This window comes from Diceros bicornis, chromosome 3, assembly GCF_020826845.1.
Source record: "Diceros bicornis minor isolate mBicDic1 chromosome 3, mDicBic1.mat.cur, whole genome shotgun sequence".
NCBI lineage: Eukaryota > Metazoa > Chordata > Mammalia > Perissodactyla > Rhinocerotidae > Diceros > Diceros bicornis.
This window is the reverse complement of record NC_080742.1, coordinates 96,299,891-96,444,069: the sequence shown is the minus strand read 5'-3', so window position 1 is coordinate 96,444,069 and position 144,179 is coordinate 96,299,891. Positions and strand designations below refer to the sequence as shown.

The 144,179-nt window shown below is 41.9% G+C and overlaps 5 protein-coding genes and 1 pseudogene across 7 annotated transcripts; 2 read left to right on the top strand and 4 right to left on the bottom strand.

Moving 5' to 3' along the window:
- Nucleotides 1-16,795: 16,795 nt before the first annotated feature.
- On the bottom strand, nt 16,796-19,772 carry GIMAP2 (GTPase, IMAP family member 2). Its single transcript, XM_058533007.1, is given in 4 exon segments — nt 16,796-17,160; nt 17,163-18,080; nt 18,698-18,733; nt 19,684-19,772. Coding segments are annotated over 3 exon segments (1,014 nt in total). The 5' UTR covers nt 18,726-18,733; nt 19,684-19,772; the 3' UTR covers nt 16,796-17,092.
- A 22,293-nt stretch (nt 19,773-42,065) lies between these two features.
- LOC131399070 (GTPase IMAP family member 7-like) lies at nt 42,066-51,545 on the bottom strand. Its single transcript, XM_058533086.1, has 3 exons — nt 51,458-51,545; nt 49,972-50,046; nt 42,066-44,729 (listed from the first exon to the last, which is right to left on the bottom strand). The coding sequence occupies exon 3, from the start codon at nt 44,696-44,698 to the stop codon at nt 43,802-43,804; it is 897 nt and encodes a 298-aa protein (XP_058389069.1). The 5' UTR covers nt 44,699-44,729; nt 49,972-50,046; nt 51,458-51,545; the 3' UTR covers nt 42,066-43,801.
- An 11,654-nt stretch (nt 51,546-63,199) lies between these two features.
- On the top strand, nt 63,200-71,729 carry GIMAP6 (GTPase, IMAP family member 6). Its single transcript, XM_058533098.1, has 3 exons — nt 63,200-63,514; nt 66,534-66,618; nt 69,076-71,729. Exons 2-3 carry the CDS (start codon nt 66,534-66,536, stop codon nt 69,867-69,869), a joined length of 879 nt encoding a protein of 292 aa, XP_058389081.1. The 5' UTR covers nt 63,200-63,514; the 3' UTR covers nt 69,870-71,729.
- Nucleotides 71,730-82,406: 10,677 nt separating this feature from the next.
- Nucleotides 82,407-86,686, bottom strand: GIMAP4 (GTPase, IMAP family member 4). Its single transcript, XM_058533020.1, has 3 exons — nt 86,580-86,686; nt 85,199-85,270; nt 82,407-84,209 (listed from the first exon to the last, which is right to left on the bottom strand). Exons 2-3 carry the CDS (start codon nt 85,254-85,256, stop codon nt 83,278-83,280), a joined length of 990 nt encoding a protein of 329 aa, XP_058389003.1. The 5' UTR covers nt 85,257-85,270; nt 86,580-86,686; the 3' UTR covers nt 82,407-83,277.
- A 28,280-nt stretch (nt 86,687-114,966) lies between these two features.
- Nucleotides 114,967-116,681, bottom strand: LOC131398998 (GTPase IMAP family member 7-like; annotated as a pseudogene).
- Nucleotides 116,682-138,716: 22,035 nt separating this feature from the next.
- On the top strand, nt 138,717-143,422 carry LOC131398946 (GTPase IMAP family member 1-like). 3 transcript variants are annotated; one of them, XM_058532866.1, is made up of 4 exons: nt 138,726-138,804; nt 140,709-140,829; nt 141,099-141,147; nt 142,144-143,422. In XM_058532866.1, the coding sequence occupies exons 3-4, from the start codon at nt 141,105-141,107 to the stop codon at nt 143,019-143,021; spliced, it is 921 nt and encodes a 306-aa protein (XP_058388849.1). In that variant the 5' UTR covers nt 138,726-138,804; nt 140,709-140,829; nt 141,099-141,104; the 3' UTR covers nt 143,022-143,422. The 3 variants fall into 3 exon arrangements, 2 of the variants coding, with proteins under 2 accessions (XP_058388843.1, XP_058388849.1); XM_058532860.1 differs by lacking the exon at nt 140,709-140,829 and having other exon boundaries at nt 138,719-138,804; XR_009217040.1 differs by lacking the exons at nt 141,099-141,147; nt 142,144-143,422 and having other exon boundaries at nt 138,717-138,804; nt 140,654-140,740.
- Nucleotides 143,423-144,179: the final 757 nt, after the last annotated feature.

Below are 144,179 nucleotides of genomic sequence, written 5' to 3'. Positions count from 1 at the left end.
AAGACAATAGCAGAAATTGCAAACCTAATTGCAAATCCCAGGAAGAGGGCAAGGTATTGAATGCTATCGGGCAGTTGTGGCAGCCTCTGAATCCTTTCACCGATTCCTGTTCTCCTAGGCAGCATCTTCTTCTACCACTGGTATCACGGAATGGCTAAGAATCCAGGGGACATGCAGGCAAACATTGTGGGTATTGGAGGGATGGGACTAAAAAGTCTAGGTAGACAAGTAAGGAAGGGAGCCGTGGGTATGTTGAGAGCAGCAGGAAGCTGTGAGAGAAAAATGCCCGATTCCTTGGTTCTTGCTTTCTTGTCTGTTGGTGCCGAATGGTAAATAAAGCTGACCCTGTCACTGTCTGTAACTATACATTACTCTGATGACCCTAGGGACTCAAACGCCCTGGGAGAAGGGCCTGTACTGATATTGGTCCCTCACACCAGACCCCTTAAGCCAAGAGCCCCAGGGCTGGTGCCCACCTTGTGGTCTCCCTTTGAGGACAACTGCTCTCTGCGCCTCTGCTAGAGGTTTATAACTATAACCAACCACATCTGAGGTGTGTGGGTAAGCGAGCCCGGGCTCGTAATTTGTGCCGGTGGGAGAGTCTGGGAATTTGTTCTCATTGGGCGAAGCCTAAATATTATTGTATGATACCGGCCCACTGTAGGCCTCAAACTTCGACAATCTGACACTTCCCTCTCTTCTTATCTGTAAGAGACTGGGGCTCAGAGGGGTTATGGATTTTTTTTCCCCAAAGCCATAGATCTTGATAGTGGCAGGATCAGACCCACACAATTTTCCACTGACTGCACTTCCTCTATTAAAGGGAGACACCCACTGCTTATGTGCTGATATGAGACTCTACTACTGAAGCTCGTAGAACAAAATAAGTGCCATTGGGCCAACAGAAGGACACAAGATGCTGTTAAACTACTCAGACAGAGTAGTAATCCTCTGCTGACATTGTAGCCTAGGGAGAAGGCTCCTGTACATTGAAATGCATTAAAGCTTGTTTTGTCTTATTTTTAAGGGAGAATGCCCTGCTCTAGTTTTTGCTTTGTTTTGTTTTGTTTTATTTTTAGGTAAAACAATTCTCTTGTATGAATTGGGTATTGTGTAAGAGCATGAGCTTGACTCTTACTGGTAGGACCGGGGCATGCTTTTAGGCAGAGGTGGTCTTATAACCTACTCAGCTCAGACCATCCTAGCAGTCTACCTGTTCCCTGAAGAGTTCAGGAGGCCTTAATTGTACTCTCAGGACTTAATTTACTTTGTCCCTCTTTAAAAGAAACAATTTTTTGTTTTGGTGTCGTATAAATTGTCAACAAAAACTAAACTCCCCTGAGAATTTAAAAGCTAAATTCTCCTGAGGAAGCCAGAATGTCTCTCATCCATGAGACTTCCATGGTCCATTTGGGCCAGATGTGTGGGTGCAGAATGAGGAAGAACATATTCTAGTACAGTTTCACTACTCAGACTGTGTAATGCAGAAGGGGGGATCTTTGAGTTGTTAAGAGGGTAGAACAAAAACAGGCAAGAGAAAAGGTGTAGGAAAAGAGAAAGGTGGTATATTAGATTCCTAGGGCTGCTGTGACAGATCACCACACACTGTGTAGCTTAAAACAACAGAAATGTATTGTCTCCTAGTTCTGGGAGTCCAAAATCAGACCGTCGGCAGAGCCTTGCTCTCTGAAGGCTCTAGGGGAGGATCCTTCCTTGAATCTTCCTAGCTTCTAGTGGTTGCTTGCAATCCTTCATATTCCTTGGCTTGTAGATGCATGACTCCAATCTCTATCCACTTGCATTTTACTGTAAGTAACCAAGAGAAACCAGGCTGCACCTTCCACACTTTGCTTGGACACCTCCTCAGCTAAATATTCAAGTTCATGGCTCACAAGCTCTACTTTCCACCCAGCAGTAGAACATAATTCAACCAACTTCTCAGCTGCTTTATAGCAAGTATCAGCTTTCCTCATGTTCCTCTACCAACAACATGCTCCTCACTTCAGCCTGAGATCTGACCAGAAGGACCTTTAATGTTCATATTTCTACCAATAGTCTATTCAAGGCAATCAATGACTTTCCTATCATGTGCCTCAAAATTCTTCCAGCCTCTGTCCAGTACCTAATTTCAAAACCACTTCCATATTTTAAGTATTCTTTACAGCAGTAACCCAATTCTTGATACCAAAATCTAAATTAGTTTCCCAGGGCTGTTGTACCAAATGACCATAAACTCAGTGGCTTAAATCAACAGATTTATTGTTGCACAGTTATGGAAGCTAGAAGTCCAAAATAGATGTTTTCAGGGCATGCTCTCTCTGAAGCCTCTGGGGAGGATTCTCCTTTGCCTCTTCCTAGCTTCTGGTGGCTGCAGGCAATCCTGGGCGTTCTTTGACTTGTAGATGCATCACTCCAATCTCTGCCTCTAATGTCACATGGTGTTCTCCTCTGTGTATCTGTGTCCAAATTTCCCTCATTTCATAGTGATACCAGTTATCATATTAGGGCCCACCTTAGTGATCTCATCTTAACCTGATTACATTGCAAAGACCCTATTCCAGATAAGGTCACATTCTCAGGTACCAGAGTTAGGACTTGAAGGTATCTTTGGAGGACACAATGCAACCTATAGCAGGTGGTGAAGTATGCAGTTTGAGGGTGAAATGTGCTGGTATCTTCCTTTCCAGTCCTAGTTGTAGTTAGTAGGTTAAACCCATGTAAATAGTTTCCCCATGTCACTGGGAAGGCTTCTACTGCCCAGAGCTTAGAGTCTACATTCCTTGGCCTGGTATTCAACAATCAGTACAATCTGCCTCAACTTTTCTTTCAAGGCCAATCTTCCTCTACTGCTCTCCTTGAGAAGCAATCTAATTCAGTGTTTCAGTGGAGCTCTGCTTACCTAAATTTCCAGTCATGGTTCCAGTTAATATGTATTTTACACTGTTGTAAGGAATGAAGGAGAAAATGGTATGAATGCCAGTGCCTGGAACACAGTACACCCTGAATAAACGCTGGTAGTGATCTCTCCACTCCAAAATGTTTGCTGTTCTCTGCCTGTGTCCAGTATATTTCCACCTCCAAGGCTTTCTTATGCCATTTCTCCCTCTGTTTGCTGTGAGAGTGCAATTTTCAAAAACACAATTTCATGACTCTTGTGCAAATATAAAATAAACACATGTCAAAGATTTTTCTCAACTCCTTGACTAATGAGAGAATCAGTAAGATATTATAACCGATTCAAAGAGCATTTGAGAATCCAGGATTAGTGTCCAAGACAGTCATAAAATGTAACTTTTCAGTTATACATTCCACCAGATGGAAAATTATTTGCATGTCTATAAGACAAAAATCTGCAAAATACCTCTCTGTCCTTATAGAGTTATAAAATATCTCAGACGACAGGCAAACCCAGCATTACACAGGAAGAACATCGGTAACCTCTTTTGCCTCTTTCTAAATTTGGATCATTTTAATGGCATTCTTTACCTCGTGATCATAAACAGTCTTTACCAGTTATTGTTGATCCCTAGAAGATTGCTCTTATTATGCATGGCCTCATTATTTACATAGATGCAGGAAGAATTCTAATTAACTGGGTAGGCCTTCATGAATTTGCTCAGTAAATCTAGAGCCTAACAGTATAAAGGAGCTACTAATTCCAAAGAATTGACTTCTCTTGGAAATTTTCAAAAGGAATCTTGGGTGAGACATTTAAAAGCCTCTATTATTTGTTCTTCTATCCCAAGTGTGAGAAACCAAGACCCAAACACTTTCTCCAACAAATTTTGCATGCTGTACCTGTAACTTTCAGTGAAGTTCCCTCTTCTTGAGGTCTCCACAATTTGCTAAGTTCATGAACTGCCAGGGAGTGGCCTTCCTTACTACCTGAGAGACTGGGATCCTGGAAGCCAGGTGTCATGTTAGTTTTCCTGGGAGGGTTTTATGGGCATTAGCTCCAAATATGACATCCACCACTTCTCCTCAGTAGTGGCCTGGCTGTACTTGAGTAAATGAGGATCACTCTCCAATACCACACTCTATATATGGCCTTGGTGCAGAACTGGATTTCCTAATTGTATCTTTGCAAAAAAGAGCATAATTTTTACTGAACCTACACAAATGATTATACTGTCATGAAACATAAAAGAGACTCAGTAGAAGTATTTGCTTTTGAATTCTGAGGGTGAGTGAAAATCAGATAACATTTAAAAACAGTTGATACCAGTTTACAAATACGAAGTCTACTAAATTGTGGATTAAAGACAGTGTATAGTTATTTGAAGTTTTCCTCATATATCCATAAAATAGAACATTAAAAATAATACCAACTATATTCCAAACAAATAATCACAATGAAATTTCCTTAATGAGTTCCTTCAGTCCTATGTTATTAATTCTCATTCTGCTGGACCTTGGGTCAGTCGTCTGATTTCCTGAATTACATCTACTTCCAGATTGAAATAATCCCGGAAATCCTGGCTCCATTCACCGGTGCAGTCTGAGTGTTGACTAAGCGTTGCCATCTTGCAAACCTGTTCCTAAGAGTCTGCTTTTTGAAGTAACAGTGGTTCAGAGTACCTAGGACAGTTTTTTTGAAGTTTTGAGGCTGTGTTTCTCTGTTGAAGACATAAATTCCGACTGATAGTTTGTAGCAGTCTTCAGGCAAGCAGTAAAAGAATGCAGAGACCTGTTTGATAATGAGACTGAATGGTTGTAGCTAAATATTAGGGTAACCAAAAATATCAGAGTGGAGGAGAGCAAGAGTGTCTCTTGGGGCATGGTCTTTATTTCCTGAGGGTTTGAGCCATGTTTCCCTTGGGGGATCCAGCCCCAAGTGTCTGTCTACAGCCAGCACCTGTGTCACTTTTGTTGCAAGGCCACACTCAGCCTGCAGGAGGCAGCTCTTCTTGTGCATTGGGGGAGCCAGAGAGCATTTAAGCAGAGACTTGTGAGTGCAGGGGTATAAATAATCCAGATCCCTTGCCGTGGCAGACAGTCTGTGGAAGTGCTGAATTTTCCTTTTCACGCAGGTACCATTTGGTGGAGGAGTGAAGGAGAGAAACCCGGAAAGCCTGAGCAATACCCAAAGCCAGGTAGTGAACCTGAAGGAGACTGTTAAAAAGTGGAAGCAACTAAGAAATTTTATTTGGCAGCAAGATGGAGGGCTCCAATATCCCTGGCTGCTTTCTTCACCCATGATCTGCTGACCCTCTTGCTGAATGACAAACTGGTCAGGCCCAATGTCTGTCCCTGCATTGACCCTGGCTGAAGGAAGGGGTGTTTCCTGGCAGAAGTTTGTAATTTTTCTTTTTTTAAGGACTTAAGAGGAAAGTGTTTTCAGATGCATAGACAAGGATGAGAAACTGAACCAGAAATCAACAGACTCCTAGAACTTTTGTATCTGCTCGTTAGGTACAGTCATTCTCAGAACTGGAGGGCAAGGCCCTCTGCAGCAGTTAGAAAACATAAAGTAAGGATTTTCCAGCTTTCCACTTCTCCCTGTAGGGCCTTCAGTTCTGTTTATGTATTTGGGTACTACTATAAACCAAATTGTGTCCCCTGTCCTCAAAATTCAAATGTTGAGACCCTAACCCTCAATGTGATGGTATTTGGAGTTGGGGTGTTTTGGAGGTAATTAGGTTTAGATGAGGTCATGGATGTGGGGCCCTCATGATGGGATTAGTGCCCTTACAAGAAGAGATACCACAGAGCTTGCTTCCTCTCTCCACCATGTGTGGACACAGTGAGAAAGTGGCCATCTGCAAGCCAGGCAGTGAGCCCTCACCAGGGAACTGAATTGGCCAGAACCTTGATCTTGGACTTCCCAGCCTCCAGAATTGTGAGAAATAAATTTCTGTTGTTTAAGCTGCCCGGTCTATGATATTTGGTTATGGCAGTCTCAGCTGACTAAGACCGGCACCTATGGTGTGAAATCCCACAGTAGGTGAGTTAAAGGAGGATGATCTATGACCTGAGACTAGCATCAAGAGTTCTCTTACTACTACTAGCTAACAGTTATTGCTCACTTCCTGTAATCTGAGTACCATTCTAACCACTTTATATATACTACTTTATTTAATTTCACAACAACGCTAGGGAGTAGGTGCTCCATCTAAAAGATTAGGAAAGTGAGTTGCACAGAGGTTAACTTACCCAAATGTGGTCCGCTGAATAGTGGCCCCCCAAAAGACAGCCGTGTCTTAATCCCCAGAACCTGTGAGTGTTACCTTCTTGCAAAAAGGCCTTTGCAGATGTGATTAAGTTAATGATTTTGAGATGCAGAGATTGTCCTGGATTATCTGGGTGTGCCCTAGATATAATCACCCAGGTAGTTATAAGAGGGAAGCAAGAAGGTCAGAGGAGGAAGAAAGCAATGAGGTGATGGCCACAGAGATTAGAGTGATGTGACCACAAGCTAAGGAATGCTGGCAGGTTTTAGAAGATGGGCTCTCTCCTAGAGCCCCAGAAAGAACCAGCCCTGCTGATCCCGTAATTTTATCTTCGTAAGGCTAATTTCAGGCTCTTGACCTTCAGAACTGTAAGACAAAAAAATATATACTTTTTTAGGCCAATAAAATTTTGGTAATTTCTTATGGCAGCAATAGGAGACTGATACACAAAGATTACATAGTTAATTTGAGGAAGAGCCGGGACAGTGTTAGAGGCCTTTCCTTTCACCTCCTGTTAGTATTTCTGCAATGTCTTAATAAGTTGAGCTTTGAATTTATCTAGATCATAGCACCAGAAAAAGCCCTGAGCTGCACAAGGCAGACTCCCATAGAATGTAAAGAACTATCTTTTAATGACCGAACAACTTTTTGGAAAATTCATTATATCTACGTTGTTATGTATGTGTGTGACATAAAGAATAGAGGGAAAATGTAAAAAGGAAGCTGTGGCTATCTCCACATTCATCTCTTTTCTTCCGACTATGTGGAAGGAGCAGCATCCTAGGTGGAGGGGGAAACTTCATGGAGTTGCAGGTGGGGACCAGCAGCAGAGAGTCAGGTGGCTCCCAGCAGAGCTGGAAGTGGAAAGGAGCTCTTAACGATGAGGAGCATGGCCAAGTGAACAATATAGGAGACATATGAGCAACCTTGCTCCTATCACAATTCTCCCAGAGGGAGATTACTCCTAAGTTAGGGTTCAGGATGGGACTGATATGTGCCAGATGCTCCATCTTGGCCAGTGGCCTCAAGGCTCTTACCATTTGAGACCCACTTCCTATTCCCTATAGCATCTATGGATCCCTCCCAACTACTTCTCTCTTCCTTTTCAGGAACTTACCATTGTACCGGAGCGTAATACCTGGAGAAGCAATTAGCTGACCAGGAAAACATCCAAGGCAGCTTCTGGCAGGACAAGTTTCATTCAAGGAATATGAAGAGTGAAATGAAACTGGGCAATGGTGGCGCTCTTTTGAGCAGTTGTGGTTCTGGCTCTCCTCTAGACTCATGTGTATGCAGCCTTGTCAAGGTTAACTTCGTGGGTGTGTGACCTGTACAGTTGCACAGGGCCCTGTCCTTAGAAGGGCCCCTCACTTGCTTTAATGTTGTCTTGATGTCATCTTAAAATTCTTAATGATTTTTGACCAAAGGGCCTGGCATTTTCATTTTGTGCCAGACGTTGTGAATTACGTTGTAGGTCTCAATCTGTGCCTTTATTGGAAGTCAGAAGACTGTTGCCTGTGGCTCTTCAAGGTGACCCAAGTCATTAACATCAATAATTGGCTCAATGATATGGGCCAATAATATGGTCATTAACACCGTAATTTCCAAATCTAGCTGCTTCCCTCCATGGGTGGCTACCCTATTGTCTGCTACTTTCTGCTACATCTGGCCTTCTTAGTACCTACTCTGAAGCTTGAGCATTGACTAATCCAATTATTCAATGTAGTGAGTCAAAATATGCAATCAAAACCATAATATTTTTATGGTGATGCAACAGACTGCTGTAACAGCTAGTCAAGCATGAGAATTTTGAAAGTCCTGATTCCCTTCGTCCCTGAACATCCGAATTTAGGAAAGAACATTGGAAGAGCCTGATCTGGGGCTGGAATGAAATTGTGAGAACTTGGCTTTGTCATTTCAGGGACTCCAAGTGCAAAAAGCAGAGAGAGACTATAACACTCACTCTGTGTCAGTGAGGAAGCTGTAGACATTAATTTTCCCAGGTAATTCTGTGTCAGTGACATAAGCCATAGATATTAAGTTTTCCCAGGAGATTCAGCAGCCAAAGGAGACTTGGGAAAACCCTGAGAACCAGAAAATTTGCTCCGTGACTTAAGGAAGCACCTTAGTGTGGTTGGTCAGGAAAACAAACAAGAAGAAAATTAGAATTTTGTTTGTGGAAATTGGAAAACAGACATATATGCCAAGCTATCTGGAGAGCCTCTGACTCTGCTCCCAGAAAGCCAGAGAATTTGGCTCAAAATCTGTCTAAATATGATCTGTGTACTGGAGAGACTGGGACACTCCCCTCCAACTCCTGATGCTCTTGCACTGAATCTGAGACTTCTCGAGGTAAAGTGATGATACCCAATTCAACCATCATTTAATACAGTAACATTCCGTGAGCACATTTGACAGATCCCACGAGTCCCCGGACGCAAGTGTACAGCCTCTCCTCTGTCTGCATCTCGAGCCTCCTTTCCAACCACTCCCCCGACTCAAACAGCTGCTCCACAAAGAGTGGACTTCAGGGCCTTTCCCAACCCGCCTTGTGCTTTCCCTCCTGTGACCATTCATCCTCTCCCACAGTCTGTCTGCGCTCATCGTCCATTTGAAATTCTGCCTCTTCCTGTCGTCCACCTGGTTACTGCAGGTGGCTACGTTCCCTCCTGCTGGCTCCACACAATGGAAAGCAAAGGCCGAGGCTGGCTGAACTTGTCTCTGTCCAAAAGACCTAGATGACAGGTTTACCTGGTCCCCAATCCAAAGTGCTCATGTTTCTGCAGGAGGTCCCCTGCACCTCCCCAACCTTCAGTAAAGTTCACCCCACGGGCCTCATGTGATAATTTTGTGTAGAAATCAACAAGCTCCCATAATTGAAAGCTGAGCAGAAATGAAGAAACAGCCACAAGATTAGAGCAAAGAACAGAATTTAGCTAAAGCAAGAAGTCCTTGTCAAGAACGGAAATGAGCAAGTGCTACAGGGAATTCACAGAACCCTTGGGCAGGTCTGTGGAATTTTCCATACAGTTTGTATGGGGGTTTAAGTGATTTTAAATAGTTTTTAAGAAGGAGGTAAGCCCCAGCTGAAACCTGGGGTGACAAATGGCTCTTACGCATTGAGGTGTGTAAAACACGTAGAATCCTATGTTCTTAATACTCTGAGACTTCAGAGTTCATCTAGTTCAGGGCCTCCCAAACTTACTGTTTTTCAGAATTGAGTGTTCTTTAAAAATGTACATTTTGGGACCATCCTCAGAGATTCTGATTCATGAATCAGAAGTTTCCCCCAGAGTTGGGAAACCAGTTATTTATACAAACCTCTTCATCTTACAGATGGGGAAATTGAGGTGTCCCTGCAGCTGGGGTGGGAGAAGCTTGAATTAGGGGGTCCTGCAGGGAAAGGGGTTGAAGACCACGTTCCTTGCCTCAGATGTCTCTTGAGGGCCCCCTACTGAGGGCAACGAGGAGAGGGGAAATCTAGGGAGTCAGTTGAGATGCACCCAGACCTGCCACCTTATAACTTGCTCTGAGGTCAGATTGCTTATGGGTCCACAGCAACATCTTTTGCCTTTTCTGAATATGAAGTTTGGGCAATGTTTAATACTTTCAAAATGTAATCTGTTCCTGGAAGTGGTTCTAGCACACACTTCTCTCACTGTATTAAGGGAGTGTGGAAGGAGACAGGTTTTGCTCCTAAACAAGAATGTGTGCCCTCTAGGCTGGAGAATATGCCCATAAACTTCCTCTGTTTGAAACTCGGCAGCATCTTTAAAACTTGGCAGCATCATCTTGGTTGCTCAGGCTCTTCCTCACTCGCATGGTGCCTGGTGGAATGGAGGTGCTCAGAACCACATTCCCGCTGGTTGGTCACGGCTCCCCATGCACCAGCCAGCTCCCTCCCCTGTTTGGGCTCAACTTTCCTGGTGACAGGCTCAGATGTCCGCTCAGAGAACCTCCTGACCTACTGCTTTCCCTTCGGTTGTGGGTGCAGCAGGCTGTTCCTCCCAACACAGGGAGGAAGTCTCTGTGCCTTACAGATCAGAGCTCAGGAAGCTCAGGGAGGGAGGGCCCAGTGGTGCCGACTTAAAGAGACAGAAACATTCGCCATCGGGTTGTGGGTTTGCAGTGTTTCTCCTACAGAACCTGCCTCCTGCTGTGACTAAGGTGGTGTGTGACTCCAGCAGGGCCCCGCTACCAAATAGCTTGCCATATCCAGGAAGGGAAGGGTGGTGTGGGCCCTGAGGCCTGACTCTACTTCTAGAATTGGTTACTGATCTAATCTTCAATTAACTTTTACCCTCTAGGGATTTATTTTTTCCTGTAAAACAGGTCCAGAGAGTCTCCTGCCCCAGAACAAAGAACATGATAGCTGTTCTCAACACCTGTCTGTTGATTGGACATCCATGTGGCAAGTCCTTCAGAAAAATCTGGAAGCAGAGTCTCATCATTCTCTACGGAAGGAAGGCTTCCCAGCTATTGAAGGGCTTGAGGGCTAGCCAGTGTGTTGAGGATGAACACCTTACACAATTCTTAAATGAGCCTTATTACGAGGCTTAGTCCAGTCATCTGTGTTGGTCTCACCAGTTCTAGTTATCCTCTCTTCTCTCAAGAGGGTCATGAGAGCGAGGTCAGCACAAGACCCAATCCTGTGGTGAACAGGCTATGACAGGACTGGCTGTGGACCTGGTCAGGTCACTAACCAGCTATGTGACCTCACCTGGCTCACTTTGGGAGTTGACTGTCCCTCCACATGGGAAGGAGGGCTAACCTGAGCCCTAGTCCACTGGCTGGGACCTGCTTTTTCATCTCTTTCTTGCCAGCCCATTTTTTCAGTGTAGGAAGAGACTCTACTTTCACTATTTCCCATCCTTTTTTGGGGGGACAGAGTCTCTTGGATGGCTGACACTCCCACTGTTTCCTCCAGCGTTGCTGAAGCAAGGAGCCTCTCATTCTCCCACTAGGTCAACAGGGCCAGGACTAGCATGAGGCAAGTGCGGTGTCCAGGGCACAGAATTTAAGGAGGCTGTCACTCCCAAGGTCACTCAAGTGCTGACCCTGCAGCTGAACGGTCCTGAGAGTAAATGCTACCTTAAGAGTGAGCTGCCTATAGCTCCTCACTAGCCTCACCCTACTCCGAGCCATGGGGATCAGCTTTGACTAAGGCTTGGATATCCAACATGTACCTTTCATGGAGATGCTTTCAGTGCCTCTTCAATAACTCCTTGCCATTCACTGTCCCCATGTGTGCATGTGGTGTCTTTCTTCAGTCACCTGTAACTCTCTGCGTGCGGGTTCATCTGGCTATAAGAGTGAGCTTGGCTAGTGCATGGAGCAGCCTGAAGTTGTCAGAGAGCTGACGTCCCCAGGGGCAGACCTCATCAATGACAATTGGAAGTTAGTGTTTCCTTGCTTATCAAATTGTCCCCTGCCCACCAAGGGAGATAGCTCCAAGGTGTAGTCTACACAAATTGCTGAGGTCCCCAGCAGGACTGAGCCCCAGTTGTCTACAGTGGGGACCTCCGCGTCATTGTCTACAGTGGTAACCTGCTCATCAAGGCCACCTGGTTTGGCTCCTTTCCCTTCCTTGTCTCACGTTTCCACGTCTCTACTAGTGCTTCCTGGGGTCAGCTCCTATCCAAAAGACTATCTCTGTCTCCCTTTTCCTCTACATTCCTGTTAGCTTTTGATTATTTCTCACTGTCTCTGGGCTTGGTCCCCTGTTCTTCACTGGCTTGCCATCAATTGTGGAAATATAGCTGAGGCGCAAGGCACTGAGACTCCCGGGTCTCAGAACTATCCAGAACTCCTGTTTCCTCTCCTCCCCTATTTCAACACTTCCTTCCTTCTCTTTCAGTATTTGCATGTTCACTGTTATTCTCTGTCCGTATAAACCCAGTAAAAATGACACAGAAAACATTAAATTCATGAATTTTAAGGAAAACATCCTTCCTGAACAGATCTTTGATAATAAGAAGTGCAAACTTTCTGGAATAATTCTTCAGCCCTGATATCGCCTTGTCTTTTCTTGATATGCCCAGAGCTCAACTATCAGCATCCCGGGGCCATGAAGGAATAAGAATGATCCAGACAGCATCTCAGGAGGGGAGGCTATAGGGAAATAACTCCTTCAGTCAAATATTGACTATCTGAGAGACATTGGCCCTACTATACCCCAGAATTTAGAAGCACTATTTCAATATCCACGTCGATCCTGTTTTCTTTTTTGAGGAGAGAGAGGTTGTGGCAATCAAGGTTTACTTGTTTAGAAATACCAGCCAAATAGGTTGTATCCAGGATTTGGTTTCACAGGACAAGAACCAACGCCAGCTTCCTAGTTTGACAGCATAACATAAAGGAGATGGAAGTGTGTAAGTCAAATCAGAAGTTAAAATGTATATTTCACCTTCAAATATTGTGTACAATGGGACACTGAAGTCAAAGTTATAAAAAAAGTTCAGAGTGAGAGAGATACAAGTATCACAATAAATCTAGACTTGTGTGAGAACCTAGGAAGAGTTTCAGTTAATAAAGGATCAGGAGAAAGGGCTCAGGTGGAGGTATATTTGACGTAACATCAACATGCCATAAAAAGACAAATGAATGGGGAAAAATCACTCAGAGAAAATGTGTAGGGTATAAAGAAAAAGGACTAAGAACAGAACTCCGAAGACCCTCATCATTCTGGAACCATCAAGGGGAAAGCAGTGCAAAAGTTCGAGAAGGAAAAAAAGCTGAAAAGTGTGTTGTTGTTAAAAAAAAAAACTGAAGAATATTTGAAAAGGAAAAAACTCAATTAAAATGGGGGATTTTTTTTGCTTCTGGTTAAGTTGGTGAAAGATGCAAAAGCCCTTAACTTCCACACTGACAACAAGAATTGGACAGAGTAAAAACATACTTCTCTGTGTCTAGCAAAGGATGGTGGATGCGAGGAAGCACTGAGGAACTGAATTCTGGCTAGAAAAGAGCCCTTTATAGGTGAGCAGAGAGCTGAGGAGCCTTCTACACCTGGGGTAGGTACTTGGTCTGGATATAAACATTTGGATGTGTTGGTTTGCCACAGAAAGATAGACTTTGCAGAGTGGAGGAGAAAGTGATGATCACTTGAGGGCAATGTGGACTATCAAAATAGATTGGAATCTATATGATCCTAAGGGCAAAACCAAATTGCTTCTCTAGATAACTTCTCCCCTTTCCCTCATAATTTTTTTTTTTCCTAAGAAAGCAGCAGTGGAGAACGGTCAAGAAAACAGAGAGAAATTATTCAATTCCACTTATTGTTACTAGGTCCTGTTGGTGAAGTAAAACCATTTTAAATTGGAGCTTTACACCCTCCGAGTTCAAAAGTTGACTGGATAAAAAAGTTGCTGTGGTTTTTTGTGGGTTGCGGAATCAGAAGTGAACTCAATCTATTTAAAGCAGTGGCTCATTTTCATTTCAAGTCAAATTTAGGAGCCAATGGTGTGACCACTGTAACCACCAGACAGATCAAAGAACTTGTACTCTCCAGGGGATAACCAAACTAGGGTAAAATTATACTTCAGACTTCAGTTATATTGTCTGGAATACAATACAAATTGACAAGACATATGAAGAATCAGGAAAATATGACTCATAATCATAAGATCAAACAGTAGAAGCAGAACCACAGATGACTCATTCATTAGAATTACCAGTTAAGGACTTTAAAATAGCTATTACAAGTGTGTTAAAGAATTCATAGAAAAATAAATATAATGAGTTAAGAGTTGATGAATTTCATGAGAGAAATATAAATTCTAAGAAGAACTAAATGTGAAACTAGAAAATAAAATATCTTAAATTAAAAACAAAAACTTAATTAGATGAGCCTAATAGCATATTGGACATTGAAGAAAGGATCTATGAACTTGAAGACAGGTCAAGAGAAATTATTGAGACTGAAGCACAAAAAGGAAACAAAATAAATGAACATGGCACTAGTGATCAGTGAGATAGTATCAAGCAGTCTAATGTAATTAGAATCTAAGAAGGAGAAGAAAAGACTGAACTGGGTAGAAAAAAATAGTTGAGGATATAATGTCCAAAAATGTTAAAATTTGATGAAAAGCTTCAACTCATAAATCCAAAAATCTTAATCAGTGTTAAGTAGGAAATACAAAGAAAAACAAACCAAGGCACTTTATAGTCAAACAACAGAAAACCAAAGAAAAAGAAAAAAATTTAAAATCAACCAGAGGAGGATAAAAGACACATTACCCACAGGGGAACAATATAAGAACAACAGCCACTTTCTTATCAAAAACAATGCAAGCAGAAAACGTTGGAACATGCTTAAATTGCTGAAGAAAAATAAAAGATCAACCTAGACTTCTTTAATCAGCAAAACTACCCTTCAAAAGTGAAGATAAAAAAAAGACATTTGAAGATAATGAGAACGGGAGAGAATTTGTCCCACCAGGCTTACACTACAGGAATGTTAAAGAAATTCTTCAGGCTGAAGGGGGATGATACCAGATAGAAACTTGGGTCAACAGGAAAGAATAAAGCTTTCTGGAAATTTTAAATATGTGGGAAATATGAAAAGACTATTATTTTGATTATTGTTTAGTCTCTTAAAAATGAAATTGACTAAAGCAAAACAATCATAACATATTGTGAGTTTTTTAACATATGAAGAAGTAAAGAAAATGATCACAATATCACAAAGGAAGGATAGGGTCTAAATAAAAGTAAATTTTGTAAGGTTTTTATATTTTATTTGAAGTGGCACACTATTTTAATTCAAGGTAGAGAATAGTAAGTTCAGGATAAATGTTTTAGTCCCTAGAGCAACCACTGAAAAAATAAAAGCCAAAAGAAGAGATAAAGTGCAGTAATTTTTAAAAACTCAATTAATACAAAAGAATGAAAAAAAGAGAAACAAAGAAAAGATGAGGCAAATAGAAATCGGCAGCAAAAGGGCAGACTTAAATCCAAGCACAGCTGTAGTTACGTTATATGTAACTGATCTTTAACCAAGGAGCAAAGATAATTCAATGGAGAAAGGATAGTCTCTTCAACAAATGGTGCCAGAACATGATGCTGGACATCCACCTGCAAAAAAAAATGAATCTAGATACAGACTTTAAAACTTTCACAGGGGGCCGGACCCCCAGCTTAGCGGTTAAGTGCGCGCGCTCTGCTACTGGCGGCCTGGGTTCAGATCCCGGGCGCACACCGACGCAACGTTTGTCTGGCCATGCTGAGGTGGCATCCCACATACAGCAACTAGCAGGATGTGCAACTATAACATACAACTATCTACTGGGGCTTTGGGGAGAGAAAAAAAAGGAGGAGGATCAGCAATAGATGTTAGCTCAGGGCCAGTCTTCCTCAGCAAAAAGAGGAGGATTGGCATGGATGTTAGCTCAGGGCTGATCTTCCTCACACACACAAAAAAAAAACTTTCACAAAAATTAACTAAAAATGAATCATAGATGTAAATGTTAAAGGCAAAACTATAAAGCTCCTAAAAGATAACATTGGAGAAAATCTAGGTGATCTTGGGTTTGGCGATGACTTTTTAGATACAACACCAAAAACATGATCTATGAAAGAAAAAATTGATAAATTACATTTCGTTAACATTATAAACTTCTGCTCCGCAAAAAATATTATTAAGAACATGCAATACAATAGAACACAGAAAATATGATAGAGAAAATTAAAATTAGATTTTTGTAAAGTTTAATAAAGTTGATAAACCTCTAGTCAAGCTGATCAAACAAAAAGAAATAATCGTGAATTACCAATATTAGAATTCAAAGAGGAAAGATTACTATAGTTCCTGTACATATTAAAGGCATAATCAAAAGATTTTATGAGTTTGTGCAAATAAATTCAACAACTTTGATATAACGGAAAAATTCCTTGAAAAGCATAACTTAACCAAAATGAGCATAAGAAGAAATAAAAAATCAGAACAGCCTTACATATTTGGTTAAAAAAGGAATTTGTGATATTAGTTCCCTGAGAAGGTCCTATCATAACAGAGAAGTCTCAGAATCAGCTCTCCAGCTTTGCTGACTACCCCGGGCTGAGTTTCTTGATCTCAGGGTTGATATGGGCGTTTGTCTATTGGTCAACCCTGCCTTACATGTTTGCTTATTGCTCACGGCTCTCAACTCCAGTTTTAGCTCCACATTCTTTCTATGTGTATTGTTTGCTTCACCCTTGGAGTTTTCCTTATTTTCTAGTACGCTCATCAATCATAAAGATTGTTTATTTTGATAAATTCAGCTTCTATTTGCATTTAACAGGGCGATGCTTCAGAATATCCAGTCCGCCATCTTGTCTGAAGTGTAAGACTCTATGTGCGTTTCACTGCCTAATGTGATTGGGGCCAGGAATCAAATCTGGCTGAGCCTCTTTTGGTGTTAAGTGAATTAGATGTACATAAAACAGACCATTGATGTGTAGGTGTGTCTGTGTGTGGTTCTTGGGCCTGAATTGGTTCCGTTATAGAGTAAATGAGCCATGTGTCCACTTACCACCTTCTGAGGATAAAACCATAGAACAGAAATAAAGACAAGTGATCTCAAGAACTTTTCAGCTTATTTATTGTTATTTTATTACACTGAGTAGAAATTTTGTTATTTTTATTATATTCAGTAGAAATAGTATTATAAAGAAGAAAAGGAGTTTCCAAGAACATAAAACTTGCTTTACAGATTTGCAAATGAGAGGAATTTTATGTACGCAGCTTCCAAAAGATTTTTTTATTTTATTTCAAAACAAATAGTAAGTTTTAAAATAATTTGGTTCATTAATAAATAGAGTGATGGTAAGATATAAACACTTCAGAGAATCTCACATATTTACTGATGTCAGGCACTGCATTTTACAGAGGAGGCCCCGTGATTCCCCCACCATATGACAGTGGATAAATAATTACTGATCTGTCACTCTAATCTAGGAGTCTTGCATTCCAGTCCAATGGTCTTTCTGAAAATTATCATTAATTTTTGGAGTACAGTAACAGGAAGCTATGGAACAAATTGTACATAGTAAAAAGTAAGCGATAAAACAAGTGGCACATTCTGTACCACACATAAAATAGCAGAATTAGCAATATGGCAAACAACTTAATACAAAATAAAATGCGGACTAGTGTTTTGATTAGGGCTCGTTTTAGGCAATTTGCATTGGCCGTGGTTGTGTAACATCTCTGAACTTCCATGTACTTTATAAGACTCTCTCTGAAATCCTTCAATCTTTCCTCTGACCGCACAGGTCCACATTCTCCCCCTGTTACTAGGCCGTACAGCCTGTTGGTATAGTGATCACCCCTTTTCTCCATCACCAGGTCCGCAATCAAGTCCATTAGCTCCTTCACTTGGTCGTCCCGATCACTCCCTTTAGCACAGTTATTAAAGGCACACACTCGCCCCCCACATGCAGCCACCAGCTTGCTTAGGGCTTTGTTGTCTGAGTCGTGGACGTAATCCATCAAGGAACCTCCCTCGAGGTCCTCCTTGTGCGTGAAGAGGACAATTGTGTGTCTCATGGCATCCTCTCCAAAGATCTCCTTCACCCTCTGCAAAGCCTGCTGGTCCTGAGTGGTGAATCGGCCCAGCTGCGTCACCAGGAGCAGCACGTGGGGTCCTGGCGCAGAGAGCAAGTAGCATCTCTGTACCTCTTTGTACAGGGAGTCAGAGTGGTCCTTCCCAGAAAACATATCTGGCGTGTCAATAACGACCATCTCCCTCTCGCCCCAGCTTCCCTGACCCTCACTGCAAGTCTTAGTCAAGGTCTGGGCGCCCAGACGCGACTCAAACACTGGTTTCCCCAGGATGCTGTTCCCGGTGGCACTCTTTCCTGTGCCTGTTTTGCCCACCAGAATGATCCTCAGCTGGGATCCTCTGGCATGTTGGTTCTTCACACGTGGTCCTGTTAAGAGGAAGTTTACTGTGTTATTACTCTACTGATCACGCCAATGGAATATTTTTAATGATAAGGAGTTATTCTCATATTATGAGAAACGATACTTTCACAATATGTTGTATTTTTGAACTAGAAGCTAACTCCATTATCAAACAAAATAAATTAATTATGGGTTTTAAAACATCTCGATTTCTCTAGGACTGCAGAGTACTGCCATGCTGGATTCTAGGAAAACTTACGTGGGTGACAAGATGGATTTAGAAACATATCTCATCATGCAAGGCTTGCCTGAATCACTCTGTTCTGGCCCTCTAAAAGACAAATTTTCTGAAAATCAGAGATGTGAGGCCAAGACTGTGGGTTCCATCTCCAGGTGGGTTAAGTAAACTGACTCTGTTCTGAGGCCAGAGATGGCTCCTCTGACCCTGGTTGGGCAGAGGTGCGGTCATGACCACCAGTGAACTGGCTGGACCAGGAAAATACTGGAGTGAGCAGTGTAAAATTCCTTTCTTGAATGAAGAAACAGCTGATGGCCTATCCTCTGCTTAGAGAAGTAGCATGGTTTTTACGTACAATAGGCAGAGAATATGGAAAAATAGGCACACAGGAAGTCACTTTCTCACCCGAGGGACTGCATTCGTGTTTGTCCATTGCTGCTCCTGAGGGACAGAGAGACCACAGACCAGTGAAAAAACAATTATTTTTTAGTTCTGAATCATGAAAGGCCCTTGTGTTCCTAGAGCACTTTCACCACCGTGCTTCGTTGGTTTGCACGTAGCTGACAAGGTGGGTGGAAGCAGAATTACTATCCCCGGTTTACAGAGAAATCCAGTCACTTGCCCCAGGTCCCCCGGCGAGTGGAGAAGTGGGTTTCGTTTGTAAGCCCCCTGCTTCTTATCTCCACACCCACCTCTTCTCTCGTTTCCCTCCTCCCTTCCTCTCACGGGCCTCCCTTACTTCTCTCCCCTTCCTCTCTAGGTCGCCCTCCCCGCATCTGAGGTTCGGTCTCCTCCTTCCTTCTTGCCTCCTTTCCCCAACTTGCTCCCTCCCTTTCACTTCTCCGCTCTCTCCAAACCCCCTGCCTTCATTTGGGTCCTTGCAGAGACACTCAATGAATTAGGAGCAGGACTCTGGAAAAGCACACTGTCCTTTAAGCCTGAAATACACTTCATTTGATCTGTCAATTACTTGAATTTTCTTTCTTCCTCATCCGCCACCAGGAAGGAGCCCTGTGAACTCGTTCCCTTTCCTGTGCAGTGAGAAGCAGCAAGAACTGTTCATCAGACAGTTTTTTCTCTTGCTTCAATCCAGCAGCATATACCAAAGTGACAAGGCACAGAAAACTGACAACCACATGATAATACCCAAATTCTTCCCAGTTAGCACTTTTCATTGGCTTTTTGCTAAGGAAACTCTCTTTGCCAGTAATGTGTAAACTAAACCACATGAAGTTCACGGTTCCTGTAAACTGGCTTCCCTTAAGCCAAAGGCAGTCACTCTAAATTGTTTCCCTTAAAACAGAGCAAATTTGCTCTTAAACATTTATTTTCAAAGAAAGCCTGGGAACTAGAAATCAACACTGCAGAACTTCTCGTGAATGTGGGCTTACCTATTTACTGGCCAAAGAAACAGATGGCTCCCGGTTCAAACCTGTGACTTGCCGGCTCAGCTCGAAGAGAAAAAGAAAATAAAACAAAAACCCCAGTCTGTCTTCTTCCTCTCTGTAATATCCGCTGAGCTTCCTCCCGCAAAAGAGCTGCACCATGTGCCTGTGTCTGAAATTCTCACTTATGCCACATACACAAAATAAACAATTAAAATGGGAAAATGTAGCTATTTTTTTTTTTTTTTGTGAGGAATATCAGCCCTGAGCTAACAACTGCCAATCCTCCTCTTTTTGCTAAGGAAGACTGGCCCTGGGCTAACATCCGTGCCCATCTTCCTCCACTTTATATGGGACGCTGCCACAGCGTGGCTTGACAAGGAGTACGTGTGTGTGCGCCCTGGATCTGAACCTGCGAACCCCTGGCCAACTCCGGGGAGCGCGCGCACTTAACTGCTTGTGCCACCGGCCAGCCCCTAAAAATGGGTTAATGTAATCAGCAGTTATTTCCTATCATGTGGACCGCCTGTCTTTTCTTGTTAACGGTGAAAAACTAGTTTGAATGACTTCAAGTGGACAGGAGAGAAAGGCAGGGAAGCGGTAGGTTTGATTCCTTCTCATCCAGCTGTGCCCTCACGGTTACAAGTTTGCCTAGATGCAAGGGCCCCCCTGAGAAGGCCAACCTCACTCACGCTGGTGGCAGTGACTGCTCTGAAGGTGAGTGTCGTTGGGGAAGGAGAAAGAGCATGGCGGGTGGAGGGGACACCTCTGACGGGGCACCGTATGGGGGAAGAAGGATAGAGAAAGGAGATCCCAAGAGGAAACCATGTTGTCCGAATCAGACCGAGAGTAACAGTCTTTAACCGTCAAAGCATCTTGAAATAACTCACTCGTGGCTTCCGGGCTTCCTGGCCTTTCTTTCCTGCCCAGCTCTGTGATTTCAGGGAACACGCCTCAGGGAGCAATGCTCTAGGCAGTGTCTACAATAACAGTCTGGAGCCTCTACATTCAGGAAGAACAACCCAAGAGTTAAAGTTGAAATCACTCAAATGCTCTTTGCCTTATTTATATGACAATCACCACAGCAGAGGGAAGGAGACTATGAAACTTATATTGCCTTTAACTATCCCAGAATAGTAGTGACGCATGTCTTTTCTCTCCCAGACCACTGATGAGGAGTGATCACAAGGCCCTGACTGCATGATAAGGGAGGCTGGGAGATGCCATGGAGCCATGGCACCTGGGTGAACGCCACCAGCTTGTCACACACGATTATCACTTTGTTTTGTATTCTTCCAGATTCTTTACTGTCTCTTAAGTGTGCTTAAAGAACAATACAATAGGGGCCACTCCTGCTTAATATCAGTAATCTGTTCCTAAAGAGAAAACATTCTGTGTCAAAATACTCACAAGGACCTACTTCCTATTGTTTTATATGTAAAACAAATATAACACAATATACATCAAATCCAAAGCCCACCAATTTTCTAAATTATATTCAAAATTCAGTAAAGCACCTATCTATAAGAAAAACTATCATTTTAGAATACAAAAAACTTAAAACATTGCTTTTCTGAATACCAAAATAATATTTTTGGTGTATAAAAGAAAGCTACTGGATAATATAAGTATCCCAACAAATAACCTAATTAAAAACCGGGCAAAGGATCTGAATAGATATTTTTCCAAAGAAGAGATACAAATAACCAACAGGTACATGACAAGGTGCTCAACATCACTAATTATCAGAGGAATGCAAATCAAATCACTTCACACCTGTTAGGTATGACAAAAGACAAGAGATATTATCAAAAAGACAAGAGATAACAAGTGTTCGCGAGGATGTGGAGAATTCACACTGTTGGTGGAAATGTAAATTGGTACACCCACTATGGAAAACAAGATGGAGTTTCCTCAAAAAATTAAAAGTAGGACTACCATATGATCCAGCAATCCCTCTCCTGGGTATACATGCAAGGGAAATGAAATCAATATCTTGAGATACCTGCCCTCCCATGTTCATTGCAGCATTATTCACAACAGCCAAGATATGGAAACAATCTAAGCATCTGTCAATGGATGGGTTGGTAAAGAAGATGTGGTAGGTGTAAATAATGGAATATTATTCAGCCATGAGAAAAAAGGAAATCCTGCCATTTGCAACAACATTAGTGAAACTTAGGACATTATGCTAAGTGAAATAAGTCAGACAAAGACAAATACTGTATAATCTCACTTATATGTGGGATCCCTCAAAAAGTGGAACTTAGGGAAATCGAGAGTAGAATGGTGATTACCAGGGGCTGGGGGTTTAGGGAGATGGGGAGATGCTGGTGGAAGGGTAAAAGCTTTCAGTTATAAGGTGAATAAGTTCTGGGGATGTAATGAACAGCAGGGTGACTATAGTTCTAATATGTACTGCATACTTGAAATTTGCTAAGTCGGCAGAGCTTACCTGTTCTCACCGCACACACAAATAAGGTGACTCTGTGAGGGGATGGATGTGTTCATTAATTTGATTGTGATAATCATTTCACAAAGTTTACATATATCAAATCATCATGTTGTACACTTTAAATATGTATGGTTTTATCTGTCAATTATAACTCAATAAAGCTGGAGGAAAAAATAAAAAATACAGACAGACAGCAAGTGAGGATGTGGAACAACCAGAACTCTACATTATTGGTGAGAGTGTAAAATGTCACAACATTTTGGGAAAATGTCTGGCAGTTTCTGTGTCCGTCATTAGAGTATTATGTCTTTATTCATGTAGAAAAATAGTTTTTTATTTCCTTTCAATTATCTTGAGGCTTCTAGGTTTATCATCATTAGTTGCAAGTAATGATATTTTACCCCCCTATTTCCAAGAATATACCCTTTATTGCTTTCTCTTGTATAATTACATTGGCTGTTACCTTTAAAAAGTGAGCTAATGTTGTACTTTTATTTTTTATTTTAATTTTAGAGCATCTAATATCTTACCATTAACACTGATGCTGGTTTTCACCATTTAGTCAATTAGTTTATTTTAAACTCAATGTGCACTATGTTTAACCTTGTTTCATTAAAGCCTTTTATCTGAGGTATAAATTTGGAAAATTGTCTTTTAATGTTGATTGAAATAATTCCATGATTGTTCTCTTTTAACTTATTAGTGTTGTAAAGTCTGATAATAAGTTTACCAATTTAGACGATGTGTATGCGTGTGTATAAAAGCTTGGGTTCCAAGGAATGCAGACTGTCGAGATGGAGATAAGACTGTAGGACGTTTATTAGGGAGTCATCTCAGGATTAACAGGGAGAAGGAAGGAAGACAGGTTTAGGCAGGGGCAGTGAGACTGAGATGGAGTTACAACAAATGTCCACTCCACAGAAGATCTAAAGTTTGGGTGGACCTTCGGAGTGAAGGTGAGTGGGCTGGGCTTAATCCCATTGACCAATTATTGGACATGAACTTCCCCTGGGAAGAATGCTTGACCTTATGTAAGGCTTCTTTCCTCAGCAGAAGCCAATTTCCGGACAAGGCTGACAGCTGGCAGCACCCCCAGCAACTGGAGGACTAGGTCCTTCACAAAAGGTATAACAAAAGCATTCCAGTAAAAGATGTGATTACCAGCACAGTGTTACATTACCAAGAGGTGTTTGTTAGCAAGCAAAGGGACACAAAGAGATGCCCATTTTGAATTTTATCCCATTGCATTGCTTTGTCTATGGTTTCAGATGATGGATCAGAATCATCTCTTCTGGAGCCATGGCACCAGATGTAAACCGTGTGCCATCTGGTACCATAATGTAAAGACAGTTCTTAGTTCGTTGGAATTGGACAGGGACAAACCTCAGGCATGGGTTGTTCTAGCCTCTCCTTCACCAGTTCATCCTCACACATCTTCACCCCCACTGAACAGCCACCATGACTGCTCTTTGATCTCCCTCCTCTCTCAGTGAATAAAGCTGGTCAATAATCTCTTTAAGTGCCTCTGACTTTACCTTATTGTGATGAACTAGGGAATCAAAACCACCAGGAGAAGAGTGCTGTCATTGGTGAGGGAGTCAAGAAGCCGTCTTGGACATTCCAGCCCCAGCAGATGCAACATGAAGAACCTAGGAACACAGTTGACAACCAGCGGGCACAGACATGTGGCTCTTGTCTAGTGCCCCAGCTATCTGCTGCCATTTGAGCCACTCCAACCGAAGCCCCAGTCTGCATGGAGCAGAGGCAAGTCGTACACTCAGTGCTCTGCCCAAATTCCTGACACATAAAATCATGAGCAAAATAAAATTGTTGTTTTATGCCACCAAGTTTTGGAGTGTTTTGTTATACAGTGATTAGATAATTGGATCACCTGAATAGATTCCTAGAATTGCTGGACAATTTGCACATGCATTTGTACTTTTGATAGTTATGACTGAATTGCCCACAATAAAAATTTTAACCAAATTAGTTATACTAGCATTTATTGATTTCACCATATCCTTGCTCATGATTTTATCTGCCTATCTGGTGAAAAATTGTATCTTAGTGTGATTCTTATATGTATTAGTCATATGAATGCGGTTGAATCATTTTTCATATGTTGAAGTACTATGTCAATTTTTTAGTGATATCTGTCTTATAGATTTGTTGCTCATGTTTAAATTCGGTTGTTAATCATCTTGATATTGATTTATAGAAGTTCTTTATGTGGCCAAAAATGATCATTTTACCTCCTTCTCTTGAATTTTTAAAAAAACTTCCAATTTCATTCACTGTTAGTTTATTACTGCTAGTATCCAGAAGAATGTTACATAATCACTGTGATAGGAGGCCTCTTTATTCCTAACTTTTGTGGCAATACCTCAATGTTTCCCATTAAACAAGTTTGAGTTTGAGATGGAAAATTTTATGATGATAAAAAGTAACCAATTATCAGATGTTGAATTTTACCAAATTTCCTTTCAACAGTTAAGGAGATGATCAGATTATGTGGCTCCGTAGCTGTATAACACATTAAATTATATGAAAATATTTCCTGATATTGAACCTTCCCTGCATACTTAGAACAAATCTTTATTGTTTAAGGTACCGCTGGATTCTATTTGTTAATAGCTAGTTTAGGATTTTTGCATTTCTTCGTGAGTGATCGTCTCCATTTTTAAAACAGAGGAATTCTTCTCTCTTTGATTGTCATGGTTATAGCTATATTTGGTTTCAGGGTCTCATCTTTCTTCCAAACATATCAACCATGATGTTTTTCTGAACAGATCTTTCCACTCCAGAAGAATTCTGGTTCTATCTTTTAAGAAAATAGGATTTTTACCATCACCACCTTTCCCCCACCACTATCTCCTTTCTTAGGCGAGCCTCACATTGAGCAAAGACGTTAGCATGGTGAGTTTTATTAAGGAGAATGCTAGGGTGCGTTGGGAGTGTGTAAGAGATAAGGTAAACTAGTGGCAGGAGGGTAGCAGGAAAAGACTTCTGAGAAGAAATAACCTGCTTTGAGCCAAAATCGAAGAGTGAATAGAAGTTAGGGAAAGGGATTGGAGGTATTTCCAGGAAAAAGAAACAGCATATTTCAAGGCAAATCACAGCATGGAGCTCTCAGGTATTTAAAAGAAGCCAAGGATGGCTAGAACCTAGAGGCAGTGAAACAGCACATAAAACATTGACCAGTTTAAACTATTTTAAACTAGTTTGCTTACTTAAAACAGGTTGTTGATGAATCAAACCTTGCTCAATAACAGAGACAGCACTGCGCATGTGCCAGGTGGGAACCCATAGCCCCAGGATGACCCTGGCCTTCAATAAGGAAAATCTAGCTTCCAGCAGCCCAAGTAGCTTGATTGCCATATATGAACTGATTCGTGACTAGCCAATCAGCTTACATGGGCCCAGCTGCAGCTTAGTAGTCCCTAACTCCTTAAATTTTGCTCTGAACCTTGGATCAGGGAGACAGATTTTAGAGCCTTGTCTCCTGTCTCCCTGCCGGTGAACCTTCCAGTAAAGCCTTTTCTTTTCTCAAAGGCCAGTGCCATGGTATTGGCTTCTGTGCACAGTGGATAGTGAGCCCTTCTTTGGTAAGAGCAGGAAGTCGGATTGTGTAGAAATGAGGCTGGAGATTGAGGCAGATAATTTGTACAGGGACTTATCATCAAGTTTGGATCCCGAATGCTTTCTTACGAAAAATGGAAAATCACCCCAGGATTGACTTGGTGTTATGTCACGGTCAGATACGTGTAATTGTAGGCTGTGTGAAGAATGAATTCAAAAGCTCTGTCCCTCATCCTGCTTTACATGGTCTGCATTTGGGTAGCTTTATTGGGGTTTTTCTCTATGTTCTCCTTCACTTCTTCTGCCTCCCCACCCACCCCATCCCCTTAGTGATGAAAACAGAACAATCATGGTCAAAGTGAGCTGGAGAGGAGCCCTGGCTGTGGACTTCGAGGTGAGCCCGCTGAGGTCTTGGCCCCAATCTGTTTCCTGATACCTTCGTCTGTGCTCAGGACCTATCAGCCCTTCATTTCCTCTCCAACCACTTCCCACATAAGACCTTTTCACTTTAACTTCTCCTGCTCTCTGAGTTCAACTACGTCTTGAGAAGAACTTGGTTCCTGGGTGTTTTTGCCAAGAGTGAAAAATAACTGTTCCTGTTTCAGTCTGAAAGGAAACCACAAGACCCGGAGCTGCTACTGAGGTAAGCTCTGTCCTCTGAGAGGGTGGAGAACTGTCTCATCTGGTGTGATCTGCAGGGACTGAAATTCCCCTCTGCCCAAACATGCATCTGAAGCCCACTTTCCTTGAGCTGTCCTTCTCTTATGAGTAAGGATTTTCCACCAGGATAATGGTTAGGCAAAGAAAACAACACACAGGGAGAGATTGAAAAGGAGATTAAAGGAGTCAAATACAGATCAACGTAGTTCAAGTGAAGAGTTGAAGACATAAGTCCTCAAATACCAGGTATTGGCTGGAAGCTTCCTTTGGTGTAGTCTGTGACTCATAGCTCTCAGATGGGCAGGGTCTTATAAGGAGATAAGGTCCATAGGTCTAATTTACTACCAGATCCTGGGTTTGAATACCATCCACTGAAACTGTACCTTGCTCTATTTGCTCTATTTCTAATTTGCCCTTGTCCTCCTCCCCCCAAACCCTCCCCCACACATTTTTAGTTACCCAGAGTCCATCAGTGACCACATATGGCCAAAATACATCCTCCATATACTAATGGGGTTTTGGAATCAGACAGTTTCAATTTCTATTGGGCCACTGACCAGCTCTGTGCCCTTGGTCAAATCTGACCCTAATTTCCTTCATCTTAAAATTGGAAAAATTTAGGGGCTGGCCTGGTGGCATAGTAGTTAAGTTCTTGCGTTCCACTTTGGCAGGCCAGGGTTGGCTGGTTCAGATCCTGGGCGCAGACGGATGCACTGCTCATCGGGCTGTGCTGAGGTGGCGTCCCATATAGAAGAGCTACAATTCTACAACTATGATACACAACTACACACTGGGGCTCTGGGGAGAAAAGGGAAAAAAAGAAGAAGATTGGCAACAGATGTTAGCACAGGACCAATCTTCCTCAAAAAAAAATTGGAAAAATTTAAACTACTCATATGATTGTCACAATTAAATGAAAAAATGCATGCAAAGCATGTAGCCCCCGTGCCTAGCACAGTCATTTAAAGACTTTGCCTGCATCAGGATCACCTGAAGAGCTTATTAAAACACATATGACTAATCAACATGCCTGGAGTTTCTGAATCAGTACAATTTGGGTGGACCCTGAAAGATTGGATTTCTAATAAGCTCCCTGGTGATGCTAATGCTGCTCGCCCAAGGACCTCACTAGGGCATTGTCCTCATTTGCGTTGTTGAAGTTGGGTCACCATCATGTCTGGGTTCCAGCTGTGGAACTGGAGCCCTGTACCCAAGTATAAATAAAAGTAGGAGGTTTATCTCTAAGACACGCCAACTTTCTGGCTTTGCTCCCTACATAGGACATTTAGGCCGTTTCCTGATTGCCCAAAGCACCCCTTCATTTTGGTTCTTCTAGATCCATCTTAGATCAGAGGGTCCTATGCTAACTTTCTCACCTAAAACCTTCAAATTTCAGATGTGTTTTGTCTATTCCTTTTATCTGATTTAGTCAGAGGTGAAAGACCTACAGACAATGCCTTAGCCCGATGGTTCTCAAACTTTACCGTGTATTAGACTCCCTCGGAGAGTTTGTTCAAACACAGATTACTGGACTCTAGTTCCATAGTTTCTGATTCAGTAAGTTTGGCATGAAGCCCAAAACTTTGCATTTCTAACAAGTTTCCAATTCATGCTGATGCTGCTGGCCCGCACTTTGAGAACCACTGATCTAGTACACAGTAAGCCTGCAAAATATCTAACATCACTAGTTTCTATGACTTTGGGGACCATCAGAGTAAGTGGACCATTTATATAAACTCCAAGTAGAGTCTGAAGTCTCTGATGTAACTGTCATGTGCCAGAGGGTGCTGTAAGGGAAAAAAGAAATAGAAACCAATCTGGCTTCACCTCTACAGGTGTCTTCATATATTGCTGAGAAGACAAAACCAAAACACGTGGAAAAATGGAGTCCAAGAGGCAGTGTCTGATTGACAGGCGGAGGAGGATGGATCAATGATCTCAAGTTGTCGTGGGGGAGATCATGGGGGAAAGTCTTCTCTAAAGGATGAGGGGATTTGGATATGTGGAGAGTTTGGGGACAGATTAATAGACAGGTGGGAGGAAACAGCACAAATGATGGCTTGAAGGTAGAAGTTAGCATTATATGGAAAAGGAAACAGGTGAACTGTGTGGAGCAGACACATCTACCATTTATTTAATTACTTCTGGCCAAGCACTGTGTTGTGTATCTTCTCTTTTAATACTTACAGCAACACTGGTAAATAGAGATTATTATCTCCGTCTCTAAACAAGTAAAAATAAGATTCAGAAAGATTAGTAACTTGACTAATGTTACTCAGAGGACGAGTGTGGGGACAGAGACTGGAATCTACCTTTCAGGACCCCAAGCCTATTGTTGTGTCTCTTATGAGGTAGCAAACTAGAAGCCGACGGGGCTGTGAAGAAAGTTTGAAGCCTGATGTGAATCTGTGAATTCCAGGCCAAGACATGTGAATTGTGACCTACAGTGAGGGTCTCTTCAGCAACAGACACAGGATAAGTCTGAGTTACACAATCTTGGCCTGGTAAATGCAGATTAAATTCAAGAAGTGAAACTGGGACAAGAGGGAAGTTTCCTTCTCCCGACGTAAACGTCCCCTTCTCTCCCCTTCTCTCCCCTCTCCTACCCCCCAAACTGTGTGTTTGACTTACCGCTCTTAGTCTGTGTCCCTCTCTTCCACTTCATTTCCTTTCTTTCTCGCACAATGTCCTTTTTATTTTTTTATTTATTATTTATTTAAAAAAATTTTTTTTGTTTATTGCAGTAACATTGGTTTATAACATTGTATAAATTTCAGGTGTACATCATTACACTTCTATTTCTGCATAGATTACATCATGTTCACCACCCAAATACTGATTACAACCCATCACCACACACATGTGCCGAATTATCTCTTTTTCCCTCCTCCCTCCCCCCTTCCCCTCTGGTAACCACCAATCCAATCTCTGTCTCTATGTGTTTGTTTATTGTTGTTATTATCTACTACTTAATGAAGGAAATCATACGGTATTTGACCTTCTCCCTCTGACTTATTTCACTTAGCATAATACCCTCAATGTCCATCCATGTTGTCACGAATGGCTGGATTTCATCATTCCTTATGGCTGAGTAGTATTCCATTGTGTATGTATACCACAGCTTCTTTATCCATTCGTCCCTTGATGGGCACTTAGGTTGCTTCCAAGTCTTGGCTATTGTGAATAACGCTGCAATGAACACAGGGGTGCATGTATCTTTATGCATTGGTGTTTTCAAGTTCTTTGGATAAATACCCAGCAGTGGAATAGCTGGATCCTATGGTAGTTCTATCCTTAATTTTTTGAGGAATCACCATACTGTTTTCCATAGTGGCTGCACCAGTTTGCACTCCCACCAGTAGTGTATGAAAGTTCCCTTCTCTCCACATCCTCTCCAACACTTGTTGTCTCCTGTCTTGTTAATTCTAGCCATTCTGACGGGCGTGAGGTGATATCTCATTGTAGTTTGGATTTGCATTTCCCTGTTAGTTAACGATGTTGAACATCTTTTCATGTGTCTGTTGGCCATCTGTATATCTTCTTTGGAGAAATGTCTGTTCAGGTCTTTTGCCTATTTTTTAATTGGGTTGTTGGTTTTTTTGTTGTTGAGATGCATGAGTTCTTTATATATTTTGGAGATTAACCCCTTATCAGATGTATGGTTTGCAAATATCTTCTCCCAGTTGTTAGGTTGTCTTTTCTTTTTGTTGATGGTTTCCTTTGCTGTGCAGAAGCTTTTTAGTTTGATGTAGTCCCATTTGTTTATTTTTTCTATTGTTTCTCTTGCCCCGTCAGACATGGTGCTTGAAAATATGTTGCTTAGACCGATGTGGAAGAGCGTACTGCCTATGTTTTCTTCTAGAAGTTTCATAGTTTCAGGTTTTACATTCAAGTCTTTAATCCATTTGGAGTTCATTTTTGTGTATGGTGTAAGGTAATGGTCTATTTTCATTTTTTTGCACGTGGCTCTCCAGTTTTCCCAACACCATTTGTTGAAGAGACTTTCCTTTCTCCATTGTATGTTCTTGGCTCCTTTGTCAAAGATTAGCTGTCCATAGATATGTGGGTTTATTTCTGGGCTTTCAATTCTATTCCATTGATCTGTGTGTCTGTTTTTGTGCCAGTGCCATGCTGTTTTGGTTACTATAGCTTTGTAGTATATTTTGAAATCAGGGAGTGTGATACCTCCAGCTTTGTTCTTTTTTCTCAGGATTCCTTTAGCTATTCGAGGTCTTTTGTTGTTCCATATAAATTTTAGGATTCTTTGTTCTATTTCTGTGAAAAATGTTGTTGGAACTTTGATAGGGATTGCATTGAATCTATAGATGGCTTTAGGAAGTATGGACATCTTAACTATGTTAATTCTTTCAATCCAAGAGCATGGAATATCTTTCCATTTCTTTGTGTCTTCAATTTCTTTCAGCAATATTTTATAGTTTTCGGTGTACAGATGTTTCACCTCTTTGGTTAAGTTTATTCCTAGGTATTTTATTCTTTTTGTTGCAATTGTAAATGGGGTTGTATTCTTAATTTCTCTTTCTGCTACTTCGTTGTTAGTGTATAGAAATGCAACTGACTTTTGTATGTTGATTTTGTATCCTGCAACTTTACCGTATTCGTTTATTACTTCTAAAAGTTTTTTTGGGGATTCTTTAGGGTTTTCTATATATAAAATCATGTCATCTGCAAATAGTGACAGTTTCACTTCTTCCTTTCTAATTTGGATCCCTTTCATTTCTTTTTCTTGCCTGGTTGCTCTGGCTAGGACTTCCAGTACTATGTTAAATAGGAGTGGTGAGAGTGGGCATCCTTGTCTGGTTCCTGTTCTTAGAGGGATAGCTTTCAGTTTTTCACCATTGAGGATGATATTAGCTGTGGGTTTGTCATATATGGCCTTTATTATGTTGATGTACTTCCCTTCTATACCCATTTTATTCAGAGTTTTTATCATAAATGGATGCTGTATCTTGTCAAATGCTTTCTCTGCATCTATTGAGATGATCATGTGATTTTTATTCTTCATTTTATTAGTGTGGTGTATTACATTGATCGATATGCGAATGTTGAACCATCCGTGCATACCTGGAATAAATCCCACTTGATCATGGTGTATAATCTTTTTAACGTATCGTTGTATGCGATTTGCTAGTATTTTGTTGAGGATTTTTGCATCGATATTCATCAGTAATATTGGCTTGTAATTTTCTTTTTTTGTGTTGTCCTTGTCTGGTTTTGGTATCAGGGTAATGTTGGCTTTGTAGAGTGAGTTTGGGAGCTTCCCCCCTCCTCAATTTTTTGGAAGAGTTTGAGAAGGATAGGTATTAAGTCTTCTTTGAATGTTTGGTAGAATTCACCAGGGAAGCCATCTTGTCCTGGACTTTTGTTTTTGGGGTGGTTTTTGATTACTATTTCGATCTCCTTACTGGTGATTGGTCTATTCACATTCTCTATTTCTTCTTGATCCAGTTTTGGAAGGTCATATGATTCTAAGAATTTATCCATTTCTTCCTAATTGTCGAATTTGTTGGCATATAGCTTTTCATAGTATTCTCTTATAATCTTTTGTATTTCTGAGGTGTCTGTTGTAATTTCTCCTCTTTCATTTATGATTTTACTTATTTGTGCCTTCTCTGTTTTTTTCTTGGTGAGTCTAGCTAAAGGTTTGTCAATTTTGTTTATCTTTTCAAGAACCAGCTCTTGGTTTTATTAATTTTTTCTATTTTTTTAAGTCTCTATTTCATTTATTTCTGCTCTGAGTTTTATTATTTCCCTTCTTCTACTGATTTTGGGCTTTGTTTGTTCTTCTTTTTCCAGTTCCTTTAGGTGCATTGTTAGATTGCTTATTTGAGATTTTTCTTGTTTGTTGAGATATGCCTGTATTGCTATAAATTTCCCTCTTAGAACCACTTTTGCTGTATCCCATAAATTCCGGCATATCGTATTTTCATTTTCATTTGTCTCCAGGTATTTTTTGATTTCTTCTTTGATTTCTTCGTTGACCCAATCGTTGTTCAGTAACATTTTGTTTAATCTCCATGTATTTGTGGCTTTTCTGATTTTCTTCCTATAATTGATTTCTAGTTTCATACCATTGTGGTCAGAAAAGATGCTTGGTATTATTTCAATCTTCTTAAATTTATGGAGACTTGTTTTGTGGCCTAATATGTGATCAATCCTGGAGAATGTTCCATGTGCATTTGAAACAAATGTGTATTCTTCGGTTTTTGGATGGAATACTCTGTATATATCTACTAGGTCCATCTGTTCTAGTGTGTCATTTAAGGCCAATGTTTCCTTATTGATCTTCTGTTTGAATGATCTATCCGTTGGTGTCAGTGGAGTGTTAAATTCCCCTACTATTATTGTGTTACTGTCTATTTCTGTTTTTATGTCTGTTAATAATTGCTTTATATATTTAGGTGCACCTACATTGGATGCATAGATATTTACAAGTGTTATATCCTCTTGTTGGATTGTTCCCTTGATCATTATGTGATGCCCTTCTTTGTCTCTTTTTATAGTTTTTGTTTTAAAGTCTATTTTGTCTGATATGAGTATTGGTACCCCAGATTTCTTTTCATTGGCATTTGTGTGGAGTATCTTTTTCCATCCCTTCACTTTCAGTTTGTGAGTGTCTTTAGGTCTGAAGTGTGTCTCTTGTATGCAGCATATATATGGGTCTTGTTTTTTTTATCCAATCAGCCACCCTATGCCTTTTAATTGGAGCATTTAGTCCATTGATGTTTAAAGTAGCTATTACTAAGTATGTACTTACTGCCATTTTTTAACTTTTTTTCCTCAGTGTTTTAGTTGTCCTTCTCTGTTCCTTTCTCCTTCTATACAGAATTGATAATCTCTTTAGTTTGACCTCTGTGTGAAAGCTGTACTCTTTAACTCCCCTCCTCCCTCCTTTTATGTTTTTGATATCATATCTAACTTCTTTTTTGTGCATTTGTCTCCATTATCCTCTTATTATGGAAATAGATAATTTTTCCTATTTATGGTCTTCTCTTTTCCCCTTAAATCAGTCCCTTTAACATTTCTTGTAGCACTGGTTTCTTGGTGACAAACTCCTTTAATTTTTGCTTGTCTGGGAGATTATTGATCTCTCCTTCCATTTTGAATGATAACCTTGCCAGGTAGAGTATTCTTGGTGTAAGTTTTGTCCTTTTAGCACTTTAAATATATCGTGCCACTCTTTTCTAGCCTGTAAGTTTTCTGCTGAGAAGTCAGCTGATCGACTTATGGGATTTCCTTTGTATGTAACTTGTCTTTCTCTTGCAGCTTTTAGGATTCTCTCTTTATCTTTAATTCTGGACATTTTGATTATGATGTGTCTTGGTGTGGGCCTCTTGGGATTTATCTTGTTTGGTAGTTTCTGTTTTTCCTGTACCTGAAAGTCTGTTTCCTTCTTTAGGCTAGGGAAGTTATCATCTATTATTTATTGAAATAGATTCTCTGCCCCTTTGTCTCACTCTTCTTCTGGGACACCTATAACATGGATGTTAGTGGGTCTGATGTTGTCCCAGAGGTCCCTTAGACTGTCTTCACTCTTTTTAATTCTTTTCTCTTTTACCTGTTCAGCTTGCGTAATTTCTTCTAGTCTTTCATCCAGCTCACTGATCCATTCTTCTGTATCCTCTACTCTGCTTTTGAGTCCCTCTAGTGAATTTTTCATTTCCAGTATTGTATTTTTCATTTCTGATTGGTTCTTTTTTATATCTTCCATTTCTTTGTTGACATTCTCACTGAGTTCATCTATTCTTCTCCCCATATCAGTGAGCATCCTTAACACTCTTTGTTTGAACTCTCTGTCAGGTAGGTTGCTCATTTCTGTTTCACTTAGTTCCTTTTCTGGGGTTTTGTCCTGTTCCCTTACTTGGAATGTATTCCTTTGCCTCCTCACTTTGCCTCTTTCCCTGTGCTTGTGTCTACGTATTAGGTAGGTCAGCTACGTCTCCTGCTCTTGGATAGGTGACTTTATATAAGTGATGCCTTAGGAGGTCTGCAATGTGCTTCCTTGAGTTCTCAATGTTCCAGGGGTGACCCCTATGTGGGCTATGTGTGTCCTTCTGTTGTGGACTGTTTGCTCTCCCTGTAGGTGCCCAGGGAGGCCAAGTTATGCTCCTGGCCAGCTGTTGTAATGCTCAGCTGCTTGTAGTTGTTGTGGGCCTTTCAGTCTCTTTATCGGGTGTGGGGAGCCCCAGCACAGTTGGCTGCAAGTTCTAATACCACATTTGTGTTGCAGTATTTCTTTTCAGTGAGTAGGCTCCCAGTGTGGCAGGTTGTTAGGCTCAGGGGCTTACAAATGCTATAAGCCTCCAGCCTTTAGGTCTCTTGTCAGGTCTCTGAGGATTGCAGCTGGGTGGGGCTGGCCTCAGGCATGGGAGCACCCAATTGTTTCAGGCTTTGGAAGATGGGACAAACCCCCTATGTGGGTCTTTGAGCAGCACAAGTCTTCTGCAGCTGACAAGCCCTGCTGCCCACAGGTCCGCACACAGGTCCACACACATTCAACACAGTCCTGACCCGTGTGCACGCCCCGACCTCCTGAAGTGGACCCAGTCTCTCCACGGTGGGAGCCCCACACACTCCACTGCCACCCCACAGTCTCTACCCGCTCCTTGTGTACGCCCTGCCCCACTGAAGTCGGCTCAGTTGCCAGGCTACAGAGAATCCAGTCACCAATCTATGCAGGCCCACAAGTTGCCTGAGTGCTTGTTGTTGGGTGGGGCCAGTCTCTAGGGTGGGCTGCCTGCCCTGGCTGAGCTGGATTAAATCAGTGCTGTAGTGGGTGGGGCAGACCTGGGCTAGCAGGCCCCAGGGAGAACTCCAATGGCATCTCTGTCATCCCGCCCACACCAGGCCACAACAATGGCCGCCGCCAATGTCCCAGTCCCTGGAGAGGTCTCACCTCTCACTGCAATGCATTCAGAGCCTATCAGGTGAGTCTCTTTTCACCAAAGCACTGTGCACCTTTCTTTCTGGTGATTTTAGGTTGCTTTCTGAAACGGGTGAGTTTGTGCATGGGCCCTTTGAGAGCCGGTTTTAATTTCATTGTGAACCAGCTTTTCTGGGGGTACTCCCCAGTGTTTTAGTAGCAGGCAAAGTCAGATATTATGCCACTCGTCTCGATTGTGCTGGGTCCCCAAAATGCCCACAGTGGGAGTGCTCCTCCACTCAGGACCCCGCTCCTCCAGGGAAGGCTGCATACCTTTGGGCTGCTCCTGGGTGGCCATGAGGCTGGCAGCTCATGAAGGTGGGGTTTTTTGCTCTCCAGAAGGGAGTTTCTGCCTCTTCCACCTCAATTAGAATTGTCCTTTGTTGCAGGAGTTCCTTTTATACAGTTTTCAGTTCTCTCTCAGGGGTGATTTTTCCACAAGTAGTTGTAAATTGTGTGTCCACGGCAGGAGGTGAGTTCAGAGTATGCTTCCATGCCATCTTGACTTCTCTCCCCAATAATTGACAATGTCCTTTTAACAACCCTGGTCCCAGTGCCTTACCCTGCTAAATCAGGGAAGCTAAGTACCAACCTTACGAGAACACTCTTCCCTCAATCCTGGCTTGGGGTCCTGACACGTTCCAGAACTGATGGGTCCTGGAAGCTCACAGAGTAGAGCAGAGGCACTGGCTTTTCTGGAAAGGCCACTCTGGAATCTACCCAGGCTGCTCCTCAGAGACTTGAATGCTTACGGAGACTTGAATGCTCCAACCAAAGTACACGTGTGTGCACACACACACGCACACGCGCACACACGCACACCTCGTGGTGGCCAGCCCCCACCCCATTCCCAGCTTCTCCTACTTTCAGGCTTTTCTGAGTTTAGCACATTTATGGAGGAATTTGCTTCGGACGTTAATTTCATCTGGAGACTAAGCAATGATTTCCTTTTCCGAGAAATGGAGGAAATTTCAGGGTGCAGGTGGCCCGTTAGGCTAGGGTGGTCAGAGATGGTTGCAAGGCCCCCTTTTCCTGTAAGTATCACTCACTGGCCACGAGACAGTCTCACACAGTGACAGGAATCTGAATTCCTACAGAGAATTGTATTGACGTTAACAAAGGGGAGTGTAGTAACTCCAAGAGCCCTTGTTCTACTGCACTAAAACATATTGTTGTTGTTATTAGTGCTGTGTAGTCGATTCCAGCTCTTGGCATCCCTGTGCACAGCAGAACAGAACCCTGCCTGGTCTTTTTGCGCCATCCTCTCACCTTCCAGTGCTCTGTTGTACAATGCTCTCCTTCTATTCATAGGGGTTTCATGGCCAATTTTTTTGGAAGTGGATGACCAGGTCCTCTTTCCTAATCTATCTTTGTCTGGAAGCCCTGCTGAAACCTGTCCAACATGGGTGACCCTGCTGGTGTTTGAAATACCTGTGGCATAGCTTTCAGCATCACAGCAACACACAGCCACCACAGTGTGACAAGAGACGGACAGGTGGTGTGGTTCCCTACCCGGAAACGAACCCTGGCAGCAGTGGCAAGACTGCCGGATCTTAACCACTAGACCACCAACTAAAATACGTAGGGACTTTTCTTGTTAGCCTTCCCCTAAAGTCATTTCTGCCCCTTCCCATTCACACACGAGTTCTCACCCTTTTTGTGTGTTACCATACATAGTACCAGTCACGACCGTTTTAGTAACATTAGGACTCTTCCATTAGCGCAGCGGTGCTGGCTTTCCCCTTTGAGCTCGTCGGTACTGGACTTTCCCATTGTCGCCTGGCACTTGTGCCCCCATTAATACACAGGCAGAGTGGAAAGAACGTGGGTCTGAGGGCAGAAGATGAAGGTTGTGGGCATGAGACTGCCACTGTGTTTTATGGCCTTAGGCGAGACTCATAAAGCCCCGAACGTCACTTGTTTTATGGTTAAATGGGGGTTGTGGCAGGCGATCTAAGGTCTCTTCCTACTATGACCTTAAAGCTCCCCAATATTTCTGGCCTTCCCCATGAGCACGAGAGCCCTCCTCACCCGTTAGCACCAGCCCAGGCCCACCAACCCGTCAAGGCTGACTCGAGTCTCAGAGGGCTGGATGGAAGGCGGTTGTAACTCTCCAGGGCTGGTTCAGAGGACGAGCGGTCCCTAATGGGAGATCATCGGTAGGGACCAGACCAGGGAAGGGACAGTGCCAAATCTGGGAGGCTTGGAATAAGAGCCCTGTCAGGGCAATATCGGTAAGAGCCCTCTGGTCCTGGGGTTTTGACTCCTAGGTTCACAGAGAAGTGTTGAGTTGGAGACATTTAAGTGTAAAAAGTCAGCTTTATCTACTCTTGGCACAAAATAACCCTGAGGCAGGGTGTCCGCAGCCCCTTCCTGGTATTCCGAGTCCTTTTCTCCCTCCCGCAACCAGACGATGCACTGGAATATCCTTGTATTCTTGCTCGTTCCTCAGCGCCAGTGGTGGGAGCAAATGCTGCCGCGAGAGCTGGACAGGAATAGAGGAATCGAGCGTCAGCGTGCTCCACCCCCAGGGCCACTGCCAGGCTTGAACAGTGTCTGCTGCTGTCTGCAGTTCTCCCCTTTGCAATCAAACATCTCTTCTCTACACACGTTCTCCAGCATTCACCCAAGTCTGTACCCCTTTATTAGGTATTGTCGAAAGTTCAGAAATAACAGAAGTAAAACCAATGAGTCACCAAAGCAGTAATTAATAAAAGTTTGTTGTGCATACACCAAAAAGACAGTTTGCAAACCCAGAGCATTGAAACCGAAGCAGGGAATGATGCCCAGGGGTGTGTTGTTACAATGTAGCTTACAGAGTGGGCAGGTGGGGACTGTTTGCAGTGTCTCTGTTTGTTTGATTTTAACTATAGGACATGGGTTTTTGATGATGCGCATCTCAGCACGTCCCCAGGAAGTCTGTATTCCACAGTCGGTGTTGGCCCATTTCCCAGAACTGGCTCAAATGTTGAGAAGACCGCTGGTTGTAGACTTCCCTGTGTGCACGGCGACACTGCCTCCTGTCTCCGCCACGGTCACCCCCTGTCTCACCTCCTCCACCTTTGCCTTCCCCGTCACACAATGCTGCGGTCACTTCACAGGTTAGAGTTCTAAGGTTGGGCTCCGTCCCCTACCCTGTACGTGTGATGGCGCTCAGAATGGGTTGGAGGGGCAGGCTGGGACAAGGAGAGATCTCACCGTGGAGATCTTGCTGAACTGTGCTCTGAAGACCCCCTCAGTCTGGTGCTGGCCTGAGTGGGAAGCAGGAGGGTTTTCCTCTGAGTCTGCAAACCCACACCAGGGCCTCATTCACAGCAGGCACAGCAGTGAGCACTTTTGACTCTCTCGTGAGCAAGCAAAACGACCACTTAGTTGGAACATGATTTTTTGCCCTTACTTTGTGTTTCAGCCTGAGCTGAAGGTGTGGGCTAGAATGGCCTGAGTTCGGGTTGTGGGCGAGCATGCTAAATAGGTGGCATAGCTTGGTAAATGTGCACCAGCAATTGTTCTTGTTGGGAGCTTGGAGGGGAATCTGTCCGTCAAGTTTCTGGGAGATTGCTGCCTACTGGAGGTTTGGGAAATAACTGTGTCTCTGGTATGTGTTTGTTTTTGTTTTTACTTTTGTTTAACCATGTAAAAACTTTACTTGCTCTGTCCATTTCCCATCTGCGCCTCATGAAATGGCACAGTGTGAAAGTGGGGAAATACTGAAAATATGGGCAAAACTGGGCAAATACCACTGGAAGACCAGAGAATGAAATCCTTAATAGTCAGAGGGGGCTATTTTGCAGTTTTCCCCACCCTACATCTCACTGCCACCCTCAATCCTACAGGTCAAGACTGCCTGGCGGCGGTGATGCCTGCACGAGGTCTCCGTGGGGCAATGTGGGCGAGGTGGCTCTCCTGTCACTCAGCACAGATCCAGACCTGACCTCCTCCTGTGCGTTCACTTTCTCAAGTCCGTTCCTCTCTCCCCCTCAGACCCCACACCCCATTCCCTACAACCATGTCTCAGCGTGTGAGAAAATAGTTTCAAGTGTGCTAACCCAGGGGTTCTGTGGAGTCATAATTAATAAAACCCTAAATGGGTGATTTCCTAAGAGTTAGATATGAAAGCACTGGAGCAGATTCGTCGAGTAGATACTTTCGGGAGTGAAGGGGAAGATTAAAAGATTTGGCTCTGAAATCCCGCATAAATTCCTGTATTGTCCTAATACTGTAGATGACTTACTGCTAGACTGAAATCATAAAGTAGTAAAATGGGAAAGCACATTAGCGGTCATTTATATCACGCTCCTACATAAGCCCTGACGTCTTTTCACACATGGTTAAAATCATCAAGCTTTGTAAGCTCTCTGTTCAAACTCTAGTCTTCTTTCACCGATGGCACCCTCTTCCACTTCTGAACGCCTCATTTAGATTTTCCTTTACAGTGAAGAAATCCTGAAATATGTGTCCATTTGTCTGTTTTCTGCTTTGCAGATCAGTAGACAGCAAATTTCTTCAGATCTGCATAATTGCCAAGTAGCTTCTTGAAAATTTACTCAGTTTCTTCACTATTTTCTGTATAATTATTTTGTACATGACTTTAATACTCTTTGCTACACTCCCCTGAACACTCCAGATTGTCAATACCCTCCAGAGCCTGGTCCCTGGAATTGGCGATGTGTTTCTCTGTGTTGTCTGGTCAACTCGGCGAGAGTTGGGAGTATTATTTCCTGTCGAGCCTCGACTTCTGTTAATATAGCCTGAGTTCACAGGGCTTATTTTTGGTGACAGCATTTTTGCATCACTGGTTCATATTGAGTTTTAGCTCACCCAAAAGCTCCAGATTATTTTCTACTGAAATGATCCTATTTAGAACACCTCCAGTCTGTTCTTCTAAATTTACTTTTGGAAGAACTGTCATTTAAGAATTTTCAAAATAATTATCCAGCTGGTTTTAGTGCAGAGTTCTAGCTTGTCAATGTCATTTTCTTTCCTGGCCTTAGGATGTCTCATTGCAAATATCATTGAGAAAAACAGTTTTCTTTTTCTGGAGAATTAACAAGAACATATGAAAAACAGAAGCCTGGATTATATATCAACTCCATAACTAACTGTGTGACCTAGTATCTCAGTCGATCCTCAGTTTCCTAATATTTTAACAGAAATTTTAATATCTATTTGGACCACATCACAGGGATCTTGGAAGGACAATTAAAACAGTGGAGATAAGAATTTTCACAAATATAAGTTGCTTCATGGAGGAGGAGAAGCAGGAAGATGATAAAGACGATGGTGATGATGTTACTAATGTTCATCACCATCTTCACCATCTTGGGCCACATGGTAATCTGTGGATCCCAAACCCTGGAAAGAGTAACCTAAATTATAAGGAATTTTTTATAATTACAGACATTTTTAGGAGCTAGAGAGAATACCATTGACCATGGAATAGGACGTTGTAGAATGTGTCCTGTGGCTTTGTAGAGAGAACTCTCACATCTTAGCCTGTGACCAGGAGCAGACCTTGGGGGAGCTCTCTAGAATGTCCAGTTTATCTTTTCATCCCCCTTTCTCTGCTTCTATTCCTAATGGCATTGCCTCATCTCCCACTCTCCACCCCTGAAGGCCCAGAGCTAACAAGCTCCCTTTTGGTGTCCTGGTTCCCAAAAAAAGAGGGCATGGAACCATTACTGGTGTCTTCTTAGCACACCTGAGGTAGCCCTTCTGATGAACAAGGTGGCTCTGGAAGATAGAGGGAGCTTGGTCCTGAGGGTCTGAGGCTTTGGTCAGAAAAACTTGGATGTTGAGGACAAGAAGGGACCTTAATACATCACTTGGACCTCAGTTCGAGAAGCTGTGGGGAACTGGAGTGGTGATTGAAGAGGATGTGGGGGGGGGGGGCTGTGTGCTGGGGAAGGAGTCCTGGTTAGACTGTGGTGGGGAGGGATGTGGCGTGAATGCAGTGGGGGCAGACCAAAGAAAAAGATCCACTCTCAAGACCAGCATTTCTCACCTTATAATTTTTTGCCCGTGGATCCCCTTTGTCAACGAGTTTATATCTCATAGAGGACACTGAGGCCGTGGTGTCAAACACAAAACAGACATCATGAGCATGTTGCTCCCGGAAGTAGTCAGCATAAAGTCATGTCTTTATTTCTCATGGACAGGATTGTCTCCGTCCAACCCATCTTTTCCCTTCCGTTTCCATTTATCCCATTTTATCTTATTCTATCATTGCATGTGTTCAACTCCATGCAATAGTGTTTGTAAGAGAAGACCTCAGTCTAGCTGGGTGGATGAGTCTCATCCACATGACGCAAATGGAGGATAAAATAAAATAGTAGTACATTTAACGGCCCAAATGAATGGAACAGAAATCAAGGGCTAAAGGAGGATAGGAGGAGGAAGCCAGGTAGCTGGGCTGTATTTCAGGGGATGGGCTGGTGAAAAGGTAGGTGATAGCTCTTCAGGTAGCAGGGGCCTGCTAGTGGCCCTGAGAATCTCAGACTTGAATCCCCCCTCTCCCCACTTCCTGCACACCACCCTGCCCCCACCCTTACCAGGAAAGGCTGAAGGGAGGACACTAGAGTTAGGTCACCTGTGAAGTCCGAGTCAGTGTCGTGTGTAAATAAACCAGTGTTCCCCTCCCCCACCAGGGCCTCTCCCAGCCCCTTCAACCCTGATTATGCCCTTAAACTACCTTTATTTCTTCTGCTAATTTGTAAACTTCTCACTGAAATTTTAAAGATACATCTGAAAATAGAGTAGAGGGAATTCACATTTTATTAGAAATCAGAGGAGTTTGTAATTCCTTTAATGAATAAAACTATACTTGGAACTGAATAACAACAAACACAATCAAAACTTTTGGACTAAGCTACAGCAGTATTTAGCGGGAAATTCATAATCTTAAATACATATATTTGAAAATAAAGAGTTAGAAAAAAGAACAACAGAGTAAAACCAAAGAACGTAGAAGAAAGGAAACAATAAAGATGGGAACAGAAATTAATGAAACAGAAAAGAGCACAAATGCGTGAACATCAAAATTTGAAAACTAAAGCTGATTCTTCGGAATGACTAATAAAGTTCTCCTAATACTGATCAAAATAAAAAGGAGAGTGAACACAATAAAAATACTGGGCATTAAAAAAAGGAATACAACTATATATTCAAGGAAAATTTAAAACTTTTAAGAGAATTCTATGAATAAAATTATGCCAATAAATTTGAAAATATAGATAAATGGATAAAAAAAGATACGTAAATAAAACTCTTGAATTTCAGGTATCAAAGAAAGCAATTGGACTATTATTCCCACAGGAGGAAATACTTTCTTGCTATTTCCCAAATTAGATCCTTTAAATATTTGATTCCTTTAAATTTTTCTATAAATGTAGACCTATTGTAAACAAGACCAATGTTTTAAGAAACATATCAGAGACTACGCATCCATATTCAACTATTCCTTAATTGTAACAAGCTTTTCCTTTTTTTGGTCAAATTTACTGTCAGTTAAATTTGCCCCCTTTGAGCTAAGGTGCTCATTCTAACACCTTTCCCTCTTCTCACAATATATCTGGAACTCTTCAGGTGGCATTGACTTTGGAGTTGGGAACCCTAAAAGAGAATTAGTCTCTTTATTTTATGGCTACCTCTTACAGCTTGTCCACTTACCCTAATCACCAGATTGGGGCATTTTTGAAAAATGAAACCCCCCAGGTCAAGTTTCGATCCCTGGAAACCGTCAAAAGTTGTGCTGCAGACACAGCACAGACCTGGCGTGAAGAGTCTCCTACACAGGAGCTAGTTTACTGTGCAGATCTGAGAGCCACTGGTGCCTATGGCCGGACTTCCAGTCGAGGATAGCAGCTGGTCAGATATGACCAGGTGGAGAGGGATCCAGGAGATTAAATACCCTAGTCTACTTCTCCCAGCTCCACAGATCCTCTGCGGACCTTCCCATGGGCAGAGCTCAAGTGGAAATCAGAGGACAATGGAACCCACTGATGTGGTCCCTACAGATCAGCCTGGCAGGGCAAGAGAAGGATGGAGAAGGGTAGAGAGTGGATCTGCAGGGGGAAAAGGGAAATATCTGGTACAGAAGCCATTTTATTTTATAGTCTGGGGAATTTTAAGTTAGCACCTAGAAAAGGAAAGAGAAGGAGAAAAACAAGAGACTTGGTCAATTCGCAGATCTCCACAAGCCACAGAGCAATGCCGCTGGAGGAATCTGATGCTTCACTGACAGGTGCAAAAAGCTCACGTGGGGCCGACATAATGCGCTTCACAGGTGGTGCTAACACTCAATAGAGGATGCATTTTGGTCTTGAAATTCCTCGTATTAGAGTCTTTAAACCATGTACAATGAATTACTGCTCAAGCATAGCAATTTTGCAGTTTCTTAAATTTGTTGGTATTTATGGGGAAGGGCAGGCCTGGAAAATAGTAGGGAGTGAGCTGGAGAGATGCTGAACGAATCATGGTAAATTGAGAAAAAATTATGGCTTCTTGAACAAATGATATACTTTTAAAAGCAACTTCATAATTCCATCAAAAATTTGGCTGAAGATATTCTTCTCGGCCTCCTCCCTTACACTTCTTAGTTTTTCATCATATTTCATCTTCAGTAATTTAATTTTTTCCTCTTTTTCCTGCATGGTCTTCCTGCACGCCTGAGCACACTCCTCTTCCACTCTTTGAATTTCCTTTTCTAATTGATCAGCGTAGATTTTCTTCAGGATCTCTGCCCGTCGTTTCAGCCTTTCCTCTGCGTCCTTGTAGATGGCATCAGAAAAGTGAGCCCCTCCGTTGTTCTGCACCATTTTCTCCATCAGCTCCACCAGCTCCTGCACTTGAGCTTCCTTCTCAGCTTCCTCTGCTCTGTTGTTGAAGGCGCAGCAGCGGTTCCCACACTCCTGGACGATGTTTCTTAGCTTCACATCCGCCGCTGCTATAAAGTCACTTAGGCTCTGATCCTCCAAACTATCTTTGCGAGTGAACAAGATGATCATGTGCTTCATGGCTGCCTTCCCAAAGAGAGCCTTGATCAATGCAACGGTTTTCTGCTCTTCCTCTGTGTAGCGGCCCAGCTGCAGAACCACTACGATGGCGTGAGGCCCGGGGCAGGAGGAGAGGACACACTTGCTGATTTCCTCACAGGTCGTCTCCAGGCTCTTCCTCGTGTCAAAGAGCCCTGGGGTGTCAACAACAAGAAGGTCCCTCCCCTTCCATTCCCGGGATGCTTTTTGACAGGTCTTGGTAACAGCGTGGGCAGAAATTTTAGAAGCAAATACTTCTGCCCCAAGGATGGTGTTCGCTGTTGCACTTTTCCCACTTCCAGTTTTCCCTACCAGAACAATCCTCAGACCGTTGTCCTGAGAGTCAGCCATGTTCATATCAAGAGGCTCTGGAGTGTAGGCAACTTAACTATGGTTCAAAAAGGAAAGAAAAAAAGTTTATTTAGATAAGTTGAAACCACTCCCCACCCTTCTTTTCCTTATTTCTTACCGCCCCGAATATATAAGTCACTCCGAGTCTCTAAGCCAGGTAAGGTTTATCACTGAGGACACTCTCCCTGATGTCGTCCACTTATTCTTCTAGTTTGCATGGCATTCCCCTCTTATGCTGCTGTGATGAAAGCAGTGTTTACAATTTTAAATCCAGTATTTTACTAGTTTTTCCATTTGTGTAGTATATATGTTGTTCTAGAACAGATCCAAGTTTTTTTTTTTAAGATATCAAGTCTGAGGATGGTGACAGATGGCAACTAGCCTTTTGGTGGTGAACACAATGTAGTCTACACAGAAGTCGAAATATAATGATGTACACCTGAAATTTATATAATGTTATAAACCAACATTACCTCAATAACAAAATTAATTTAAAAATATGAGGAATCCTGATGGAAGCAATTAGCATTCTATCCCATGTGAGAGTGCTCTCAAAAAGCATTAACAATCTGGACACATACAGAAAGAAGTCTAATAATAACTATGTCAGAGGAGGGAGCACAACTATACCTTATATAGCTGACCCACTATGGGGAGTATTGACATGGACAGGAAAAAACGTTCAGTGAGAGATATGAAAACTGTCTTTAAATTTGTGTACGCTACACAGAACAGAGTTAGTCTTATTTTCTCAAGCTGCACTGAAAAGGGAAGATAAGTTTGATGTCATTATGTAAAAAATACTCTAATATTTAGAAACAATGATGGGTCCCTTATGATCTATAGTAACATAAAGTATTTGAAGTGAGTTTGATGGTCATGTGGCTCAGTATTTTAGAAGATAATCCTGCACTGGGTGAGAAAATAGATCAGCTAATGTTTAAATTTTAAATTACATATATCTATTGTACATAAATACAGCTTATCAATATTGACCCCAGTAGAGACATAAAATTGAAATAGATCAATGACCATGGAAGAAATAATAGAGAAAGTAGCTGAAGAGCTCCCACAAAACAGAATCAGTCCCAGAAGGTTTCACAGGAGAATTCTATTAAACTCTCAGGGATCAGAGAATCCCGATGCTACTTAAATTACCCCAGAACATAAGGAAAGAAGGTAAACTTTAAAATTCTTTCTAAGAAGTGAATGTAATTTTGAGCTGCAAAGCTCACAAAGATTGTACTGAAAAGGAAAACTACAGATGAATCTCACTTATGAATATTAATACAAAATCCTAATAAAATATTAGCTAAATAGAATCTAATGACATTTAAAAAAATGATACACTGTGACCAAGTTCGATTTACTTGAGAAAACCAGAGTGAGGGGGAGGACAAATAGGAGGAAAATTATTAATGGATTCCACCAACTGCCATTCGAATTGCTGGAGGCTCAGCACGGATGACTCTGAGAGTAAAAACCCCAGAGGGACCCACTTATAGGGAGGTCCCCACATTTATGTGAGTTTTACTACTAGACGCTTGACCAGGTTCTCACAACAAATATCAGAAAAATCCCCTGGTCTCCTGGCAGGGGGAGGAGAAAAGAACCATTGTGAAATACACCAGAGCACTCTGTTCTTCTCAACAAGGTCTGCCCTCAGGAGAAACTAGTCAACGGGAGCCTAGCCTGCTGGGGTTTTATCAGAGCCTAATGACCTGGGAGAAGGAAAACACACAACTCCAGTCAGCTCTAAGCCTTCCACACAGGAGAAGGAAAAACCCAAAATTGAAATAGATCCGGTCCATTCTAGCCATCCTGTTCCACCTAAGGGGGGAGGAAAAAACTGAGACACACTTGTGAAGTTTGCGGCAGAGGCACAGGCTCGCTGAAACTGAGACGTAATCATAGGACTACAGAATGCTTCTCCTCCTCCACACTCACTACATCACTACAGGCTTCTTTACAGCAGTTCCTTTTACCCAATCCATCATGTCCAGCTATCAAGAAAAAATTACAAGGCATACTAGAAGGCAAAAAACATGCATCGATTAACAATGGGGATACGTTCTGAGAAATGTGTCGTTAGGCAATTTCATCACTGTGGGAACATCATAGAGTACACTCACAGAAACCTGGATGGTATAGGCTAGGCTATATGTACTAGTCTCATGGGCCCATTGTCATATATGCGTTCTGTCATTGACTGAAACGTCATTATGGGGCACATGACTATAATTTGAAGAGACAGAACAAGCATCAGAACCAAACGTGACAATGATGTTGGAATTATCAGACCAAGAATCTAAAACAACTATGATTAATATGGATAAAGTAAACAGAATGCAAGAAGAGATGTAAACACAAAAATGGAAATCCTAAGAAAGAACCCAAAATTAATGCTTGAGATAAAAAACAGTGTAACAGAAATGAAGAATGCCTTTGATGGGTTTATTAGACATGCCCAGATTGTAGTCTTCAGTACCATTTTCTGCCAAAAGAAACCAGGGATTCTTGGAGAAATGACTGATTCAATGTTTGGGGCAGGAAGTGCATAAAATAACCTGGAATCATCTGATTGGACATTTTTTTTTGCATCCTGATTCAAACAAAATAAACTGTAAATAAATTATAAAATAATCCATGAAATCTAAACACTGATGACAAGATACATGATAGAATTAAAGGTTTAGTACCTTAGATATTGTGGTTATGTTTTTGAAAATGATCTTTATCTTTTAGATATACATCCTAAAATATTTACAGATGAAATTATATGATGTCTAGTATTTGCTTCAAAATAATCCAGGAGTGTGATGAGAAGTGGGTTGGGATATACATGAAACATGAATGGCTGGGAGGTGATAAATGTTGAAGCTTGGCAATGGATATATGTGGGGTTATTATACTATTCTTCTGTTAATGTCTGAAATGTTCTATATTAAAAGGTTTAAGATGTGTGTATGCCTTTGTGACCACTACATAGTACAAACTGTATTCCAGACACTCTGATATGCATGTTTCATAGGAGTATTTATTCCTTATAAATACTCTAGGCTGAAGGTACTATTATTATTCTAATTTTATAGGCAAGGAAACCGTGGCTCAAAAAAGCTGAGAACCTTTCCCGAGGTCCCGGTGCTGATAGGAATTGGGCAGAGAGGGCCCAGTTCACAGTCTGACTCCACCACGCTCCCTCTTACCCACGGGCAGTAAGCCTGTGATCAGCAAAGGCAGTAAGGAGGGTTTCACATTTCTCAGGTCTTTTCTCTTTCTCTTCCAGATTGGGAAGCCAAAGGTGGGAGACACGGTCAGAGAAAAAAACCCTTCTAAAACTTTCTCAAGTGGTTCTTGGAAGACCTTGAGGGCCTCCAGCTAAAAGAAAGACTGCGAAGCGAAAAAAGCATGTGCTTCATAGAAGGATGGACCTAAATGGTGAGCCCGGATCCACTGCCTCCAGAAAATTCCTTACGCTCCTTGAGATTCAGTTCCCTCTGCTTGAAAAGGGGCAATAAAACCAGTCTTGCCGGGTTGTCACGAGGCTTTCATAGAATGATTTCTTACATTACCTAGAGCATAGCAGCCACTCAACAAAAAGGTAGTGCTACAAAATACCATTGAAATATAAGAAAATCATGGGCCAAAACGTAATTGAGTGACTTACAGCCACATTGCAATTTAGAGATTCAGCTGGATTTACAGGTTATATTGTTGCTACAGACTAGCTAATCCCTCTTTACAGCATCCCCTCCTCCACCCCGTATCTTATACTTTGAGAGACACAGCCTCCTTTTTGGGAAGTGTTGGAATGGAGCTACACAAGGAGTCAGTAGGCCAGGTTCTAGGCTTTTCTTGTCAACCTCTACGACCCTTGGAGAGTCACCAATTCTCTGGAATTTGATTCTTTTTCAGTAATTAAAGGGAGTTAGAGTAGGGTTAGATTGTGTGGTCTCTAAATTGCCTTCTAGTTCTAAAGATCTGCCTCAGGGACACCAATTTCCTATAAAGGAAAATGACAGGTTTTCAGTTGACACTATCACAACGGACACTGGAAGAAGGTGCACTATTAAGAAAAGGTCAGCCCCTCCTGACAGATTTCTAAGTGTGCAATAAATTATTGCTGACGAGAGGTACCATGTTGTGCAGCAGATTCCTAGAGCTGCTTCATCTTGCTTAACTGACACTTCGTGCCGCCCGTTGATTACTAACTCCTCGGTTTCCCCTTCCCCGACCTCTGACAACCTCCACCCCACTCATTGATCCTATGAAGTTGAGTATTTTATACATAAGTGGAATCATACGTATTTTTCTTTCTGTGACTAGCTTATTTCTTTTAGCATAATGTCCTCAAGGTTCATCCCTGTTGTAGCACATTGCAGAATTTCCTTCTTTTCTTAAGACTGAATAATATTCTGTTGTATGTAGGTACCACATTTTCTTTATCCCTTCATCTGTTGATGGACATTCAGGTTGTTTCCCCATCCCAGCTACTGTGAATAGCGCTCCAGTGAACATGGAGTGCTAATATCTCTTTAAGATCCTGATTTCAGTTGGGATTGCTGAATCATACGGTACTTCTATTTTTAAATTTTTGAGGCACCTCCAAACAGTTTTATGGGTAGATCTCATCTTAAGTGTTCTTACCAAAATAAAATTAAATTAAAAAAAGAAACGTGATTAATGTAGTGGCTATAACTATAGCCATAGAACCACAGGACTGACAGGCAAACAGATCACAATAGTATATAAGAAAACAGAGAAAGTAAGCAAGATGAAAAAAACTCTAACACATCAACAGGGCAAACCACCACCCTGAAAATGAAAAAGGAAGAAGTTAGCAAATTGTGTATGTGTATACATATTGCACATGCATCTCTTCATATATACAAATATATGAATACAGAAAATGGAACCCAACCCACAGGAGAATGTAACCCAAAGCAGGGAACATCCCCAGAGTGCTTCACTCTACATAACACTATAACGAGAACACCTGTCCCCTCAAAAAAATCCAACTTCAAAGAGGATATAGTAGAACAAAAAATGAGAAGAAAATGCAGAATCTAAGAAACAAATTGAAGACGGTAAGCATATCATTACAGGACCAATAATTGAATTAGAAATGAAATGATCAAAAAGAAATAACTCAAAAGTAAATTTTGATTGATAGGAAAGGCTTACTAACAAACAAACAAATGCAAATCTAAAAGACCAGAAGATTCCAGCAGTTAGAGAAGCACCCAACGATGAGGAGGCCTGCAAAGAATCCAACTCACATGGTGTCTGGGTTGCTGAAGCAAACAATCAGTAAACAGCAGCCGAGAAGCATCCGTCAATAAAGGAGAATTTCCCTGAAATGGGAAAACAAACACAAAAACAAAAATCTGACTCTTTAGAACAAAAGACCACGCTCCATTCCATGGAAACTTGACCCAGAATATGCAACACCAAATTCTCTTTTGCTGTAACACATCATATTCCAAGCACAAAGAAAGAATTCTTAAGTTGTCCAAGAAAAAAAGTAAATGATGGACTGGGGGAAAAAGTCAGGCTGGCTTCACAACTTTCCACAAGCAACATGGAAACAGTAGGAATGGTGGTTCCATAACAGAATGTTAACATTCTATATCTGGAAAATGTAAAAATAATACATAACTAAAAGCAGGAGTTTGGAGAGAGGAGATGGAAAAATATCTGCATTTTTTTCATTGAATAATATCTAAAAGGGAATTCTGTCATTAATTTCAACCATTTCGTGTTTTTTAAATAAATTCTTAGTCTTAGAAAGATCTTTCAGGGGTAAAAGAATCAGCTTACCGAGTACCAAGGTCAATTTTTGAATGTAAATGTGTACGTGGTACAAATTGAGGATTATCTCTAGCCTGTCCCATTGTTTTTGAGTTAAAGCATTTGCTTCCAGAATCTGCATGTGAAATTGGACATATTTTCAAGGAAAATTAACTGATATCACAGGATATAAATTCATTTATTAGAGTTGCATTTATTACTCTTGAAAGGGAGTTGGCAAATTTGAAAAGGGCCAGCAGTAAATATTTTAAACTTACAGTCACAACCACTCAACTCTGGTGTTGGAATGCAAAAGCAGCCATAGATCATAAGTAAAGGAATGGATGCAGTAGCTGTGTTACAATAAAACTTTCTTTACAAAAACAGGCAGCGGGCCAGATATAGCCCATGGGTGGTAGTTTGTGCACCCTTGCTCCAGAGTCACAACCTTGTGCATATCATGCTGGAAAAATTTAAACATTTTTGAGTTTTTCTAAAAACACTCTAACTTTTTGTCTACATTTTGTGATAAACATTTATCATTAAAATATGTGCACACTGTTGAAAACTCAGCAAAACAGAGAATAGTTTGCGAAGAGAATAAAAATTATATATAGTTCCACTATTCAAAATTAGAGGCTATTTTTATTAACATATTTCTTTCTTTTTGTGTCTTGTTTTTCCAACGGTAATATATTGATGATTTTACATCCCAATTTTTACACCAAACATTACATCATAAAGAATTCTTATACAATTAAAACTTTTGTCAGCATGAAAACAAGGCCTGTCCTATTAAAAATGAGATGTATGGACATCACACTAATAAATCTTCCCTTCCCCTCCTACAACCTCTCCACTCCCGTGGAGGCTCCCTTTCTACTGCTCTCCCTGCTGGTCCCCCTTCCCCCAACACACACACCACACTCACAGGCTCACGCAAGCTCCATTGTCTCTCTTTTCATACAGTCTCACCTTCTTCTGCAGAACTGATAAGATCTCAAGTTCTCTCCAAGAAAGTTGCCTGAACTTGTTTGTACCCTTGCTTTGGTTTGAAGAAAATGTGTTTGCTGCCTCTGAACCCTCTGACCACAGGAAGCTCAGATTGGGTGGAGCCAGTGAAGAAACATTTTGCGTTTAAATAGAAAAGCAAAATATTTCCAAAAATATTTAGTTGGTTCTTTGATTTTGCCTAGCTGAAACCTTGTCCTCCATGCACCTGTTGTACTACAGAGATTTCCAAAGTCATAGTCATCGCTCTGGATTATAGTCTTGGTTCCAGAAGGCCCTGAGAAATGGCCCAAATTTTGCACAGTATAGTATATGCTATGATCTGCCACCGAGATCCACCCCCCACCACCATTTCAGGACTGAAACCCCCAGTCTCCCGGCTGATGGGGGTGTTGATGGCTGACAGCTCACAGCCAACCCCCGCTCCCCAAACTCAAGCCTTTCTCTCATGACTACTCAGCTGAAGAGACTCACCTCCTCCAAGATCATCCCCCATTCCCAGGGCATCTCACATTTAAGATTGGTCCATGTAGAGGATAAAGACCTGATGTCTCACCCTGATTTGGGACAGCCCCACAGGCCCATCTCAGCTCAAGCTCCTAGTGAGGTGGACTGAGGCTTTTGTTGTAACTTGTCACAGCCCAGTGTCTCCTTCTGTGCAATCCTGCTTCCCTCACTCTCCCACAGGTTTCGATCCCAAGAGCACTCCTGAATAAATTCACGCATGGACATCTTCATCTCAGAATCTGCTTCCTGCTGAACTCAGCCAGTGACACCCATTGAAAGCACATGGTCTGATCTTCCTCCCTGAGTTGAGTAGGAAGCTGAGGGGGAGTTGGGAGGGAGGGGTCCTGGCTTAGCATCAGGGAGGTCTAGGTTGTAGCAAGTAGAGCCCGGGGGCATTTCCTAGTGACTGTATCATATGAGATTATTTTAGTCCTTCTGGAAGCTGGCTGTGCATACAGGTGCATTTACAACTGTCCTTTGGAACCAACTTCCATTTCCAGTATGAGAGAAAAAAAATCACAGGAACTTTTAAAAAAATCGTCATTGAATTAAATTCTTTGGTACATTTAGGAAGAATTTACTGACATTTTAAGGCAAAGAGTTTTCCTTTGCAGGTATATTGCACACCTTTGCATTTTTTTGGTCTATGTGCATCTGTGTGTCCATTAGTCACTTTCTTCTTTGTTTTTTCAGTTTTAAGTTTTTGTTGAAGTATAATATACATAGAGGACAGGGCTCATGTAAGTTTACAGCGACTGAATTGTCACAAACTGACGCATCTGAGTAACCAGCACTCAGATAAGGAGAAAGAACATGGTCAGCATCCCAGAAGCCCCTCTTGTTCCTCAGGGCTGACTTCCATCTGCACTTCTAATAGCATAGATGAGTTTCAGCTGTTCTTGTAATTTGTATAAATGGGATCATGTAATATAGATTCTTTTGTATCTAGCTTTTCTTTGCTTACCATTATGTTTTGAGATTTAGCCATAATATAATATGTGGCAATCAATTGTGTATTCTCACTGTTATATACTATTCCCTTGTGTGAATATAACCCAATTTATATGTATATATAATTTATAATTTATGATATGAATATATAATTTATATAATTAACCCAATTAATTTGGGACTTATTGTTTTTGTTTTTTCATTTTAAAAACTGAACAAAGCTATTTTATTTTCCAGCTTTATTGAGGTATAATTGGCAAATTAAAATTATATATATTTAAGGCGTACAATTCGATGATTTGATATGGGCATACCTTGTGAACTATTCACCATAATCAAGCTAATTAACATATCCACCACCTCACATAGACACTATTTTCTTTTCTTTCTTTCTCTTTCGTGGTGGGAACACCTATTGTTGATGGGCATTTACATAGTTTCCAGTTTTTTGCTATTCTGAGTATCACCACAATGGATATGACAGACATCACCTTTGTTGAACACGTGCACACATTTCTGTTGGGTGTGCTCCTTGGGGTAGAATGGCTGGATATAGGCTATGTGCAGTGTTCAGTTTTCCTAGATACCACAGAGTTTTCCAAAGTGGTTCTACCAGTCTACATTTTCATTAAACATCAGGTAAGAGTTCTGTTTGTTCCATATCCTCAGAAGTTTCTTAAAGTTTTCTTTATACAGATTTTTTTACACAATTTTAATGTTTATTCTGTTGATGCAAATAATCAATAACCAATCTACAGATAAGAAAGATAGAGTGATATTTAATGAGCCAATGCCGAGGACCAGCCAGAAGTGTCATCCTCCCCAGGGAAGAAAGCACTCTGGAGAAGTGTGGTTTACAGTATGGTTGTACACTGTTTCAGAACAAAGAACATACATCAAGCATGACAGGAATAGGATTTTTTTTCCAAAGTTGCAAGGACATGTTTTGCTGCAGTATAGCACATACACAGCAGGTCAACTCACCTTGGTTCTCTGGGAAGAAAAGCTTATCTTCAAAGAAGTACTGGTATTGGTGTCAGAGAAAGACAGTCATCCCTATCTTTAAAGCATCTATTCTTTGCTTTGGGAAAATGTCTGAAGCAGATGTACACTGCGTATTTGTTGGGCCATATGTCAGGCTCCTCTGGGAAAAACGAGTTTTAGACCAAATCAAATTTAAACCAGAATGGCTTCCCCATATACCTCAATACGTGAAAACTTCTTATTATTCTCATTATTTTTATCAGTGCTTAGGCGTTTTATTTTTTATTGTTATTTTAAAAATCACAAGTTATATTTAATTGTCTATTGTCTGTATGTCAGTCAATTTCTATGGGTTTTATTTAATTTTGTACCCATCAACTTACTAAATTCTCTTATTGTTTATAACAGTTTATCAGTTTGTTCTCTTGATTTTCCCAGATATGTAATCATAGCTTCTACAAATATTTATAATTTTACATCTACCTTTATAGTTTTTATACATGCAATTTCTTTGTCTTTTATAGTTTCAGTGTATATTCCCTCCAGAAAAACATTTAAAATAGTGTTAATAGTGAAAAATTTAAATGTCCAAACCTCCATTAAACCTCCAAAATTTTTATCAAAATCTTTTTATTAATAGAATATACTCCTTGAGAAACACTTTGGTTCCAGCTCTTCACAGCAGTTCCAAAGAAAAAAGATGGGATGAAGCATTCAAGTAACTAAAGGAAGTCCTTCAAGGCCAGAGCATAGAGGAAAGAAAGAGACTGAAATAAATGAGGAGAAAAAGGTGGGCATTGTCCATATTTGGCTTGTATCACCTAAAGGGGGAGAGGAGGAAAAAAGCTAAAAAAAACTGTGATGATCACAGAGGGACACAGACCCACCAAGAGAGGGAGACTGAATCCCAAGATCAGGCTTGCCCTCCCTCCTTTCCTCCCTCCCTCCTTACCACCACATCCACAGGACTCCATATAAAAACAGGGAATTAAAGCTGAAAGAACTGTAAGGCACAAACTCTATTTAAGAAGGACTCTTAGGGAAAACCACAGACAACAAGGGAGACAAACAAGGACCTTGGAGAAAATGGAAACCTCTGGCAACTACAGCTACAGCAAACATTAACACAGCCCAACTCCTGGACAGAGTAACATAAAACCTCACACCACAGGCCTGTTTACCTCAATTCCTAACATCTGATACATCACGTTTAGCTTTCTACAACATTACAAGGCATGCTAATATAAGTGAGCATAAGTGAGGCCATCTTGTTACACTAAATGGCCCCAGCCCCTCCACTGTGTGACTACTCACTACTCTGCATGTCCTCTAAAACAATTCACATGCTCTCTTGATTCATGGCCTCCGCTTACGTATGTACTCCCCAATAGCTTGATAAATTAAAAACTTTGTTCTATGAGTTTCTCTCCAGGAACGGGCTGACCGCAGGTGGGAAACACACCTACAAGGTATCCATCACAGCTGACAGAAGAATGGAACAGTGTGATGCCTGGAGCCTGTGATGCCTGGAGACCAACATCCCTGGACCCCCACCTTACTGCCCATTTTCCCTAGATAACTGCCTCAGGATTCTGTAATCTTTGCAGACTTCTTTTGAGACATTATTCTACCATCTTCATGGTTATGCTGGCTAATCGAATTAAAACTTCCTTTCTTGATACGTAACTCATTGTAATTAACTGGCTCTGATCATGGTGAGCAGAGCGAGTCCATTGCTTGGTAACACTAAAAGGCAAGAAAAGTCTGGAGACACAAAGCAAACATTACAAGAGACTCAGATATGACACAGATGTTGGAATTGTCAGACATAGAACTGAAAATCTTGAGTCTTTTCTCTTAAGGCCTTCAACTAATTGGATGAGGCCCACCCACCTTATGGAGGATATTCTGCTTTACTCAAAGTCCACTGCTTTAGATAGTAATCACATCTGACATATACCTTCACAGGGACGTCAGCAACGTGGTGGGACAGGGCTCCCGACTTTCCCTGCTCCCACTGATGAACCATATGCACAACCCTACGTGGGTCAATTCTCTCAGAGAAATCCAGAAGCCAGTCTAGCAACTCCCATACATTGGGCAGCTGAGAAATTACCCACATGGAAATGGGTAGGAAAGGCTGAGACACACTAGCACCCCACCCTTACAATCAGGAGGGAACCCCAACTGCAGGTCTTTCCCTGAGGAGTGAAGAGTTGGGACCATCCATGCAGGGCCCCAGCTTTTCTTTCTCTTTTTTTTTTTGTGAGGAAGATCAGCCCTGAGCTAACATCTGCAAATCCTCCTCTTTTTGCTGAGGAAGACTGGCTCTGAGCTAACATCTATTGCCAATCCTCCTCCTTTTTTTTTCTCCCCAAAGCCCCAGTAGATAGTTGTATGTCATAGTTGCACATCCTTCTAGTTGCTGTATGTGGGACGCCGCCTCAGCATGGCCGGAGAAGCGATGTGTCAGTGCACACCCAGGATCTGAACCCGGGCCGCCAGTAGCGGAGTGCAAGCACTTAACCGCTAGGCCACCAGGCCGGCCCCAGGGCCCCGGCTTTGACAGCTGACACCTGAGGGGCTGGCTCTCAAGTCACCTGGCATGGAGAGCTGATGGGGCTTGGCATTCTCCAGGCCCCCAGACCCACAGTAAACAAACAAGGGGTTTTAACTGGGAAAGGAGCAGCTAATCCCCTCCCCCCGCACCCACGCTCAGTGCAGAGGAAACAGGCAAAAACACTCATCTCCCAGTTCCTCCCTGGAAGGGATTTGACTCCTACTTTCCTAGCTGCTTCTTGCGGGTCAGGCTTCTAATCAGCCTGGGTCTGGGAGCTGAGTGGGATCCTCCTGGGAACCTGAAAGAGCTGGTGGGCACTTCCCCTGCCTTCTCCCCCCAGCTCCCTCCAACAGTTAAACCAGGTCTCCAACTTCTCCATAGAAGGAGCTTGTCCACACACTATCGCCCCACCTTCTACAGCTGCTGCCCAATGGCCTGGCCCCTAATCACCCACCCTGGGAGCTGACGGGGCTCAGCACTCACACGTTCCCCAGGACCCTGGAGAACACGGAGGTGGTTCTGTGTGGGAGCACACGCACTCCTGGTGGCCGTTCCCTCTGGCTCAGCATAGAGTGAGTAGGCAAACCCCCAGGGAGTCTCTGTCCTGACTTTTCCACCTGCTGCCTGGAGGTTGGGTGTCCAATTAGCCTGCATAAGGCAGCTGAAGGGGCAGGTAATTCATAGTCCTCAGGGATCCTGGACAGGCGGGTGGGCATTTCCCAGGCCCTGGAGCACTGATCGGTCTCGGCACACCCTAATCTCCTGGGAGCCACTAAGAACAGAGATGATGGTTTAGATAAGCACAAAGGTTTGAGAGGCGACCAGAAGCTCAGGCCTGGTTGGTTGGTATGGTTCATGTCCTCTGCGAGGCCAGTCTGCCAAGACTGGGAGAGGTGGCTATTTTATCAAATGTGCAGTAACCAATGCAGAGTCAAGGAAAATGAAGAAACAAAACAGCAAGATGAATCTACAGAAACCAGGGAAAGAGCAAAGTCAGGCATCATACATCCTGGTTTCAAACTATATCACAAAACTATACTAATCCAAACAGTACTGCATTGACATAAAAACAGACACATAGATCAATGGAACAGAATAGAAAGCCCAGGAATAAACCCACACACATATGGTCAATTAATTTTCAACAAAGGCTTAATGGGGAAAGTATCGTCTCTTCAATAAATGGTGGAAAAATTGCACAGCCACGTGCAAAAGAATGAAATTGGACAGCTATCTCACAGCATACACAAAAATGAACTCAGAATGGATTAAAGGCTTAAACATACGACCTGAAATGGTACAAGTCCTAGAAGAAAACATAGGGAAAACCTGAGAAAACATAGGGAAAACCTGGTTGACATTGCTCTTGGTGATGATTCTTTGGGTTTGACACCAAAAGCAAAGGCAACAGAAGCAAAAATAAACAAGTGGAGCTGTATCAAACTAAAAAGTTTCTGTGCAGCAAAGGAAACCATCAACAAAATGAAAAGAGAACCTACTGAATGGGAGAAAATATTTGCAAACTGTATATCCAGTAAGAGGTTAATATCCAAAATATATAAGGAACTCATACAACTCAATAATAAAAAACGAGTAACCCAATTGAAAAATGGGCAAATACTTGAATAGAAATTTTTCCAAAGAAGACACAGATGGCCACCAGGTACATGAAAAGGTGCTCAACATCACTAATCATCAGAAAAATACAAATCAAAACCACAGTGAGATATCACCTCACTCCTGTTAGAATGGCTATTACCAAAAACACAAGCAAAAACAAGTATTGGAGAGGATGAGGAGAAAAGGGAACCCTCATGCACTGTTGATGGGAATGTAAATTGTACGGCCACTATGGAAAAGAGTGTAGAGGTTCCTCAAAAAATTAAAAATAGAACTACCATATGATCCAGGTATTCCACTTCCAGGTATTTATCCAAAGGAAACAAAATCAGTATCTTGAGGAGATACCTGCCCTCCCATGTTCATTGCAGCATTGTTCACAATATCCAAGATATGGAAACAATCTAAGTGTCTGTCAATGGATGAATTGATAAAGAAAATGTTGTGTGTGTATATATATATATATATATATATATATACACACACACACACAATGGAATATTATTCAGCCTTAAAATGGAAGGAAATCCTGCCATTTGTGACAACATGGATGAACCTGGAGGGCATTATGCCAAGCGAAATAGGCTAGACAGAGAAAGACAATACTGGTATCAGTTATATGTGGAATCTTTAAAAAAAAAGTGGAACTCATAGAAAGAGAGAGTGGAATGGTGGTTGCACGAGGCTGGGGGATGGGGGAAATAGGGAGAGGTTGGTAAAAGGGTACAAACTCTCAGTTACAAGATGAATAAGTTCTGAGGATCTCATGTACAGCATGGTGACTGTAGTCAATAATATTGTGCTGTATACTTGAAATTTGCTATGAGAGTAGGTCCTAAATGTTCTCACCAAAAAGAAAAAAAAAAGGTAGCTCTGTTTGGTGATGGATGTGTTAACTTGATTGTAGGAATCATCTCACAATGTATACATATATCAAATCACTTTAAATATATTACAATTTTATTTGTCAATTATACTTAAATTAAGCTGGATAAATAAACAAATACTTTTGTAACCGAGCACGAAGGGGCTCATTCTGTCTGCCGCAAGCCAGTGTCAATCAATTGCAAATGAGTCGATTGAGAAAGGAAAATTTACACCATTAGCTAGCATAATCAGAAGATGGCAGACTAGTGTCCTAAAGAACCATCTTAAAGTCATACAGAATCTTGACGCAGTTATATAGGAGAAATGGGCAGAGAAGGAGGGGGTTAGGGATGTCGATCATCTGGTGTGATGAACTTCAAGGCCCCTCATTATCTCTTTCTTCTGTCATTCGTGACAGGTACCAATGCAGAGTTTTTCTTTCTGGAGGTCATCATGTTCCTGGGGAACTCAGAGAACAAAGTTATCCTTATCACAGCTGGGAGATACACATGAGCAACAGTCATAGAACTCGCAGATCATGTATTTTGCAAAAGTGAGAGGTGCTTAATCATATGGGCTATGTGCAGGCTAGAGTGTATTCTCAGAGACTAGTGAGTCAGGACCACAGTTAGAATATTGCCTCTTTTCCCTGAAATGGCTTCCCTCATGCTAACCTAAGATCTAGCTGTGACACCTTCACAGCACCATGTAGATTGGTATTTGAGCAAACAACTGGGCACCAAAGCCCAGCCAAGTTGACACACACAAGTACCCAGCACACCAGATGCAGGTCGCTGGGGGAGGTCTGTTTCATGCCAATCCTCCGCCTCCTGGAGCAGCTGACTAGTCAGGGCATGTTCACACATGAGTAGTAAATTATGTGAGAAGCAGAAAATGAAGTTTATACAAGAGATGCTAGCCCAGGTCACATAAAACATTTAAGAATTAAGGATTTTTACAGCATCTCAAATCCCAAACCCCACCTCATCCTTAGTCACGTTTTACTAGTGTTTGGATAAAGAGCATATGTGTTGGGGGAGGAGGGACTCCATCTGTGACGTCAGAGACTTGGGACCGCGGCAATATTCTATCAGGAGGGGTGTCGCTTGTTTCTGTTTTATCTAGTCTGTCTGGACCCCACGACACTTGCGGTGGGATCATCTGATTGTATTAGTGCTTAAGAGCCTGGATTGGAGCCAGACTGCCCGAGTCCAAACCTCAGCTTGGCGGTTCCTGCTGTGTACTTTGGACAAGAAGCTTCACCTCTCTGTGCCTCAGTCTTTCCATCTGTAAACATTGAAGCTCCAATAGTTTCCTCCTCCGAGGATTGCAGTGAGGGTTACATGAGTTAACGGACGTACAGCACTGAAAACAGTGCCTGGTGTAACTGTTATCCGAATGTTAGCTATTATTTTACAATCCTCATTCTTTTCAGAAACCATGTTTCATTGAGCTCTTTCTTTGTAACTGCGACTAACGTTTTGCTTCTCACGTCTCAGGGTGGACAGTGTGCCCGACATCCCAGCTTCCTAGCAGTTACTTTGGGGCCACGTCGAGACAGGAACCGGCCTGAGAGGGCCCCGGCCTAACAAGACAAGGCCCTAACCAATTGGCAAGCTAGGAGAATCAGACAGAGGGCACCGAGATCCACATTCCGCAGCCTCCGGACTCTCCCGGGCTCACGCACGCGCCCTAGCACCCAGGAGTCCACGGAAGGTGACCCTAGCCTATTACCATAGGAAAAACCACACCCGGGGGTGCAGAGCTAGCATGCTAATGACACATGCAACGCGTGTGGTGGCACGTCCAACAACAGCGCAAGCGCAAGGAAAACCCCGCCTCTACCTGCCATGACAGAGCCTCCTTCCAGCGTTTGCGTGAGAAGAAGCACCACCGTCCGGCTCGCTAAGGAGCCGGTCACCAGCCGCTTTCCTTTCTGCACCGGCTGCCTTGTGCCTCCCCTGTGCACAAGCTAATCAATCTTTACTTTTCTGATCCCATTTGTTGTCTCTCTTGATTTCTATCCTGGGGGACAACAAGAACCCAGTGCACTGGTAACAATGTGACAGGATTCTGGTCAAAGGATGTGGTTTAAGAAACAAAACAAGAGAGGGATTGTGAATTACTCTATAGGTAAACCATGTTTAGGAGATTAGCACAGAGAGGCCCTCACTCTACAAAACCACAGACTGTATTACTGTCATGTGCCGCTTAACAACGAGGATATGTCCTGAGAAATGTGTCATTAGGTGATTTCATCATTGTGAGAACATCACAGAGTGTACTTACACAAACCTAGATGGTCTAGCCTATTGCTCCCAGGCTACAGACCTGTAAGCATGTTACTTTACTGAATACTGTAGGCAACTGCAACACAATGGTAAGTATTTGTGTATCTAAACATAGAAAAATTACAGTAAAAATACAGTATAAAAGATAAAAAATGGTATGCCCGTATAGGGCACTTGCCATGAATGAAGCTTAGAGAACTGGAAGTCAGGGTCATCAGTCTCACTGTCTTCCGGCTCCACACCTCGTCCCCCTGGAAGGTCTTCAGGGGCAATAACACTCACAGAGCTGTCATCTCCTGTGATAACAATGCCTCCTTCAGGAATACCTCCTGAAGGACCTGCCTGAGGCTTTTCTTGAGGAGGTGTCCCTCTTTTCAGAAATGTTCAGCTCCATTATAATCTTATGGGACCACCAGGGTATATGCGGTCCATCATTGTCTGAAACATTGTTATGCAGTGCACGACTGTATATGGCTTGCAGGAAGTGAGGTTTAACACTGTGTGGGCAAAACCAAAAGAAGGAACAACAACAAAAACTTAAACTGAAATGGGAGCTGTGAGCTCTCAACTCAAAGGGGAGGTTGGTTGCTCTGAGGGCAAACAAAGGTATCAGCCCTACTTTTTGAAGCCTGCATTTTGACTCAGTTGTAAAGTGAACTATAGATTAGGGGGCTTCTGGGTCAAGCCAGAGACGCCACAAGGGGGCTAGTGTGGTCTCAGTTCAGTAGCACCAACACCCCCTTCTCAGTTCCCGATAAAAATATACACAAAGCCTCTCTGGAGTAAAACCGCCTTTATTTCAGTCCTTAGGATTTCCATATTTGAGTTCACAATCAAAGACTGTGAAAATTCCTCCTGAAAAGAAATCACCAAAAGTGAGAGTCAGCAGAAAGAACAAACTTCAGATTTACATCCTGTATCAGCCAGGTTAGGTCAGGTTATGCTGTGGTAACAAACACTTCTGGAATCTCAGTGGTTTGGCACTAAGCTGATCTCTTGCAGTCTGCTGCAGGTCTGGGCAGCTCTCCAGTGTCAGCGCACAGAAAATGGATTCAAAATAGATCCTTTATTTCCTCATGGATGGAGTAATGGTGTTCTAATTACTTAGGCAGCAGAAGGAATGGTGAAGATCAACACACGATTTCTAAGAATTAGCCATGTCAAGGCTCTTACAGAATAATTTAAAGCAGAACATTAGAAGATAGACACACTATGTAAAAATTGTAGTAAATTATCCACGGAGATCAGCTAGAACAGAACAAGAGGAAACTAGAGTGACTGGCAGCGCGAGTGGGATTGTTGAATGACTGTTAACATTTTAAGACTATCATCACCTATGCTCACATGTGCTCAATTTCTTCCTTCAATGGCCTCCTTTTAATTAGGGTGGGCAGATCTTTTGCTAAAGTCCTAGAAAACGTGTTTTTGAGGATGCTGAGGTTTTTTTCTCCCATAGCCTGTCTCTAAAATACTGCCTCCCCCATAATGTTGCTCTCTATAATCCTGCATCGTAATCCTCTTACAATACTACATAGACTTATTCTTTTGCATTTGCCCTCTCTCAGACTGCAAACCTTCTAGGAGATAGAAGGATTCAAACTCTTATCAGTGATTTAAGCCTTAGAGAGAGTGAGTGTCAGACCTCGTCCTGAGAGAAAATACTTAAAGGAAGGAGTTAGGGGAAGAAGAGAGACCACGAACGTCTGTCGCCCTGGTGAAGGCCTAGGGTATCTGCAGGCAGCGGGCAATTTCTCAGAACAGGGGAGGATCAGCAAAAAATCACTCCCTTGCACCAAGTTTTCTGAAGGATCTACTGCTTGTTAAGCCTCTGAGCTCTAGTCATCCTCGTTCAGGATAAAAATAACACTCGCGTTCTCGTCTTTCCTGTTTATACCGCCGCGGCTGCACTGCAGACAAAGTGCACACAGCTTGGTTTTCTGACTCAGGAGGGCCTGGCCCCGGGAGTTCCTACCCGCTTCCTGTTTCCTGTCTCCCAGGGGCAGCTGCCCTTTCAAGGGCGGTTCTGGAGCTGAGCTTTCAGATCACGTTTGCTGAAACATGTAAGAAATGTCGTCTCTACTTTAAGGTGCCTTGGACACTGTCCTCTCCTTCCTCCCTTCGTGGTCCCCAAAAGCCTACAGTGTGTGGGCCCCAAACGCAGAGACAAAGAATTCACAAGAGCGCTTGGCGCCGGGAGATGAGAAACACGGCCGTTCCTCTCGCCCCTCGGCCTGCAGAGTGGTAAGTGCAAGTGTGTGCGTGAGTGTGTGTGTGTGTTGTGTATATGTATTTTGTGTGTGTCTGTTTGTGTGTATATGTGAGTTTGTGGGTATATTGTGTTGGGAGTGTATGTGTGTGTGGTTTGTGTATGTGTGTGTTGTGTATTCATGTTTTTGTGTATGTTTCTATGTGTGTTATGTTTGTGTGTAGGTGTGTTTGTGTATGTGTATGGGTGTTGTGTATTTGTGTTTTTTTGTGTGTGTTATGTTTGTGTGTTGTATATGTATGTTTGTGTGTGTTATGTTTGTGTGTATGCATGTGTTGTGTATGTATGTGTGTGTGCGTGTTGTGTTTATGTGTGTTTGTGTATTTTGTGTGTGGTATATTTGTATGTATGTGAGTGTATGTGTGTTTTTGTGAATGTATGTGTTTGTGTGTATATTGTGTTTGGGAGTGTATGTGTGTGTGTTTTTTGTATACGTATGTGTGTTGTGTTTTTGGTATGTATGTATTGAGTGTGTGTGTTTGTGAATGTATGTGTTTATGTTTGTGTGTATGTGTGTGTTGTGTATGTATATTTGTGTGTATGCATGTGCTGTGCATGTATGTGTGTGTGTTGTGTTTGTGAGTGTATGTGTGTCTGTTGTGTTGTTGTGGTTATGAGTGTATGTGTGTATTGTGCCTGTATGTTTTGTGTATGCATGTGTTATATATGTATGTTTGTGTGTTTGTGTGTGAATGGTGTGTGTGTTGTGTGTGTCGTGTTTGTGTGAGCGCATATGTTGTGTATGTATGTATATGTGTGTGTTGTGTCTGTGAGTGTATATGTGTGTTGCTTTTGTGTGTTTCTGTGTGTTGTGTTTGTGTGTTTGTGGTATAATAGAAAGAGCTGTGACTAAGAAGTCAGGAGAACCTTGTACCTTCTGTGCCCTCTCTTGATCTCGCTGCTTAATCTTGGGCAAGACCCTTCCATGAGTTTCTGTTTCTTCTGAGAAACATGACGAGGATGCTGGAGTCTGCTCCGTTTTCTTGGCTGGAGACAAAAACTAGAAGTGTGGCAAACGTGTGAGGCTGCTCGGGGCCGGATCCAGGGTGAGGCAGTGAGGTACCAGGGTCACACTCACTCTCTGGTGGTGCGAGGGCTGAGTGCAGGTGTGTAGAGTTTGCTCTAGGTGCCTCCCCATAGTCCTGGCGCTGCCGTTCTCTTCAGTGAAGCCGTCCCTGCTCTCCAAAGGAGGAATGAGATGTCATTGGTGAAGCGCTGCCTCGGTTTCCACCAAGGACGTAAGGAAGCTGAGGACAAACAGATTGAGGGGTCTACAGTTTTTAGAGACGGGGCACTAACCTCCTTGTTCCAGAAGCCCCTTGATAGGTAAAATACTGTGTCCTTCCTAGAGTGTTGCTGACCAGGTGTGGGGGAAGCTGGTCACTCTCTCTTCCTGGAAAGTCACCAAACCTTACTGGACAGTGTCCATTCTCGGTCTAGCACTCTAGAACTGACATTACTGAATAAAGTCAACAATCGTACAGCAATAGCCACGCTGGCCTCCCACCGGACGCTCCTGGGATCTGGAGAGGACAGAAGGGGTTGCGGTTAACAGAGTACAGGAACCTTCCAAAGGTGTGGGGCGATGGGAAGACTGTGTCTACCAAGGCCCCCAGTAGTTAGGTTTCCCCACACACCAGAGCATTCACTGGAGACGTTCCTCTGACTGTGAATGTCCAGAGTGTCCTACATGTTCTAGAAAACCAGTCATGGGCCACGTTGTTTCCTCCCCACCCCCACAGAGAATATCAAGCAGATGTAACATGGCGGGCTCCTGAAATAGGGAACCTTCTTAGTCTGTGAGGTGGTGCGGATTGGAGCAAGGATACATTGCTCTCTCATCAGAAGGGTGACATGGCTCGACTTTGTAAAGAGGACTAGGAGTTTCTCTAGAAAATGTCATAAAATCTGTTGGAATCTTATAGGGAAAGAGAGCGCAGGGACACCTAGTTCAGGCCCAGCATTCACACTTATGGGGACGCTGAGACCCAAGCAGTGTGACCATCCTAAATTGGTGGCCGTAGAGATGAGCACCGAGGTCTCCTGGCCCCCAGCAGGACCCTGCCCCGCACGGTGAAGATCCCTGTGCCGTGGCTGGCGTCTTCCTCACCACAGCTGAGAGGCCACCCACCTCTCAGCCCTGGGCCATCCCCAGTGCCAAGCCTTCGCCATAGATCAAGCCGGGACTGCTCTTTCTGGCCCCGAGACCCCAGACCCAGCTCCTCACCACAACTTTGTGTGCATGCCCTCCAGCTCACTCTGGCCACACAGACCTTCCCACAGCTCAGGGTGCAGTATCAGACCTGCTTCTGCGTCTCTGCTCCTTTCTCCTCCTCACAGAGCAGCTCCAGGACCCTCTGTCTATCCGAATGCCATCCACTCCTGAGGCTGCAGGCCGGCTGCTTCTTTCTCCGTGATTCTCTTAAACTCACGAAGGAGACCACAGTGCAGGGAGAGAGAGGGAGAGAGAAGAAAGTAGGGTCCCTAAAGGAGGTAGACAGTGTCTCAGACCCCTCCTCCCTCTCCTCACTCAGTCCACTACCCCTCAAACCGATGCAAAAAACCTCCTTCTGGCAAGAGAAAGGCAAAGTCAGGTGCCTCTTGAAACTCGGTTAAAAAATCAGTAAGGGGGGCAGGCCCGGTGGGTTAGCGGTTAAGTGTGCGCGCTCCGCTACTGGCGGCCCGGGTTTGGATCCCTGGCACGCACTGACCCACTGCTTGTCCGGCCATGCTGAGGCCACGTCCCACATACAGCAACTAGAGGGATGTGCAACTATGACATACAACCATCTACTGGGGCTTTGGGGAGAAAAGGGGGAAAAAAAGGAGGAGGATTGGCAATAGATGTTAGCTCAGAGCTGGTCTTCCTCAGGAAAAAGAGGAGGATTGGCATGGATGGTAGCTCAGGGCTGCTCTTCCTCACAAAACAAACAAACAAACAAACAAACAAAACTTATAAAAAAAGTCAGTAAGACATATTATTATTTTCTCTAGATGGAGGAAGAAGAAGACAAACAGATTCTGCAGGAGAATCCCACAGGAGTGCTGTTCCAGGATGCTAGAGAAGCCGTGTCACAAGGTAAAACTACTTTCTAGCGGAAGCGCACTTGAGAGAGGGGGACAGGCGACTCTGATGTGCAGGTGTAGGGCCTGGAGAGACAAAGGGAGTTCAACCCAGTCAGAGATTTGCCCACCCGGGCCACCATCAGAGGGCCTTTGGGATGGGGCCTTTCTTTACTGCAGCCAAATAAGGGGGAAAAGGCCCGTGGCAGGCACAGTGGACGAGAGGAGGCGAGAGAGAGCACCAGTCGCCCCCTTTACTGACTCTCCATGCCAGTCCCATGGAAAAGGGTCTGCACATCCTGGGCTTTCCCCCTCAGGAAGGACGTGCGGGCCGTGGGTGTGACAAACTGACTCACCTTGGCCTGAGGCTTGGAGGCCCACAGACCCCTGTGTGGGCGGTTGGCTGGTTCAGATGAGGGAGCTCTCAGGGTTAAAAGGCTGCAAAGCAGCATGGGAACAAGCAGGACCTGCCCGGCTCCTGCCTCAGACCCGGGATCCACCTGCACAAGGGGTTCTCTTCCCTCAAAGCTACTGCGTCAGGGTCAGGCACTTAACGTTCATGGGCTCCACTTCGTCACCTAGCCTGGGGAGATAGGATTTAGGAATGCCAGAAATCCATCCACTTTCCTGGCCGGAAGAATTTATTTGTGATTCATCACGTATTTTAAACCCAGTGATTTTCTCTATGTGAACTTCAACGGCCTGAGCCTTTGGGAGAGAGCCATATTAATAAACCACATACGAATATTACCAATGAGAGTGCTGACACCTGATTTACCCCTTCTTGCAGCAATCAGGGTTAAATATTACTTTACAAATCCTCTCCAGAGCTCAAGTCATGTATTTGGCTGTGAAGTCCAGTGGCGTGCCCTGGCTCCAGGCTTGCCCAGACGGGAAACACAGACTTCATCCAGCTTTGCGTTGGCTATGGGCAGGGATGAACAGTCCACCTTCCGGGCTTCCGAAGAACTCCCACCCATTCACTCAAATTCCTTTCAAGCCGCCTGGGGGAAGCTGAGGGGAGCCAATGTCATCCAGTCAGAATTGATTGGGGGTCAGCCAGCCAAGAGTGGCAGGCAGCAAAAAACATGTTGTTGCTAAGGAGATTCAGAAGAAGATGGTGCTGAGCCTGCTTGCAGGAGGCTTAGGGCTCTGTCAATGAGACATGTCGATGTCTTCAATGTGGAACAGACTTGGAAACCAGCTCTTCTTTGGCTCTTGTCCATGTGCTCTGGGTCCTGGGAGGCGCAAGGCCGGGAGAAGGCAGTTCCCTTCCTGTCCTCCAGCCCCAGTTGTATCTAAAAATCTTGACATTGGGTTTCTCAATGTTAGGTTGGCATCTCCAAGTCTTTCCTCAGCTGATGGTTCTGATATTCTGCTGGGTGAGAATGTCCAGCCCAGACTTCAAGGATGTAGCCTAAGAATGTGACCCCAGTGTGCCTCTGTGCTGTGGAGCCAGGGTCTGGCTGAAAAGGCCCCACACTCCCAACATTCCCTGTTGGAATAGCTGAAGAAGGTGATGTGGTCAGTCACTTTGGGGAGAAGATATAGACTCAGAGGCTGCGTGCTTCTATTCTCACCCCTCTTACTGAGAAGGATCTTCAATCAGGGATACCTGGGGAAGCTCAGGGTCCCATATGCATGAGGGGATGATTCCCATATGGTGAGAATAGGTGACCCTGAGAGGAAGTTTCAAAAGCTAAACAGTACAATGCAGTATTCTACCATATTATCCAGCAATTCCATTTCTAGGTATATACTGCAAAGAATTGAAAGCACCGTCTCAAACAGACATCTGTACACTAATGTCCATAGCAGCGTTATTCACAATAGCCCAAAGGTGGAAACAACCTAATGTCCATATATATATGAATAAACAAAGTGTGATATGTACATACAATGGAGTATTTTCAGCCTTAAAGAGGAAGAAAATTCTGGCACATGCTACACATGGATGAACCTTGAAAACACTATGCTAAGTGAAATAAGCCAGACGCAAAAGGGCAAATATTGGATGATTCCACTTAAAAGAGGTACCTAGAATAGTCAAATTCGTAGAGACAGAAAGTAGAATGGTGGTCACCAGGTGTTAGGAGGAGGGAGGAATGGAGATTTATTGTTTAACAGGTACAAGGCTTTAGTTTGGGATGATGAAAACGTTTTTGATATGCGTAGTGGTGATGATTACAGAACAATGTGAATGTACTTAATGCCACTGAATTGTACACCTTGTACAGCTGTACAATGGTAAATTTTAAGTTATGTATATTTTACCACAATAAAAAACGTTAAAAAATCGTGTGAGCCCGGGGCAGGTCTCAGGTGCAAATGTGGGTCTTTGTCTCTCCTAGCCCACCCAGGACAATCTTCCCCTGAGGTAAAGTAGCATTCCCTGCTGCGTGGCCTCTGATGAGGCAAAATAGGGGGCATGGGCTCTCATGCTAACCCCTCTGCTTTCTCTCAATGCTCCTAGGTCTGAGGGAGAATGACCTGACCCCAAAGAGACTGAGGCTCATCCTGGTGGGGAAAACCGGAAGTGGGAAAAGTGCAACAGGAAACAGCATCCTTGGCAGGAAAGTGTTTGAGTCTAAACTCAGTGCTAGCCCGGTGACCAAGGCCTTCCAGAGAGGGAGCCGAGGATGGGCTGGGAAGGAGCTTGAGGTGATTGACACCCCTGACATTTTGTCCCCTTGGGCCCCACCAGAAGTGGCAGCTCAGGGCGTCTGTGGAGCCATTGCCTTCTCCTCCCCGGGGCCTCACGCAGTGCTCCTGGTGACACAGCTGGGCCGGTTCACAGAAGAGGATCGGGAGGTAGTCAGGCGCCTCCAGGAGGTCTTTGGAGTGGACATCCTGGCCTACACCATCCTGGTGTTCACTCGGAAGGAAGACCTGGATGGTGGCTCCCTGGAGGAGTATGTGCGAGAGACCAACAACCAGTACCTTGCCCAGCTGGATGTGATGTGTGGGCGACGCCACTGTGGCTTCAACAACAGGGCAGAGGGGGCAGAGCAGGAGGCCCAGCTGAAGGAGCTCATGGAGGAAATCGAAGGAGTCCTGTGGGAAAATGAAGGCCGTTACTATAGCAACAAGGCCTACCAATACTCCCAGCAACACATTCTGCTCAAAGAAGTGCAGGAAAGGCAAATAATCAAGGGACAGGGCTCTGAGGAAGTGCTCAGTGAGGAATCCTGGATGGAGGAACTGCGCCACATCCAGAAGGAATCTGAGGAAACTCACAAACATCTCCTGAAGAGAGCACCCATTTGAGCATATCCTGGCCTTCGGCGAGGGACAGCTGTTTCCTGTGAGCCTCCCTCAGCCCCTGTGTCCAGCTTCTAGCCCATCACTTGCTCTCTTCATCCCCATGGGCCAGTGGTCATCCCAGCTTCCAGGTCAGTGTCTGGTGTGGTGAGAGGTGCGTGGGGTCCAGAGTTCCCAGTTCACATCCCAGGTCCAGCATCACATCTTCCAGAACATGCTCTGTTCCCCTCCAGCATGCTCTTCTCATGTGGAACCTCACATCTCATTGGCATCACATTTCTTGAGGTACTTGTCTTTACCCCAATAGAACCAAAGCTTCCCGAGGGCAGGCCTGTGCCTCCTTCTTCCATGTCACCCCCACAGCGTCCAGGTCACTGGAGTCACTCATTAAATGTTGATGTAGCAAATCAGTGTGGACATCGACCAGGTGACTTCACATCTCTTGGATTGTGTCCTTGCCCGTAAAAGGGGCAGGCACGACTTTGAAGGCATGTGCTGTGTGTGGTGGGTCAGAACATAGCAATGGCTCTGTGACATGTGGGGAGAGACAGATGCTGGGCTGGGGAGGGGAAAGTGAGTAGAAACAGGGAAGGGGCAGAAGGAGCGGCCCTTTTAGTCACTCTTGAGGAGGCCATCGAATCGTAACAAATGAGCCCTAGGGGAACTTCCTGGTGGGAATGATGAGCAAAGTGGGGCAGGAGTATCCAAGAAGTCAGACCTGGTCAAGAAGGGGGACCTGAAACGTGGCTACAGGATGTGGAGGCCCCCGGAGGTGCCCAGCGGGCTGGGGCAGAGGAGGAGCACCTCCCTGCCGGAGACTTAGCTGAGGGAGGTTACACACCTGTTACTTCCCCTCATGAGATCTGCCTTCTGGTGTCAAAAAACAGGTGATTTTCAAACTTGCCTCAGCCTTACCTCCAACCCCTTCCCTTCTCCCTTGATGGTGGGGACAAAGCATGGATGGGGTGAGTGTCTGGGTGTGTAAATGGGTTCTCCAGCAAGGAATTTAGGGGGGTGGAATGGAGGGAGGCAGAGAAGAAAGGGAACCTGCCAAGGAAGCAGTTGAATGACTTAAACATTGTAGGGAGCAGCACGCTAGGTTGGTGGGGAGAACTCTGCAGCCGTGGGTGTCTTTCTGGAGGGCTGCTCCTATTAACATGGTTCATAAGAAGCGACACGGGATAGGAGAAGAGAGCAGGATGTTGTCCTGGCTCTGGTGTCTCGTAGGTGCCATCTAACTGCATAAGGAGACTGATGTACCTCAGATGCACCTCAGCTTCGTTGAGGTTCAAGATGCTCCTGGGGAGTCTGATCAACTGATGGAAACAGAATAGGAGAAAATGGGGGGAAAATGTCTCCCACTAACACTCCTCTTTTCCTTTCTTCAAGCTACGTGGCATAGGGTCTGCAGCTACCTTCCCCTGGGAGGGGTGGGAAGTGGAGGTGGGGGTGACAGTGCTGGGGGACAATCAGAAATCAGAGGACACAGCCTCAGGTCTGTCTGGATGCTCATCCGCTGGTTGGAGATTCTCTGCAATCGGACCCCAGGGACCTGCGCTCTCCCAGTCTGAGGCCATGGCACCCGTCTTCCCCAGACATGGTGGACTCCTAAGAAAGCCTGAGCATTTCTTTTGCTAAAAGATTCAGAAAAGTGTCTCAAGGCAGAACAGGGACTGATTTTGTTGTATGCTTAAGATAGTCCTTGTGCCGGAACCATTTATTAAATAAGTGATCCATTTCCCACTGAACTGAAACACAATTTTGTCATATATTAAATTTTCATACTCCCTAAGATCTGTGTCAGGATTTTCAATTCTGTTCCTGTCTCTACTTTTCTACTCCTGTATGAATAAAATATTGATTCCATCACAGTGTCTTTGATTATAATACAGTGAGCTGACTTCCTCCTCAGTCTACATTTTTATATTTCATTTGTTATTCTCAGGCATTTATTCTTCTGTATGAGAGTTAAAAGCACTTGTTTAACTTTCAAAAAATAATTCTATGGGTATTCAGTTGGAATTGTCTTACATTTATGTCTTAAATTTGGGAGACTTGAAGAGAGATAAGTCAGATGGAGAAAGACAAGTACTGTATGATATCACTTACACTGGAATCTAAAAAATGGTAAAAAAGAAAAAAACAACCAGGAAGTAAAATAGTGGTTACCAGGGACTGGGGTATGGGGGATAAGATTGGGGATAAGATTGACGGTGTTTAGAGGATACAAATTTGTAACAACTATTAAATAAGCCATAGAGATCTAATGTACAGCATAATGAAAATAGACAGTAATATTGTACTGTAAATATGTAATGTGATAAATATCATTACAATGACAACCATATTACAATATATAAATATATCAAAGTAATATGCTGTTCACCTTGAATTTACACAATGTTACATTCAAATTTATCCAAGAAAAAAAAGTTACATTAAAAATCTAAAAGGAAGAGAGAATTGGTAAATACTTCAGTGATAAGTGAATCAAGGCCATCTTGTCTCTAAGAGAGCAGACTTGCAACTTCACAGCTATTGAAGTAAAAGCTAAAATCGTTTGCATTTCCATTAGGATAAGAAGATAAATTTCTTTAATTTAGGTGTTATTGTTTTAACTTTGTTAGCTTAAACAGTTTCATAATAGAAGATACAAGCATTCGACCAAATGACGCCCATCACTGACTCTAAATGTCTAAATGTCTAAAGTCACTCAAAACATGTCATTCATTAAAAATTCTAAAGGAGTTGTTTTTAGTTATATCAAATACGGGTTTTTCTCTCCTTGATTACTAAAAATCAGGGAAGATGCCTCCCACATCGTTTCAGGAGGAGGGGTAGATTTGCTCCACTGCTATCACTGCCTCGGCCTCAGAGAATGGGGAAGGCATGTGTGGGTATGTTCTGGAAACTCCACGGTCTGTGTCCCAGAAAGAAAGAAATGGTGTGAGTGGGGGTGGTGGCGGGCTGAGGAGAGAGAGCTGTCTTGCCCAAGGCTATGAAAATAGTGAACTTTAGAATTTGGTATTTTTGAAAAATATCTACGCTGGAGCAAAGCATGAAAAACCGGGATTTGGACAACCTGAGGAGCCCCGTGAGTACACGGTTTTTCCTCCTTGTGGGTCAAAGCAGCTGTTAAAAGTGTCAGGAAGGGATAATTTGGCACATGTGTGTGGTGATGGGTCGTAATTAGTATTTGGGTGGTGAACATGATGTAATCTATGCAGAAATAGAAGTATAATGATGTACACCTGAAGTTTTTACAATGTTATAAACCAATGTTACTGTAATAAACAAAAAATTAAAATAAAAAAAAGTGTCAGGAAGGTTTCAGCTCTCAATCATCCTGTAATAAGATTGATAAACTAGGTAGAAAATATAAAATACTCATAATTTTAAAACAACTATTTGAGGGCACCGGGAAGTGATCAAATACAGGCGGACCCCACAGGGACTTGCCCCGTAGGATGAGGGGATCACACCCTGCTGCCACATTTGTGTGGCTTCCCCCTGAGAGCACTTACCGTCCCGCTGACACAGCGGCAGCGCTCAAGCAGAAAGTCACAGTGATCCGAGAGTGAGAGGACAGAGCTCGGGGGCAGCGGCAGCAGGCAGAAGTTGATGGGGAACTCCCAAAAAGAAGAGCCACAGGGTGGGCAGGGGGCATTAGAAATTCTGCATGTAAACTCCCTTCAAATCTTTGGATCCGTGAACTGCAGTCTCCAGAGTCCAGGGGAAAAATTCCCTGGAAGACTGAGAGAGCTGGTCAGAGACGTCAGCAACTGCCCACAGCAGCAAAGACAGCATTTGAGGTTCCAATCTGCCCTGTATGCCACTGAAATACCCAAAGAGTCAGACTTTAGGAGTAAAAACCACATCAGGACTAAGGGATTTGTCCTAAAGGAGGAGCAAAACTGGAGTAGTCACCTGCTAAGGACATCTAAAACTAAGCCTTCCCAAGGTCAAAGCGAACTGCCAGTAATTTAAGTGCCTGCCAGAACAAACAATATTCTTCAGAAGAAGGTAATAATACCCAGAGTCTCTACAACATAGTGTCTACAGCATCCTGTATACCATTAAAATTCTCCTAACTAGACTTACACAGTGATACTTTTGTATTGTATTCAAATATCTAATCACTATGATGTACACCTGAAACTAATAGGATATTGTATGTCAACTGTATCTCAATTAAAAAATTAACTAATTAATTTAAAAATCACAATTTAATTAAAAAATATTTCTTTTCTAACATAAAGGTAGAAAGCTATAAAATTTCCCTCTATGGATGTTTATCTACATCAGACAATTTTTTGTATATTCTGTTTTCATTGTCATTCGGTTTAAAATATTTTCTATATTCTTTGTGATATCTGTTTTTACTCATGGGTTATTTAGAAGTGTGTATTTAATTTCCAAATATTGAGTATTTTTTAGAAATTGTGGTATCCAATATGCTGGCCCCTAGCCACATGTGGCTATTGAGCCCTTGAATTGTGGCTGCTGAACCTGAGAAACTGAATTTTAAATTTTATTTAATTATAATTAGTTTTAATTTAAATTAGGAAACGGAAGCAGTGTAAAATATTTTACCATGAACCACAGCTTTGTTGTTTTGGTAGAAATACACCACACTCTACCTGTTGATCAGATATTATTGCTGTATTGTAATGCAAATGTAAGTCCCATGCATTGTTTCTAAACATATCATTGATCTAGTCAAAGTCAGCAGATTGATTCTGTTTGAATACTCTTTTTTACACACTCACATAATACTTTTATTTGAATACTTTATGTAGACAGCATGAACTACAGTGACACCTATCTACATTGTATTTGGTAATTAAATTTAAATGATGATTATTATTTTATTTATAATGTACTCAATTTTTAGTTTAAAAATAAGTATGGACAAATTTTTAACTTTGAAATGAAGGCATGATACTGAGGCAGAATGACTGGAGATGACTGAGCATGTATGGTGACTAGAACAGGGAAGAGAAAACGAGACTGGAGGAAGATACATCACAAAATCCAGGACGAATTGCAATTGCAGTTTGCTGCAGTGCAGCAAAACCAAAAAAAAAATGTTAGAGACATTTTCAGCAAATACACAGGGAGTTTTATCAAACATTTCCTCTCAACAATCAAAAACAGAATTGACGAAACTGGTAAATGGAGCCAGACTTAAATGTCCAACAACAAAGTTCTAGACCGTTATAAACAGGATCTGAGCTTGTAACTGGGGCCAGGTATAAAACAGCTCGGACTATTGTGCAAAAATGCAAAACACTTTTAGTTGGAGAGATGGTAAAAGAAATCATTACTTTGGTTATGGAAAGTTTTGTTGGAAAATTTTAAGATGAAACACTTTACAGCATATAAAAAGTGAAAGATCTTCTATTAAGGAGCCAAACAGTTGACCATAGAAGACAAGACCTTTGTAATAACATCAAATACCGATTGATTTAAAATGTGAAAATTTGCAAATATTTTTCTTTAGAGCCATATGGGGAGTGTGTTATAAGACACTGCCCAAATAATACTTCGAGCATCTCTTAAAGTGTTCCCAAAGCTATGAAGAGATGTTGTAAACTTAGGGCAAAACAATCAAATTAGTGGTATAGATATTTTTAATTCATTTAAAACTGTCAGATGAGAATTGCAGTAGAAAGTTGGCACAAATCCCTGATAATGGAAGCCCTGCATAAGACCCCAGTCTCACTCTCATACTCTGTGCCCCAGAATAACAGGACCATGCTCGTTTCCACTTCCGGATCCTGCCTTTATTTTGCTTCAATTGTTTCCAGAAACATCTCATCTCCCTCCAGTTATAGAGTACTTAGTTAGGAAAACTGAAGCCAATCTAGGTATTAACCTAGGATGTACTTTTAACCTAGGGAATGAGAGGCTTGCCCAAGCCTGGGAGGGCTGAGAATGCCAGGGTCTGGGAAACTAACTGGTGTGCTGAACTGAGTGGTTTTCAGGAGCCATCAGCTGTGAAACACCACTGCTGTCTACTTGCAATAGCTGCCAGTGGTACTCCTCGTCCACCTTCCAAATATTGCAGGAGCACCTCTCATTGGTAGACTCTAACTCGGACCTATCTGGAAACGGATGGTTAGAAATATCGTTCCAGACTCCTTCTCTGTGATGCAGAGGAGCTAGAGGGACAATCAATGGTGCCATGTTTAGAAGAGAGGATTCAGTGCAGTTGAATAGTTCACATGTAAGGATTCACCTTATATCTGACTTTCTTATAGAAATGTTTCCTATCTCATCCAAGACATCAGATAGGAGTTACAACTGTTTGATGCTGAGTATGCCTGGAACAAAGTACTGATTTATTATCTTGTATTTTAATTACTTGCTGTCTCAATGTACTAACACATACTGCCACAGTAGTGGGTGCCAGTGAACTCTTCCTTGTTCACCATTGTGTACCGAGTTCCTGGCATACACGAGGCTCTCACTAAGTATTTTTTCACCCTACCCCTTGGAGATTTGGTGAAACTTGGCTCAATTTATTTCATATAGACTTGAAATTCAATTCTTTTGCTGATTTACACAATAACAACATATACTAAGCATTCTGTAGGCTTTAGCATCTTTATTGGAGATTTTGAAAGTCACAGGGAGGGGTCGCACGGGCAGCCCTCACTCGGCATTACTACACCAGGTTGACTGTCGTCCCTCTGGCTTAGAAGGAAGATGTGCTCATCCCTTCAGCACCCAGGAGGGAGGAACTCTGGAGTGCCACCTCATAAATCCTCTCCCTCTCAGGAAAGGCAGAGGGGTTGATCTGTTTCAGGATGTGAGGATGTTAGGAGAACTGACATCCATTAGACCACTTCCCACTATTATTTGTACTTTTCAAAAACAAGAAACAGAAGGGCGCCTGGCTTTATGGTCAAAAAAAAAAAAAAAAAAAAAAAAAGCAAAACCCAGGAAACAGGAAACAGACCGCACTCTCTCCCTTTTGGCCAGTTGTGACCAGATATGACCTGCACTTTCGGTTCCTTGTTTCACTCTACAGGCTGACCACAGAAGTTCTCCTTCTGGCAGGTCCAGCTAAGTCTTACTCTTGGTTTCACCTTCTCAGACGGTGACTTTCTGGTTGTCAGGTGGCCCCATTACATGCAACTAGCTCTCTTCTATTCAGGGAGAAAGATGAAGACATGTGACTTTGGCCTCTGGTCCCTACTATGGTCTCCACTTCATCTTTACTAGGGAGACCCTGACTTTTCATAGAAATACGGTATTTTGCCTTATTTGATTCAGTTCTTTGTGTGTATACTGTTCCTTCAGAATCCTGGAGGGGAGAAGGGTCTTTGGAGCCGTAGCTCCAGCTGGTAACATTTGGAATGGGGGAAATGCCTTGAACATTATTGAAGTGACTTTCAAACACAGGATATTTGCTCCAGTGCAGTGACTCTCAAAGGATGGTGCTGGACCAGTAGCATCAGCATTGCCTGAGAATTTGTTAGGAGTGAAGATTTTCAGTCTACACCCCACGCCCACTGAATCAGAAACATGGTATTTTAACAAGCCTTCCAGGTAGCTCTGGTGTATGCTAATGCTTCACAAAATACAGAGAAAAACCTGAATAATCAGCTTCTAATATTAAAAGAATATTGATAGATATTCGTCAAAAGATGACAGCCTTGTAAGCCTTGGTATTTTCTTTAGAATGGATTGTCTGTATTCTAGCACATCTCCAATTTACATAACAAGGCCTGGTTTAGTCACTAGGCAATAATATTTCATACAGTAGAAGTCCAGATATTAACAGACAGGGACACCCCCTTGTCTTACAGGGGAAAGGAAACAGAGAGGAAGGCAGAAGAATAAAGCAATCAGATGTGTGTCCCAAATATTGTCTCTCCAGGTTCAGAAAACAATAAGTCTATTAGATAATTGAATTCTAGTTACTCCTTGAGCTGTAGTCTGGGGAGTGCCCTCAGGGGAAAAGCCTTTTAAGCATGGATGTTACCCTATGCAGTCCTTGCTCCCAGGATCAAAACACTTTCACTTTCTGTCTAGTTTTCCTTGCTGTCCTGGGCTTTCTAGTATTTGATTCTTAATCGTTTATCCAAAGTTTACCTGTAGGTTGTTTGGTCTGTTATAAGCCTCTCTGTTATTTTGGGAACCAGACTCAAGCTCTGAGGTTTTATTTTCTTGTCCTTTCCTTGGTTCATGGATAAAATGACCAGAGCTGAGAATTATATGAACATTTGGTTGGGAGACAGTCAAAGGAATTTCCCACGGGGGTGGGAGTGAGGTCACTGCAGAGCGAGGTGTGGAGCACACTCACCCACACTGCATGTGGCACACGCTGCTGGGCATCTGCTTACTAGCCATTCGCCCCTTCTTCCTCACTAACAAAAGCAACGTGCCCATGCGAAATACCAAATTGCACAGTGTTTCTTGCAGCTGTGGTAACTGTATGACCAAGAGATATAAGCAGAAGTCCTGTGGGGATTTCTGGTTGGCTTTGCTTTTGTATTTTAAGTGCCATTCTGTCTTCCTTATTGTTTCTATCTTCTTTCTGCCTACAATTCAGACATGAGGTTGAAAGTGAAGCAGCCATCTTGCCATTTTGAGAACAAAGTTACTTGCAAAGAATGGTGGAGCAGATAGGGAGAAAAAAAAATCAAGGTCTTTGGACAGTTACATCAGCTCTGGACTTGCCACCCGTAATTTCCTTGTTATATCAAAATTGAATCCCTTGTTTGTTAAGCCACTTTAGTGAAGTTTCTCTGACATGCAGCCAAACAAACTCTCTGGCTGATATTCTGGGACTGAATGAGAGGTGGTGCCAGACCAGCCACAGGGAATTTTGGACCAGCAGAAGCCGAGTTGTGGTGAAGTCAGCCAGGGAGCACTCCAAAGGGCACCACCTGAATTGAGAAATTAGCTCTGGGTCACACGAGCTTGTGGACTTCCTTGTTGGGGGCCAGCAGGACTTCAGAGACTTGATAGACAAGGGACATCACTCAACAAGTAGAGGAGACAGGGGCTGAGGCCTGGGGACCCCATCCTTCTCCACAAGCCACTATGTCACATGAGGCACCCATCCCCCACTGAAGGAGAGAAACACGACTGTGAGGGGTTGGCTCTCTAAGTCACCTAAATAGAGGAACTAAACACCATCTAAAGGGGCTCCTTAACAGGTCAGATTGGACTGGTTTAAACAAGAGTAAACATTTAGTTATATTTGTTCCCTAGTAGTAATGGATGGGAGCTAGGAAAAATTATAAAATTATAGACAAATTAAAAATTTGCATTCTCTCTCTATGCCCTAAATGTAGTATATGTTTGATTTTTGCTGTGTAGGTTGTTGCCAGTGAATTCCAAATTGTTCCACCAGAGGCACTTGACTTATAGCCTCAGGGGACACATTTCCACAAGCTTGTTCAAAGCATTTTCCTACAAAGGCAACTATTACCTCAAGAGGAATTAAAAGTAGAGTTAAAATGTCTCTGTCTCATTACGCTCTTTTGTAAATCCTGTATCAGAGATATAATGCTTAAAAAAATGAGTGCACTACATAACACAGCAACCATGTTTATGAAGCAAAGACTACAGGAAATGCAAGGAGATGTGGATTAAAATGCCGTAGTAATAGGAGATTTTAATGCACTGTTATCAGCACAAGTCCAATCAAGTAGACAAAAAATAAGAAAGGAGATAGAAGAATTAAACAACATAATGAAGAAAGTAGATCTCAGATATGTAGAGATACACTCTATTTGCAATAATAATAGAGAATATATCTTTTTGCAAATGCACATGGAATAGTCACAAAAATTGATCATATATTAATAAACATTAGCAAACATCAGCGAGTTCTATAAAGCAGAAATATTACAAACAACACTTTCTGATCACAATGCAATAAAACTAGAAATTACTTTTGAAAAATGGTCCTTCCATCTAGAAAATAAAATACTTTCTACTAAACAACTCTTGTTGAAAAGAAAAATACAAACTGAGACTTTAGAATTTCTTAAAAGTCTTAATAATGAAAACACTAAATACCAGAAGCTATAGAATTCATTTAAAGAAATGATCAGAGGAAAATGCATTGCACCAAAGACTTTTTCAATGAAAATAAATTAAATTTTCACTTCAAAAAAACTAGAAAAAGTACAATAAAGTAAACCAAAAGAAGACACAAATGTGGAAAACAAATATTAGTGTAGTAGAGGATAAAAAGCATTAGACTTAATAAATCATAACCCTGGTTTATTGGAAAAAAATTAAAATAAACTACTAATTAACTTGTTCAAGAAAAAAAGAGAAAAGAGCACAAATAAAAATTTCAAAATGACAAGAGGAAATAACCATTGAAATAGGAGAAATTTAAAAAATTTAAAACCTCTTTGAAAATAAATTTGAAAACCTAGATGAAATAGATAATTTCCTAGGGAAATACAGATTACCAAAATGGTTTCCACTAGAGAAAGAAAATTTCAGTAGACCAATTTATGTGGAAGAAATAGAGAAAGGTATTAAGAAATCACAACACAAACTAAGCACCAGGGCCAGATTGTTTTGTTTGAAAATTCTTCCAGACCTTCAAAGTGCAGATAGTTCCAGTGCATTGAAATGAAGGGGAATTTCCTAATTGCTTTTTCAAAACAAATATAACATTGATATCTAAGCCTGATAAAGACAGTACAAAAAGATAAAACTATAGACCAATATCTTTCATGAATATCAATACAAAAATACTAAGTAAAATATCAGCAGATAGATTCCAACACCACATTAAGCATGTGATACATTATTACCAAGTGAAATTTAAAACAGAAATGAAAAATTGGTTCAATATTTGGAAATCAATTAATATCATTCACCCCGTGAATAGATTTAAGGAAAAAGAATCATAAGTTTATTCCCATAGATGATTTTAAAAAAGGCTTTGACAAAATTCAATAGTCATCCATGGTAGAAACTCTCAAGAAAATAGCGATTGGGGATACTTGCTTAATATGATTGTATACACACACACATATGCACACAGATACATCTTATATACTACTGTAGTCCAGTATCTCACTTACTTAACTGGGAAACACTGAAAGCATATCCAGGAACAAAGCAAGCATGCCCATTCACTGTTATTCAACATTATAATGGAGGACTTAGCCAATGCAATCAGACAGGAGAAATCAATTAGGGGCATAAGAATAAGTAAAGAAGAAGTAATAAACTGTGGTATGCCCCTAAGATGGAATACTACTCAGCAATAAAAGAGAACAAGCTATTAATACCCACAACTTGGATGATTCTCAAAGTCATTTTGCTAAGTGAATGAAGACAGTCTCAAAAGAGACTTGGTTTTACTTATCTCTAGATTCTCAGTGTCTGGTATAAAATCTACCATGAAGTGCAAAATCGATGAACGTTAATGAATGGATGAATAGGTATAGACTCCCAGAACTCTTGAGAGAAGGGAACATGTTAGAGGCCTCATTATCCTATTATATTAATTGCAATGCATGATATTTACCAAGGACCTTCTGTTCTGGGAGACAAATGGACAACACTGTTCTCAGGGTATTTTACATGGGCTTCTCTTCACCTTTCTGATTCTCAAGAGAAGAATTTTTTTTTTTTCCTCATCTACAGCATTAACCTGAATGCAAGGGTAAGAATAATTGAATGCATTGACACAGAAAAGAACCACTGCAGTTAAAGAATTATTTTTCAGATTAAACCTGTGTTTACTTTTTCTTGGGGGGCATCTGTGGCTCTTTGGTTATATATTTGCTTACAGAAGATTCTAATACAATAGGATGTTAGATTTATATCTCAGAATTTTGGCTAAAACTCCAATGATGAAAACTATCGACAAAAATGCACCCACATTCTGCAGAGTGAAACCAAATCTGTCTCCCTCGGAGTGACTATTTCTAAAGGAATTGTGAGCATCTGTATGTGGTGCTGTTCTTACCCTTGAGCCTTTGCTAACTTTTCTTAAGTGTGCAGTTTAAACTCATTTGTGTTTTGGGGAAATAAGGGAGAGGTTTATGTCTTATTTTGGGCAAATCACTTGGGGCAAGGAGAAGCCAATTTCAAGATGGCGGATTAAGTTGGCGTAAGTCACATATGCCCACTAGGACATGTTGCTAGAACATGTGATTTGGGAAATCCCAGAAATTATTAGGTGAGGGGGACACTGTAGAAAAGCAGCAAAGGGATAGGGACTTCAACTCTTGTCCAAATATTAAAGGGAATTTTTGCACCAGGAAAACCACCACGATCTCAGAAACCTTGGTTACACATAATTTCTATCAGCACATAATGAATGAACCCAAGGAGAATGTGGTCTTCAACTGGCAGAGGGGTTGAGAAGGTGGCTCAAATCTTCCTGGGAAAAGGAGGAGAGATGTCTTGAGAGTAGACCAAAACCAGCTCCCAAAACACCTTGAGCTTTTACCAAAAAGTGAAATCCATCCCTGTGTTCTTAGAAGAAGTAGTAGAGAAGTGGTATTAAAAAAAAAAAAAAAAACAGATTCCAATTTTGCACAAATATGAGAGAACAGAAAAGTTTTATTATAGTAACAATAAGCAAATAATTCAACTGAGGGGGCCGGCAGCAGTGTGCAGATGATCCGCCAAGCAGTAAGTAATCAAGATTTGGGGTTATGGAGGTGGGGTGTCAGCAGTTAGTTTGACAGGAAAAGGAGAGAACTGGTTACTCAGCAAATTGGTGACTTTGAGGTTGGTCAGAGTTTCTACAGATACATCCGAATATACCAAACATTGTTATGCTATCTGTTGAATCTCTGTCTTTCTCACTTTCTGGCATTTCACCTAGTTGAGTTCTGAGAGATCAATTTTCCAGACAACTCTTTGTCAACACTTCAATGGGCAGATGATAAGGAACAATTTGAGTCCTTTTGTAAAAATGGAATTAAGCAAATTTACATTCATCTGGAAAGAATTCTATAAGCATCTCCACCTATAAGACTAACTAATGCAAAGAACTGATCTTTCTAACAAACTGTATGGGTAAGATGATCACTGTGCTCCTAAAGGCAAAAATAAGTGTGAAGAAGCTCCAGGGGGCGATTATCTGCCAATCTGGAAAAAATCTAGAGGAGAAATAGAGAGAGCTCAGGGCCATTTTCTTTGGTCTCTTGCATTCCTTTTCTCTGTGTCTCTGAGAAAGAATTCACAAGGTAGGGAGCATCAATACTCTCTGCTTTGGAGTTTCACAAATTGAGAATTTGTCCCTCTCCATTAAATCTATGCAACATCTACCAGCTGCCAACAGTGAACTTTTCTGCACTCCTTAGTCCTGAGCAACAGAAACCAATGTGCTCTGACTTTGTTCAATGAGTTATATGGGGCAGGGCCACCCAGAAAATATGCAGGAACTATAAGCAGAGTTTCATTAAGTTTAATCTTCGTTAAACAGACGTGAGAAAACAAAGGAAGCAATCTCCAATGCTCTGAAGATTAATTCAATTATCCTAGTCTGACTCATAACTTCATCTCGGGCATTTTGCTGCCGTGAAGCACAGAGAGCCTCCTTTTCTGCTAATTCCCTCTCCATTTGTGCCTTTCTCTTCTGCTGCTCCAGTTTATCCTCCAGCTTTCTGATTTTCTCTTCATACTCCTCTCTTATCAGTGCTACCTCTCTCTCTAACTCTGCTCTGTAATGTTCTTGCACCGCTTGGGTTTGTTTCTGAATCTCCTCCTCTGCCCTTTGGTACATCTTATTAGTGTAGCATCCTCCTTTGTTCTCCATCACCATGTGATGGACCAGGGCCAGCAGCTGCGCCCTCTGGGCCTCCTGCTCAGCTCCTGTCGCCCTATTGTTGAACACACAGTAACGATCACCAAACTCGCCCATCAGCTCTTGAAGGCATTCGGGAGCTTCTTCTAGATAATCATGGAAGTCAGTGCCATCCAACTCATCTTTCCGGGTGAATAAGAGAATCATATGTCTCCTAGCTCTGTGCCCAAACATTTTCAGGATCTTCTCAGTGGCCTGGTGCTCTTCCCACGTGTAACGGCCCAGTGGGACCACCAGGAGCAGAGCGTGAGGCCCTGGGGAGGTGAGGAGGATGCAGCGAGCTATCTCCTTGCACGTGTCAGCATCCTGTACCTCGGTGTCGAAAATGCCAGGCGTATCCACGACGACAATTTCTCTCCCGTGCCACGTGCTGCTCCCTTTCTCACATGACTTGGTGATGGATATTGCTGCAATGCTGGAATGAAACACTTTCTTTCCGAGGATGCTGTTCCCTGTTGCACTTTTTCCTGCTCCAGTCTTACCCACTACGACAAGTCTCAGTTGTGAGTCTCTGAGGTCTTGGTTTCCAAGCCCTGGGACATCAGGGAACAAAAGCCACAGTGTTAGGTTCCACCTTTGACTGTTTCTCCCGCAGGGCCCCTGCCCACCGGTGCCCTCCGCTATTGCCCACTAGGGTGCTCTCCCTTGAGTTACCTCTGCACTCGCGGGGAGTCTATAGAAAGTCCTCTGGGCCTGATGTTCCTCTTGCAGTACTTAGGGAACGCTCAAGTACTTTTCAGGATTCCCTTGAGGTTCTTACTCTGACCTTTTGTAGCTAAGTAGCCCAGAGAGGAGGAAACAGAACGGTTCAAGAAGAGAACTCTGAGCTACTGCAAGTAGCTGTTCCTCATAAGATAATGCAGGAAGCAACACGAAATCTGACTTTGGGACATTGCAGAGGGAGATTGTTTCCCCCCAATACATATCCAAAATGGAATTTTCCTCTTCCCATTAAGAAGCCAGGTAGGTGGGTATCCAGCTCATCTCACCCTTGCAGGGTAGACAAGGGCTACCCGTGCAGGAAGACAAAGTGTCTCTTTGTATTTCACATACATAACCACCCTTTCAGGGATTATGACTCACAGGAAAACAAAATACCCAACATTTAAAGTTAACGACTTGAGCTTTAGCAAATCAAGAAGAGGCAACGCTAGATATAGCAACAGAAATTTAGTGAAGTTTTTATATTGTAAATTAATAGGTTGAAGAATTATAGCCAGAAAATATTGACATCCAGAGAGGCTACACCTGGCAGTTCTGGTGTGTCTACATTGTAGGAAGTAGGACATAAGAACCCTCACCAAGCCCGTGCTCTATCAGCATAGTTTCACCTCTCTTCATCTTAACGTTTATGCTACATCATGTGGAGGAAGTGGAGAGGGTCGAGAGAAATGAAAGCGCAGGGTGAATGAAGAGAAAATGAGAAACGAGGTTGGAAATAGTTTGCTCTTGCTCAGACGGGGACTGGCTGACAGGTCAGGAGGAACCTGCCTGGCCAGGGGAGCCCAGAGCACCCTCTCACCATGGCTGGTCCTGGGTTCACTGGAGTTGGAACTTGTACTGCAGTATTGGGCTGCCATTGTACTCTGAATTCCTGTAGATAAAGAAACATAACTATGTTATTTTAGGGGAATGGAGAGTGACTGGAAACCTCAACCTCCTGGAGCCAACAGTTGCTTTTTTTCCATAAACTTGCTACTAGATTCCTCCTCCCCATTTCCCAACACTTCTCCTCAACTCTCCATTTTCAGTCTAATTTCAGATTGTCCCTTTGTCTTTACACAAACATAAATGCTTCACGTGCTTCCTCAGCCCTGGTTCTGTGCACCCTTCTCCCTCTCTATTCAGGGAATTATTGCTTTGAATGCCATTTATATGTGGTCTGTAGGCTAGACTCTCATCAGAGTTCTCAACTTTTATATCCCATTCAACTTCTCCAGTTGGCAATTCCACAGGCATCTCAAACAGAACTCAGCCAAAACGGAACACTTAACCTCTACCCCAAGGCTGCTCTGCCGCCATCATTCCGTTTCAGTAAAGAGCATCACCATTCAGCCAGTGGCTCAGGTGGAATCTTGGGGTCATCTACAACTCTTCCTCACTTGCTCATCAGTCCATCACCAAATTCTATTGCTCCTACTTCCAAAAAGCACAAAGTTATCCTCTTCTCCTCATCTTCCTGTTAATTCAACCTACTGTCATTTGTTTGCAATGTAACAAGCTCCTAACTGATCATTTCAGATGCCTTTTCAAAACTAAAATTTGATTATTTTTCTTGCTTAAATTCTTTAATGGCTTTCTATTGCTTTTTTAAAAAAATAGTTGAGAATCCTTGGATGGTCCATAAGGCCCTGCATGATCAATGGCTCTCCCTCTCAAAAGGCTTTAACCATACTGGCCTCCTCAATGTTCCCAGAAACTCTAAGCTCCTTCCAACTTCCAGACCCTTGCGGAACAGTTCCCTCTCCCTGGAGCACTCCTTCTCCAATCCATTGCCCAGCTCCTTCCTCCTCAGCCCTCAGCCCTCAGCTCTCTCTCTGTCACTTCTCCAGAGAGGGCCACTCCAATTTCTCCACAGAGCTCACTCACTCACCCAACTCTATTCCTGAAAGCTTCAAGTTATTTATAAATTCTATAAATGGTGAAAGGAATCATTTATTTGCACAAATATCCTCTGAGCAGTGACTCCCGAAAGAGGCATTCATTTGTGAGGCTCAGCCTTGAAAACAGATTACAGCCTAAAGTCAGCAAAGACGGGAAACAGGAACTAATGAGAAATACATTCTGAGAGCAAGTCAGCCAGGAGGTTTCAGATGTAGACCCAGGGCAGAGGTCATCTCTCTACCAAATCACTCATTTTCCTCCCTCCCTGCCCCCACCCACAAACACCCTTATTCCCTTACCTGGAAAATCTGGGTCCTGCTCGCTCCTCTAACTTTGAAGGCAATGCTAAGCCAGGATATTGAGAGAGGAGGAGAGAGGAAGTGAGGGGAGGAGCCGTTCAAACTTGCTCATGCAAGAGACCTGCCCACCTTCTCAACTATCACACTAATAGAACTTTCTGCAATGACGGAGGTGTTTTGTGCAGTCCAATATGATAACCTTTGGCCACACAGGCTATTGAGCACATGAAATGTAATGAATATGATTGCAGAATTGGATTTTAATTTTATTTCATTTTCATTAGTTGAAAGTTAAAGATAAATAGCCACACCTGCCTAGTGGCTACCATATTAGAGCATGCAAAAGTTCTATAGGGAGGAAAGAACTATGGGTCATGCTGTGAAATTCTGGAAGAAACTGCTGGGTCAAAACCGAGTGTTGGGCTGGCTCCGTGGCTTAGCGGTTAAGTGCGCGCGCTCCGCTGCTAGCGGCCCGGGTTTGGATCCCAGGCGTGCACCGACGCACCGCTTCTCCGGCCATGCTGAGGCCGTGTCCCACATACAGCAACTAGAAGGACGTGCAGCTATGACATACAGCTATCTACTGGAGCTTTGGGGGGGAAACAATAAATAAATAAAAATCTAAAAAAAACCAAAAAACAAAAAACCGAGAGTTGCCAGCTATTCTGAAAGACCTATGGATCCCTGGACCCACTTTTCAGCGCAACAGGCCTCCCAGCCCAACATTTGCTCCCAGTGCTTCGGGCTTGTATCCGTGTAGGCAGCTACCACCTCCTCTCCTTCCTCCCAATGATGTGGGAGAGAGAGCAAGACTGCTATTTCCAGGGTGTCTCTTCTGAATCATCTGCTAGAAGAAAGAGCAAATGATCTTCATTTGACTACTTAGGAAGGGCCCAAAGTATCCCTGTGAGATGGTACTAGAACCATTTGGAATAATCTAAGCCTTGACATCTGACACTATCTGCCAGGAAAACGGAAACTGTGAGGATTGTAATGAGGGTCCCAGTTCTCCAGAGATGTGGATCCCATCTAAAAGGGGTCCCAATTTACCATTATAGCCCAAAACTGAGACAATTTAGAGTTGCATAGGACTTCATTAATTATACAAGTTGCTAACAAGTCTAAAGAGAAGACACGAATTTCTGTGAAGATAGAGTATGGTTGGCCCTGTGTATACAAGCACAGGATAAGTACCCTAAAATAGAGGACAGGGCAATGGAATAAAGCATGCACCAGCAGTAAGGATAAATGACGTTCCAGAACAATATAACCTAAATAACAAGGACGTCTCAGTCCCTAGGTGAGACAGGCAAGCAAAAGTGAGTCAGAAGAATAGGCAGAGTGTGACCACATTGCAGTGATTCTGAAGTGGGTGACTTAAAAGAGAGAAAGGGGAAGACTATATTTTGTTTCTATAGTTTAAGCCTCGCTGGAAGGTTTGTGTCATTCTCTATTTAATTGTGGGAGTGGGAGCAGAAACTGATGTAAAATATAGTAGTTCTTTAAGGTACTATTAAACCCCCAGACCATTACTTAGTTATTCTTTATTCAGGTTAAAGGGGTCACTTCTCATAGGAAAATTCTCTCTTATGACTTACATTTGGAATGAAACCCACGTTGGGCTAAATGTTTTCACAGTAAAGCAATATGTTGAGAGAAATTTCTAGCTTTAAAGACATATTATAAAAGAAAAACCATCTAAAAATAATTTTCTGAGATATCACATTTAAAAATTGGAAAAGGAACAGAAAATTGGACCTAAAGCAAGGAGAATGAAATAAATAATACTGGGAAGAAATCATTGAAATAGAAAACAGAAAAACAATAAAGAAAGCAAATGAAAACAAAAGCTGATTCTTTGAAAATAACTGAGAAAATTGACAAGCCTCTACATATATGAAGAAAAAGGGTAAAAATATACAAATTACCAACATCAGGAATGGAAGAGGGGACATCACTACAAATCTTACAGATATTAAAGGGAAATAATGGACTGTAATGTAAAACTTTATGCCAATACATTTGACTATATAGATGAAATAGACAGATTCCCTGAAAAGCACAACTTAGCAAACCTGCCCTAAGAAGAAACAGAAAATTTGAAAAGCCCTACATCAAATAAAAAATTAAAATTGTAATTTAAAACTTTCCCATCCAGAAAACTTCAGGGCAAATTAATTCATTGGTAAATTTCATTAAATATTTAAGGAAAAAATTATATGATATCAATCTAACACAAATTCAGAAAATAAAAGAGAAAATGACACGTCCTAATTCATTTCATGAAGCCAAACATGCCATGACCCAAAACCAGATGCAGACATCACCAGAAAAGGAACCACAGACCAATATCCCTAATCAAAATAGATACCAAAATACTTTAAAGAATATTAGCAAATGAAATCCAACAACATACATAAAAATACTATATCATGACTGAGTGGGGTCAATCCTAGGTGTACAAAGTTTGTTTACCAGTTGATAATCAACATAATTCACCATCAACAGATTAAAGAAAACATATACAAATATTCCCTGACTCATGATGGTTCGACTTATGATTTTTCAACTTTACGATGGTGGGACAGCAATATGCATTCAGTAGAGACTGTACTTAGAATCTTGAATTTTGATATTTTCCTGGGCTAGCGATATGAGGTACGATCTTCTCTTGTGATGCTGGGCAGGGCAGCAGCCGCAGCTCCCAGTCAGCCATGTGATCACAAGGGTAAACAGCCAATAATACACTTGCAACCATGCTGGGCACACACAACCATTCTGTTTTTCACTTTCAGTACAGTATTCAATAAATTACATGAGATATTCAACACTTCATTATAAAATAGGCTTTGTGTTAGATGATTTTGCCCAACTGCAGGCTAATGTAAGTGTTGTGAGCACATTTAAGGTAGGCTAAGCTATACTATGATGTTCAATAGGTTGTGTAATAAATGCATTTTTGACAGATTATTTTCAACTTATGATGGGTGTATTGGGATGTAATCTCACTCAAGGTCGAGGAGCATCTGTAATCATTTTAATTGTTCCAGAAAAAGCATTTGATAAAATATAACATCCATTCAAGATTAAACCTCTCAGCAATCTAGGACTAGAAAGGAACTTATTCAATCCGATTAAAGACATCTAGGAAAAAAATATTTCTAACATCATACTTAACAGCGACAGGCTAAGTGTTTTAGATCTAACATTAGGCATCAGGCAAGGATATCTCTTCAATATTGCCTTGGAGACCCTAGCCGTTGCAGTAGGACAAGATAAAGAAATAAAGGGCATAAAGATTAGAAAGGAAGACATAAAACTGTCTTTATTTGCAGATGACATGATCATGTATGTAGAAAACGTAAGGACTCTGTGAAAAAGCTGGTAGAACTAAGAAGTGAATTTACACAGCTGCAGGATACTAGGTTAATATACAACATTCAACTGTGTGTTTATTTACTAGCAATGAACAATGGGAAAATTAAAATTTAAAAATAATACAATTTAAAATAGAATAAAACATTTAAGAATAAATTTAATGAAAGATGTGTGTGACTGATACACTGAAAATTGCAAAAGAGAATCAAGACCTAAGTAAATGCAATGTTTGTGGATTGGAACACTCAGTATTGTTAAGGTGGCAATTCTCCCTAATTGATCTATGAGTTTTGTAGAATACCAATCAAAATTCTAACAGAATATTTTAAAAGAAATTGCTAAGCTGATTTTAAAATTTGCGTGGAAAGGCAGAAGACATGGGGTAGCTGAAACAATTTCAAAGAGAAGAAGAGGAAATCTGGAGGACTTACAACACCTAATATCAAGTTTTACTATAAAGCTGTAATAATCTAGACAATGTTATATTGGTGAAGGGATAACAGAGATCAATGGAAAAGAACAGAGGATCCAGAAACACACCCATATTTAAATCATCAATTGATATCCAACAAAGCTGCCAAAGTAATGCAACTGAGAAAAGACAGTTCTTTCAACAAATTCTGTTGAGATTGCTAGATCTGTATGGAAAATAATAAACCTGAATCCTTGTCTCACATCACACTGAAAACTAAATCAAAATGGACTTAAACCTAAATGTAAGAGCTAACACTATTCTACTTCCATAAAAAAATATCAAAGAAAATCTTGGTGATATTGGGTTAAACAGATTCCTTAAATAGGACAAAAAAGTACAAAATATAAATGAAAAAGCTGAAAATATAGACATTATCAAAAATCAAACTTTTGCTCTTCTAAAAATACACTTAAGAAAATGAAAAGGCAAGCCACAGGCTGGGAGAAACTATTTGCAAAACATATCTAGCATAAACATTTATCCAGGACATAGAGAGAATTCCTACAAAATAATAATAAAAAGACAAACAACCCAATAATAAAATGGGCAAAAGATTTTACAAAGGGAGATATACAAATAGCCAATAAGCACATAAAAATTGCTCTACTTGACTAATCTTTGGGGAAATGCATATGAAAACCTTAATGAGATACCACTACACACCTGTGAGGAAGACTAAAGCTGAAAACACTGACAATACCAAACGTTGGCAAGGATGTGCTTTCATAGATTGCAAACAAGCATATGAAAAGCTACCATATTTTTGGAAAAAAATAAACAGTATCTCATAAAATTGAACACACAAACCAGCTATCCCACTCCCAGGTGTTTACTTAAGAGAAATAAAAACACAGACTTGTATGTGAATGCTTATTTGTTATAATATTTTAATAGCCCAAACTGGAAACACCCAAAGGTACATCAATTGGTGAATGAATAAACAAATTCTGGTATCTCCATACTGCTATGGGTTAAATTGTGTCCCCTAAAAAGATACACTGAAGTTTTAACCCCTGGAACCTCAGAATGTGTTCTTATTTGAAAAGAGGGCCATTGGAGACATAATTAGTTGAGATGAGGTCATACTAAAGCAGGGTAGACCCTTAATGTTATAAGGACTAGTGTCCTTATAGGAAGAGGAGAACGCCATGTGACAACAGAGGAAGAGCCCTGAGTGATGGGTCCACAAGTCAATGAACACCAAGGGTTGCTGGCGACACCAGAAGCTAAGAAAAAGAAAGAAGCTAAGAACAGATTCTCCCCTAGAGCCTGCAGAGAGAGCATGACCCTGCAGACACCTTGATTTTGGACTTCTAGCCTCCAGAACTGTGAGAGAATAAATTGCCATTATTTTAAGTCACCCAATCAGTGGTACTTTGTTATGACAGCCCCAGGAAACTAACGCACATACCATGGAATTCTAGTCAGCAATGAAAATGAACAAAAAAACAACACATGGCACAGCATGGAGGACTCTGAAAGGAAACCCTAAGTGAAAGACGTCAATCAGGAAAGACTACATCCTGTAGATTAAATTCATATGAAATTCTAGAAAAGGCAAAACTATCACAACAGAAAGCAGATTACTGGTTGCCTGGGACATGGAGTTGGAGGAGAGGATGGACTCCAAAAGGCCATGAGGAAAATTGTTAGGTGTTGGAACTGTTGTGTATCTTGATTAGGGTGGTGGTCATACAGTTGTGTAAAATTACCAAAATGCATCGAGCTGAACACTTAAAATGAACAAATTTTATTTTATGTGAATTAAAACTCAGTAAAGCTGAAAACCTGCAGCTGTTTAGGTACAATTGGATGTAACTTGGATAATCTGTCATGGTAGATTGATTGTAAAAGTGGCCACCAGTTTGCACACTACCTGTGTCCATGGCCTTTGACAACACGAACCTGTATCTCTTCCCATGCAGAGATGGGGTCTATTTCGGCACCTCTTGGAGCTCGAAGGCTCAAAGGCTTTGCAGTTTGGTTTCTGACAGCTTCTGCTCTTTTGTGCATTTCCTGTTTCTGCTTCACAATTAGACACCCTTTTTTTCAACCTATGAACTACCTTCTCATGCATATCAAAATATCTATACCACTTTACTAGAAATTCTATAGTAAAGAGACCAGAGGATGATTTTCACACACATCACAGCACAGTCCCCAGGAAGTCTGTGGACTACAACAGATGTTAGCCCATTTCTCAGAATCTTGGCACAAAACCAAGAAAGGTAGTTGTAAATTTGTCTGTGCACAGCAACCTTCCTCTCTGTCTCTGCCACTGCCAATTCCGGCCTCATTGCCTTCAGTGTTTGTCTTACTGTCACATAGAGGTGTGGTCACTTCACAGGACAGAAAGGTTAAGAAGCAAGGTCGGTGTCCCCTAGTCTGCGTGGGATGGTGCTCACAATGGACTCAGACCTGGAGAGGAGGCCTAATTAAGGATAGTCACACCCTGTCTCGAGCTGAGTAAAATGAACAGTGCAATTAGTGGGTGCAGCCTGTCTCTGCTTTTAGAATCTCAACAATGGAGCTTAAAAAGCCTAAACTGCTTATAGGAAATTTAGCAGGTCAATTACTTCTTTATTATTGCTTATTTTGAAGTAATAGCAACATAAAATTTGTATTTGAATTTCTTTATTTGCAAGTCGTGAATCGCCGCAAATGATTCTCTGTAAATATAAATATGTAAAAGTAGTTTGCACATTCTCTCTTTTATATTTTATTTCTACTTAACAAGAGATCGGGGATTTCAGAGTGAAGATAGCAAACTGATCATACTCCAACCGTTCTAGAAAATGGATTAACATAATTGTAGACCACAGACGTCCTCTCTTTTGGTAACCCCTAATTAAACCACAACATCCTCAAGAACTTGGGAGAATGAGCATCAATGACAAGAGGTTTCAACAAATTTCTGGAAGGCAGAGAGAGGAAGGATGCATTGGGGCAGAACATCCCCAGTCAACACGATCCCAGAGAGGCTGTGGGAGAGCTGGCCTCAGATGGTGACTGGAGCACGTCGGGGAGGTTCAGCTTCAGAAACTACGGCCGCATGGAATGGGGTAGCGGGGCTGAAAGTAGGGTGTGATGTGAACATGAGACAGTTGATTCTTCCATCATCCCCTCATTTCCCCCTAATTCAGAAACCCACACTTCAAGGAATCTCTTCCAAGTGTGTAATTAGAGGGTTCCTCTCTATAGACTAGAACATCTCCAGAGGAAAGCCTCTGCATTCCGGTATTTAGGGTTCCCTCTGCATAGCAGCCTGTACCGCTCTGTCACCTCAGGTGAAGCCTGCAGTCACAACCCTCACCCATCACGAGGAACTTCCAGGGAGCTTTTGTCATGACTTATCCTCAAATATGAAAAGATGATCAGGGAGAATTGACATTTGAGGACAGACTACAACATGAAAGAGAGAGAGAAGAGACTAAGTAAACAGAAAAATAACTCTAAAAGGAGCCATTAACTCAGGAAACAAAAACAAAAACAGGAAAAACCAACCAGACAAATAAAAATAAACCTCTCATTCAGGTATCTAGATTATTAAGCCTCCCACTGAAATCAGCTAAAAATACTGAGAAATATCACATATATTTTCTTAAAAGCATGGGTGAGCAGGCAAGAAAATAAGCTTTCTCAGACACGGAGTGGAGTGAAGGAGGAAACCCAGAGGGTGAGTGAGGGTGGCAGCTGGCTGTCGCTCTGGAGTGTCTCACCAACCCTGGAGAGCTCTACTTCTCAAAGCCACACTGACATGTAAGTGAGAGTCAAAGATCAGAACTGTTTTGGGGGTTCTAATAGGGGACCTTTTACCATGAAAAGTAAACCCCAAAGGGCTACTTCCTCAACGAAGGGAGATCTAGAAGCAATGACTTCCAATTGGTGAGCTGGATGATAGATTTGAAAAAGAACAGGCCACAATGCAATTAAACAGGCAAACGATGCTTACAGAGAGAAAATGGAAGAGAATAGGGCAGAGGGAATGTTCAAAGTGATAATGGCTGAATTTTTTTCTGAACTGATGAAATTCACCAACCCATACAGTCAAGAAATCTAACTAATCCCAAAGAAGAGAATTAAGAAAGAATTCACAGCTTAACATATAATAGTGAAACTATAGGACATGGAAGCAAAGAGAATGTCTTGGAAGTAGCTGGAAAGAGCAGACAGATGACCTTTGAAAAAGAGATAGCTGGAACTGCACTGATTTCTTAATAGTAACAAAGGAAGCCAGAAAACAGTGGAAATGTATTTTCAATGTGCTGAGAGAAAATAACAGTCAACCTAAAATTCTATACTCAGGGAAAATAGCTGTCAAAAATAAGTGCAAAACAGACAGTGACCGCAGCATCATGGCAGAGTGACTTGTTCCCTTAGTCTCTCCCCACGAAGTTACAACTAAATGGACATTCATTAACCAACAGGGGATTCCCTACAAAGCACAATAGGATGTCTGAGAGATCCACGCACCCATACATCTGAAGGTGGAGGAACTGGATCCCTGGGAAGCGGTGGAAAGAGGTGAGTGGATCCCTCCCCCATCCCAGCAGCAGTGATGTAGGTTGTGGGTCCTCAAACAGCAGCCGGTGCATGACTGTAAGAGGAGGCGGGGGCAGTCAGGCCTGTGAGCGAACGCTTTCCCTTTCAGAGTTGCAACCCAGCCATGGGAGCGCCCCCCACGCTGCAGCAGTCCCGCTTGTAGGAACGCTCCCCACCGAGTGGGCTGGCTCATGAGAAGGAGCTCCCACCAAGTGCAGTAGCTCAGGCGAACTGCCTGCGAGCACAGAGCTGGCCCACGTGTGCAATAGAAAGTGCCCCTCCCCTCCTGCCTAGTACATCAGCTTGGCCAGTGCCCTGCCAAGGCAGTGGTCCTGCACCAGAGCGCCTGTGCATGTGTGTGTGACCTGCCAAGTGGCTGTGGCCAGCGGGCAAACACAGATGAGCCCTATTGGCACAGCTCCCACCAGACACGGCAGGTTCAGAAAAGAGAGCGCCTGCCCCCAGCCCCCCAGAGGTGGCAGGTTGAACTGCTACAAATGCCCCAGCAAAGGATCAGTTCATCAAACACCATGAAAAACACCATAACACTTTAGAGCAGAAGGAAAATGACAAGTCTCCAGAAATAAATCCTGAAGTCAAAGAAATTTACAATCTCAATGACAGAGAATTCAAAATAGTTGTCATAAAGATACTCAACGAGTTACAAGAAAGCTCAGAAAGACAGTTCAATGAGCTCAGGAATAAAATTAACGAGCAGAAGGAATACTTCACCAAAGAGATTGAAACTCTAAAAAAAGCCAAACACAGATGTTGGAGGTGAAGAACACAATTAATGAGATAAAAAATAATCTAGTGGGACTTCTTGCTCTCTGAATTCTGCTTGGCTTCTGCCAATGTGAAGTCCAGTCAGGGGGGTATCTCGTTGGTACAGCAAGATCAGGGTGTTTGGTCTCCTGCCTGTCCCCCTGCAGGGTTGGTTCTCTCCACCCCACTCTCCTTATGGGCTCTAGTTTTCATCACCCCCTTAGGCTTAGGATGTGATCTCCTCACTGTTGCTAGCACGCCTCCTTGTTGTTTCTGAACCCTGTGTCCACAGCTGGTAGGAAGCCCCTTCACTAGACTTCCCTCCAAGTCCTGAACTAGAGAGGGCCATCTCTCCTGCTAGAATTCAGATTGATTGATTTTTGATACCCACTTCTTTTTCTCTTTCAGAGCATTCCTTGATATTTATTATTTTTTTAAACTCCCTCTAGTGTTTTCTGCCACCAGAAATCTCTCTCCTGACAGCTGAAATCTCTGAGACAAGTTTACCCTCACAAACTGTGACATTGGCAGTGAACAGATGAAAGGTTCTGTCTTCTTAAAATAATTGAGAAACTTCACAGTTAGAGGGATGACTTTATGTCATTTCTAATGATTACAGATAACCCAAATTCAAATTGTTGGAATTTTTACAGTCGTCCTTTATTTGGTCTGTGAACATGACTGAGAGTATTGACTGCATCAGTGGATTTTAGGGAGACAGGGATTTGAGAGTAAGCCTGGAGAAAATAAGATCCCAAATACCTGCTGATTCTAAGGTTCATTACAAAAGTTATGGATGGAGTAAAGACAAAATGGAAGGGAATAGCTGCTGTGAGAAACATGTGCATAATATATGTGAAATAACACGGCTCACCAAGCTGCTGTTTGCCATACTGCAGTTCTTGTGTTTAAAGGTAGTTCCTGGTGAGTGACTCATCAGTGCAGTATTATCTCCAGAGAGCAAAGTATTCATGACTGTCCTGACTTCTTTCATTTAAGAACCATTTAAAAGTCGTTTTCCTTCAGAGACTTGCAGAAGCATTATTAATTCAACTAACTTGTGTGTGTCTAGGCCTGTGTTAGGGCCTATTGAAGATGCAACTCAAGTGAGTTGATTTCTTTTCTCTCAATCCTATATTCTACTTTGGAAGGCAAGACAAACCCAGAGGAAAAATGTCTAAATCAAATAAATCATATCAACATTATCTCTTGGCTTGACAAATGAAATATTGCCCACTCAATTATCTTAACAATCCTTATTTCCCAGTTTCCTCTGAAAGTGGTTCTAATTGAGTTCTGAGGTCTCTGGAACTTCCATCATTTAGTGTGTGCATTATCCCTGTTGTTGAAATATGTGATCAACATGACCCATAATGGGGAATTAAACTAGGATTTCTAGGAGAAGACTTGCTGAAGAATTCAGGGCTTGCAGTCTACCATGAAGGATGTGTAGAATGTGTCCATGTGAGTGATTGAACGATGATCATGCTTCTTTTCAGAAACAGGAAAGTTAGGGGTGCAGGTAAGATAGTCAGGGGAAGCATAGAGTCAGGAGCAACAGCATTCAGTGAGGTTTGTGACAAGTTGAGTATCAGATGTCAAGGGAGAGTTCAAAGTAAGAGTCCTGCATTAACTTGAAATATTGGACTGAAGATGATGTGACAGGCCTGGGGTGAACGTGGCAAGATATTAACGTAAATATCTCCCTCAAGTTCAGCTGAGTCCTCAGCAATTGCCAATATCTCTACATTCCAAAGATGTATGCTAGAAGATCTATGTAGGAATTGGCAAAAGAAAGAGCTAGAAACCAGTTATGTGAGGTTTAGTTCTTGAACTAATTCAATAGGTAATGAAGAGGTGAAGAGGAAAGGACTTTGTAAAAGAGGACATTTAGATTATAGAGACAATGACCCTGAGGATGGGCAAATTCTTGAGGTTCATCTGTAGAGTAACCACCTTCCCAGTAAGAAGGTGATCTTTATGTAACAATGTGTTTAAATAAGGGAGGCTCCACAGGGACTCTAATCCACAGTGGGATGGTGCTTCTCCCTAATGGGATGATGGTTCCCTCTCATCTCAAACTAAGTAAGGAGTCCTCTTGGACTTTGAAGCAGCCAGAAGACGTGGGTGGTATATGGTAAGAGTCCTGGGAGGATGTGACCTTTGTACTCCGGGGTTTGGCTTTGCAACCTAGTGCTCCTGTGGGAAATATAATATGAAAGGATGTTGCTATGTGCTGGAGGGAGCGGGGTAAAGATGAGGAGGAAGCAACCATAACTTTCACTGACTGAGGGGCAAAAGTATGTGTTTCCCTTAAATCAAATGTGGGCCACACAGAAGGGAGCCAGCCAGAGCCAGCTTGAAGGGAATTTGCCGAGGAGTCCACCAGGCATCCCATCAGTGGTGTATGGACCAGACCTCTGGAAGTCCAGGTCTTGGGAACTGGACTTGAAGTACCCAGTTGGAGGGGAGATAGCAGCCGTTGGTTGGACTTGTAATTGTAGATTTCCAGGGGAGACTCTGTGAAGAGTCATCAATGGTGCCCCTTGAGGAGAAGAGCTACTAGGTGTGCCTCCAACCCCCCAAGTCAATTACATCCGACTTGTCTTCAGTATTTCTTCCTCTTCTTCTCCAACTCACGAGGAGTCAGAACCAAGGGGAATGATTGGAGAAGGAGGAGGAGAAGGGCAGTGTGGGGAAGCCCTGTCCACACTGCATGTCCTTCTGCTGAAGCAGGCATAAGCTATGGGAAGGAGAAGCTTTATCAGTCAACGAATTTCAGAGTTTGATTATTGAGTTGGATGTTTTAATTACACAAATGTGACTAATAGTGATTGGAGAGGCTTTTTCTTAGAGCAGAACCCATCCAAGATTTTCCTCATGAAGCACTGATGGAGCAGTTTGAAGGGCTAGTAGGAGAAAAGAATAAATATCTTCTTTCCACTCCCCTGTGGAGTCCCTCTTGTTTAATCACATAGTTATATATAGACTACCTTCTTTGCTGTGGAGGAGATGACTCTAGAGAAGAACCCCAGGATTTTGTCAATCCTGATTCCTGTAACTGAGGTGTTGTGTGTTTCAGTGAGTGGCAGGAGCAGGAGTCCAGGGCAAGGCACTTTGCTCATGGGGGTTACTGAGAGAATTTTGAAGTTACCACATTCCTACTAGAGAGGGGTGTTTATGTATAAATCCCAGAGTCCAGAGATTCAAAGAGATGGAATCGGGCTTGTACTATCTGAAGTGGGAGAATTGTCCCTATGAGCCCTGGGCCGTGTTTACTCAAGGTCAGTCAGAGCCCAGCCTCCACCAGCTAAAAATCTGTGCTGAGGGGTCTCCACGTCCTTGTGCTGAGGAGAGGACTGGCGGTGAAGAGCACTGTGGTTCATGGGCAAGATATTTACGTCTGCGTGGGAGACTTTCACAGCAAGCTTACGGTACATCTGTGGCAAAACTTCTGACCATTCTTAGAGATCACAGCTCAGCTTTTTGAGAATGGATTTCATTTTTGGCAGAGTTTCAATCTGGTGAATACGGTGAATGACCAAATGTGAAAGTGTGCTGATGGTTGAAAACAAAAAGAAGCTATAAATTAGAGACTTGTTTTCCACTGTGGCTTTTAACTCTGAGGATCACTCAACCAGAGAAGTTCCAGAGATACTGTGAATAATAAGCCTCCGAAGTCAAAGCAGGCATGTTTGAGACACAGCAATCATTTGCCAAGGAGCTGTGCACATGGTCTACCGACAACCACCAAAAGTTCATTTGCATAGTCATTTGTTGAATATGGATGCAAAAACTACATAATTTCTGGACATTAGAGCCCACACAGAAGTCCTTACTAAACTCATAGAGCAAGACTTGAATGGTAGCCAACACCTGTCCTTACTGAACACTGAAATATCTCTAAGGAGAAAAGCTGTCCTCCAGAATAGAATGGCCTTACACATTATTACTGCCTCACAAGGAGGCACCTGCGCCATTATCCAAACAGAATGTGTGTGTTCATACCTGATGAGTCTGCTAATGGTACTGTAGCATCTGCCACCAATGCAGCCAGATAGGTGCCAAATTAGTCACCTCCATGCTAGTTTACCCCCTTGCTGATCACTAAGGGCACACTGGGGAAGAGGGGGCATATGAGACTGTAAGAGCTGGTCACAAGGGGTGGGGTGTTGGGGGAGGTCTTGGAAAGAACATGACCTCCAGTTGACCCTTAAGTTGGACTCTGGCAATTGGAGGTTTGCCACCCCCTCTACTGTTCTTGGAATCTGCATTCCGCTTACCTTCCCCATTCCCAGAAGCTGCCCCAAGGATCCAGCCTTGAGACAGAAATGTCATGTTGAGACCATCTGGATGGTATACGTGACTGAACCCAGTTAAGGCCTGTATATAAACTTTTGAGATTTGGTGGGAAGGTACGGAAAACTACTCATTTTGCAGCTGACTAAGACAAGTCTCATAAGTTCCTTCGTTTATTAAACCTGCCACCTGCCCATCTGGAGTGGTCTGCCTCTTTCTTTGGTCCCTCCTTGCCCTCCACCTATGGGGGCCAGGAACCTCCTGAGGAGGTTGTGAACCAACATAAGCTTTTAAACCAACACTCTTATCTTTGTTTATAAACAAATATAAAACATAGGATATCTAAGGCAATGGCTCTCAAGTTCTTTCTTCTTGTTAGAAAGCATCTTGATGATCTAAAGTTCTTTCCACACTGGATTGCATTCTCTGGGATTTGGAACCAACAAATTGCCATGTTGCAGAAGGTGGTGATGATGGTAACAAAAACCCTCATCATCCTCATCATCTCCTCCTCCACACAGACCTGCCGTCTCAGCTCTGAATCTGGGTCTCAGGCAATGTCTCAAATGTTCACATCAAGGGACAATTGCTATGCATATCTATGCACAGGACATGAGTGGTTGCCTGGGGATGGGCGTAGGTGGGATGGGGAGGGATTACAAAAGGGCATTAGGAACCTCCTGTGGCTGATGGATATATTCTTCATCTTGGTTGTGGTAATGGTTTCACTGGTGTATACATGTGTAACAATTTATTCAAATATACACTTTAATTATATGCAGTTTACTACATGTCAAAAATGCTTATTCATATCTTTTGTCTATTTTAAACTGGGTTGTCTTTTTTTTTAATTTTTAATGTTTTATTAATTTTTTTTTTGTGAGGAAGATTAGCCCTGAGCTAACATCTTGTGGCCAATCCTCCTCTTTTTGCTGAGGAAGACTGGTTCTGGGCTAACATCCGTGCCCATCTTCCCCAACTTTATAGGGGACGCCGCCACAGCATGGCTTGACAAGTGGTGTGTTGGTGCATGCCTGGGATCTGAACCCTGGGCTGCCAGCAGCAGATCATGCGCAAAACTGCTACCCCACTGGGCCAGCCTCTGGGTTGTCTTTTTATTAATGAATTGTAAGAGGTCTTTATGTATTCTGTTCTTTGTCAGCTCTTTATCAAATATGTATACAAGTTCTTTATCGGGGGTGACATCAGCAACACGGCAGAGTGAGCTGTTACCTTTGTCTCTCCCCCTCTGAATTACAACTAAATAGACATTCATTGACCAACAGAGGATACCCACACAGCACAACAGGATGCCTGAGAGACCCATGCAGCTATACATCTGAAAGTGGATGGACTGGGTCTCTGGGAAGCAGGAAGATAGGTGAACACCTCCCTACCCCTCCCCTGCAGCAGCAAGCCAGGTCACAGATCCTCACACAGTGGCTGGCGCTACTCTAAGAGGAGGTGGGGACAGCCCAGACTGTGGGTGAACACTATTCTGGCCTATGGGAGCACACACTCTGCTGTGGTGGCCCCACCAGTGGGAAAGCACCTGGTGTGACTGTAAGAAGAGGTGGCAGCAGCCGTGTGCTCATGGGTCAATGCTTTCCTATCCAGCAGGAGCAGCCACCATGCTGCCACAGCCCTGCCAGTGGGAATGCACCCTGGGGGGACTGTAAAAGGAGGTGGCAGCAGTCCTCTGCACATGTGCAAATGCTATCCCAGCTTGCAGGAGTGCCCACTGTACCCGCACAACTTCCAGCAGATGGGGTGGGATTAGAAACACAGCTCCTGCTTGCCCCATTAGTAGCAGGTGAAGTCTGTGACCTGATACTACCATAAATGCACCAGCAAAGGATTAGATAATCAAACACCACGAAAAAATACACCAACAGTTCAGAGCAGAAGGAAAATGACAAACCTCTGGAAACCAACCCTGAAGTCACAGAAAATTACAATCTAAATGACAGAGAATTCAAAATACCTGTCATAAAGAAACTCAATGAGTTACAAGAAAACTCAGAAAGACAGTTCAATGAGCTCAGGAATAAAATCAATGAGCAGAAGGAATACTTCACCAAAGAGATAGAAACTATATATATATATATAAAAAAAACCAAACAGGGGCCAGCCTTGTGGCATAGTGGTTGAGCTTGGCGTGTTCCACTTTGGAGGCCTGGATTTGTGGGTTCAGATCCTGGGTGTGGACCTACACCACTCATCAGCCATGCTGTGGCAGTGACTCATATATAAAGTAGAGGAAGATTGCCACAGATGTTAGCTCAGAGCTAATCTTCCTCAAGCAAAAAACAAGGAAAATTGATTGGCAACAGATGTTAGCTAAGGGCTAATCGTCCTCAGCAAAAACAAAAACAAAAACAAAACCCAGAAGTTCTGAATCTGAAGAACACAATTAATGAGATAAAGATCTAGAATCCTTAAAAAATAGAGCTGACATTATGGAGGACAGAAATAGTAATTTAGAGGAGAGAAATATAGAAATGCTTCAGGTGGAGGAGGAGAGAGAACTAAGACAAAAAAAATAAGGGAATTCTTCAAGAAATATCTGACTCAATTAGGAAAAGCAACATAAGGATTAAAGGTATTCCTGAGGGAGAGAGGAGCAGAGAGCTTGTTCAAAGAAATAATAGCTGAGAACTTCCCAAACCTGGGGAAGGAACTGGACTTACAAATACATGAAGCCAATAGAACTCCTAATTACAACAATGAAAAGGCCTTCTCCAAGGCATATAATGGTAAAACTGGCAAAAGTCAATGACAAAGAAAAAATGATAAGGGCAGCAAGGCAAAAGAAAATAATCTAAAAGGAACCCCTATGACGTTTTCAGCAGATTTCTCAGAAGAAACCTTACAGGCTAGGGGAGAAGGGAATGATATATTCAAAATACTGAAAGACAAAAACTTTCAGCCAAGAATACTCTATCCAGCAAAACTATCCTTCGGATATGATGGAGAAATAAAAGCTTTCCCAGATAAACAAAAACTGAGGGAGTTCATCGCCACTAGACTTCCCTTACAAGAAATGATAAAAGAAACCCTCACATTTGAAACAAAAAGGCAAAGGTCTACAAAGCTTTGAGCAAGAAGATAAATAGACAGACAAAATCAGAAAACTGCAGCTGTCTATCAAAACAAGTTAGCAAACACTTAATTATATCATAAAAGATAAAAGGAAGAAAAGCATCAAAAATAACTATAAACACTTCAATTTAGTTACAAACTAACAAGACAAAACAGAATAATTTGTGACAACAATAACTCAGAAGGAGAAGAAGAAAGGGATGGAACCTGCTTAGGCTAATGGAGATAAGAGGCTATCATAAAATGGACTATCTCATCTATAGGATCTTTTATACAAACCTCATGGTAACCACTAAACAAAAAATCAGAGCAGAGCCACAATTCATAAACAAAGAGAAAACTGAGAAAACCACCAAACTGAAATGGCAGTCAGAAATACAAGGGAAGAGAAACAATGGAAATATAGAACAACAGGAAAACAGGAGAGAAAATGTCAGTATTAAGCCCTCATATATCAATTACCACTCTAAATGTAAATGGATTGAATTCTCCAATCAAAAAGCACAGATCAGCTGGGTGGATTAAAAAAACAAGACCCAATAGTATGCTGCCTCCAGGAAACACATCTCAGCTCTAAAGACAAACATAGGCTCAGAGTGAAGGGATGAAAGATGATACTCCAAGCAAATGACAAACAAAAGAAAGCAGGTGTTGCCATACTTATATCAGACAAAGCAGACATCAAGATAAAAAAGACAATGAGAGACAAAGTGGGGCAGTATATAATGATAAAAGGGACATTCCACCAAGAGGACATAAACTTATGAATATATTATGCACCTTACACAGGAGCACCAAAGTATACAAAGCAACTATTAACAGACCTAAATTAGAGAAATTAACAGCAACGCAATAATAGTAGGGGAACTTAACACCCCATTTACATCAATGGATATATCATCCAGACAGAAAATCAACAAAGAAATAGTGGATTTAAATGAAACACTAGATCAGATGGACTTAACAGATATATATGTAGAACATTCCATCCAAAAACAGCAGAATACATATTTTTCTCAAATGCCCATGCAACATTCTCAAAGATAGACCATATATTGGGAAACAAGGCAAGCCTCTATAAATTTAAGAAGATTGAAATCATATCAAGCATCTTTTCTGACCACAATGCTATGAAACTAGAAATAAACAACAAGAACAAAGCTGGGAAAGTCACAAATACGTGGAGACTAAACAACATACTGCTGAACAACTACGGGATCAAAGAAGAAATCAAAGGAGAAATCAAAAACGTACCTGGAGACAAATGAAAATGAAAATACAACATACCAACTCTTATGGGATGCAGCAAAAGCGGTTCTAAGAGGGAAATTCATAGCAATATAGCCCTACCTCAACAAACAAGAAAAATCTCAAATAAGTAATCTTAAACTACACCTAACAGAACCAGAAAAAGAAAAACAAACAAAGCCCAAAATCAGCAGAAGGAGGGAAATAATAAAAATTAAAGCAGAAATAAGTGAAATAGAGACTAAAAAACCAGTAGAAAGGACCAATGAAACTAAGAGATGGTTCTTTGAGAAAATAAACAAAATTGACAAACCCTTAGCCAGACTCACTAGGAAAAAAAGAGAGTAGGCTCAAATAAATAAAATTAGAAACGAAAGAGGAGAAATTACAACAGATACCACAGAAATACAAAGGAGTATAAGAGAATACTATGAAAAATTATGTGGCAACAAATTGGACAATCTAGAAGAAATGGATAAATTCTTATACAACCTCCCAAAATGGAACCAAGAAGAAATAGAGAATCTGATTAGAGCAATCTCAAGTAAAGAGATTGAAACAGTAATCAAAAACCTCTCAAAAAATAAAAGTCCAGGACCAGATGGCTTCTCTGGAGAATTCTACCAAACATTCAAAGGAGAGTTAGTACCTATCCTTCTCAAACTATCCCCCCAAAACTGAAGAAGATGGAACACTTTCTAACACATTTTAGAAGGCCAACATCACCCTGATCCCAAAGCCAGACAAGGACAACACAAAGAAGGAAAATTACAGGCCAATATCACTGATAAACATAGATGCAAAAATCCTTAACAAAATATTGGCAAACCAAATACAGCAACACATTAAAAGGATCGTACACCATGATCAGGTTAGATTTATCCCAGGGATGCAGGGATGGTTTAACATCTGCAAATCAATGTGATACACCACATTAACAAAATGAGGAATAAAAACCACATGATCATCTCAACAGATGCAGAGAAAGCATTTGACAAGTTCCAACATCCATTTAGGATAAAAACTCTCAATAAAATGGGTTTAGAAGGAAAGTACCACAACATAATACAGGCCATATATGACAAACCCACAGCCAACATCATACTTAATAGTGAAAAAATAGAAGCCATCCCTCTGAGAACAGGAAGAAGACAAGGATGCTCAATCTCACCACTCCTATTCAACATGGTACTGGAGGTTTTGGCCACAGCAATTAGGCAAGAAAAGAAACAAAAGGTATCCAAGTTGGAAAGGAAGAAGTGAAACTCTCGCTGTCTGTGGATGACAAAATTCTGTATATAGAAAACCCTAAAGAATCCATCAGGAAACTATGAGAAATAATCAACAACTAAAGCAAAGTTGCAGGGTACAAAATCAACTTACAAAATCAGTTGCATTTCTATATGCTAATAACGAACTAGCAGAAAGAGAAGTCAAGAATACAATTCCGTTTACAATCACAACAAAAAGAATAAAATATTTAGAAATAAATTTAACCAGAGAGGTGAAAGACCTATATACTGAAAACTATAAGACACCATTGAAAGAAATTGAAGAAGATATAAAGAAATGGAAAGATATTCCATGCTCATGGACTGGAAGAATTAACATAATTAAAATGTCCATATTATCAAAAGCAATCTACAGATTCAATGCAATCCCAATGAGAATCCCAATGACATTCTTCATGGAAACAGAACAAAGAATCCTAAAATTCATATGGGGCAACAAAAGACCCCGAATAGCCACAGCAATCCTGAGGAAAAAAAACAAAGCTGGAGGCATCACAATCCCTGACTTCAAAATATACTACAAAGCTATAGTAATCAAAACAGCATGGTACTGGCACAAAACCAGACACACAGATCAATGGAACAGAATTGAAAGCCCAGAAATAAAACCACACATCTATGGACAGCTAATCTTCGACAAAGGCGCCAAGAATATACAATGGAGAAAGGAAAGTCTATTCAGTAAATGCTGTTGGGAAAACTGTGCAGCCACATGCAAAAGAATGAAAATAGACCATTATCTCACACCAGACACAAAAATTAACTCAAAATGGATTAAAGACTTGAATGTAAGACCTGAAACCATAAAACTCCTAGAAGAAAATATAAGCAGTTCACTCTTTGACATCAGTCTTATCAGCATCTTTTCGAATACCATGTCCACTCAGGCAAGGGACACAAAAGAACAAATAAACAAATGGGACTACATCAGACTAAAATGCTTCTGCAAGGCAAAGGAAACCAGGAACAAAACAAAAAGACAATCAACCAACTGGGAGAAAATATTTGCAAATCATAAATCCAACAAGGGGTTAATTTCCAAAATATATAAAGAACTCATACAACTCAATAACAAAAAACAAACAAACAACCCCACCAAAAAATGGGCAGAGGATATAAACAGACATTTTTCCAAGGAAGATATACGGATGGCCAACAGGCACATGAAAAGATGTTCAACATCACTAATCACCAGGGAACTGCAAATCAAAACTATAATGAGATATCACCTTACTCCTGTTAGACTGGCTATAATTGCCAAGAAAAAAAATAACAAATGTTGGTGAGGATGTGGAGAAAAGGGAACCCTCATACACTGCTAGTGGGAATGCAAACTGGTGCAGTCACTATAGAGAACAGTGTGGAGATTCCTCAAAAAATTAAAAATAGAAATACCATACTACCTAGCTATACCACTACTGGGTATCTATCCAAAGTACTTGAATTAACAATTCAAAGAGACTCATTCACCCCTTTGTTCATGGCAGCATTATTCACAATAGTCAAGACGTGGAAGCAACCCAAGTGCCCATCAACTGATGAACGGATAAAGAAGATGCTGTATATATATACAATGGAAGACTATTCAGCCATAAAAAATACAAAATCGGGCCTGGCCTGGTGGCGTAGTGGTTAAATTCACGTGCTCCTCTTGAGTGTCCTGGGGTTGGCAGGTTCAGATCCCAGGCATGGATCTATGCACTGTTCATCAAGCCATGCTGTGGCGACATCCCATATAAGAAAATAGAGGGAGACTGGCACAGATGTTAGCTCAGGGCCACTCTTCCTCAAGCAAAAAGAGGAAGATTGGCAACAGATGTTAGCTCAGGGTTGATCTTCCTCACCAAAAAAAAAAAAAAAAGACAAATCTTCCCATTTGCAACAATATGGATGGACCTGAGGCTATGATTTTAAGCAAAATAAGCCTGACAGAAAGAGAAACACTGCATGATTTCACTCATATGTGGAAGATAAATAAACACATGGATAAGGAGAACAGATTAGTGGTTACCAGAGGGGAAGATGGTTGAGGGGGTGGGCAGAAGGGGTAAAGGGGCACATATGCACGGTGATGAATGAAAATTAGACTATGGGTGGTGAGAACGATGCAGTCTATACAGAAACTTATAAATAATAATGTACACCTGAAATTACACAGTTATAAACTATCAAAAAAAAAAAGGTAAAAATAAACACATTTCAGACAACAAAGACTGAGAGTTCTTGCCACCAGCACAACCTCATTAAAAGAATTTCTAAAGAATGTACTTGAAGCAAGAGGAAAGTAATCCCAGAGAGTAAATCAGATGTGAAAAAAAAAGACTAAGTTTAAACAGCATAAGCGGTACAAAATAGTAGTAATAACTTCTAGGGTTTAAAAACAAAGAAGAAGAAAATGAAAATACACAACAACAATAATATATAGATTGAGGTGAGTGGTGGGAATGGAACTGAAATGTCCTAGAGGGATTTGTTGTATTAGAGGAAGATAAAAATATAGATTACCTTTAGACTTTGATAAGTTAAGAATATGTGTTGTAATTACTGAGTGGCCACTAAAAAATTGAAAAAAGTGTATACAATTTCCAAACTAGTAGAGAAAAAAATATAATGTGAAAAAATACACAAATAATCCAAATTAAACCACAAAGAAGCATGAAAAACAAACTACGGAACAGATTGGACAAGTAGAAAGCAAAAAATAAAATTTTATATACACATCTAAAAAGATCAGAAATTATAATTATGATAAATGCACCAAAGTTTTCAGTTTAAAAAAATAAACATTTTTTGGAGTGGATTGCAAAAGAAATCCAAATCTAAAACATAAAACTAGAGAAAGGTTGAAAGCAGAAGTATAGGCAAATACAGCAACCAAATTCCAAACAAACAAGAGCAAAATATCAAATGAAATCGACTTTTCATTCAATATTTATTGAGAGCCTATTATCTACAGGCACTATTCTCAGCAATTGGATATATCAGCAAATAATAGCAGGTAAAGATCCTTATGTTTCTGGATTTTCCAGTGTTTCTTGAAGAGAGAGAAAATAGGCAAAAAACAAATAAATTTATAAATTATAAAATATATGAGAAGATGATGTTCATTTACATAAGAAAAGAATTGTAGAGTAAGGTAAAGAGGATCAAGAGTGAGAAGGCAGGTTACACACCAACAGTGTGGTCAGGGCATAGCTACACAGTCCTATCCGTCAAGGTAAAAAGCAGCTTTCTGTTTATGCGTAAATAAAGAGGCATCACGTTTATTAAGGGAGTTATTGAGTCACAAGAGAAAATAGACAAGTCTAGATTTATGATGACAGATTCTAACACACATCTCTTAGTCATTGCTAGAACAGGCAGATAAAAAATCAAAAAGTACAGAGAACATTTAAGCAACATGATTAATAAGCTTGATCTAATGAATCATATAGTCTATTTCATAAAATTTCAGAGTCAGTTGTTTTCAAGGACACAGGGAACATTTATTAATATTGGTCTTATGTTTGTCCATAAAGAAATGCTCTAAAATTTCATAGGATTGAAATACCATAGACCATATTTCCTAACCATAATGTAACTAAAAGATAAATAAATAAAATGCCACGTGTTTGGCAATTTGAGGACATAGTTTTAAATAACTCATGGATCAAATAAGATATCATAGAAATTGATAAATATTTAGCACTAAAGCATAATGAAAATACCATATTTCAAAGCTTATGAGATGCAGCTAAAGCAGTTTTACAGATTAAATTTTAGCTTTAAGGGTACATATTAGAAATGAAGAAAGGAATGCAAAATAATCAGCAAAATATATGTCTTAAGCAATAAGAAACTAATAAAAATACGAGCAAGCAAAAATTGGGAGAAAATGTTTGCAAATCATATATCTGATAAAGAATTTGTATACATATTTGAAAAAGAGCTGACAAAGAACAGACTATATAAAGAACACTTACAATTCATTAGTAACAAGACGAATAATACAATTTAAAATAGACAAAAGATATGAATAAGCAGTATTGATGTATAATAAACTGCATATAATTAGAGTGTATATTTGAATAAATTGTTACACATGTATACACCAGTGAAACCATTGCCACAACCAAAATGAAGAATATATCCATCAGCCACAAAAGCTTCCTCATGCCCTTTTGTAATCCCTCCCCATCCCACCTACGCTCATCCCCAGGCAACCACTCATGTCCTGTGCACAGATACGCATAGCAATTGCCCCTTGATGTGAACATTTGAGACATTGCCTGAGACCCAGATTCAGAGCTGAGACGGCAGGTCTGTGTGGAGGAGGAGATGATGAGGATGATGAGGGTTTTTGTTACCATCATCACCACCTTCTGCAACATGGCAATTTGTTGGTTCCAAATCCCAGAGAATGCAATCCAGTGTGGAAAGAACTTTAGATCATCAAGATGCTTTCTAACAAGAAGAAAGAACTTGAGAGCCATTGCCTTAGATATTTCTATTTTTTATATTTGTTTATAAACATAGATAAGACTGCTGTCTTAAAAGCATATGTTGGTTCGCAACCTCCTCAGGAGCTTCCTGGCCCTCATAGGTGGAGGGCAAGGAGGGACCCAAGAAAGAGGCAGACCACTCCAGATGGGCAGGTGGCAGGTTCAGTAAGCAAAGGAACTTATGAGACGTGTCTTAGGTGGCTGCTAGATGAGTAATTTTCCACACCTGCCCGCCAATCTTAAAAGTTTATATAGAGGCCTTAACTGGGTTCAGTCACGTATACCACCCAGATGGTCTCAGCTCCACATTTCTATCTCAAGGCTGGATCCTAGGGGCAGCTTCCGGGAATGGGGAAGGCAATCAGAATGCAGATTCCAAGAACAGTGGACGGGGTGGCAAACCTCCAATTGCCGGGGTCCAACTTGAGGGTCAACTGGAGGTCATGTTCTTTCCAAGACCTCCCCCAACACTCCACCCCTTGTGACCAGCTCTTACAGTCTCGTATGTCCCCTCTTCCCCAGTGTGCCCTGAGTGGTCAGCAAGAGGCTTCACTAGCATGGATGTGACTCATTTGGTAGCCATCTGGCTGCATCGGAGGCAGACGCTACAGTAACAATACAGGCATGTGCAAGAGAAAACACAGGTTGAGACAATAATTCCCCAAACCACTGACAACTTTTTCTACCAAGAGCCCCACGATCTGAACCATTGATTTACTAAGTCCCCTAGGCTGGGGGTTGGATCAGAGCATGCACTTGTGTCCTCATGTGATTTAATAAAGACGACACATTAGCAGACTCATCAGGTATGAACGCACAACATTCTGTTTGGATAATGGCGCAGGTGCCTCCTTGCGAGGCAGTAATAATGTTTAAGGCCATTCTATTCTGGAGGGACAGCTTTTCTCATTAGAGGCATTTCAGTGTTCAGTAAGGACAGGTGTTGTGTTGTTGGCTACCATTCAAGGCTTGCTCTATGAATTTAGGAGAGGCTTCTGTGTGGGCAATAATGTCCAGAAATTATGCAACTTTTACATCCATATTCAACAAATGACTATTCAAATGAACTTTTGGTCATTGCCCATGGACCATGGACACAGCTCTTTGGCAAACGATTGCTGCGTCTCAAACACGCCTCCTTTGACCTCGGAGGCTTATTACTCACAGTATATCTGGAACTCCTCTGGTAGAGTCGTCTTCAGAGTTAAAAGCCACAGTGGAAAACAAGTTTCTAATTTACAGCTTCTTTTTGTTTTCAACCATAAGCATGCCTTCAAGTTTGGTCATTCACCATATTCACCACATTGAGACTCTGTAAAAATGAAATCCATTCTCAAAAAGTGAAGTTGTGATCTCTAAGAATGGTCAGAAGTTTTGCCACAGATGTACCGTAAGCTTGCCGTGAAAGTCTCCCACGCAGATGTAAAGATCCTGCCCATGAACCACAGTGCTCTTCATTGCCTGTCCTCTCCTCGGCACAAGGACGTGGAGACCTCTGCACACGGATTTTTAGCTGGTCGAGGCTGGGCTCTGACTGACCTTGAGGAAACACGGCCCAGGGCTCATAGGGACAATTCTCCCACTTCAGATAGTACAGACCTGACTCCATCTCATTGAATCTCTGGACTCTGGGATTTATACACAAACACCCGTCCCTAGTAGGAATGTGGTAACTTCAAAATTCTCTCAGTAACCCCCATGAGCAAAATGCCTTGCCCTGGACTCCTGCTCCTGCCACTCACTGAAACACACAACACCTCAGTTACAGGAATCAGGATTAGCAGGATCCTGGGGTTCTTCTCTAGAGTCATCTCCTCCACAGCAAAATTTATGTATAACTATGTGATTAAACAAGAGGGACTCCACAGGGGCATGAAAAGAAGACATTTATTCTTTTCTTTTACTGGCCCTTCAAATGGGTTCTCTTAGTGCCTCATGAGGAAAATCTTGGATAGGTTCTGCCCTAAGCAAAAAACCTCTCCAATCACTGTTGGTCACATTTGTGTAATTAAAACAGCCAACCCAAGAATCAAACTCTGAGTTTCATTGAAGGGTAAAGCTTCTCCTTTCCATAGCTTGTGCCTGCTTCAGCAGAAGGACCTGCAGTGTGGACAGGGTTTCCCCACACTGCCCTTCTCCTCCTAGAATATCACTTTGGAATGTGGAGATATTGGCAATTGCTGAGGACTCAGCTGAACTTGAGGAAGATATTTACGTTAATATCTTGCCACATTCACCCCAGGCCTGTCACATCATCTTCAGTCCAACATTTCAAGTTAATGCAGGACTCTTACTTTGAACTCTCCCTTGACATCTGATACTCAACTTGTCACAAACCTCACTGAATGCTGTTGCTCCTGACTCTATGCTTCCCCTGACTATCTTACCTGCAGCCCTAACTTTCCTGTTTCTGAAAAGAAGCATGATCATCGTTCAATCATCCACATGGACACATTCTACACATCCTTCACAGTAGACTGCAAGCCTGAATTCTTCCCCAAGTCTTCTAGAAATCCTAGTTTAATTCCCCATTAGGGGTCATGGTGGTCACATATTTCAACAAGGATAATGCACACACTAAATGAGGGAACTTCCAGAGACCTCAGAACTCAATTAGAACCACTTTCAGAGGAAACTGGGAAATAAGGATTGTTAAGATAATTGAGTGGGCAATATTTCGTTTGTCAAGCAAAGAGATAAAGTCTATATGATTTATTTGATTTAGTCATTTTTCCTCTGGGTATGTCTTACCTTCTAAAGTAGAATATGAGTTCAGGAGAAAAGAAATCAACTCACTTAAGTTGCATCTTCAATAGGTCCTAACACAGGCCTAGACACACACAAGTTAGTTGAATTAATAATGCTTCTGCAAGTCTCTGAAGGAAAACGTCTTTTAAATGGTTCTTAAATGAAAGAAGTCAGGACAATCATGAATACTTTGCTCTCTGGAGATAATACTGCACTGATGAGTCACTCATCAGGAACTACCTTTAAACACAAGAACTGCATTATGGCAAACAGCAGTTTGGTGAGCCATGTTATTTCATATATATATTATGAACATGTTTTCTAACAGCAGCTATTTCCTTCCATGTTGTCTTTACTCCATTCATAATTTTTGTAATGAACTTAGAAACAGCAGGTATTTGGGATCTTATTTTCTTCAGACCTGCTCTTGAATCCCTGTCTCTCTAAAATCCACTGATGCAGTCAATACTCTCAGTCATGTTCACAGACCAAATAAAGGATGACTATAAAAATTCCAACAATTGGAGTTGGGGTTATCTGCAATAATTAGAAATGTCATAATGTCATCCCTCTAACTTTGAAGTTCCGCAATTATTTTAGCATTAGAAATGACATAAAGTCATCCTCTAGCTGTGAAGTTTCTCAATTATTTTAGCAAGACATCTTTCATCTGCTCACTGCCAATGTCACAGTTTGTGTGGGTAAACTTGTCCCAGAGATCTCAGCTGTCAGGAGAGATTTTTCTGGTGGCAGAAAACACTAGAGGGAATTAAAAAAAATAATAAAGATCAGGGAATGCTCTGAGAGAGAGAAAGAAATGGATATCATAAAATCGATCAATCCAGAGTCTAGCAGGAGAGCTGGCCCGCTCTAATTTGGGACTTGAGGAAGGTCTAGTGAATGGGCTTCCTACAAGCTGTGGACATGGGGTTCAGGAACAAGGAAGCGTGCTAGTAACAGTGAGGAGATCACATCCTAAGCCTAAGTGGGTGATGAAAACTGGACCCAGAAGGAGAGTGGGGTGGAGAGGCCACCAGGGGAGGAGCTGGGACCTTGGGCTTAGGGTTGCAGCTAGTTAGAGCCGACCCTGCAGGGAGGGAGGCAGGAGAACAAACACCCTGACCTTGCTTATCTACCCCCAAGAGTCGCCCTGCCTGGACTTCCCATTGGCAAAAGCCAAGCAGGAGACAGAGAGCAAGAGATCCCACTGATGTGGTCCATAGAGATCAGCCTCCTGGGCAAAGAGCTAGGGCGAAGAAGGGTGAAGTGTGGGTCTGCAGAGGCAAATGGAAAGTATTTTGCACAGACAAGATTTTTAAGTTATAGTCAGGGACATTTTAAGTTAGGATGGTACCTGAAAAAGGAAAGAGAGAAAAACAACAAGAGAATTTGTCAACTTCCAGATCTCTATGAACCACAGAACAGTCTTGCCAGAGAAGCCTGATGCTTCAGTAACACAGTCACAGAAGTGGACTTAAATAACACACATAACCAGTGGTGCTAACACTTCATGTATGCAGGATTTCTTATTTGAATTTCTCTAAATTCAGTCCTCGAACTCTATGAGATAGATTATTGCCTGATTATGCCAATTGTGTAACTTTGTAAATTTGTTTGCATTGTGAGGTGGGACAGATGGGAGCAGGGAGTGGTAGGGAATGAGCTGGCAAGATGTTTAATTCTGGTTAGCTATTGCTGCATAAGGAACCATCCCACAACTTAGTGGCTTAAAACAACAAAAATCATTTATTCTTCTCATGAATCTGCAATTTGGGCAGGACTCAATGGGGATGGCTCATCTTTGCTCTTTGCAACTTCCTCAGAGGTGGTTCAATCGGCAGCTAGAGAACTCACTTCTGTGTTGCCTCACTTTCATGGCTGGCAGATGACAGATCAGCCAGGGGAGTGGGCCAGTGACTTCAAATCCGCTGCATGTGGGCCTCTCAATGAACAACTTGGGCTTCCTCACAATGCGGTGGCCAAGTCCCAAGGGCAAGCACCCCAAGAGAGGAAGGAGGCAATCTCCCTAATGAATCTTAGAATCACATGGTGTTTCCTCAACTATCCACTAGTTGTCAAAGCAGTCACAAAGTCCATCCAATTTCAAGGTAAGAGACACAGATTCCTTAACTCAATGGAAGGAGTAACAAGGTCAGATTGTAAAAAGAATAAGTAGGATAGAAGTTACTATTGTAGCCATCTTTGGGAATTATAATCCTCTACATTAACAATCATAGTAAATTAAGAAAAAAAAAAATGAAATTTACATTACTTCCAAAACACATACTATATTTTTGAAAGCATTTTTGTAATTCCACTTAAAACATCTTGGAATATACTACTCTCAGCTTTTTTACTTATATTTTTTTATGTGTTCATCATATTCATCTTTAGTAATTTAATTTTTTCATTTTTTTCTTGCTGTGGTTCATCAGCATATTCCTGTTCTAATAGTTTAATTTCATTATTTCATTGATCAGTGTAGATTTTCTTCAGGACCTCTGTAACTTCATAATTCCATCAAAAGTTTGGCTGAAGATATTCATCTCAGCCTCCTTCCCCACATTTCTTAGTTTTTCATCATATTTCATCTTCAGTAATTTAATTTTTTCCTCTTTTTCCTGCATGGTCTTCCTGCACGCCTGAGCACACTCCTCTTCCACTCTTTGAATTTCCTTTTCTAATTGATCAGCGTAGATTTTCTTCAGGACCTCTGCCCGTCATTTCACCCTTTCTTCTGTGTCCTTGTAGATGGCATCTGAAAAGTGAGCCCTTCCGTTGTTCTGCACCATTTTCTCCACCAGCTCCACCAGCTCCTGCACTTGAGCTTCCTTCTCAGCTTCGTCTGCTCTGTTGTTGAAGGCGCAGTAGTGGTTCCCACACTCCTGGACGATGTTTCTTAGCTTCACATCCGCCTCTGCTATAAAGTCACTTAGGCTCCATTGTGTATATATACCACAGTGGAATACTACTCAGCCATAAGAAACGATGAAATCCAGCCATTTGTGACAACATGGATGGACACTGAGGGTATAATGCAAAGTGAAATAAGTCAGAGGGAGAAGGCCAAATACCGTATGATTTCCTTCATTAAGTAGCAGATAATAACAACAATAAACAAACACATAGAGACAGAGATTGCATGGTGGTTGCCGGGGGGAGGGGGGGCAGGTGAAGGGGATGGTTCGGTACATGTGTGTGGTGATGGGTTGTAGTTGGTGTTTTGGTGGTGAACATGATGTAATCTGTGCAGAAGTGGAGGTGTAGTGATGTACACCTTAAATTTTTACAATGTTGTAAACCAATGTTACTGCAATAAACAAAAAAATTAAAAAAAAAAAGTCACTTAGGCTCTGATCCTCCAAATCATCTTTGCGAGTGAACAAGATGATCATGTGCTTCATGGCTTCCTTCCCAAAGACAGCCTTGATCAATGCAATGGTTTTCTGCTCTTTCTCTGTGTAGCAGCCCAGCTGCAGAACCATGACGATGGCGTGAGGCCCGGGGCAGGAGGAGAGGACACACTTGCTGATTTCCCTACAGGTGGTCTCCAGGCTGTTCTTGGTGTCAAAGAGCCCTGGGGTGTCAACAACAAGAAGGTCCCTCCCCTTCTATTCTGGGATGCTTTTTGACAGGTCTGGGTAACAGCGTGGGCAGAAATTTTAGAAACAAATACTTTTTCCCCAAGAATGGTGTTTGCTGTTGCATTTTTCCCACTTCCAGTTTTCCCTACCAGAAGAATCCTCAGAGCATTGTCTTGAGAGTCAGCCATGTTCATATCAAGAGGCTCTGGGGCTTAGGTACTCACAAGACCTTAAGGTTGGGAAGGCTGAGAAGAAGAGAAAAAAGGGTCAATTTGGGTGCATGGGAACCATTCCCTGCTCTCTTTTCTTTCTTTTCCTCCCTGAAAATTGGTAAGAGTCTATTATCGATATTGATCCCAGTAGAGACAGAAAGATGAAACAGTTCAATTACCTTGGAAGAAATAATAGAGAAAGTAGTTAAAGAGTTTCCCCACAAAAGAGTACCAGGTCCAGACAGTTTCACAGGGGAACTCACTTAAAGCTTTCAAGATCTGATAATCTCAATGCTACATAAACTATTCCTGATCATATAAAAAAGAAGGAAAATTTTCAATTCTTTTTCAGAAGCAAGTATAATATTGATCCCAAAGGACAACAAAGATTTCACCAATAAATAAAGCTAGTGACATGTTTCATTTTTGAATACTGATACAAAAATTCTAAATATATTATTAGACACTAAAAAGCAATACATCATGATTAAGTGTAATTTATTTCAAAGATAGTAGGGTGGTTCAGCATGAGAAAATTGATTGTTACAACACATCCCATTAATAGCTTAAGAAGAAAAATTCTTAGATGCAGAAAAGACATTTGACCAAATTCAACATTGATTCATGTTTAAAGAATTTCATAAAATTGGAATTAATAGATATTTCTTTAATATGATTTTATACTAATATAAATTTAAAAAATTTTGCCATCACCTTTCTTTCCCCTGTAGCTAAAAAGTTAATTATAAAGTTCATTTGGTTGAAGCAAAAAGAACATTAGCTTGGACAATCAAGAAAAAGATGAATGAAGGAAGACTAGCTCTACCAGAGAGTAAAACATTACAGTTTCTATAATTAAAGCAGTAGGATGTTGGTGCATGAAAAGAGAGACACAACAGGGAAACAAAAACAGAAAGTACAGAAATAGACCAAATTGATCATATTTGGAATATGATCAATGATGATCATATGATATAAATCATACAAATATTCATTTATATTCAATTCAATTATATTATGTTACATTTATATTCAATAAGGCACCATATCACATCAATGGGAAAAAAGAGGGACTAATAAGCAAGATTGGGATAACTATATAACCATACAGAAAAGATAAAACTGCATCCATTGCCTCATGCCATTCAAATTCCAGATATATTAGAAATTTAAATGTAAAAAATTAATGCCTATAAATAATAGAAGAAACATGGATAAATTCTTTGTAACCTGCGGGTAGGGGAAATATTTCTAAGATTTGAAATAGAGTAAGGAAAGAGACTCATAAATTTGATTACATAAAAATCTAAAAGACAATGTGAGGCAAAAGAACACCATAGACAAATTAAAACACAAATGTCAAACTAGGGGAAAAAATTTCTAACTTATATTGAAGAGGATTTATTTTCCTCTTAGACAAAGAAAATCTAAAAGGAGAGAAACAAAAGACCAACAAGTTGATAGAAAATGGAGCAAGAGATATGAATAAACAGTTCAAAGAACAAAAGAAATGTAAATATCCCTTGAATAGATAAAAAGATATTGGCATTCACTCATAGTAGAGAAAAATAAATCAAAATATAGCAAAAATAAAATAACCAAATTAACTAAATTAAAATTACACTGAGATACTACGTGACACCTACAGGTTTGGGAAAACTCCAAAAGTTTGCTGGCCTGATCTGTTGGTAAAGGCAAGGGGGAAGCCCCTACAGGGCTAGTGGGAATGGAAAACCAGCCCAAACCTACAGAGGAGAAGTTAGCAATATCTTGTAAAAGTACACGTGCATTTACCCTTTGGTTAGCAATCCCAATTTTAGGATTTATTCCAAAGCTACACTGACAAAAATACAGAAAAAATTATGCATAAGGCATTGCATCACTATTTGTAATAGCAAAAGACCAAAACCATCTCAAATGCCCATCATTAGGGGACTGGTTGAATAAAATAAGTTATTCACACAATGAAGTACTATCTAAATGTAGAAAGGAATGAGAAATATCTCTATAAACAAGTATGGAGAGATTTCCATGATATATTATTAAGCAAAAAAAGCAAAGTGAAGAAAATAATGTATAGTTTACTACTATTTCTCTGATAAGGAGGAATATGAACTACATATCTAAAATTTAATACATATATCTTTATATATATTAAAGAGCAATGGCAGGATAATCTGAAAACTTTGTTGTTAGTGCCATGGAGTCGATTCTGACTCCTGGCAACCCTAGGCACAGCAGAGAGGAATCCTGCCCAGTCTTTTTGTGCCATCTTCACCTTCCAGAGCTGTATCAGACAATGCCCTGCTGCTATTCATAGGATTTTCACGGCCAATGCTTTCAGAAGTGGGTGGCCAGGTCCTTCTTCCTAGTCTGGAAGCTCCACTGAAACCTGTCCACCAAGGATGACTCTGCTGGTATTTGAAACACCAGTGGCATAGCTTTCAGCATCACCGCAACACACAGTCGCCACAGCGTGACACTGACAGACGGTGGTGTGGTTCCCTGACTGGGAAATAAACCCGCCGAATCTTAACCACTAGATCAATGGGGCTGGATAATCTGACAACTATACAAACAAAAAAGTTACTTACATTGGGATGGAAGAAACAGGGTGAAGAAACAGGGATAGAAGTTGGAAACTAGACTTTTTGTATATACATAGATTTCATAGATTTTATCTTGAATTTATGTAAATAGTTTATATAATTATACAACAAAAATTACATTAAAAATACTAGTAAAAATCAAAAGCAAATGAAACAAATGCATCTAATTGTATTTGTGTGGTGGATGAACCACAGAAAGAATTGGTCCAAGAATTGAAAATGCTGTAACCTCATTGTCCACTCTAATGGGAAATACATTAAGGCCAAAAAAAAAAAAAAAAAAAAAAAAAACAACAACCCTGCAAAAAACTCTTTAATTGTTTTTAGGAATCCTATTCTTAGTTGTGTGTGTGTGTGTGTAGTTTTGAAGTCCATTGAAAAGGCATAAAAATAATGATGAGCCCAGTAGCAATAAGTGCCCTTACTGCACAGATTGTGGTCTTCAAATGCCATTTCTCACCAAAAAAAATTAGGGCTCTTAGGAGGAAGTACTGATTCCAGGTCTGGGCCAGGAAATATACGAGTTGACCCTAGACCATCTTGCCATACTAGAAAGCCAGAGTGCTATCAAAAATTACTGGGATCTTATCAAAGAGACTCAAGAGCCAACTTGAAGAGGCTTCAATTCGACAAAGATGGGACAATTTGAGCATCGATAAGAATAATGTTTCCAATGGATTGAAATAGATCAGATGTGTTGAAATCCATGAGTTCATAAGAGTACCACCTCCTTAAAAGAAGTCAATTGTTCCTTTGGAGTATGCTAGGAAAGTGTCTAATCATTTGGAACCTTGACAAAAAAAGGGAAAGAAGTATTTATCCTGTCTTTCTTATATAACTGTACCTCATGGAAATGAAAGAATTGTTGAGGGGAAGTTTCTTTTCATAGGATTATTCCATCTAATAAATGAAGAAAGAGTGATAGAATATCATCATTTGTGACTTTTAATGAAACGGATTTACTCTAGGCAATCACTGATGTCTGCTAACATCACAGAGAGACAACCAAACATTATGTGCCTTCTGATGGAAGTTTCCAACTGCACCTCTGAAGTAGTCCCACCAAAAAAAACAGTCAGACCTTAATCTGATTAAGCCTCTCCCTAAATATAAATTCACACAAAACACTAGAACTAGAGAAGCATGTTAAATGACATCTTGAAGATGTAATCAACAAAATGGACACTGTCCAATTCTGTTGGATAAAAAACTTTCCACCTTTTTTTTTCTGGTGAGGAAGACTGGCCTTGAGCTAACATCCCTTGCCAGTCTTCATCTTTTTGCTGAGCAAGATTAGCCCTGTTCCAACATCCGGGCCTATCCTCCTCTATTTTTTTGTACGAGGGATGCTGCCACAGCATGGCCTGATGAGCAGAGCACAGGTTTGCGCCCACAAAGCCAGGGCCAATCAAGTGGAGTGTGTGAACCCAACCACTATGCCACGGGGCCAGCCCCAACTTTCCCTTTCTTAAACAAAGATATTTTACAGACAGAGACAAGGAAGATGAAAACCTATACATTAAGCTAAACTTAAGAAATATCAAACAATTGCAAGTTATGGACCTTATTTGGATCTGACTTCAAACAATTTTAAAAATTATGAATACTCAGAGAAGTCTGAATACAACTGGTAATATTTTTTAAAATTCTGATTGCTTTCTGAAGTCAGATTATGGTAATATTTTTGAAACGGTCTTTCTCTTTCAGACATACTTATTCAAATATTTACTGATAAAGTGACACAATGTCTGACATTTATTTCAAAATAATCTGAGGTGGATACAGAGTGCTGAGTATACAGATGAAACAAGATGGGCATCATTCGATAATTGTTGAAGCTTGCCATAGGGACATGAAAGTTCCTTATATTGTTCTTTTTATCTTTGAATAAGTTAAAAAATTTCCATAATAAAAAATTTAACCAGTATGTAGTATAACCACTACTGAATATGTACTGTATACCAAGCACTCTGATAAACATGTTTTGTACACTATCTCCTTTACTCCCCAAAAATAGCCTGCAAGGAAGCTAATTCTATTATTCTATGTTTTTAACTGAGGAAACTAATGTGGTTCAAAAATGCTGAGAAACTTGCCCAAGGTCACACAGGTAACAGGAATTGGGCAGAGAGGGATCCAGTTCAAGGTCTGTCTGACTCCACCACGCTCCCTCTTAACCACTGCACACCATGGCCTCTTCTTGGTTCCTCTCAGGCCCGTGGTTCTAAATTTCAGTTTACATCAGGTCAGAGATAGATCAGGGCAGGGCAGGGAAGACAGTCCACACTCCTTCCAGAAATGTGAACTGGCAGCAAGCCTGTAATTACGGAAGGCAATGAGGAGGGTTTCACATATGTTCTTTCTTTAGAATAGCTCATCCTCTCCCCCTCCTCACCTCGTATCTTACACTATTGGGGACACAGCTTCTCTCTGTTAAATGCTGGAAAGGACTCAGCAAACTGAATTCCAGATTTCCTCTGCCATTAGTGACCTGCATAACCCCTGGAGAATCACCACACTCTCTGGGATTCTGATTCTTTTTCAGTAAAAAGAGAGATTTAGACTGGGTGTCTGTCAATTGCCTTCCAGCTCTAAAGACCTGCCTTGGGAACACTAACTTTCTCTTCAGGGAAAAGGATGGGTTATCAGGCAGCACTCAATGTCCATCACAAGAGCAACTGGATGGAAGGGGCACTATTCAGCGAGAGTTCGTCCTGTTTGATAGGAGATGGATGGACATTGTGCTAACACGTCTCCTTACTCCCCTCCCTATCCTCCACCACCACCACTCTGGCAGCATCCTCCTTGCTGTGCTGCTGGCGCAGTACCCGATCCCTTCTCAGACCAGAATCCACCCCCATGCAGACTCCCTGTATCCTACTGCCCCTCACAGCTTGTCGCTCTGGGGCCTCTTCCCAGACAGGCTCATCTTCTTTTGAAGGAGTTGATGAATTCTCAAGTCTTCTCCAAAGAAGCTCTTTGAAATGGTGCTTTTGCTTTAACTGTGGGGAAAAAGTGTTTGCACCCTCCGAAACCTCTGAGTCAGGAAATTCAGATTGGGTGGAGCCAGTGAAGGAACTGTTTGCCTTTAAAGAGACTGAAATATTGCCTCATAATTTGGTGGGTGCTTCAACGTTCCCAAGGTGAAAGCTTTTTCTCCATGTGCCTGGTATTGCACCAAAATTTCCAAAGCTATATTTGTTGCTTTGGGTTATAATTGTGGATCTAAAAGGCCCTTATTAAATGACCCAAATATTGCCCAGAAAGCCAGACATAATGCCTGATTATCTCCCCTAGGTGGAGTGGGAGACTGCGGGGTGATTTCGGGAAGAAAGAAATCAGATATTTGGCTTGGTGTTTCCAAGTTCAGAGCCAAGGGATACTTCCCAGTGATTGTATAATGTGGGTTTTTATTATAGTTATTCAGGAAGGTTTCATGGTACTCATTCAAAAGTACCAACACTCAGATACTAAGCCAAAATGGTCTACACCATTGGGAACAAAGAAAGAAAGAGAAAGGTGAGGCCTAGAAAAAATCTTCCAATGACCACACAGCTTCTCTAGTTTTCCTCAAATGGTTCTCACAAGCTTGAAAATACACGTGACCCGACAAGTAAAGATGCACCCAGAGACCAGACTCCACTTTCCCTCCCAACTTTCCTACTTTATCCTACCCTAGGCCCAGGCAGAGATAGATTTTCCCAGATTTACCCTGTGGATGGTACCAACCTGCTCCAGAAATTTTTTTGAGGTGAGAGGAAGGCTTTCAAATTTCTCATGCTTGACTAGCTGTTCCAGCAGTCTGTTGCATCACCATAAAAATATTATGGTTTTGATTGCATATTTTGACTCACTACATTGAATAATTGGATTAGTCAATGCTCAAGCTTGAGAGTAGGTACTAAGAAGGCCAGATGTAGCAGAAAGTAGCAGACAATAGGGTAGCCACCCATGGAGGGAAGCAGCTAGATTTGGAAATTACGGTGTTAATGACCATATTATTGGCCCATATCATTGAACCAATTATTGATGTTAATGACTTGGGTCACCTTGAAGAGCCACAGGCAACAGTCTTCTGACTTCCAATAAAGGCACAGATTGGGACCTACAACGTAATTCACAAGGTCTGGCACAAAATGAAAATGCCAGGCCCTTTGGTCAAAAATCATTAAGAATTTTAAGATGACATCAAGACAACATTAAAGCAAGTGAGGGGCCCTTCTAAGGACAGGGCCCTGTGCAACTGTACAGGTCACACACCCATGAAGCTAACCTTGACAAGGCTGCATACACATGAGTCTAGAGGAGAGCCAGAACCACAACTGCTCAAAAGAGCGCCACCATTGCCCAGTTTCATTTCACTCTTCATATTCCTTGAATGAAACTTGTCCTGCCAGAAGCTGCCTTGGATGTTTTCCTGGTCAGCTAATTGCTTCTCCAGGTATTACGCTCCGGTACAATGGTAAGTTCCTGAAAAGGAAGAGAGAAGTAGTTGGGAGGGATCCATAGATGCTATAGGGAATAGGAAGTGGGTCTCAAATGGTAAGAGCCTTGAGGCCACTGGCCAAGATGGAGCATCTGGCACATATCAGTCCCATCCTGAACCCTAACTTAGGAGTAATCTCCCTCTGGGAGAATTGTGATAGGAGCAAGGTTGCTCATATGTCTCCTGTATTGTTCACTTGGCCATGCTCCTCATCGTTAAGAGCTCCTTTCCACTTCCAGCTCTGCTGGGAGCCACCTGACTCTCTGCTGCTGGTCCCCACCTGCAACTCCATGAAGTTTCCCCCTCCACCTAGGATGCTGCTCCTTCCACATAGTCGGAAGAAAAGAGATGAATGTGGAGATAGCCACAGCTTCCTTTTTACATTTTCCCTCTATTCTTTATGTCACACACATACATAACAACGTAGATATAATGAATTTTCCAAAAAGTTGTTCGGTCATTAAAAGATAGTTCTTTACATTCTATGGGAGTCTGCCTTGTGCAGCTCAGGGCTTTTTCTGGTGCTATGATCTAGATAAATTCAAAGCTCAAGTTATTAAGACATTGCAGAAATACTAACAGGAGGTGAAAGGAAAGGCCTCTAACACTGTCCCGGCTCTTCCTCAAATTAACTATGTAATCTTTGTGTATCAGTCTCCTATTGCTGCCATAAGAAATTACCAAAATTTTATTGGCCTAAAAAAGTATATATTTTTTTGTCTTACAGTTCTGAAGGTCAAGAGCCTGAAATTAGCCTTACGAAGATAAAATTACGGGACCAGCAGGGCTGGTTCTTTCTGGGGCTCTAGGAGAGAGCCCATCTTCTAAAACCTGCCAGCATTCCTTAGCTTGTGGTCACATCACTCCAATCTCTGTGGCCATCACCTCATTGCTTTCTTCCTCCTCTGACCTTCTTGCTTCCCTCTTATAACTACCTGGGTGATTATATCTAGGGCACACCCAGATAATCCAGGACAATCTCTGCATCTCAAAATCATTAACTTAATCACATCTGCAAAGGCCTTTTTGCAAGAAGGTAACACTCACAGGTTCTGGGGATTAAGACACGGCTATCTTTTGGGGGGCCACTATTCAGCGGACCACATTTGGGTAAGTTAACCTCTGTGCAACTCACTTTCCTAATCTTTTAGATGGAGCACCTACTCCCTAGCGTTGTTGTGAAATTAAATAAAGTAGTATATATAAAGTGGTTAGAATGGTACTCAGATTACAGGAAGTGAGCAATACAGTTAGCTAGTAGTAGTAAGAGAACTCTTGATGCTAGTCTCAGGTCATAGATCATCCTCCTTTAACTCACCTACTGTGGGATTTCACACCATAGGTGCCGGTCTTAGTCAGCTGAGACTGCCATAACCAAATATCATAGACCGGGCAGCTTAAACAACAGAAATTTATTTCTCACCATTCTGGAGGCTGGGAAGTCCAAGATCAAGGTTCTGGCCAATTCAGTTCCCTGGTGAGGGCTCACTGCCTGGCTTGCAGATGGCCACCTTCTCACTGTGTCCACACATGGTGGAGAGAGGAAGCAAGCTCTGTGGTATCTCTTCTTGTAAGGGCACTAATCCCATCATGAGGGCCCCACATCCATGACCTCATCTAAACCTAATTACCTCCAAAACACCCCAACTCCAAATACCATCACATTGAGGGTTAGGGTCTCAACATTTGAATTTTGAGGACAGGGGACACAATTTGGTTTACAGCAGTACCCAAATACATAAACAGAACTGAAGGCCCTACAGGGAGAAGTGGAAAGCTGGAAAATCCTTACTTTATGTTTTCTAACTGCTGCAGAGGGCCTTGCCCTCCAGTTCTGAGAATGACTGTACCTAACGAGCAGATACAAAAGTTCTAGGAGTCTGTTGATTTCTGGTTCAGTTTCTCACCCTTGTCTATGCATCTGAAAACACTTTCCTCTTAAGTCCTTAAAAAAAGAAAAATTACAAACTTCTGCCAGGAAACACCCCTTCCTTCAGCCAGGGTCAATGCAGGGACAGACATTGGGCCTGACCAGTTTGTCATTCAGCAAGAGGGTCAGCAGATCATGGGTGAAGAAAGCAGCCAGGGATATTGGAGCCCTCCATCTTGCTGCCAAATAAAATTTCTTAGTTGCTTCCACTTTTTAACAGTCTCCTTCAGGTTCACTACCTGGCTTTGGGTATTGCTCAGGCTTTTCGGGTTTCTCTCCTTCACTCCTCCACCAAATGGTACCTGCGTGAAAAGGAAAATTCAGCACTTCCACAGACTGTCTGCCACGGCAAGGGATCTGGATTATTTATACCCCTGCACTCACAAGTCTCTGCTTAAATGCTCTCTGGCTCCCCCAATGCACAAGAAGAGCTGCTTCCTGCAGGCTGAGTGTGGCCTTGCAACAAAAGTGACACAGGTGCTGGCTGTAGACAGACACTTGGGGCTGGATCCCCCAAGGGAAACATGGCTCAAACCCTCAGGAAATAAAGACCATGCCCCAAGAGACACTCTTGCTCTCCTCCACTCTGATATTTTTGGTTACCCTAATATTTAGCTACAACCATTCAGTCTCATTTTCAAACAGGTCTCTGCTTTCTTTTACTGCTTGCCTGAAGACTGCTACAAACTATCAGTCGGAATTTATGTCTTCAACAGAGAAACACAGCCTCAAAACTTCAAAAAAACTGTCCTAGGTACTCTGAACCACTGTTACTTCAAAAAGCAGACTCTTAGGAACAGGTTTGCAAGATGGCAACGCTTAGTCAACACTCAGACTGCACCGGTGAATGGAGCCAGGATTTCCGGGATTATTTCAATCTGGAAGTAGATGTAATTCAGGAAATCAGACGACTGACCCAAGGTCCAGCAGAATGAGAATTAATAACATAGGACTGAAGGAACTCATTAAGGAAATTTCATTGTGATTATTTGTTTGGAATATAGTTGGTATTATTTTTAATGTTCTATTTTATGGATATATGAGGAAAACTTCATATAACTATACACTGTCTTTAATCCACAATTTAGTAGACTTCGTATTTGTAAACTGGTATCAACTGTTTTTAAATGTTATCTGATTTTCACTCACCCTCAGAATTCAAACGCAAATACTTCTACTGAGTCTCTTTTATGTTTCATGACAGTATAATCATTTGTGTAGGTTCAGTAAAAATTATGCTCTTTTTTGCAAAGATACAATTAGGAAATCCAGTTCTGCACCAAGGCCATATATAGAGTGTGGTATTGGAGAGTGATCCTCATTTACTCAAGTACAGCCAGGCCACTACTGAGGAGCAGTGGTGGATGTCATATTTGGAGCTAATGCCCATAAAACCCTCCCAGGAAAACTAACATGACACCTGGCTTCCAGGATCCCAGTCTCTCAGGTAGTAAGGAAGGCCACTCCCTGGCAGTTCATGAACTTAGCAAATTGTGGAGACCTCAAGAAGAGGGAACTTCACTGAAAGTTACAGGTACAGCATGCAAAATTTGTTGGAGAAAGTGTTTGGGTCTTGGTTTCTCACACTTGGGATAGAAGAACAAATAATAGAGGCTTTTAAATGTCTCACCCAAGATTCCTTTTGAAAATTTCCAAGAGAAGTCAATTCTTTGGAATTAGTAGCTCCTTTATACTGTTAGGCTCTAGATTTACTGAGCAAATTCATGAAGGCCTACCCAGTTAATTAGAATTCTTCCTGCATCTATGTAAATAATGAGGCCATGCATAATAAGAGCAATCTTCTAGGGATCAACAATAACTGGTAAAGACTGTTTATGATCACGAGGTAAAGAATGCCATTAAAATGATCCAAATTTAGAAAGAGGCAAAAGAGGTTACCGATGTTCTTCCTGTGTAATGCTGGGTTTGCCTGTCGTCTGAGATATTTTATAACTCTATAAGGACAGAGAGGTATTTTGCAGATTTTTGTCTTATAGACATGCAAATAATTTTCCATCTGGTGGAATGTATAACTGAAAAGTTACATTTTATGACTGTCTTGGACACTAATCCTGGATTCTCAAATGCTCTTTGAATCGGTTATAATATCTTACTGATTCTCTCATTAGTCAAGGAGTTGAGAAAAATCTTTGACGTGTTTATTTTATATTTGCACAAGAGTCATGAAATTGTGTTTTTGAAAATTGCACTCTCACAGCAAACAGAGGGAGAAATGGCATAAGAAAGCCTTGGAGGTGGAAATATACTGGACACAGGCAGAGAACAGCAAACATTTTGGAGTGGAGAGATCACTACCAGCGTTTATTCAGGGTGTACTGTGTTCCAGGCACTGGCATTCATACCATTTTCTCCTTCATTCCTTACAACAGTGTAAAATACATATTAACTGGAACCATGACTGGAAATTTAGGTAAGCAGAGCTCCACTGAAACACTGAATTAGATTGCTTCTCAAGGAGAGCAGTAGAGGAAGATTGGCCTTGAAAGAAAAGTTGAGGCAGATTGTACTGATTGTTGAATACCAGGCCAAGGAATGTAGACTCTAAGCTCTGGGCAGTAGAAGCCTTCCCAGTGACATGGGGAAACTATTTACATGGGTTTAACCTACTAACTACAACTAGGACTGGAAAGGAAGATACCAGCACATTTCACCCTCAAACTGCATACTTCACCACCTGCTATAGGTTGCATTGTGTCCTCCAAAGATACCTTCAAGTCCTAACTCTGGTACCTGAGAATGCGACCTTATCTGGAATAGGGTCTTTGCAATGTAATCAGGTTAAGATGAGATCACTAAGGTGGGCCCTAATATGATAACTGGTATCACTATGAAATGAGGGAAATTTGGACACAGATACACAGAGGAGAACACCATGTGACATTAGAGGCAGAGATTGGAGTGATGCATCTACAAGTCAAAGAACGCCCAGGATTGCCTGCAGCCACCAGAAGCTAGGAAGAGGCAAGGAGAATCCTCCCCAGAGGCTTCAGAGAGAGCATGCCCTGAAAACATCTATTTTGGACTTCTAGCTTCCATAACTGTGCAACAATAAATCTGTTGATTTAAGCCACTGAGTTTATGGTCATTTGGTACAACAGCCCTGGGAAACTAATTCAGATTTTGGTATCAAGAATTGGGTTACTGCTGTAAAGAATACTTAAAATATGGAAGTGGTTTTGAAATTAGGTACTGGACAGAGGCTGGAAGATTTTGAGGCACATGATAGAAAAGTCATTGATTGCCTTGAATAGACTATTGGTAGAAATATGAACATTAAAGGTCCTTCTGGTCAGATCTCAGGCTGAAGTGAGGAGCATGTTGTTGGTAGAGGAACATGAGGAAAGCTGATACTTGCTATAAAGCAGCTGAGAAGTTGGTTGAATTATGTTCTACTGTTGGGTGGAAAGTAGAGCTTGTGAGCCATGAACTTGAATATTTAGCTGAGGAGGTGTCCAAGCAAAGTGTGGAAGGTGCAGCCTGGTTTCTCTTGGTTACTTACAGTAAAATGCAAGTGGATAGAGATTGGAGTCATGCATCTACAAGCCAAGGAATATGAAGGATTGCAAGCAACCACTAGAAGCTAGGAAGATTCAAGGAAGGATCCTCCCCTAGAGCCTTCAGAGAGCAAGGCTCTGCCGACGGTCTGATTTTGGACTCCCAGAACTAGGAGACAATACATTTCTGTTGTTTTAAGCTACACAGTGTGTGGTGATCTGTCACAGCAGCCCTAGGAATCTAATATACCACCTTTCTCTTTTCCTACACCTTTTCTCTTGCCTGTTTTTGTTCTACCCTCTTAACAACTCAAAGATCCCCCCTTCTGCATTACACAGTCTGAGTAGTGAAACTGTACTAGAATATGTTCTTCCTCATTCTGCACCCACACATCTGGCCCAAATGGACCATGGAAGTCTCATGGATGAGAGACATTCTGGCTTCCTCAGGAGAATTTAGCTTTTAAATTCTCAGGGGAGTTTAGTTTTTGTTGACAATTTATACGACACCAAAACAAAAAATTGTTTCTTTTAAAGAGGGACAAAGTAAATTAAGTCCTGAGAGTACAATTAAGGCCTCCTGAACTCTTCAGGGAACAGGTAGACTGCTAGGATGGTCTGAGCTGAGTAGGTTATAAGACCACCTCTGCATAAAAGCATGCCCCGGTCCTACCAGTAAGAGTCAAGCTCATGCTCTTACACAATACCCAATTCATACAAGAGAATTGTTTTACCTAAAAATAAAACAAAACAAAACAAAGCAAAAACTAGAGCAGGGCATTCTCCCTTAAAAATAAGACAAAACAAGCTTTAATGCATTTCAATGTACAGGAGCCTTCTCCCTAGGCTACAATGTCAGCAGAGGATTACTACTCTGTCTGAGTAGTTTAACAGCATCTTGTGTCCTTCTGTTGGCCCAATGGCACTTATTTTGTTCTACGAGCTTCAGTAGTAGAGTCTCATATCAGCACATAAGCAGTGGGTGTCTCCCTTTAATAGAGGAAGTGCAGTCAGTGGAAAATTGTGTGGGTCTGATCCTGCCACTATCAAGATCTATGGCTTTGGGGAAAAAAAATCCATAACCCCTCTGAGCCCCAGTCTCTTACAGATAAGAAGAGAGGGAAGTGTCAGATTGTCGAAGTTTGAGGCCTACAGTGGGCCGGTATCATACAATAATATTTAGGCTTCGCCCAATGAGAACAAATTCCCAGACTCTCCCACCGGCACAAATTACGAGCCCGGGCTCGCTTACCCACACACCTCAGATGTGGTTGGTTATAGTTATAAACCTCTAGCAGAGGCGCAGAGAGCAGTTGTCCTCAAAGGGAGACCACAAGGTGGGCACCAGCCCTGGGGCTCTTGGCTTAAGGGGTCTGGTGTGAGGGACCAATATCAGTACAGGCCCTTCTCCCAGGGCGTTTGAGTCCCTAGGGTCATCAGAGTAATGTATAGTTACAGACAGTGACAGGGTCAGCTTTATTTACCATTCGGCACCAACAGACAAGAAAGCAAGAACCAAGGAATCGGGCATTTTTCTCTCACAGCTTCCTGCTGCTCTCAACATACCCACGGCTCCCTTCCTTACTTGTCTACCTAGACTTTTTAGTCCCATCCCTCCAATACCCACAATGTTTGCCTGCATGTCCCCTGGATTCTTAGCCATTCCGTGATACCAGTGGTAGAAGAAGATGCTGCCTAGGAGAACAGGAATCGGTGAAAGGATTCAGAGGCTGCCACAACTGCCCGATAGCATTCAATACCTTGCCCTCTTCCTGGGATTTGCAATTAGGTTTGCAATTTCTGCTATTGTCTTCATTTCTTCCTTTTGGTTTCAATTTGCATCTTTTATTGCTTCACTCCAATCCTCACATTAAGGGAGTGTTCTTAAGTGCTTTAATGCTAATGATAAATGCTATAAATAAAACTTTGACAAGGGATAAAGGGGACAATTGGAATGTATATCTCAGCATAACACAACACGACATTTTTTTTGTTTCTCATAATCCCCTATATTTTCGAGAAATGAGCAACAGGATGATTTTTTGTAAATTCACTTGTGCACAGAAAAACATGCATCCTGCCTCAGCCACAGCCATTTCCTGCCTCACCTCCTCCTGATTCTGTCTTACTCTGCACTTAGAGTTTTGGTCATGGCACAGGCTAGAACGGCCAGGTCACAGGGCCCATCTCCCCCTTATTTGTACCTGCTGAAGAGTTCAGAAGGGATGAGAGGAGAAAGGCTGGGCCAAGAAGAAATCTCACCATGAAGATCACTCTGAAGCTCAGGTTCCTTTTCAGATCCCTCTTCAGGCTGGTGCTGGCCTGAGGATGCAGCGGAAGAGTTTTCCTGTGAATCTCCAAACCCACACCAGGGCCTCATTCAGAGCAGGCACAATAGTTGGCACTTTGACACTGACGTGAGCTAAGCAAAATAAACTCTGCTCTAAACTGGCATAGGTGCATATGGATGTTGCTGTCTTTCAAAATTCTAACAATGAAGTTCTCAAAGCCTAAGTAGCCAATAAACAGCTGAGCAGCCTCAATGCTTTTGACTATTGTTTATCATGAAGAAATGTAACTTGAGAATTGTATTTAAGTGACTCATTTCTAAGCTGTGAAAAGCCATAAATGACTATTCGTAAATATAAGGAGACACCAACATTTCTCTTATCCTCTGCAAGTAGAACATGTTTGCATTTGGTGGAAAAGCAAGAACTCCAGCTAAAGATAGCAATCTGGAAGACAATGACAGCTGCCACCTAGGTCCCCACTTAGCAGTGTTTCATTCAACTACAGTAAAGAACAACAAGAAAGGAAAACTAAACTATACAAAATCCATGCACTCGGCAGGAAGAAAAGAAGAGGGGAGCTAGCAATGTGGCCAAAGTTTAACCTAAAACTACTGACAGGGTTTCCACTTCCAGAAACGATCACGAGGAATCTTGCAGACTTATTACTGGTGGAATAACCATAACTGAAAATTATTTAAAAAAAAATTAAAGCCTCTAAAAGTTGTCCTAAGGTCATAGAGCAAACGAAGAAACATTTATCTTTTAAAAATCTACTAAATCTTAGTAAGAACAGTGAGAGTCTATGTGCTACTTGAGCCATGACCTACTTCCTCCTTCCCAAACCCACACTCAGCTCAGCTTGAAGGAAACTCCACTCTGGGCAGGTATGGCTGAAGATGGGGCTCCTTCTCCCCTCAGGTACTCATCAAGAGTGTAGTATCTTACCAGTAGGGGCAGACTGGCAGCATTTAGCATCCCCTCCAATTTTAAGTTGCAGAGACTAAACTCCTGGTAAGTGAAGCCAACAGCACCCTACTGATCCTCTATTCATTGGGCAGAGTCTCTACCCTAAGCACAACAGGCTAAAAATACTGAGGCCCTAACTGCCCACACTCCAGCTCCCTCACATGATGGAGGTTCCATGCTGGGAGAGGCAAGTTGAGAAGACCAGAGGCTCTTGTCCTCTGCTCTGGGCCCAGAGTTGTGGCTCAGAGGTTTTGTTTAGGAAGAAAAGAAGTTTATGACAACAGAGAACTCCAAAGCTCTCCCCAAAGGAAATAACTTTATTTGAAACAGAGTGTAGGAAGTTTAAGTCAAAGGGCACTCTTGAAAACAATGAAGATTTTAGTGGTAAGAAATTTAGAGGAATATGAGAGCCACAAGAGAAAACACAGGCCAACAAGTTTATCAGAGAGAACCAGGAAAAGAGACAGGTAAGAAGAGTCCTTCTAGGATCAGAGAAAACCTGAAAGAATGGCCACGAAAACCAGCCCTGCAAAGGAAGCAAAATTTAATTAGATCAGACTGTGGGGCAATTTATGCCCAAGGGCATTGTCAAAAACAAGAGAACAACCAACTGGTACTGAGTAAGCCTAATATGTAATACCAATGGAGACACACAGGTTAACAGAGAGATTAGGAAAAGAGACAGTCAAAGAGAACACCGCTTAAACTATTGTCATCCCAGGTGACTGGGTGCATGCTCCAGGCTGCACCCTCTGAGGAGGTACATCAGAGGTTTCACACTGCAGGGGAAATAGACTTCTCTAGAAGAGTCTAGCCAAGTCACTAAATAAATACACAAACAGGAGCAAATCAAGCCCTAGAAAAGCAGAAGGTGAATCAGTATCCAGGCTTGCTACACTATATTACTTAAAATGGCCAGTGAAATTGAATGAAAACTTTAAGCCAAAGAAACAGGAAAGTGGGATGTATACGCTAGAAAAAAAATAAAGCAACAGAAACTGCCCGTGAGAGGGCCCAGATATTGAATTTAAAGACAGTGTTTCAAAGCAGCAATTATAAATATGTTTAAAGAACTGAAGAAAAGCACATTTAAAGAAATAAAAGCTATGATGGCAATATCTCAACAAATAGAGAACATCACAGAAGACATAGAAACTATTTTTTTTAAATAAACAAAATAGAAATTCTGGAGGTGAAAAGTATAACTGAAATCAAAATTTTACTAGAGGTGCTATGATGGTAGATTTGAACCAGTGGAAAAAAGAATCAGTGAATTGGAAGATATAACAATTATAAACATACATGAAGTAAACAACTGAGCCCTGAAACACATGAGGCAAAAAATAACAGAAGTCAAGGGGAGATAGAAAATTCCACAATAATAGTTGTAGACTTCAGTATCCCACTGTGAATAATGCATAGAACAACTAATCAGAAGGTCAACAAAGAAATAGAAGATGTGACCACAACACTATAAATCAATGAGGTTTAACACCAGACCGCTCCACCCAACAATGGCAGAATACACATTCTTTTCAAGTGCACAAGGAACATTCTCCCAAAGAGATCATTTGTAAGGCCATAATAAGCTTAAATACATTTAAGAGGCTTGACATCATACATAGCATGTTCTCCAGCCAAAATGGAGTGCAATTAGAAATCAGTAACAGAAAACAAATTGGGAAATTCAGTAATATGTGGATATTAAACAACACAATCCTAAATAACCAATGAGTCAAAGAAAAAATCAAAAGGAAAATTATAAATTCTTTGAGATAAATGAAAATTAAGAAACAACATAGCAAACTTACAGGGTGTAGAGCAAAACTTATGGGGTGTAGCTAAAGCAAGGTTTAGAGGAAAGTTTATAGCCGTAAATACCTATATTAAACAAAGAAGAAAGATCTCAAGCCAATAACCTAATATTCCACATTAAGGCAGTTAGAAATTAAGAGCAAACTAAACCTAAAGCAATCAGAAGAAGGATATAATAAAGATTAGAATAGAAATTAATGAACTAGAAAATAGAAAAACAATATAGAAAACCAACAAAACCAAAACTGGGTTCTTTGAAAAGATCAACAAATGGATAAATCTTTAGCTAGTTTGACCAAAAACAAAAACAAAAACAAAAAAAAAAAGGAGAAGAATTAAATTACTAAAATCAGGAATGAAAGAGGGGATCTTATTACTGAGCTTACAGAAATAAAACAATCATAATGAAATATTATGAACAATTTTATATCCAATAATTAGATAACTTAGATGAAACGGACAAATTCAAATAAACTACCAAAATTGACTCAAGAAGAAATAGAAAGTCTGAATAGACTTAAGACACATTAAGAGATTTTCAATTACTACTAAATTTTTTTTTTACCTACAAAGAAAAACCCAGGCCCAGACAGCTTCATTGGTGAATTCTACCAAACATTTCAGAAGAATTAATACCCGTTCTTCACAAACTCTTCCAAAAAATACAAGAGGAAAAACACATCCCAACTCATTCTATGATGCCAGTATTAACCTGATATCAAACCAGAAAAAGACATCACAATAAAAGAAAACTATACACCAATATGTCTTATGAATGTAGATGGAAAAATCCCCAACAAAATACTAGCAAAGAGAATCCAGCAATAGAAAAAGGAGTATACACTGTGACCAAGTGAAATTTATCCCAGAAATGCAATGTGGGTTTAACATTCAAAAATCAATTACTGTAATAAACCATATCAACAAAATAAAGGAGAGAAAAACACATGGTCATCCCAATAGACTCAGAAAAAGCGTTTGACAAAATTGGACACCCTTTCATAATAAAAACACTCAACAAACTAGGAAGAGAAAGAAACTTCCACAACCTGGTAAAAGGCATCTATGAAAATCCCACTAGTACCATACTTAATGATGAAAAGCTGAAAGCTTTCCTGCTAAGATCAGTAATAAGACAAAGATATCTGCTCTTGTCATTTTGTTTCAACTTTCTACAGGCGGGTCTAACTAGGGCAATTAGGCAAGCAAAGACACTGTTCAAAAACAAGTTGGAGAAGGATGCAACGATGGTTCAACATCCACAAATCAACCAATGTGATACACCACATTAACAAAATGAATGACGAAAATCGGATGATCATATCAATAGGTATAGAAAAGGCATCTGACAAACTTCAACATCCTTTTGTGATAAAAACTCTCAAAAAACTGGGTAAAAAGAGAACATAACTCAACGTAATAAAGGCCATATACGACAAGCCCACAGCTAACATCATACTCAACAGTGAAAAGCTGAAAGCTTTTCCTCTAAGATCAAGAAAAACACAAGGATGCTTGCTCTTTCCACTTTCATTCAGTATAGTACTAGAAGTCCTAGCCAGAGTAATTAGACAAGAAAAAGAAATAAAAATCTCCAAATCAGAAAGGAAGAAGTAAAATTGTCTCTATTTGCAGATGACACAGTTTTATACATAGAAAATCCTAAAGACTACACCAAAAGACTGTGAGAACTAATAAGCAAATTCAGTAAAGCTGCAGGATACAAAATCAATATACAAAGATCAGTTGTGTTTCTATACACGAATAATGATTTATCAGGAAGATAAATTGGGAAAAAATCCTATTACAAGATCATCAGAAAGAATAAAATATCTAGGAATAAATTTAACCAAGGAGATAAAATACCTGTACATTTTATCTTTTAACCAAGGAGGTATAAGACATTGATGAAAGAAACTGAAGAAGACACAAATAAATGGAAAGATGTTCTGTACTCATAGATTAGAAGAATTAATATTGAGAAAATGTCCATACTACACCAAGTGGTCTGTAGATTCAATGCAATCCTAATCTAAATTCCAATGGCATTTTTTACAGAAATAGAAAAACAAGCCCAAAATTTCTATGGAGACTCAAAATATCCTGAGTAGCCAAAGCAGTCTTAAGAAAGAACAAAGCTCGAGGCATCACACTTCCTGATTTCAAACTATATTACAATTCTATACTAATCAAAATAGCATGATATTGGCATAAAAACAGACACATAGATCAATGGAACAGAACAGAGGCCCCACAAATAAATCCATGTAAATATAGTCAATTAATTTATAACAAACCAGCCAAGTATATATACAATGGGAAATGGATAGCCTCTTCAATAAATGGTGTTTGGAAAACTGGATAGCCACGTGCAAAATAATGAAATTAGACTCCTATTTTACACCATACACAAAAATCAACTCAAAATGGATTAAGACTTGAACGTACAACCTGAAACCATAAAACGCCTAGAAGAAAATAGAGGTGGTAAATTCCTTGACATTGGTCTTGGCAATAATTTTTTGGATTTGACACCAAAAGGAAAGGCAACGAAAGCAAGAATAAACAAGTGGGACTACATCAAACTACAAAGCTTCTGCACAGCAAAGGAAACCATCAACAAAATGAAAGGCAACCTATGGAATGGGGGAAAATATTTGCAAATAATATATCTGATAAGGGGTTAATATCCAAAATATACAGGGAACTCATAAAACTCAATAGCAAAAAAAACAAGCAATCCAATTAAAAAATGGGGAGAGGAACTGAATAGACATTTTCCCAAAGATATACAAATGGCCAACAGATACGTGAAAAGGTGCTCAACATCACTAATCATCAAAGAAATGCAAATCAAAACCACAATGAGATATCATCCCATACCTGTTAGAATGTGTATGGATGAATGGATCAAGATGATGTGGTGTATATATATATATATATATATATATATATATATATATATATATATGGGACTATCACTCAGCCATGAGAAAGAAGGACATCTTATTGTTTGCAACAACATGGATGGACCTTGAGGACATTTGCTAAGTGAAGTAAGTCAGACACAGAATGACAAATACTGTATGATATTACCTTTATATGTGGAATTTTAAAAAGCTGAACTTATAGAAATGGAGAGTAGAATGGTGGTTACCAGGGGCTGGGGGGGTGGGGAAATGGGGAGATGTCGGTCAAAGAGCACAAACTTCCAGTTATAAGATGAATAAGTTCTGGGGATCTAACGGACGGACAGTGATTATAGTTAATACTACTATATTATATACTTGAAAGCTGCTAAGAGAGTGGATCTTAAATGTTCTCACCACCAATAAGAAATGGTAATTATGTGACGTGATGCAGGTGTTAGCTAATGCTTTGGTGGTAATCATTTCTGCAGTATATAAGTGTATCAAATCAACAGGTTGTACACATTAAACTGACACAATGTTATATGTCAATTATATCTCAATAAATCTGGGGGAATAAAAACAAGGTGGAGTTCAGTGAGAGTTGGGTTCTTCACTAGAGACAATGTGCTGGCAAGAATGGGTGAAAATCAGACCCCAGCCAATCAGCTTTAGATTAAGTTAATCTCCTCACTACATACAGGAAAGTCAATTCCAGAAAGTTTAAGTGAGTTAGGCAAGATCACATAGATTGTTAATGACCTAACCAGGCCCAGGGTCCATTGCACCATAATCCTGTCGTAGGCTTCTCTCCACACGGCGACTGGCCATTTTACACACCTTTCTCATGACCCTCTTGAGGGGAAAGACAGTAACGTGGGTTGGAGATGCCGACAGAATGGCTAGACTAAGACTTGTATGACAAATCTCCATCCTCTACCTGCTGTCCTATTTTTAACAGCTGGAAAAGCTTCCTTTTCATGAGAATGATGAGATCTGCATGTGATGTTCCTGGCAGATAGGGCCGCACTGGTAGCACTGTCCACACTGATGTCCAGTCAAGGATTCCTCTCAGGATTCCTGTCCTGGGGAAGGAGATCCTCAAGAGGCCATTTCATAGGAAAAGACCTAAAAAGCAAAAGGAGATAAGATGAGTGGTCAAAGGGGAGAGGTGAGAACAGGCCTCAGAAACCTAAAATGCTCTCCCCTCTTGGGACACACAATGGTGGTGTCACAGGGACCTTCTGGAGGTGTCACAGGGATCTCCTGCCCTGTTGGGGACAAGATGTTGGTGTCACAGGACCTTCTGAAAACATCATCACATTCCAAAGCAGGGGATGAGTTTCTCAGTGGAAACATCACATACCCATGACCGCACTGGTGAATGTTTCTGTCTCTTTAAGTCACCACCACTGGGCCCTCCCTCCCCGAGCTGTCTGAGCTCTGAGGCCTGAGAGGAGTGAGACTTCCTCTTGTGCTGGGAGGAAACAGCCTGCGTACTCACCACCAAAGGGAAAGCAGTAGGTCAGGGGCTTCTCGGAGCCAGCCTCAGAGCCCGTCACCAACTCTGCAGGAAAGGTGAGCCCAAGGGAAAGGGAGCCGGCCGGGGAGTAGGACCTGTGAGGAATTTGGTGCCTGTATGAGCTCGCTGAGGGAGCACCTACATTGTCCTAGGTATGAGGTGGGGAGCAGCGCCTAGAAAGAGTAACTTCACACTTCCAGGTTTTTAAGGATGTTCTGAGTTTCCAATAGAGTAAGTTCTGGAGAAGTGGGAAGCATCTTCTCCAGCTCTGGAGGGCACACAGTCTTACCAAATCCTCTCTCCTTCCCTACTCCCCTAATAAATAAGGAAGGTGTTTGCTAGAACTACTGCAGGGAACAAAACATATTTTAGAAGGCAGAAATACTCCCCAGATGCATATTCAGCAAAGCCAAAAAGTATTTTTGAGGAAATATAAACGCACCTAAACTCAAACAAGTTACAAAGTGAAATTCTGTATACATCTGACCTGAATCCTCCTAAAATGCTCCAATTTCCTGAGCACTGTCCACAATTGGGTCTTGCGGGAGATACCTAAGGTTATGAAGCTGGTCTTCAGACCCTTGCCCTCCGTGTGCCCACACATCTGCTCCCCAATCTAAGCCTCCCAGGGCTCTGTGTGCTGCTGAGCCACCTCAATGTCTCATCTCGTCTCATCAGTATAATGAAGGATGAGCTAGGATAGGGGATTCACAAACTCAGATCATGGACTGAATGCATTAGAATCACTGGAGGGGGGTACTTATTTCTAAAAGTACAGATATGGGAATCAAAATCTCTAAGAAACATTGATTTTAAAGAATCCTCTGGATAATTCCAAAAGATAGCAAGTTCAAGAAACAAGACTGGACTAGATAAACAAACTCCAATCTCTTGGAGTTTTAAGATGATAGGATTCTACATGTTGTACATTCTTCAATAACAATACGCCTTTTGCACCCCCATATTTCAGCTCTTAAGAACTCTGGAAAAACTTTTCAAATCCCAATCCAAACTCCGTGGGAAGTTCTAAATGCCCTACCCAAGGGTTCTGTGAATTCCCTGTAGCACTTTCTCATTTCCGTTCTTGACAAGGACATCTTGCTTTAGCTAAATTCTGTTCTTTGCTCTCATCTTGTGGCTGTTTCTTCATTTCTGCTCTGCTGTCAATTATGGGAGCTTGTTGATTTCTACAGAAAATTATCACGTGAGGCCCGTGGGGTGAACTTTGCTGAAGGCTTGTGGGGGGGTGGCAGGGGACCTACTGGAGAAACACGAGCACTTTGGTTTGGGGACCTGGCAAACCTGTCATCTAGGTCCTTTGGCCAGAGACGAGTTCTTCAGCCAGCCTCTGCCTTTGCTTTCCCTTGTGTGGAGCCAGCGGGAGGGAACACAGTCACCTGCAGTAACCAGGTGGACGACAGGAAGCGGCAGAATTTGAAACGGATGGTGAAGCACAGACAGGACTCAGACAGACTGTGGGAGAGGGTGAAGGGTCACAGGAGGGAAAGCAGAAGGCGGGTTGGGAAAGGCCCTGAAGTCCCTTTGTGGAGCAGCTGATTGAGTCGGGGGAGTGGTTGGAACTGAGGCTGGAGATGCAGACGGAGCAGAGACTGTGCACTTGTGATAGGGGAAACTTGCTCCTGGAATATTACTGTACTAAATGACGGTTGAATTGGGTACCATCACTTTACTTCAAGAAGCCTCTGATTTGGGGCAAGAACACCAAGAGCTGGAGGGGAGCATCCCACTCTCTCCAGCACACGGATCATATTTAGACAAATTTCGAGCCAAATTCTCCAGCTTTCTGGGAGCAGAGTCAGAGGCTCTCCAGGTCAGCTTCGCAGATATGTCTGTTTTCCAATTTCCACAAACAAAATTCCAGTTTTCTTCTTGTTTGTTCCCCAGGCCAACCACACTAAGGTGCTTCCTTAAGTCACGGAGCAAATTTTCTGGCCCTCAGGGTTTTCCAAAGTCTCCCCTGGCTGCTGAATCTCCTGGGAAAACTTAATATCTACAACTTACGTCACTGACAAAGGATTACCTGGGAAAATTAATATCTACAGCTTCCTCACTGACACAGAGTGAGTGTTATAGTCTCTGCTCTGCTTTTTGCACTTGGAGTCCCTGAAAAGACAAAACCAAGTTCTCACAGTCTCATTCTATCCCCAGACCAGGCTCTTCAATGTTCTTTCCTAAATTCAGATGTTCAGGGGCCGAGGGAACCAGGACTTTCTCACTGTGGTGTCACCAGCTCTTTGGACGCTGCCTGACACATTGTAGATAGTTACACCTATTTGATGAGTAAATGAATGAAAAATGAAATAATAAATGGTGTTTGGGACTCTTTCAGGTGAGCATGGGAGGACGGAAGATGGCCAGAGACGAAGAAAATGCCTATGGTAAGAACACATCTCGCAAGGTGTTCCTGCCCACAGGGGTGAGCTCTGGGTAATGAGGGATGAGCTAACCCCAGACTGAACAGAGACAAGCCCCAGAGGTGCCCTGACACTGGGGCGAAATAGCAAGAGCCCTGAGATTTGCATCTTAGCCCCAATTCTGCCCCTGCCCTGCTATGAGATATTAAGTTCTTTGACTAGTCTGTGCCTCCATTCCCAAAGTGTAAAATGAGGATAATAAATCTACTCTGATCTCCATAGAGGAGGATGCAGAAGGGATCAGATCCCGGACTAGAGGGAACATGATTTACCAGGTAGAACGTCTTAGAGAACAGGATGGAAGGTTAAAGCAGGTACCTTATTAGGCAGCAGTTTTAAGAGAGACAGGAGAGGAAGGAGGAGGGACAGAGGGAGGGAGGGAAGAAGAAAGATTATCTCAGCTCATCATCTCACAACCCTGTGAGAACCTACTATTTCCTTTTTCGCAGAACAGGTCTAGTTCTTAGATTAAGCAGCTTCCCTAGCGCACACACCTGGCAGATGGTGGAGCTGTAATTCAAACCCAGGTGTCTGGGACTCCGGACAGCCCTTCATTCCCAGGCCTCCTGCCTTTCCTCATGGGATGGCATCTGGAGAGTATCACAGAGGCCACTGAGGTTGTCACCTGTGGAACAGCTCTGCACGGTGAGGATGACCGGAGATCAGGTCAGCTGCAGTCCATGTGGCCTGGATTTATAAAGGGCCATTCTCTAGAGAACACCACGGGGGCGTTGGGGAATCTCCAGGCGCATGTGGTGATGCCAAAGGGGAAAGAAATAGATGGGCTAAGATCCCCCAGAGTCCAAAAATCTCCAACCAGATCTCCTCAGTAAAGGTTTGTTAGAAAAGCAAAGGTTGAAGGCACTATTGTTCTCCTTTGCACTAAAGGCATCCAGCAGATGCAGGTCAGCTGGCTAAGTTGCTTTAAGGTGTGCAGCTCACGAGTAATTGTCCGCACAGGTTCCGAAGACGCCGCGCAGGCCCCGCAGGAGCCCAGGCTGAGGCTCATCCTGGCCGGGAGGACAGGAGCCGGCAAGAGCGCCACGGGCAACAGCATCCTGGGCCAGAGGCGGTTCCTCTCCAGGCTCGGAGCCGCGTCCGTGACCAGAACCTGCGCCGTGGGCAGCCGGAGGTGGGCCGGGGGGCACGTGGAAGTCATCGACACCCCGGACCTGTTCGGCGCCGAAGACCCGGAGACAGAGCCGGGGTGCGGGGAGAGAGGCCGCTGCTACCTGCTCTCGGCCCCCGGGCCCCACGCCCTGCTCCTGGTGACCCAGCTGGGCCGCTTCACCGCCCAGGACCAGCAGGCCGCGCGGCGGCTGAGGGACATGTTCGGCGACGGCGTGATGGCGCGCACGGTCGTGCTCTTCACGCGGAAGGAGGACCTGGCGGGGGACTCGCTGCAGGACTACGTGCGCTGCACCGACAACCGCGCGCTGCGGGAGCTGCTGGCCGAGTGCGGGGGCCGCGCCTGCGCCTTCGACAACCGCGCCACCGGCGGGGAGCGGGAGGCCCAGGTGGACGAGCTGATGGCGCTGGTGGAGCGGCTGGTCGGGGCCCACCGGGGCGCCCCCTACACGAACGACGTGTACCGCCTGGCGCAGGCGCTGGGCGGCGCGCGCCCCGAGGAGCGGCTCCGCAGGGTGGCGGAGACCGTGGCCGCCCGCCTGCAGAGGCGGCGGGGGCGCGGGCTGCTGGCCGCGCTGTGGGAGTGGAGGAGGGCGCCCTGGAGCCGGGCCAGGCTGGGGGTGGCCGCCCTGCTGGTGGCCCTGGGCCTGCTCTACCTGCTGCTCTCCAGGTTCCGGCAGGACGCCTTGGGTGACGTGGATTCTAAGTGACAGACGCCAAAGAGGACTGTGACCCACCAACTGATAAGCACATTCATGCCTGGTGTTCTGCCCCTTCAGGGCTCACAGGTGCTCCTTCCCTCCCTCACCTCCCTCTGATCTACCAACTTCAGAGTCCTGCCAGGTCCCTTCTCCCTCCCCTGACCTTCCCATGTGACCTGGCCCTCCCTTAGCTCTCTTCCTACTGAAGCCAAACAGCCCTTGTCGCTTTTGCTTATTTCCCACTGACCTCTGGCTGCCCTTCCCTGGCACGGAATTGTCTTTGCTGCTGAAAGCAGATGAGGAGCACCTGTCCTCTCATCCCCTGGACTCCCCACAGGACCAAGGGCAGAGACAACACAGATCCTCAGGACATACTCGTTTATTTGAATAAATAAGTGTACTGGACATCACATTGTGTCAAAGGAAATCAGTCTTTCTGGATGTTTGTCCATCTACCTAATGTGCCCACTGAACAAGGACACTACTCTGTCATCCCTAACCCCATCTGCAAAATCCATGCACCCACGTGCAGACACACACTACACACACACACACACACACAGGTGTGTGATCATACGAAGAGAGCACATGGGAGAAAACAGCCGGTCTATACCTGCAGGGGAATGTCTCCCTGGGCATCCCCATCCGGCCCCTCAGCAGCTTGAAGGCAGATGATTCCACAAGTCTAAGGAAACTACGTGTAACTAGAGGCTCAACTGCCTAGGAGCCATTGAGACCCTGCAGAAAGTCTGCTTCCAAAGGGGAGTTTTCTCACGGGCATACAGACTCACAGGGAAAGAATGTGCTTTTCAACTCAGGGACAGATCAACGAATTTAAGAAGTCTGGAAATTTTTCTTTTATTTCAATGACAATATAAGGGCAAACAGGTCTGTGTTGGCTGAGAACTGGTGATAAGATGGTGGGGTATAAAGACATCTCCTTCCGTCCTATGTGTATCTGGGAGGGTCAGCTCTCTGGTCCAGGTGAAATGAGCCAGGTTAGCTCATAGTGTGGTCAGTCCTAACTGTGCCTCCCCATCTCTCCACTCACACTTGCTTTGTCCCCAACACCACCACCCTGGCACACAATCAAGCTCATCTTCGATACTGCTATGGAATTCCAAATCTCTTCCCTACAGCATCCTCTGCCCGTTGCCTTCACAGTCA

Coding starts and splice junctions, on each gene's coding strand:
- GIMAP4 (XM_058533020.1), bottom strand. CDS start 85,256: ATGGCAGCCCAATACTGCAGTACAAGTTCCAACTCCAGTGAACCCAGG. Junction 84,210..85,198: donor TGAACCCAGGACCAGCCATG/GTGAGAGGGTGC, acceptor CTGATGTCCCAG/GGCTTGGAAACCAAGACCTC.
- GIMAP6 (XM_058533098.1), top strand. CDS start 66,534: ATGGAGGAAGAAGAAGACAAACAGATTCTGCAGGAGAATCCCACAGGA. Junction 66,619..69,075: donor TAGAGAAGCCGTGTCACAAG/GTAAAACTACTT, acceptor CAATGCTCCTAG/GTCTGAGGGAGAATGACCTG.
- LOC131398946 (XM_058532860.1), top strand. CDS start 141,105: ATGGGAGGACGGAAGATGGCCAGAGACGAAGAAAATGCCTATG. Junction 141,148..142,143: donor AGACGAAGAAAATGCCTATG/GTAAGAACACAT, acceptor TTGTCCGCACAG/GTTCCGAAGACGCCGCGCAG.
- LOC131399070 (XM_058533086.1), bottom strand. CDS start 44,698: ATGAACATGGCTGACTCTCAGGACAACGGTCTGAGGATTGTTCTGGTA.